This window comes from Lutra lutra, chromosome 4 (genome assembly GCF_902655055.1).
Source record: "Lutra lutra chromosome 4, mLutLut1.2, whole genome shotgun sequence".
Taxonomy (NCBI): Eukaryota; Metazoa; Chordata; class Mammalia; order Carnivora; family Mustelidae; genus Lutra; species Lutra lutra.
In genome coordinates this window covers 22607701-22751879 of record NC_062281.1, presented here as the reverse complement: position 1 = coordinate 22751879, position 144179 = coordinate 22607701, and the positions used below count along the sequence as shown (strand labels likewise).

The following is a 144179-nucleotide window of genomic DNA, read 5'->3' as shown; positions in this document are numbered from 1 at the left end:
ATGGCTATGGAAACAAGAGGAGAGATTATTTAACTTCCTTCACGTTGCAGCTAGCACGTTCTCTTGGCATTCAGACGCTGGACGACATCTAGGTTAGGTGATGATAATATCATCTGAATAAGCCCTGTAGTTGGGCCTTTAAAAGACTCATTTTTATATCCAAGAAGGTCCCAGCCTCGGTCCTGACAGTTTGGAGACCGCAAAGTTCCACTTAGCATTGGTAGAACCCTCAGGAATACATCGGTCATTTGGAAGCTTTGAAAATGTTTTTATAAACTGCCATCATCTTTACCTACGGCCTGATGTGTGTTCCCAAGGGAGCACTGTGCCCTTCTCCTTCTGAAAATACTGAATAAATCCTTGGAATCACTTCATGAACCAATAGGACTCTTTATCAGAATGAGCAAGAAACCACCTGCCCCATTAGAAAACGGCTTTCCAAGAGTGAAAGCTGATATATGGCTGCTCGGGAGAATGGCCCACAGTGATTAAGAAGAGCAGGTCCCTTGTCACTCACGGAGGTGGCACAGTGTGGCAGTTCCTACAAGCTGCCTCTCTCGCTCTGAAAAGCAATCTTCGTGATATATTGGGATGGTTCACATAGGATCTATTTTAAAGTGTTTCAAGGGACCCCAGTTTATTTGTGCCTTTCCTTCTTCTTCTTCTTCTTCTTCTCCTTCCCCCCCCCCTCCCTTGGACACTGTATTTTTTTTAGTCCAGGATTCCTGGACTAAAAAAGAGTGAAAATGTCAGGACCTTGCACAAACTGTACTGACTTGACCCCTGGAAGGCAACAGCATGCTCTCTTCCACATCATTACTTTTTTATTGCACTGCCTGCCACATCTCTGCAGAGGAGGGAGACAGGAAGCACGGTGCATGGCTCGTCCCCCGGCTGAATGAGTCTGTGGCCTGACCCTGCTCTGTCAAGTCCCAGCGTGTCCATCAGCTGCTGGAACACTCGAGCAGGTTCATGGACAGACTTGCTCTCAATGGGGCAGCAGCCCTGGCAGTGGCTTGGTGGTGGCTAGCAGTTCCCTGAGAGCTAGGTTGCAATGAATCATGCAAATGAGGGAGGAAGGGCTAGAGCTTGGATGAATGGGAACCCACTGGGGAGTCCCCTCCTCCACCGCTGATTTCTTCCTAGAGGAGTGAACATGGAGCATAACAGCCATTGAGGTTTTTTTTTTTTTTTTTTTTTTTTTTTTTTTTTTTTTTAGCATTATATACATGCATTTTAATGTAAAAATATGCCAAATATACCCCCACCCTCTGCCCATTGTCTACAGAGCACATCCTTGATGGGCAGCCAAGCAAGCGAACGATGCTTCCTTTGGGCTTGGAGTAGAAACACTTCCTCCAAGGAATGCGGCAGGTGGCAATTCTGTCCCTGAAGGTCCAGAAGTGACCTGGTCCCGTTAAGTGCTGCTGGCTTTGAAAAGGAGCAGAGGTGGGGGGAGGGAGGCTGATCCCATGGACCACTGCATATGACTGGACGGTGGTTTTGCAGTTGAGGAAACAAATAGGACAAAGTCAGAAGTGGAGAACTCTTGGGGTAAAGCGATAGACGAAGTTACAGATGAATCTGTCAATCGTCACATGCAGGAAATCACCTCAGGCCTTCCCTTCAGGTGTCTGGGCCCCAGGTTCCTTGGAATCTGGATTTTGGTGCTGTAGATGGAGGCTGTCTAGTTTCTGCAGATCTCCTCTAAGACCACTTCTAAGATCCTTATTGTTTCTCAGAAATTCTTTTACCACTTGCAATCGGTTTAAGATCTGTTCTATTCTGGTGTATGTTGCCACAATCTCTGGAATATTCTTGAATTCATTCAGGAAATTTTGGATCTTCATCTGAAAATCTCGAAGCCAAAGAGAAGACACTTTCATCTCTGAAGAATGCATGATTTCGTTACGACACTTAATCACCTCGGTGACTTTCTTTCGATCAACGGTGAAGTGATCGCAGGAGTTGATGAGACTTAAAAGAGCAACGGCATCACATTCCTCGGGGCCGGTTTTGTCTGCCAGTCCTCGGGGCATGAAAGCCTTGGCCACCTCCCAGGCGTCGACGGGCCAGCGGCCCGGCCGGCAGTTTCCCCAGTGGACGTCTCCATTCCTGTTGGTGTGGTGTTTCAAAATCTCCCGTTTCCACTCTGCGCAAACCTGACACTGAGGCTGAAACTGGCGGGCGCGCGGGCTACACCGAGAGCCGCTGCGGCAGGCGGCGCGAGGGCCCAGGCTGGGGGCTTCGGCGAGCAGGCCGCGGTGGAAGGCAAGCACCTCGCGGGCGACGAAGCCCTGTAGGCAGCCGCGCAGCAGCAGCAGGCAGTGGCCCGCCTTCACCCAGTTCTTGTACTCCGCGCAGTTAAGACGCGCGGCCAGTTCGGTCAGCACCATGTCCCGTCGGGGCCCGGGGGCCCAGCCATTGAGGTTTTACCTGCTCTCCCACGTACTCCTTCTCTAAAAGGGTAATGAAGTTACAGGTCTGTGAGGGAAGGGGGAGGAAGAGGGACTCAGTGGTCAGACCCAAAAGATAGATTCTAATCAGTCTCTGCAGACAGGCTGTGGCTTGACCTTGGCTGAATTACCTGCATTCATTTACTCGGTCTTCTCCCCTATGAAACAGGACTAAAATTACAGATGGATTGGGTATTAATGGATAATTGTGGGTAAAAGATGCAAAAAAAAGGTGTAGTATTCTTGGCAAATATGCATCTCAGTGTGGTCAGAGTATAATCCAAAAAGAGACTCTGATTTAAAACTAGAGACAGAAAGAGGAAAAGTGGTTTAGGATTTCTAGGACGAAACAGAGGAGCCAGAAGAAAGGGACAGATCGTGAAGTTATTTGATTACTATAATTTATGATTTTGTTAAGATTGTACTGACTGATTGGGTCAGTAGTTCTCAGTGGGGATGGTGCCCGCCCTCAGGGAGTGTTTTTGAAGTTCATGGGACTGGTGTGGTCATTACAATGATCAGGGAAGCTCCTTGTGGGCTGGGGCAAGGATACCAGAAATCCTGTGGTATGTGGGACAGTTCTGGACCCACCAACTTCTGTAAGTCCACCTAGACAATTATTTGATAAAAAAAGACTATCTAGGGACACCTGGGCGGCTCAGTCGGCTGGGCATCTGATTTTGATTTCAGCTCAGGTCATGATCTCAGGGTTGCACATTGGAGCCTTCCCCCACCCACATAGACCTCCAAGCTCAGTGGGGAGTCTGCTTCTCTCTCTCTCTCTTTTCTTCTGCTCCTCTCCCTGCTTGTGCGCTCTCTCTCTCTCTCTTCAAAATAAATAAATCACCTCATTTATTTATTTATTTATTTTTCAAAGATTATTTATTTGACAGATGGAGATCATAAGTAGGTAGAGAGGCAGGCAGAGATAGAGGCGGGGAGCAGGCTCCCTGCTGAGCAGAGACCCAATGCAGGGCTCGATCCCAGGACCCTGGGATCATGACCTGAGCTGAAGGCAGAGGCTTTAACCCACTGAGCCACCAAGGCACCCAAATAAAGCATTTTAAAAAGAGGTTTAAGAAAGACTATCATTTTCTAAGCCTAGGAACAAAATATGTTTTTTATCAGCATGATACTTTTTTGGGGGTACAGTTTTAATTTAAACTGAATTTTCTAAGAACACAACTACTGCATAAATTGAGAAAACATTAGATTTCATCTTGTTCAGAATATCATCAGGGTTTGTTATTTCAGAAAACCACACCACCAATGGCAACACCTCTCGTGCTGTGTGAGTTGCCGATATTACAGGCTTGCGAGTCAGCTGGGTTGCAGTGGTGGGCTTCCGCACAAAGACATAAACTTTTGCTTATTTCATTTAATCTCCCAGTATTATCACCTCCCTGCTTTTACATTCTGAAGTCCAGATGATTTTGTTATAAAATATTTTCCTTCTTCTTTCTCCATGTTATAGCTAAGCCATTTTATTGACATTTAAAAAACGTTATGTGTATAGGCTGGTTTATCATCTCTGAATTTCTTTTTTTTTTTTTAAAGATTTTTATTTATTTATTTGACAGTGAGAGAACACAAGTAGACAGAGAGCAGGCAGAGAGAGAGGAAGGGAAGCAGGCTCCCTGCTGAGCAGAGAGCCCGATGCGGGGCTCGATCCCAGGACCCCGGGATCATGACCTGAGCCAAAGGCAGAGGCTTAAACCACTGAGCCACCCAGGCGCCCCTATCATCTCTGAATTTCATTTCAGGATAATGAAGGGTGTGTTAAGTCTCCTTAACTCAGTGGTCCGTTGTGCTTAACAGTGGTTCTTCCTCCCTTCCTAAGATTCTTCTCTCTCTCTCTCTCTTTTTTTTTTTTTTAAAGATTTTATTTATTTATTTGACAGAGAGAGATCACAAGCAGACGGAGAGGCAGGCAGAGAGAGAGAGAGAGGGAAGCAGGCCTCCCGCTGAGCAGAGAGCCCGACGTGGGACTCAATCCCAGGACCCTGAGATCACGACCCGAGCCGAAGGCAGCGGCCTAACCCACCGAGCCACCCAGGCGCCCTCTCTCTCTCTTTTTTAAGATTTTATTTATTTATTTGACACAGAGAGAGAGAGATCACAAGTAGGCAGAGAGGCAGGCAGAGAGAGGGGGGAAGCAGGCTCTCTGCCGAGCAGAGAGCCCGATGTGGGGCTTGATCCCAGGACCCTGAGATCATGACCTGAGCCGAAGGCAGAGGCCCAGCCCACTGAGCCACCCAGATGCCTCTTCTCTCTTTCGATATTCATTTCCTAAAATCTGGCTTCCATCCATACTGATTGAAACACCAGTTATAGACTGGATTCTAGGTTTCTCTCTGTGTGATGCAAAGAGAGGACCCGGACAGAAGGCAGAGTATAAGTTGCGCTGCTGAGCTCCATATTCTGGGATGTCTGAGCCTTAGCCCCAACCCAGCTCTTACGGGAACCTCTATTACAAAAGGTTTTATTAGCCCCACTGAACAAATGTGGAAATTGAGGATCCAAGAGGTTAATGACTTTTCTAAGGCCTCAAAACAAAACCCACTGAGCCACTCAGGCACCCCTGGATTTTTTTTAACAAAAAATAAAGCTAATATTGAACAGATAGTGTATGCCGGATTTAACCCAGTGCTGCTAAAGCCCTTGCATATACCATCAAATTTATCTTTCAAACAACTCTATGTGGCCGGTAGCTTAATTTGGAGGTGTGGTAACTGATAAAAGCAAATGATGTGAAATTCTTAGTAGTACTCAGTTTGCCATCCTCATCGCGCAAGCAGACAAAAGGACACAGAAATCCCTGCCTTCCCGCACGGAACAGAACTCAAATTTCTAGTTATGACTGGTAGGGGCGCTTGGGTGGCTCAGTGGGTTAAAGCCTCTGCCTTCGGCTCAGGTCATGATCTCAGGGTCCTGGGATCGAGCCCCGCATCGGGCTCTCTGCTCAGCGGGGAGCCTGCTTCCTCCTCTCTCTCTGCCTGCCTCTCTGCCTGCTTGTGATCTCTGTCTGTCAAATAAACAAATAAAATCTTAAAAAAAAAATTTCTAGTTATGACTGGTAAGAGATGTTTTCTCCTTCAGCATTTGAGACTAGTATGATGGAGAGAAAGAGTTCATAGTGTCAGGGCTATATAAATTATTATTTAGATAGGAGGTATTCCACGGAAATGGTAAAAGATTGCAGAGAAGAGGGGAAATAGCGTTTTATCCCTGAACTAGCCAAAGTCAGTAGAGTCTATTTTCAACAGTTTGATAAAAAGCATTAGCTACCAAATCTCACGTGGATTCTGCTGAGCATTTTATTTAGAGCCGTAAGACTCACACCGTAGTTTTTACTTACCTCTGATTCTCTCAAAGTATTTTGATGGGAGAGAGAAAATATCTTCTGTTAAAAAACAAAACAAAACAAAAACAAACAAAAAAACCCCAACAACAACAACAATAAAACCCAACACAAACCAAACCAAACCAAACCAAACAAACAAAAACAAAAAACCAAGCACAGACCTTAATCTCCAGTTCAAGGACTTTGAAATTCAGTTGCTACGAGACTGTACCATCTCCTTAACCTCACTGGACCTTAATTTGGCCATCTGTGGAATGGGGTGGATAAAATTGAACTACAGAAGCATTTCGGCGATAATGAGCTTCAGTCGGTGTCTGGAAATGCCCGGTTACCAGTCCCTCTCCAGGGAGGAAAGCTCAGAGAGCTGACACAGAGGCTCAGAGCTGATAGTTTTCACATGGGCTGGTAGGTGATCATTTCCTTCTACTTGGTCTGTTCTCTAATTACAAAAAGATGACAGAGAATAGAAAAACTGTGACGGGAGCCCATGGGTTCTGCCGTGTGGATAGAAATCTCCTTGGTTTTATGCTTGCGGAGCGCTCAGCTTCAAATCCCAACACCCTTACTCTTAAATTACAGCAGCTGAAGCAAATCCTGAATTGGCTTCCCCAAAGACAGCAGCCGCTGCTGGGCCACATAGCATGACTTCCAGTACTAGCAACAGCAACCACGGGACCAGCAGGGGCCCCTCGCCATTATTCTGATTTCGATTCCAAATGTCACTTAAAATCTACATTCTTTGTTTGCTGTTTCTCCAATTAGCATTTCCTTCCTATATCCTATTTATTCTCACCTTAATGTGATTGTCATTTGAGTCCTGGTCCCAGAGAACTTGGTGGTAATTTGAGCCTTCCCACATGAAGTAATGGGAAAATGTGATGACCATCCCTATAAGGAACGTAGGCAGAGGGACCCTATGTAGAGATATCCTTTGTGAGGGCATAGAGTATGGAGTCCGAAGGTATCGGGAAGCAGATACATGTGTTATTTAAATGTAGGTCCAAGTTACCCTGCAATGGAATTGGCATATTTTCTAAAGCCCTAAAGTTGTTGACTTCCTAGCTGCTGTCTAAATTTTCCTTCAGACACCTAGAATGTCAGCATTTCCTTTTTCCTGTAAGTATCTGGCAACTTATCAGACTTGGGAATGTAAGCACAATGCAAATGCAAGCTTTTTAAAATTTCTATTTATTGGACATTTACAGTACTATCACCTGCCTGAAAAGACTGTTGCCTGCCTTTAGGACCTAGTGTAGTCTAAGTCGATGAGAAAGTTCAAATATCAGCTACTGAACAGGAGAGTGTTGGAAATTCTTAGATGAGGAGGGAGCCAGTGAGTGCAATGGAGGGAAGGAGTCTCACCAGACCCTTCTGCAACTGAGGGTGAGAGGTGTCTCTGGAGGAGAACAGGCTTTGGATCCAAGTCTGAGAAGGGGCAGATGAAGGTCAAGTACAAAACTGTGACCAAGAGAAAAGACTAAAGGTCAACATAGGGGAAAACTAATCTCTTGTCAGATCTAAGTCCAAAATAAAAGGCCGGGGAATTCTAACAACTGCCTCAGTTTTCCCAATGAGTTGAGAGCAGGCAGGTCCAGACAGACACAGATGAAAGCAAGCAAGGTTAATTGGAGGACCTTGTGGACATGACAGAAGGATTACACCATCCCCGATCCTCCATTCCCAGACTCATGTGTACAGACACATAATCCTGTCACCCAAATCTGCTTATTCTTTCTTAAAACATTCATGCATTTTTCTTTATTAGAATCATATTGCCAGTCTCTACGGACTAAAAGTGCATTGTCCGGACATAGGTCACTGAATGTCACTAGGACCTTTATTGTTTAAAACTCATTTCCTGACCCTTAAAAATTTATATCCATGCTACTTGGCACAAACTTGCCATTATTAGGTAGATAGAATCCTTAAAACAGAAAAAAGCTGAGGGCATCGTCTAGGGAAACCTGTTTTTGGAAAATTACCGCTCATATTTGAATAGTTTCTTGGAAGACAAGCTCTTCACCAAAAGCTCTGAAATGTGAAGTAGGAACAGCTAAATGCTAAGAAGAAGGAAAATACTACTTAGATATATGCGAGACAGGGATGGTTCTAGTGACACACTCTGTAAAGAGTGTCAGCCCAAAGTAGAAGGAGTGGATAATAAAATGAGTTTGTGGCAGTAGATTCACCATCTCAGATTGGGTCAAGAAAAAGACTAAATTTAAGACTGAAACAAAAGAAGAGAGATCTGGAGACTTGGATAATCTAGATGTTAATCCTCGTGGTCGGATTAGTTCTGACTTTTATAATAATTCCATGACCATAAATGGTAGTCATCTGGGGACCAAGCAGGACATGTATCAAGAAATTAATTCCTTGTATGTGAGAAATCCACAACCTGGGCAGTCTACTCATCCTTTAGAAAGCCCAAGTTCTGTTGACTTAAGCCCTCCAGTGAAGAACATCAGTGCCTTCCTCCTGTCCCAAAGCATCCTTTCACATTCTAGTGTAACATCTAAACAAGGGCAATAAAATCAATATTGTGTAGAAAAACCCTTCAGGTTCAGGGTGTTTCTGGAATCTTAGTTCTCCCGATCTCCTCTCCTGGTCACCATCACTGTCATCCAATATGATATTAACCAGTGAGCCTCTCCCAGCCACTCCTGTTGCTTTCCCCATCAGTGTCTACTTTCTACCAACACAGCAGTAATTTTGAGGGGACAGACTCTTGGCCAAAGTCAGGGTTCTGTGCTGTGGTGCCTTTATCACGTAATTCCTTTTGTAGGGCATGGATCTGTGTGTTCGCCTTTGTAGGGAGCACCATCCTCATCCCAAGAGGCTGTGTAAGTCCCACGAGCAGCCCAACAGGATCTTCCTCCCTGCCCCCCCCCAAAAAAAAAAACTTGGCATGGCAGGCGAGGACTAGAGAACAAGAAGGAGGCCTGGTCAGAAAGAGGGTTCAGAGGAACCAGACTAAAGCCTGGCCAAGAAGAGAGTCCTTGTCAATACAAACCTGCACAATTCTTTAGTTTGAGGGGAAGTGTCAGAGTTCACTCATGAACCCTTCAGGGAAGGTGAAATTTTGTGTTTTTTTGTCTTATTCTGGAGTATCTTCCCCGTGTGTTCATTGCTTGGAAGAATGGGTAGCCAGTCAGATGTTTCTAAATGCAGGGAACCATTGCCATAGTGTGAGGAAACTAGATTCTGGTCAGATGGCATGGCCTAAAGTTCCACTAATTATTCTGATACCATACTGAACGATTTCAGACACAAGATATTTCAACTTTGAGCTGCAGAATGTCACCTGTGGAATGTGGATAGCACCACACCACGAGTTCTGTGGCCCATGGACCAAATCAGCCCACCTCCGCATGTTGTAGGGCTCATAAGATAGGTATGTGTTTTTACGTTCTTAAATGGCTGGGGAAAAAGCCAGAAGAAGGATGATATTTTGCAACACACAGAAACTAGATGAAATTCAAGTTTCAGTGGCCATAACTAACATTTTATTGGAACACAGACACGCCATACTTGACAGACTCTCTGTGGCTGCTCTTCTGCTATAAAGGTAGAAGAATTAAGTGGTTGAGACAAAGTTTATAGGTCCCACAACCCTAAAATATTTACTAAATTATCCCTTTATAGAAAAAGTTTGCCAATCCCTCCACTATACCTTCTTTGCCTAATTAAAAAAAAAAAGTTGTGGGGAGAAAAGTCCATTAAAGTCTATAAATTTTTTTTTTCATGTTGCAGAACACTTACAACCCTGGGGAACTATTATTATTATTATCATTGTTATTTTTGTTTTTGTATTAAAATCACATTTATGGGAACCTAAATATCCAACAGCATTACTAACATAACATCTAACTCGGCAGACTTTTCATCGACTAGATGGGTACGTTGTTAGCTGAGAGAGGAAAGAGAAAAGGGCTGCTGCTATTCATCTGGCTGCAGTGAAAGTTGTTCCTTCCTCTGCATCGAAAAGATAGCTGAGTCCTAGCCTGGGGAATGCAATTGTAACAGAGTTTATATTAACAGAAAGTGGAGACTAATAAGCCACGCTGATTTAGAAACGCATAAGAAAACATCTGCTCCTTGGCTGAGATTTGTCCAAATGTAAAATCCTAGCTTAAAATGCAGTAAAAGCAAGTTGCTTAGCAAGAATTCATGGAGCATCTACTATTTACAGAGTAATGAGCTGTGGAAAGAACTACTACGGAATTGGCAGGTCTTGCTTTGGACAGTCCATTTTGCCTTTGGGCCCCTTCCTGACCTTCCCACACCCCTACCCATGAATAGCATGCACGCCTGAACTTAGAGGCAAAGGCTCAATTCTGGATCTTTCTTGATGTCTTCCCCATCACACTAGTTTCGTTGGATGACAGCAGTGACAGATAAGTCTCAATCGTTGGGTTGAGGTTCTGCTGTAAAGTTACTTGAGCGGCAGGATGAAGAGTTTGTGCTTAATTCCAAAGACAGTGAGGTGTTTTAAAGTTTTGTAACTGGGGGTGGACAAGGAGACTGGGGCTGTATTTCAGGATGATTAATCAGGTAGCTGTGTGTAGGATGGATCGGAGTGGGTGGAGGCAGAGCGATCAATGGAGTAGTTTCCCCAGTAGGCCAGGCAAAGAGTGATGAGTCTCTGAACTAATGTGGGGGCAGAAGGGATGAGAAGGGAGGAACAGGCATGAGAATCAGTGCAGAAGCCATTGATTGAATGTGGGAGTTGAAGAAATGCTTCGAGCTATAGATGACTGCTTAATGGAAGCAGGGAAAATGGGAAAAGGAGCTGGCTTGAGAGGGAGATAATGAGTTTGGTGTGGGACATGTTGAACTGAAAGTGTCAGCAGGACATGCAGACTGAAGTCAGAACAGTACAGAGAGATGCTGTTTCAGAGCCCCGAGCTCACTATCCCGCAGTAGTCGGTGGAAGGTCGGAAAGAAGAGGTAATTCTACTCTGATACGGAAAAGGGGTCTACACCAAGCTCAGACGCCAAGAGCAAGAAAGGAAGAAAGAGAGTGGGAACGACCCAGAAAGCCAGGGAAATATTTCAGAGTTTCAGCTTGAGAAATCTGATGAACAAAGGAAAGACAGGCGAGTGGTATCAGGGGTGGTTGGAAAGAGAAATAACGGAGAAGAGAATGGCATGGGAGAGGCCGTAGGGACCACAATGCTAAATAAGATAAGGCAGCAGAAGTACTCAACAAAGCTAAAATATAATGCAGGAAATAAAGCCAGTTTGTAGTAAATATTGCAATAAAAATTTCATTACCTGGGAGCTCATCAATGTTCCAGAGAAGAGTAAATAATGTTCTCCCATTGTGCTCTATAAAACTTCCTTCCCTGTCTCCACTCTGGAGACAATTTGGCTTTTCCTAAATCTGATTAGACTTAAATCCCCTGTTGGCTCACTGATGTCTTTGTTTTATCACGTATGTTTTCCAGCTGCCAAAAACTGTGGAAGGAAATTTTCTAAAGGAAAATATTCCTTTTCCTTTATCAAACCACTGGGTAGTTTCATTTTCCCCAGGTAGCTCAGCCTCTCGCCACTTTATTTTTGTTCTCTTAGTTCAAAATATATTTTGGAAACAAAAATACTTCAAATGAACTTCATGTTCATATGTCTTTCTCTACGCTTGCCTTCTATTTTTTTTTCCTTCGGTATTTTTGAGTGACAGTTGAGGTGTTTGGGGTCTGTACAGAACCGGAAGATTCCTTTGGTTCTGCTACTTACTGTGTTTTACTCGGCAAGTCTACTCCTTTGCTCACAGACAGCTAATATCATTTTGTTATTCATCAACAGATGGGACGGCAGAAATTGATGAGCTTTCTGGTCAATTAAATCAATCATGTTCTTCATGATTAAAGTCCTTTTTCAGAAGTTCTCACCTTAACTCCAGGATGGATTTTCAGGGGTAAAATTCCAAAAAGCAAAACCAGAAACCATCTAATGACCAGTCACCCAACAGCATGTATTCAATAGGGCAGCATGTGCACACATTCACTTACACACATGAGCATATATGCATGCATACACTGCTGGCAAGACGTATGCAGACCTAACCTGGATTTTTTATAACTGATCAGTGGCACATTATATAAAATTCAGAGATCAAGCTCTTGCATCTTTATCTTTACCCTCCAAAACAAGTCCTTTAAATAGAAACATGTTTAAATTAAAGATCATCTCAGAAGCCATTGAGTAGTTCATTAAATACATCCTAGGCATATTCTACTTTAAATATGGAAATAATATTATTTCCACCTTTGAATAATATCGAAATATTACAAAGACCCTTGGATAATGACCTTCTTCTAGGCTGTAATAACCAGCACAATTCTTTATAAGTCAGAAGCCAAGATTTGAGCCGCCCAAGCTGTGGGCTGCACTGAGGCATGAAGATGCTTGGCAGGACCTGGGTGTTGGTTCCACCACCAGCTTTGTCTGTGATCTGGAAGGCGGTATCAGCAAATGGCACTTCATTTGTGTAGTCCTTGAAAGTTGTGTCTCAGCAGGACGGAGCTTGGAATCATGAAAGATAGCCAAATTAAGGGAGGCAAGGGGAGGCCCAAATGAGGGACAAAGCCTGTGGGTGAACCAGAAAGAACAGGTATCATGGATAGAAAGAAAAAAGATCAGGCCCAGCACAATGCGGAGAAGTTTGAAGAATGGTCTGTTACTCTTGCAACCGGATTTACTGGCCCAGCCATGAGGGCAGGAGATCTTACCCACTGTGGAGCCCCTAAAGGCCCCATCTCATGTGCTGCAATAAAATGAAATAAGATACGTAATTCTTTTATATGGGAGTGACCTTTACAGGAGTTTGAATATCTCCAATAGCATGATTAACTTATGCATAAACACTGTGAATCTGCAGGTATTTCAGTGACTGAATGGATGCATTGTTAGTTGAAATTTATTCTTCTTATCTATACTGCCATGTCAAGACTGGAGTGCTTGGTACAGAACACTAGAATGGTACAGAAAACCAGAGCAACCATGAACATCATCACAAGGTGGTGTAAATATTGTGACAGTGCGTTAGTTTACTGAGAACAGAACCAGGCTCATTATTGGCCTTGGCCCCCACCTGCCTTCACACTTTTCCCTGTGTGTTGAAAGAAGTCAGATGTGCACCAGAAATAGGAGCTATTTAAGTGGAGGCTTAGCTTGGTGAAGAGTTGGGCCTTCCACAAAGTGACCCATACAAAATCAGGCAGGTAGATGTTGAGATTGAACGACTGGACTTAGACAACTAGGCTTAGGGACAGATGTGGTCTTGGTCTAATATAGGGCAGGGAGTTTGCAGAATGGTGTGGGAATGATGTGGGAGAGGAGAAGCCAGTGTACACAGTGGCACACAGGTGTGGCCCTGCGGCTGGGGTCAAGAATAGGAAACTGTGGCTAGAGGTGGGGCAGCACGCAGCCCCTCCATTTGCAAGGTGTGGGAACTTTTCTATGTAGCACCATTAGAGATCTTTAGGCACCAACTTCTCATGACATAAGACTTAACCATCTCAGGCCCAACAATGTGAATTCATGGGAAGTGTTTAGAAACCAACATAAACCAGATTATAATCAGGGGATAGAGCATCCCATCAATAGACAAATCTGTATTTTTTTTTTTTCTTGGCAGAAATGCTTTGGATGGCTGCTCATCTTCTTTCCAAAATGCTTCCCTTTCTCAGTTCATTTTACTCCGTAGGGAGAATGTCTCATTTTTTTCTTTAGCACTTGCTAAATCTCTTGTATTAGAGAAGTTATGAGCCAGGCAAAGCTGGAGCAAGGGAGGGTCAGCCAGAGGACTTTCCTTTGTTGTCCATTTATAAAGGGACATGAAAACACCATAGAAATCAGAAATGTGGCATAGCCTCTTTTTATCCAGGACTCCATATGTGACTCCTTACAGAATAGGCAAAATATAAATCAGGCCAATTCCTTCCAAAGTAGGCAAACTTCAAATGAAAAACAAAAAGGCATCTTTAAGAGCACTGACCTTCTCTGATGCAAACACACAAATGTATATGAAATAATATCATGAAAATATTAAATCATGTGTTTTTTATTCCTCATTCTCATATGTCTCATTGCCTGGCAGTGAGGAATAGTCTGGCTGATTGTCTCAGAGACAGTGGGACAGAAAACTCTACCTCAGGAACGAACAGAATATAATGTAGAGCAAGTTCTGATTTGAAAGGAAGAGGGTATAGAAATCCTAATTTGTTCAAGCTTCAGTTGATTGTCAACAGGAGAACAGAATTTCACAAAACCAAACTTATAAGAAATGTTAAAGATCCTTTTTAAGTGGAAAAGGAAAGGACATAATAGACTTAAGAAAATTATGAAAAAATATGTAAATTATGATAGCATTATTAAGATGTGGAGGAGGGAGTAAAAAAACAAAAGAGGTTTTGTTTTTTGTTTTGCCTTTTTTTTTTTTTTAGAATACATTTGAACTTAGATGGCCATCAACTTGAAATAGACTGCTATGTACTTAGGATTGTATGTATGAACTTCGTGGTATCAAACCCAAAACCTATATTAGATACACAAAAAATAAAGAGAAAGAGAGCCAAACATAACTCATTAATCACATTAAACTCATTAATCACAATGAAAGAGAGCAATAGAAGAAGAAAGGAACAGAGAACTACAAAAACAACCAGGAAACAAATAACAAAATAGCAGTAAATACATACCTACAAAAAATTACTTTAAATGTAAATGGCCTAAATGCTCTAATCAAAAGAAATAGAGTGGCAGAATGGATAAAAAAAAAAAACAAGACCCATCTATATGCTGCCTGCAAGAGACTCACCTCAGACTTACAGACACAAACAGACTAAAGTGAAGGGTTGGAAAAACATTTACCAAGCAAATGAAATTTAAAAAAAGAAAAAAAAAAAAAAAGGTCAGGGTAGCAATACTTAAATCAAACAAAATAAACTTTAAAACAATCTCTGTAACAAGTGCCAAAAGTGAGCATTATATAATGATAAGAGGATCAATCCTAAATTGTAAAAATCTTTGCACCCAATACTGGAGCACCTAAATACATAATGCAAATATTAACAAATAGAGAGAAAATGATGGTAATACAATCATAGTGGGGAACTTTAACAGCCTACTTTTATCAGTGGAAGATCATCTAGGCAGAAAATCAATAAGAAAACAGTGTTGGGATACCTGGATGGCTCAGTTGGTTAAGTGTCTGCCTTCAGTTCAGGTCATGATCCCACAGTCCTGGGATCAAGTCCCACATTGGGTTCCTTGCTCAGTGGGAGTCTGCTTCTCCCCCTGTCTGCTGCTCCCCCTGCTTGTACTCTCTCTCTCTCTCTCTCTCTGAAAAATAAATAAATAAACAAAATCTTTAAAAAAAGACAACAGTGTCTGAATGACATATTTGTTCAGATTGACATAAAATATATATAGAACATTTCATCCAGAAACAACAGAATCCACCTTCTTTTTGAGGGCATGTGAAACATTCTCCAAGACAGATCACCTGAACGGCCAAAAAACAAGCATCAATAAATTTAAGATTGAAATCATACCACTTATCTTCTTTACCACAACTTTATGAAGCTAGAAATCAATTACAAAAAAAAATCTAGAAAAAACACAAGCACATGGAATCTAAACAACATGATACTAAACACCAATGGGTCAATGAAATAATCAAAGAAAAATACATGGAGACTAATGAAAATGAAAACAGAGTGGTCTAAAAACTTTGGGATGCAGTGAAAGCAGTTCCAAGAGGGAAATATATAGTAATACAGGGCCTACCTCAAGAAACAAACAAAAAAAAAATGTTTAAATAAACAATCTAACCTTTTATTTAAAATAACTGGAAAAAGAACAACCAGAGTCCAAGGCAAGTAAGAGGAAGGAAATAATAAAGATCAGAGCAGAAATAAATGATATAAAGACTAAAAAGAGAAAAAAAAATCAATGAAACCAAGATCTGGTTCTTTGATAAGATAAACAAAATTGATAACCCTTAGACAGACTCATCAAGACAAAAGGAGAAAATACTCAAATAAATAAAATCAGAAACAAGAGAGGGGAAGTAACAACTTACACTTCAGAAATACAAAGGATTGAGGGAATCACTACAAAAAATTATATGTCAACAGATTGGACAATGTAGAAGAAACGGAAAACTCCTAGAAACATACTATCTTCCAAGACTGAATCAGGAAGAAATAGAAAATCTGAACAAACCAATTACCAGAAACAAAATTGAATCAGTAATCAAAAAATTACCCAAAAATTAAAGTCCAGAACCAGATGGATTCCCAGGTGAATTCTACCATTTATCTTCAAACTATTATAAAAAATAGAAAAGAAACCTTCTAAATACATTTTATGAAGTCAGCATTACTCTAATATCAAAAGCAGACAAAGATAATGCAAAAAACAAACAAACAAACACACAATGACAAAAAAAACAAAACAAAACTGTCAACCAGTATCCTTGATGCACATAGATGAAAAATTCTCAATAAAGTATTAGCAAACCATTCAACAATACATTGAAAGGACCATTCACCATGATCAAGTGGGTTTATTCTGAGTATATAAGGATGGTTCAATATTTTCAAATTAATCAACACAGTATAGCACATCAACAAAACAATGGATAAAAATCATATGATCACCTCAAATAGATGTAGAAAAAGCATTTGACAAAATGTAACATCATTCATGATAAAAACTCTCAACGAAGAGGGTTCAGAGGGAACGTATCTCAACATAATAAAGGCCATATATGAAAAATCCACAGCTAACAATCATACTGAATGGTGAAAACCCGAGAGATTTCCCTCTAAGAGCAGGAACAAGAGAAGGATGTCCACTCTCACCATTTTTATTCAACATAGTACTGGAAGACCTAGCCACATCAATCAGAAAAGAAGAAATAAGAGGCATCCATATTGGTAAAGAAGTTAAACTTCTTTGATGATGTAATACTATACATAGAAAACCCTACAGACTCCACTAAAAAACTACTAGAAGCAATATGTGAATTCAGTAAAGTTGCAGGATACAAAATTAATACCCAGAAATTGGTAGGATTTCTGTATACTAATAATAAAGTCGCAGAAAGAAAAATTAAGAAACAATTCCATTTACAATTGCACCAAAAAGAATAAAATACTTAGGAATAAACTTAAACAAGGAGGCAAAAGACCTGTACTCTGAAAACTGTACAACACTGATAAAAGAAATTGAAGATGACATAAACAAATGGAAAAATATTCCATGCTCATGGATTGGAAGAATTAATATTGTTAAAATGTCCATACTACTCAAAGCAGTCTACAGATTCGGTGAATCCCTATCAAAATGCCAACATCATTTTTCACAAAACTAGAATAAATAATCTCAAAATTTGTACAGAACCACAAAAAAACCCTGAATAGCTAAGGCAATTTTGAGAAATAAAAAGCTGGAGGTATCACAATTCCAGATTTCAAGATCTACAGCAAAGCTACAGTAATCAGAACACTATAGTATCGGCACAGAAATAAACATGTAGGTCAATGGAGCAGAATAAGAAAGCCCAAAAATAAACCTATGCTTAGTCAATTAATCTATGACAAAAGAGGCAAGAATATACAATAGGGAAAAGCCAGTCTCTTCTATAAGTGGTATTGGGAAAACTGGACAGCTACATGCAAAAGGATGAAATTGGACCACTTTCTAACACTATACACAAGAATAAGCTCAAAATGGGTTAAAGACCTAAACGCGAGACCTGAAACTACTAAAATCCTAGTAGAGCACACTGGCAGTGATTTCTCGGACATTGGCTATAACACTGTTTTTCTAGATATGCCTTCAAAGGCAAGGGAAACAAAAGCAAAAAATAAACTATTGGGACTATGTCAAAATAAAATCTGCACAGCAAAGAAAGCCATTAAGAATAAACTATTGGGACTATGTCAAAATAAAATCTGCACAGCAAAGAAAGCCATTAAGAAAACAAAAAGGCAACCTACTGAACAGGAAAAATACTTGTGAATGATGTATCTGATAAGGGGTTAATATTCAAGATCTATAAAGAACTTATGAAATTCAATACCCCAAAGCCCCTAACAATGCAATTTTAAAAAATGGGAAGGGGACCCCAGGAGACTTTTCCAAAGAAAACATACAGATGGCAATGGACACATGAAAACATCAAAAAGATACTCAACACCATTAATCATCAGGGAAATGCAAATCAAAACTACAATGAGATAACACATTATACATGTCAGAATGTCTAAAATAAAAAAGACAAGAAATAAGCATTGGTGAGGACGTAGAGAGAAAGGAACCCTTGTGCATTGGTGGGAACATGACTTGGTACGGCCATCACAGAAAACAGTATGGAGGTTCCCCCCCAAATATTAAAAATAGAAATACCATATGATTCAGTAATTCTATTACTGGGTATTTACCCAAAGAAAACAAAGCACTAATTCAAAAGGATATATGCACCCCTATGTTTATTGCCACATTATTTACAGTAGCCAAGATATGGAAGAAGTCTCTTTCTATATGTACCACATCTTCTTTATCCATTCATCCATCCATATATATATATATATGTATGTATATATACAATGTATATATTATGTATGAACACAATGTATACAATGGAATATTATGCTGCCATAAAAAGGAGATCATGCCATCTGCCGCAACATGGGCAGGCTAGAGGGCATTATGCTAAACAAAATAAGTCAGACTGAGAAAGACAAATACCATATGATTTCATTCATATGTGGAATGTAAAAAACCCAAATGAATAAACAAACAAAAAGCAAAATCAGACCTATAAATACAGAGAGCTAATTTTTGTTTGTTAGATGGGGGGCGCAGGCAAAATGAGAGCAGAGGAGTGGGAGATACAGGCTTCCAGTTATGGAATGAGTAAATGATGGGAATAAAAGCCACAGCATAAGGAACATAGTCAACAGTACTGTAATAGGGTTGTGTAATGACAGATGGTAGCTACAGTGGTGGTGAGCATTGCATAACATGTAAACTTGTCAAATCACCATGTTGTGCACCTGAAACTAATGTAACATTGTATGTCAACTATAATAAGTTTTTCTTTTCTTTCCTTTCTTATTTTCTTTCTTTCTTTTAAAGGAGAACAGAATGGAAGTAAATAAAAATAGGAGTTGCAACACATTTGTCCTGACTTTCCCCATCAGGATTGAAATTCTAATAGAGATGTATTGGGTAAGTTAAGAGATGATCCAAAAGTAGAGATGCTTTTGACTTCTCTGTTATCATGTTGAAAAGAAATCAACTTTCATGGTAGCTCCTTGTACACCAATCTGTGGTGGCCACCTCAGGACAAAATCCTTGATAAAGAGCATTTATGTAGAGAGATGACTCAATCTCTATAATGGAGAAGGTCAAGAAATTCTCACCTATTCTACAGAGAGTTGTGGGAAGTAGATGATGGTGCTTATTGGTGGGCTTGGCAGGAGGGATGTCATAGGGGTGTGACAGCCTTCAGCTTACTACTATAAAAAGACCATTCTGCCTGGGGATCAACTGGGAATTGCAGTGAGGTGTTAGGGATATACATAACATCGGTGATGACTAAGGAGGGGTCGGTTGGGCAGGGGCAATCATAGGACACTGATCAAAGTAAGAGAACCTGCCACACAGATGTTTTTATTTGATGCCAGCAGGCTGATTCATAACCAGGCAGCCATAGGACACTATTTCAGTGATCAAGTAGCCAGAGAAGAACACAAAAATTTATGTGTGAGAAAAAGATACCTTCTCTTTGCCACTGGGAGGCCATGTGGGCACTTCTTCCCCATCCCCCTTCAACCACCTGCCATTTGGAGAGTAGCAAGTGCAAGGGAAAGAAAAATACACAAGGGGAGGGAATTTTACCTGAACAAGATTGGATCATGTAAAGAGATTGTTTAGTTTATTGGGTTAGGCCAAATTTAATAGATAAAATTGATTTTAAGTTTTTATCTATTATCCAATAAGCTAAGGGCTTGTGAAGAAGATTAGATTAGCTCTGGGAAAGGAAGAAACTCAATGTCTTTACACATATGAATGTGTATTTAATTTTGACCTCATGATGTTAATTATGTTTCATGTTTATTTTCCTATGTTATTTTAAGAAACTGAACATGTCTCTTAAGAAGTTATCGGGGTCAGAAAAATTGTAAAAGTTAATTGTAAAAGTAAACCTGAGATCTCTACGAACTAGAGAAAAGTAGGAAAGATAGTTTCTGAAAGTGAGAGAGATGTTAAATCTGGAGACAAAGTTTAAAAATCTTGTGCTATGTGTATACATGTGTATACATATACACATCCATGTTGAACAAGAATGTTTCTAACATCTGTGATTTTTACTGATAGAAAAATTAGTGAAATGACTTTAAAAGTTATATAATAAATTGCTTATTTGGAGGCACCTGAGTGGATCAGTTGGTTAAACGTCTACCTTCAGCTCAGATTATGAACCCAGGATCCTGGGATCGAGCCCCACATTGGGCTCCCTACCAGTGGGGAGCCTGCTTCTCCCTCTCCCTCCACTGCTCCCCCTGCTGTGCTCTCTTACTCTCTGTATCAAATAAATAAATAAAATCTTTTTAAAAATTCCTTATTTGAACATAAAAAGAAAGAATATGATTTATATTGCTGTAAAATGTTTTTTCTTTTTATATTAAATAAATGAATGGGCACCAAATTATAAGCCTGCTCATGCCCCTGCAAACCTTGGTATAGCCCCGGCCTAAGACTGAAAGTTTTCCACAGGCAGCAGCAATAGAAGCACCCAGTCAGAGGCAGGGGAATTGTTCTGACCCGGACACTTGTTACACTGTCTGCTCTTCTCTCATCCCAATTGTTTTTAGACCCACTTCCCTTGATTTAGATTATCCCCATGGGAGAAGCCACTTTGTTTGCTACGTCCTCACTCTCTGGCTACAGTTGAACAAATGATGCAAGTTGGGGCAACCCATTCCTTTGGGGTTGTTGAAACCAAGAAGGAAGAAAGGGAGCTCATTTTTTTTCTGTATGGTTAATAGAAGTGCTAAGAAGCAAGTGAGAGATGATTCCATGTCTGCACGTGTGACCAGATGCAGAAGTTGGAGAAGACATAGTGGAACATAGTTTCCCCACGTATAAACATGAATATGACTGGCAGAATCTGATCTGGCTATCTGATCTTGCTATCTTCTCTTTCTCACAGATTGTTTGGAGACTTTTTTTTTTTTTTTTTTTCCTGAGAGAGAAGCCTAGAGAAAGCAGGAGTGGGGGAAGGACAGAGGGAGAAAGGGAGAGAGAATCTTAAGCAGACTCCACGCTCAGTGCAGAGCCCCATGTGGGGCTCGATTTCAGGACCCTGAGATCATGACCTGAGCTGAAATCAAGAGTCAGATGCTTAACTGACTGAGCCACCCAGGCGTCCCAGAGATTTTTCATTATAAGGCAAGGAGGAGTAGAGGAATTAATTTCTTTCTTGAAGTGATTGTTGGTGATCCACACATTCTTTTTTTTTTTAAAGATTTTATTTATTTATTTGACAGAAATCACAAGTAGGCAGAGAGGCAGGCAGAGAGAGAGAGGGGGGGAAGCAGGCTCCCCGCTGAGCAGAGAGCCCGATGCGGGGCTTGATCCCAGGACCCTGGGATTATGACCTGAGCTGAAGGCAGAGGCTTTAACCCACTGAGCCACCCAGGCGCCCCTGATCCACACATTCTTGACTGCTGTGGTGGGCATCTGTGTTTTTCACCATCCAGCATTTCCTGGTAACAGAATGACTCTCCCTCAGAAAACACTCTGACCCTACTCTCTTCTGTGTTTCAGATGGAGTGACTCCTACTGGCTTCAGGTGAGCATGCAACACAGATTAGACCAATCAGAATAGCATACCCTCCTGACCAGGGTCATTGACTGAAGACTGGTCATATGGCCCAGTCAGTGCTAGGTTTGGGCTAGGACCCCTGGGAAAGTTGCATACTTTTTTCTCCACTTCTGAGACTTTTTGGCAATAAGGAAGAGGTTGGCCTAGATATCTAGTAATCACCTTGTGGAGCCTGAAGATGAGGCCAGTGACCTGGAAAGGCATAGCTGAGAGATAAAAAAAAGCCTTGATGACATCTTTTGAGATCCTGCATCCAATTGTGTCTGAGAGCCTCCTCTACTAAATTTTAGTCATATAAATCAATAGGTGATTTTCATGCTTCAGCCACTTAAAAAAACAAACAAACAACTCTTTGATGGAGTCCTTACTATCATTTCACCATCTCTCTGTGACTTTGGAGAAACTATGCAATCTCTCCAGGCCTCATTTTTTTTTTAAATATTTTATTTATTTATTTGACAGAGAGAGATCACAAGTAGGCAGAGAGGCCGACAGAGAGAGAGAGAGGGGAAAGCAGGCTTCCCACCAAGCAGAGAGCCCGATGTGGGACTCGATCCCAGGACCCTGAGATCATGACCTGAACCGAAGGCAGAGGCTTATTAACCCACTGAGCCACCCAGGCACCCCCTCATTTTTTTTAAATCCATTCATTCAATATATAAAACTTTAGTACACCCCAACAAACATTACTCATTCACTATGCTCAGAACATTTACAAACAGAAGATGGCAGGATGTGTGATTCCCTCCCAGTTTCAGTCTCCCTGTGCCACACCGATTTGGGTCACGTGCCCATCCTTGGATCAATCACTATGGCCAGGAGAATGTGATACTCTAATTGGCCAAGTCAGACTGTGGGATTTCTTCGGGTCCTTTTTATACTATCTCTTTAAGTTTGTAAATAAACTGGCTTTCAAGTTTAACAAGAATCCATTTTAGCATCACAAGGAAAGTCTGTACAATCTAAAATGGCCATGAACTCTGGAGGACTCACATTTCTTTGACACCCTGAAAATATAGATGTCTATGGACAAGGTCTTATTCTAACAAAGTTAATCAGTCTTTTGTTGGCACTTAGAAGATGTTAAGTAGTCATTCTCTAACTTTTAGGGACTCTATTGTGGGTGGTATGGTAATTTTATTGACGACTATCTCCTGTTTCTCATTTCTCTCATAACTCGTTACTGGCAAAAGAGAAGGCATACAATGTCCTACTCATACTAAATGTCCTTTTGATAAATAATATTTTAGTGAGCGGAAGTGGAGTAGTGAGGGGCTAATTGAAAGCAATTTTAGGTTGCTAAATTTCACCAGATAATGGACTATTCTAAATTGGCTACAGTGATGAAGAGTAGAACAACTCTAAAAACTCACCTACTATTTCTAAGCAGATCAGAAATATCTTGAACCTCATAAGACTTGGAACAGATTTATTTTTTATATAAGAAGTAAAAAAATGTTGAAAGTCATTCCTAATGAAAATCAATCTTTGTTCTATTATGCATTGATGAAAGAAGTTCATGATTATTAGAATGATTGAAGTCTGAATTCTTTTTAATGAATATTACATTTCTACCCATTAACAAGAAGCACTGTGGCTAGCCAGACTTGAACCCAGTTTTCACTCCCCGTAGTGTTTCCATCAGGGGTTCTAGAAGTCAAGTCCTCTGAACCTGTCTGTAATATTGTAGGATGATTGCTTCACTAGTCAAATGGCAGGCAAAATAAAAGCAAGAAATGGGCTTTGGATCCAAATAGACACACTAAAAAGGAGCAAATAGAGTGATTATTCTAACATAAGGATGATCATGGGTTTTAATTCATTGGAAAGAAGAGTCATCCTGTGATGGCATTTACAGCCACCTTATGTGTTCTCCACATGCAGTCTCTGGGCATTCAATTATTGTCTTCATTTTCTCCATGGCTTCCTTACTCATGGTGTTTCCCACCTCAATGAGCAACACAACCTCCTTATTAACTCTTAAATCAGAAGCTGATCACCATTTTTGGTTCCTCTTCTCTCTTCTCTTCAACCCTCCCTTTCTACTCTATCTCTAAGACTTATCTAACTTTCTTCTCAAGTTGCTCTTGATTCCTCCCATTATGAATCCAACCATTTTGCTACTTCCTTGGCTCAAGGAATTAGCCATAGAATACTTTCTTAGTTTTGTATACTGTTTGAGGGCTTTTTTTTTTTTACTTTTTTATTTTATTTTTTAAGATTTTTATTTAATTATTTGACAGACAGAGATCACAAGCAGGCAGAGAGGCAGGCAGAGAGAGAAGGAGGGGAAGCAGGCTCTCTGCTGAGCAGAGAGCCTGATGCGGGGCTCGATCCCAGGACCCTGGGATCATGACCTGAGCTAAAGGCAGAGGCTTTAACCCACTGAGCCACCCAGGTGCCCCTTACTTTTTAATTTTATTACAGAGCAAAGAAAACAGACATTAAACGCACACACACACACACACACACACAGTAAAAGAAAACTATAATGAATAGCTAAAATCTCGACTACATTTCAGATTCTTACTAAAAAGGAATTAGAAATGAGACTATAAAGAGCAAACAAAATTGCTTAAAGTTACATCAACTTTTGGAATACCATCTCATAGTGTTTTAAAATTTGAAATATTGGTGATATAAATTTTTTTTAAAAGATTTTATTTATTTATTTGACAGAGAGAGATCACAAGTAGACGGAGAAGAAGGCAGAGAGAGAGAGAGGGAAGCAGGCTTCTTGCTGAGCAGAGAGCCCGATGTGGGACTTGATCCCAGGACCCTGAGATCATGACCCGAGCCGAGGGCAGTGGCTTAACCCACTGAGCCACCCAGGCGCCCCGGTGATATAAATTTTTAACTAAAGAGCTACTTCATTAATTTTCATGCACCACCTTTGAGAATGTTCAGTACACAGCAAGTGCTAAGTCAAAACTTGTTCAAATGAAACTCAAATGATGAAAATATTATCAACAGAAGTGAACATGTGATAGGAAAGAATATATTGATGGATCCTTAGGGGTCAATGCATTCTAATTTAGAGGGTTAGGAGCTACTTCTAACATTTGTGGAGCCCTGGAGAAGAGTACAGTGGGGGCCAGGATAATACAAGTCTAAATATTTTAGTTTTAAGTCAAGTTAGCAATCATAAAACTTTTTCTTCTTATCCGGTAAATATTCCTTCATTATAACTTGGAAGGCCAGATTTGAATTTAGAATTCTTGAATTCTTCAGACTTTTGCCAGCTCTGTCCCCCTACAGTGGCTGTGTCCTGTAACTGTCAGGCACCTCAGTTGTCTAGGGCTAGGCACCCTGGCACCCTGGCACCCTGGTCTGTCCGCGGGGGGTGGGGGAGAATGGGCCCAAAGGAGCTCACACATGACCTGGAAGTGGATTCTTTAGTTGTGGTGTCGTTTACACATATAATTTTATTAATCTTCTTTTCCTCTCAAAAACTAACACATCTTGATTTTATCAACTTGTATATGATTCTTTCACATTTTGTTTCTTCTTTACTTCTAGGAGAAAACTTTCATGTTCTATTGGAGGACAAAACTGAAATCAGGCGGTGGTTCAGAGCCATATCCTCTTATGAGATCTGCTTGCTTCTATTAACCATTGCTGAGAAACAACCTGCTACAAACAACAATGAATGATTTTTTCTCACAATTCTGTGTGTTGGCTGTGTGTTTCCATTGCTGGTTTTGCCCAAGTTTGTTCAAATGGCTGCATTCACCTGAAGGGCTGACTGAGCTGAATGGTCCAACATGGCATCACTCTCATGCCTGGCTATTGATACTGGCTGCAGACAAAGGCACCCAGTTCTCCTTCCACATGGACCCTTATCCTCTGCTAGGTTGGATGGGCTTCCTTCTGTGGCTAGGTCAGGGCAGTGGTCCAGAAGGCAAAAGCAGAAGATGCAAATTCTCCTAACCCCCAGGCTCTAGAATTTTCATAACATCACTTTTGATGCATTCAATGTATTGGTCAAAGAAAGACACAAGTCCAGTGCAGATTGAAGGAATGGGGAAATATGCTTCACCTTTACATGCGAATAGTTAGAAAATACTGTGGTCATGTTTCTCCAGTCTGCCATAGGATCTTAGTTTCCTTCTTTGGTTACCTGAAGAGTAGATTATTAAAAATTATCCTTTCGATGGTTTTAGCAAATCACCTTCCCATCTTCATTATATTCTGTCTTCTTAAATTTAAGATAATTCATTCCAGATGTCAATGGTGGATGATGCACCCAAATTATCATTTTATACTTATAAAACCATAAAGAATTCTAAGCTTCTTAGATTTTTTAAATTGAAATTTCACCTATAAATTTATGCCTTGAAAATTAAAAAAAGTAGAAAATAATTTGCAGCAATAAAACTAATATACCTAAAATAGAGATTAAGCTGACACTAAAACATCTTATTTCTAGTAATTTCTTGTAAATGATCCCTTGCAAAAGAGGAAACAGAAGAAGGCATGAACTTGGTTCTGTACAGAAGAAATAGTAAAATTGAAAACATATTTAAAATTACTACTAATAAAAGAAATGCAAATTAAAATAGGATAGATTTTTCTTTGCTGTTTGAAATGGGAAAATTAAAAATATAGAAGTGCTTAGTATTGGTGGAGTTTGTACTAAAACAGGCACTCTCATGTACTTGCTGGAGGAGAATCTGGCACACGTACCAAGAACTTTAGATTCTATAATCCATCATTTCCAGCTCTAGGAGTTTATAAGATCACTATGAGATAAATGCAAAAATACTGATATACGAGGATATTTGGAAGAGGAAAAAAGAAATAATTTACATGCCTCCAATAAATTGTAATATATCCTGTTGATAAAATGCTATGAGGTCATAAAAAATCATGCCACAGGAAAAACTTTAAGTAATATGGAAAAAATGGTCATTGATAAAATGCTAACTGTAAGTTTAATATAAAAAACTGACTATATATAACTATTTTCCATTTTAATATACATGCTAATTGTTCTCTGCTTGCCAGCCTCCCATTAAATTGATTTTCCATTCTTGACTGTGTGCCCTGAGAGGCTAACTCTTATAGATGGTATCTGGAGAGCTTCTTCGTGAGAGGGCCAGAATTAGTTTTGGCCAATGGAAGGCACTGGTATAATACTGGAGGGTTGGCAAAGAAAGTGATCTGGTAGTTGATTTCTTCCCGCTTTGGTACCAGATTTATGGCTCTGCATGACTATAGCTCCTATCAGGTAGCTGTACTTTTCTCCCTTGGCCTTTGGCTCAGGAGTGGTAATAGCTTCCCATTCTTGCTTTTCTCTGTGTGCCTCGTCAAGCCCTGTCTAATCCCTTACCTGCCCACACTTCTGAAAGCAGTCCCTTCCTAAGACTCTTTTTTCAATCCTTCTTAGAGCTCAGTTTTCTACCCAGTCTCTGCCTGACACAAAATTCATATATAGCCATAAAAAATACATAGGTCTTAAAAACATTAACAGGATTTTGTTTTTGTTTTCTTTCCTGGGTGGTAATACTTATGGTTGACTTTCATTTTCTTCTATATGATTTTTGTGTTTTTGCATTTTTAAAGATAAGAATACTTTATAGTACATTATTAAAAAAAACAAGGCAAAGGTTATTAAAAAGTTACTCTTTTAGGTGAAATTGGGGTCATGTACATTTTAGCATTATTTATATCGCACTAACACTTTGCAGATGTCACTGGAGTTGGTAATACATTGTATCATTTGTTCTTCCTACTCTGTGAGCTGAGTTGGGGAGCCATTACTGCCCTGATTTTATCTATTAGGAAGTGGAGGCTTAAAGAATGAAAGGGATTTGCCCAAGCTCCACAGCTAGGAACAGGAACTGGAAACTAGATCTAACTCATGTTCAGTTCTTTATGCAATGTGGATGTTGTGTAGGCCTAAGTTGTGGGGTGTACCATTATTACAGATGCTGGTGATGCTTGAACTGTAAGATTTCACTTAGAAGCTCATCATGGCTGTTTAAATTTTCCCATCATAAAAATAAACATACTTTTTTGGAAAATGCAGACCTAGTGAATTCATTAAAAGAAGTCTATCCCAAACAATGCTATTGGAATTTGCTTATTCTTATTTTTGTGTTTTGTAAGAGAGAGTATTTCTTCCTTAATACCTAACATATATCTAATAAGGATAGATTTACCAGTTCACCACAAAAAGACTGTCCAATTGTTTATGTTCTTTATTTGTTTCAAGTCCTTTTTCTGATTCTCTTTCACAATGCCCTACTCTTTCCTGCAGTTCTTTTTCATTTTCTGCTATCACCTACCTTTGATTTTATTTTCTTCATTCATTCCCAGATGTTTTATGGACCTATGTATATGGGTGCTTTGTCAGTCTCTACATTAAAGGGACATAAAGAGGGAAGTCCAACTGAGAACACCCTAATAAGCCAATAGCGATCTACCCCCACCAAAGAAAAATTACTCAAATCCCAAATCCTACTTTTTCAAGGCTTATAAGGGGTCCTTCTGATCCATTCTTTAAATTAGCAATTCAAATCTTCATTTCATGTATCCAAACTCCAGAGTCCTTGTGCATGTAAAATTCCCATTAAATTTAATGCTATCTTTGGGTATAAAATATATGGTGTCTGACATTTATGTGCGATTGAGAGTAGTGTCGTGTCTGGAGCTTTATTTCAGTTGCTGAGATAGCTTTATATCTTTTGATTTCTGGATCATTTTGCTGCATTTCAATAGCCACTATTGTGGCTCTACTTGAAAAATGTTCATTTTGTACTTTTTAAAGTAGATGCAATTCTGCATGGCTGAGTGCACACTACTTCCAAGACTAGTGCTTTTTGTTGGTAGCATTGCTTTTGTTTCCTTCTCAGAGTCCTTTGGCATTTCTCTTTACTCCAAAAATAGTCCTTGCTGTTTGCATTTAAGTAGGCTACATTCTTTAAAAAAAACTTCTTCTGAAATCCTATTCATCCCATTCAATATTTCACCTCAAATGTTCAAAACTCTTTCCCTCTGGAAAATAAATAACCTCTAACTTATGAGTTTTAACTAGTTTCTCCATAAGAGATACATATTAGGTTAGAGAACATTCTGGTCTGAGTAACTTGGATCATCAAATTCAATGACACAGTGGATGACATTGTTCTTCTGTGATTTTGTGCCCACTTAACTTCCCAATCAACCCTCTGTGAAAAGTCCATAAGAGCGTCATGCTGGATCCAACAGTTTGCTCATTCTGTACTATGTATTTATAAATTAAGGTAAATGGCATAGGACAACTGAATTCTTCTCACAGGAGAACAAGTAGAGGACAACATAACACATGATTAATTCAGAGTCTCTTTCCCCACCTCCCCCCATGACAGGAGGTGGGAAACTTCCAAAAGTACATGAAAGAGGCAGATCCTAACTGTGGGAAGGAGGTTATAACTAACGACCTACAGCACTTTCAGATTTAAGCGTGTTATTTGTGTGTGCTTAAGTGTTACAATTTTAGTGCAATGGAGAATTTGAAAATTGTTTCTGAATGATTAGGTTTACCCAAGTGGGAAAGCACAGTATTTAGCATTACATTCCTTCCCACAGATCTGCACACAGTGGTTTCATGGAGTCAACATGGAAAGATAGAAAGAACACTGATACTGGAGTGAGAGGATCTACACTCTAGAGTGGACTTGGGATTTTGGGCAAGTGTTAAACTGTCTGGTATTTAGTGTATTCACCTGTAAAATGGGAATAACTGCCTTTGAACTACCTACCTCATGTGAGATAGTCCATGGTAAGTGTGCTTAAGAAATTGCCACAGTACAAATGTAAAGGGTTATTAACTTCAGTGGGCATCAATGTCATTGCTATTGCTGTCACTAATACACTCTTTTTTTTTTTAAAGATTATTTATTTACTTGACAGAGAGAGAGAGAGAGATCGAGATCATAAGTAGGCAGAGAGGCAGGGGAAGCAGACTCCCTGCTGAGCAGAGAGTCCAATGCGGGGCTCTATCCCAGGACCCCGAGATCATGACCTGAGCTGAAGGCAGAGGCCTAACCCACTGAGCCACCCAGGCGCCCCACTAATACACTCTTAATCCTCAAATCTTTATTGCCAACCCCAGCGTTTCTCCTGAGCTCACATCTGTATTTTCAAGTATCTGCCAAATGTGATTTGGAATGTAACTAAATTTGATATATCTTAAAAGATACTTATCTTTTGAAGCTGCTCTTTCTCCTGCATTTTGGTTAATGACACTGCTACATCCCTCATCACATCTGCGAAGTATCCTCCATTCTTTCATCATTCATGATTTATAAGACTAGGACTTGTTTATCTGCCTCTACAACATTACTTAAACTCTACCTGAGCCTCTCCATGACCTTCTGAATTCTAGGTTTGCTTTTTTGTCATGTGGAAGAAACAGACTTTGCTTAGAACAAATCTTTTGGAATTATGCATTAAAGTTTTTTTCCCCTTCAAATATGTCTATAGGGAGAAGCCAACAACAAAGATCAACACTTTCAAATGCATGCCCCTTACATAGGAGAAGAGTTTCAGAAAGAAGTCAGTGTACAAAGTCAATTAAAGAATCTCAATTTCTGCATCATAATGCAGCAGGTTCAAATTCCTATGAACAAACATATAGTGAGTAAAATACATCCAATCACAAACGTGAAAAACCAACCTGTGGTAACTTAGAATTAAGGATTACATTAAGGAGAAAACCATGAATCTCAGTGATCAGAAAGCAAAATATTAAAGAGAATCCTTGTCCCTTTTAGCAAACTGGCCAGTATCTCAATTTTGTAACAATATATAGAGTACTATAGGTTTAACTTTGTTCACTGCAGCTAATTCTCTTTATTTATTGTACTTTTGTGGTAATGGATTTATAAATATTTTTCAACTTTCTTCTATATTTTTTATAACATATCATGACTAGCTCAGTGCTTTGCAGTCTCAAGGGCTTTTATGCCAAAAACCTTCCTTCCTGCTGAGATTTCTCATAAAATGCCACGGTGATATGTGCTCTGTGGTTTCACCTGCAATTTTAATCATGTTTGAATCAAAATTTGGGTTGTCTTATAATTTCTAATTCCTACGATCTTTCACTGGACTCTTTAAATAGCCTTCTTACTGGTTTCCTCATCCTTAACTTCATCTTCCTCCAATTAATTCTCTATATTGAAACCAACAATATTTTAAAAATGTAAATGTAGGGTACCTGGGTGGCTCCGTTGCTTAAGCATCTGACTCTTGATTTCAGCTCAGGTCATGATCTCAGGGCTGTGAGATGGAGCCCTGTGTTGGGCTCTGTAATCAGTGTGGAGTCTGCTTGGGATTCTCTCTCTCTCTCTCACTGCCCCTCCCTCTCCTAATGCATGCTCACACTCTCTCATAAACTAACAAATAAATAAATTAATAAAATCTTTAAAGATGCAAATGCAATCAAGTCCCTCTCCTGTTCCAAATACTTTATTGGGGTTTGGAATCCTACCAAATGCAAATAAAAAGCCTCAACACTGTATACAAGTTCCTGTCTGATCTTGCCTCTTGTGTCCTATTTGTTCATGTTCTTTCCTATCCCTTATGCTTTGGATATCTCATATTCCAGCCTTTTAAACTACATATCTGGATATACCATGTGGGTTCATGTCTCTGCACTCTTGCCTTGAATTCCCTCTCTCACTACCTTTTCTTCCCTTTCCCACCCTGGAGAAATCCTGCTGCATTCTTTTTTCTTTGTTTCCTTTTTTTTGGGTATTTTTTTAATTATTAAAATTAAAATTAATAAAATTTAATAATTAATAACATTCAATAATTTTAATCATTATATATTATATTAAATTATTAATTAATTTAATAATTAATATTAAAATTTAATAAAATTAAAATTATTGCAATTCGAAATAATTTAAGGTAAATGGCCTAGGCCATTTAAAATAAAAAGTTACAAAATAAAATGTAACCCAAAATATCTCTGTATCCTTTTCAGCCAGAGTGGCTTCTAAGTGCTATTCAATTATATCAGGATAGGCACGCTAAGTGCTATTCAATTATATCAGGATAGGCACGCTAATAAAGTTTATCCCAACTATTTCCTATCAAAGCTTCCAGGTGACACCAATTTCCAATCATTTCTGGTTAAATAAGAACCTCAAGAGGAGGAGTAAATCTGTTTTTCTGTATTTATTGAAATGGAAGAGCTCCTGCTTTGGTTTTTTTTTTTTCCCTTTGGGAAGGCAAAAAACCCACAAAGGTAATCAGATATGAAACTAGTTTCCTCTGCCTTCTCTTGGTACTTTAAAAAATTAAACTACAGTGAATTCTGAGAAATGCCATTACTCATCAAGAGGAGTGAAGAAAATTGCAAAACTGTCTGCCATATTTATTATACCACCTGTCTTTTATTCTGACTACCCAGGAAAAAGAGAAAAATAGACTGGACATTTCCAGGAAGAGCCAGGCTGTAATTAACCATAGTGAGTCTCCTTTCCTCCGAGACAGACCTATTCTAGTTTTTAAGTTTGGGTTCAGTTACATCTTTGCCTCTTCTGCTTCTTCCTATCAAACTACACATCATACTCTCTGTCATTATTTATCTGTCTCCACTAGACTGATCTCTTCGGAAAGGAGGGGCAAGTTTCGGTCGTTTTTCTTTTAGGCAGCATTTATTAGAGTGCCTGGCAAAGAATGGGAATGTGACAATGTTTGTTGACTGATTGACTGATTGATGAATCAAATTAATGAAGTGCAGCAGAAATGAATAAAGGTGACCTTGAGGTTTGTGAAGTGTTTTTAGAAGGGACATCTTGGCATTAAAAAAAAAGTACTATTCTTGTGACAACTCTTGATAGGATATGTTCTATTGTTCTAAATCATCTTAGCCGACATAGTTAATTGTAAGACTTTTTAAAAAGAACTACTGAAATTCTTTTGAACTCTGCAAAGTTATTAGAAGAGGCAGCATTGAAGAGACCACCTGCTATCCCTCATGCATCCTGAAATGTTGGTGGTCGTATGTCAAAGACACCTTATGAACTTTAAGACTTGACCTACAGGTATATATTTTTTATATTTCCTAAAGGAGTTTTTCTATTTAAGAGACTGTGTTCTTAACTAATCCCAATTTTTTGAGCACAGAAGCAGCCCTAAAACTTTTCATTAAAATAACATCAGTAAGTCAGAAGGGAGGTGATTTTTTTTTAACAGAGTAAATTTTCAAAGACAAATGTGGGAAGAAATGTCTTTCCTTCTCCATCAACTCTTTATGAATCTAAGCATTGAGGCAGATGCCCTTCTTACTAGGTTGTCCTTTTAAGTGGCTCTTGTCTGAGTCCTCTTAAGTTGGTCTATTCACTCTCCACAGGTTAAGCCTCACTATCTCCTGAGGAGCTTGTTAAAAATATAGATGTCAAAGCTCTTGCTTATGGAGACAAAGGGATGGACTTAGATGGACATTTCAATATTTCTGCACTTCAAGCAAAGTTTTTTATTATTTGCACTATTCTAAAAAGAAAAAGAAAAAGAAAGTATCTCAGGATGGCTTGCCAAACTAAATTTCTGTGCTTATTATTTCTAACCAATAAAATAATTTCTTCCTGATTCAGTTTTAGAAGTTTATAGGTTTCTAGGAATGCATCCATTTCATCTAGGTTGCTTGACTTATTGGCATATAACTGTTGATAATAATTTATGATGATTGTTTCTATTTCCTTGGTGTTAGTCGTGATCTCTCCCTTTTCATTCATAATTTTATTAATTTGGGTCCTCTCTCTTTTCTTTAGGATTAATTTGGCCAATGGTTTATTGATCTTATTGATTCTTTCAAAAAACCAGCTTCTAGTTTCGTTGATGTGTTCTACTGTATCTCTAGTTTCTAGCTCATTGATTTCTGCTCTAATCTTGATTATTTCCCTTCTTGTGTGTGGGGTTGGCTAAATTTGTTTTTGATTCTCCAGTTCTTTAAGGTGTAAAGAGAGCTGGTGTATTCTTGATTTTTCAGTTTTTTTGAGGGAGGCTTGAATGGCTATGTATTTCCCCCTTAGGACTGCCTTTGCTGTATCCCATAGATTTTGGACCAAAGTATCTTTATTCTCATTGGTTTCCATGAATTGTTTAACTTCTTTGATTTCCTGGTTGATCCAAACATTCTTTTTATTTTTTTAAGATTTTTAAAATTTTGTTTATTTGACAGATAGAGATTACAAATAGGCAGAGAGGCAGAGAAAGAGAGGGGGAGAAGAAGGCTCCCTGCTGAGCAGAGAGCCCAATGCAGGGTTTGATCCCAGGACCCTGAGATTATGACCTGAGCTGAAGGCAGAGGCTTAACCCACTGAGCCACCCAGGTGCCTCTGATCCAAACATTCTTAAGCAAGGTGATCTTTAGCTTCCAAGTGTTTGAATTCCTTCCAAACTTTTTCTTGTGGTTGAGTTCCAGTTTCATAAGCATGTGGTCTGAGAATATGCAGGGAATAATCTCAATCTTTTGGTATCCATTGAGCCCTGATTTGTGACCCAGTATGTGGTCTATTCTGGAGAAAGTTCCATGTGCACTCGAGAGGAATGAGTATTCTGTTGTTTTAGGGTGGAATGTTTTATATATATCTTTGAGGTCCATCTGATCCAATGTGTCACTCAATGCTCTTCTTTCTTTATTGATTTTCTGGTTGGATGATCTGTCTGTTACTGAGAGTGGTGTGTTAAGATCCCCTACTTCTAATGTATGCATATCAATATGACTGTTTACCTTGATTAACAATTGTCTTCTGTAGTTAGCTGCTCCCGTATTGGGGGTATAAATATTTACAATTGTTAGATCTTCTTGGTGGATAAACCCTTTAAGAATGATGTAGTGTCCTTCTTTATCTCTGACTATAGTCTTTAGTTTAAAATCTAATTTATCTGAAATGAGAATCACTACCCCAGCTTTCTTTTGAGGCCCATTGGCATGAAAGATGCTTCTCCATCCCTTTACTTTCAGTCTGGATGTATCCTTAGGTTCAAAATTGGTCTCTTGTAGACAACATATAGACAGGTCCTGTCATTTTATTCACTCTGCAACCCTGTGCTGTTTTATGGGAGCATTTAGGCCGTTCACGTTGAGAGTGGTTATTGAAAGATACGTTTTTATTTTATTTTATTTTATTTTTAATTTTCTTTTATTTTTTCAGTGTTTTTTTTTTAATCTTTTTTAAAAATTTATTTTCAGTATAACAGTATTCATTGTTTTTGTACCACACCCAGTGCTCCATGCAGTCCATGCCCTCTCTAATACCCACCACCTGGTTCCCCCAACCTCCCACCCCCCCACCTCTTCAAACCCTTCAGATTGTTTTTTGGAGTCCATAGTCTCTCATTGTTCACCTCCCCTTCCATTTTCCCCCAACTCCCTTCTCCTAACTCGCCATGTCCTCCATGCTATTTGTTATGCTCCACAAATAAGTGAAACCATTTGATAATTGACTCTCTGTGCTTGACTTATTTCACTCAGTATAATCTCTTCCAGTCCTGTCCATGTTGCTACAAAAGTTGGGTATTTATCCTTTCTGATGGAGGCATAATACTCCATAGTGTATATGGACCACATCTTCCGTATCCATTCGTACGTTGAAGGGCATCTTGGTTCCTTCCACAGTTTGGCGACCGTGGCCATTGCTGCTATAAACATTGGGGTACACATGGCCCTTCTTTTCACTACATCTGTATCTTTGGGGTAAATACCCAGTAGTACAATTGCAGGGTCATAGGGAAGTTCTATTTTTAATTTCTTGAGGAATCTCCACACTGTTCTCCAAAGAGGCTGCACCAACTTGCATTCCCACCAACAGTGTAAGAGGGTTCGCCTTTCTCCACATCCCCTCCAACACATGTTGTTTCCTGTCTTGCTAATTTTGGCTATTCTAACTGGTGTAAGGTGGTATCTCAATGTGGTTTTAATTTGAATCTCCCGGATGGCTAGTGATGAACATTTTTTCATGTGTCTGATAGCCATTTGTATGTCTTCATTGGAGAAGTGTCTACCAAAAAGGAGAATTTCAGACCAATATCACTGATGAATATGGATGCTAAGATTCTCAACAAGATCCTAGCAAACAGGATCCAACAGCACATTAAAAAGATTATCCACCATGACCAGGTGGGATTCATTCCTGGGCTACAAGGATGGTTCAACATTCGCAAATCAATCAATGTGATAGAACAAATTAATAAGAGAAGAGAGAAGAACCACATGGTCCTCTCAATTGATGCAGAAAAAGCATTTGACAAAATCCAGCATCTGTTCCTGATTAGAATGCTTCAAAGTATAGGGATAGAGGGAACATTCCTGAACTTCATCAAATCTATCTATGAAAAACCCACAGCAAATATCATCCTCAATGGGAAAAAGCTTGCAACCTTCCCGTTGAGATCAGGAACACGACAAGGATGCCCACTCTCACCATTCTTGTTCAACATAGTATTAGAAGTCCTAGCAACAGCAATCCGACAACAAAGAGAAATAAAAGGTATCCAAATTGGCAATGAAGAAGTCAAACTCTCTCTCTTCACAGATGACATGATTCTTTATATGGAAAACCCAAAAGACTCCAACCCCAAACTATTAGAACTCATACAGCAATTCAGTAACGTGGCAGGATACAAAGTCAATGTACAGAAATCAGTGGCTTTCTTATACACTAACAATGAAAATACAGAAAGGGAAATTAGAGAATCGATTCCATTTACTATAGCACCAAGAACCATAAGATACCTGGGAATAAACTTAACCAAAGAAGTAAAGGATCTGGACTCAAGGAACTACAGAACACTCAGGAAAGAAATTGAAGAAGACACAAAAAGATGGAAGACCATTCCATGCTCTTGGATCGGAAGAATAAACATTGTTAAAATGTCTATACTGCCTAGAGCAAACTATACTTTTAATACCATTCCAATCAAAATTCCACCAGTATTCTTCAAAGAGCTGGAGCAAATAATCCAAAAATTTGTATGGAACCAGAAGAGACCCCGAATCGCTAAGGAAATATTGAAAAACAAAAATAAAACTGGGGGCATCACGTTACCTGATTTCAAGCTTTACTACAAAGCTGTGATCACCAAGACAGCATGGTACTGGCATAAAAACAGACACATAGACCAGTGGAGCAGAGTAGAGAGCCCAGATAGGGACCCTCAACTCTATGGTCAGTTAATCTTCGACAAAACAGGAAAAAATATAGAGTAGAAAAAAGACAGTCTCTTCAATATATGGTGCTGGGAAAACTGGGTAGCTATATGTAGAAGAATGAAACTCGACCATTCTCTTACACCGTACACAAAGATAAACTCAAAATGGATAAAAGACCTCAATGTGAGACAGGAATCCATCAGAATCCTAGAGGAGAACATAGGCAGTAATCTCTTCGATATCAGCCACAGCAACTTCTTTCAAGATATGTCTCCAAAGGCAAAGGAAACAAAAGCCAAAATAAACTTTTGGGACTTCATCAAAATCAAAAGCTTCTGCACAGCAAAGGAAACAGTCAAGAAAACAAAGAGGCAACCCACGGAATGGGAGAAGATATTTGCAAATGACAGTACAGACAAAAGATTGATATCCAGGATCTAAAGAACTCCTCAAACTCAACACACACAAAACAGATAATCATATCAAAAAATGGGCAGAAGATACGTTTTTATTGACATCATGTTGCCTGTGAAGTCCTTGTTTCTATAGATTGTCTCTGTAATTTTTTGTTCTATGACACTCTTGGGTTCTTTCTTCATTTATAGAACCCCCCTTAGTATTTCTTGTAGTGCCAGTTTGGCAGTCACATACTCTTTTAAACCTTGCCGGTCTTGCAAGCTCTTTATCTCTCTATCCATTTTGAATGACAGCCTTGCTGTCCATCTTGCTGGATAAAGTATTCTTGGCTGCATGTTCTTCTCATTTAGTGCCTTAAATATGTATTGCCAGCCCTTTCTGGCTTGCCAGGTTTCTGTGGACAGATCTGATGTTATTCTGATGGACCTTCCTCTGTACGTAAGGAATCTCTTCCCCCTAGCTGTTCTCAACAGCTCCTGTCTGAAATTATGATTCATCAGTTTAACAGTCAGGTGTCTCGAGGTCTTTCTAGATTCTATGATCTTGGGGGGATGATCTTTCTGTATCTAGGACATGAATGCTGGTTCCATTCCCCAGATTGGGAAAATTTTCATGGGGAATTTGTTCAACTATATCTTCTAGTCTTCTCCTCCTCCTCAGGGATCCTATTCTGACATTGGGATGTTTCATGGCATCATTTATTTCCCTAATTCTGTTTTCTGGTTCTAAGCTATTTGTTCCAGGCTTCCTCCTGATCCTTTATCTCTATCACTTAGTCCTCTAGATCACTAATTCTATCTTCTGCCACGGTTACCCTAGCTGTTAGAGAATTTAGATTAGACTGGATATCATTGATAGCATTTTTAACTTCTTCCCAGGCAGCTTTCACTTCTGCCCTAATTGATTCCATGTTGTCATTAATGGTTTTCTCCAACCTAGCCATTGCCTGGGTAATTGTTACCCTGAATTCCCTTTCCGACATACTGTTTGTGTCCATATCCAGTAGCTCTGATGGAGAGTTCACAGTCTCTGAATTTTTCCTCTGAGGCATTCCTCCTCCTAGTCACTTTGGTGAGAGGTGGTTGAGGGGATGTGTAGCTGAATCTATCAACCGTGACCCAGGCAAGGTGCCCCCTGGAACACTTCTGAGCAATGGGAACAAGATACTTTTCCAATTGAACTTTCTTTTGGCCTCTTTTTCCTTTAACTTGACTTTCTCAGAGTGACTCAATTTGTGTTCAGTTTTTGTTTATTTGACTAACACTATGTTGCTACAGACATCTGATTTTGATTTTACTATAAGGCCTATGGTCTCTGGAGACAGATAAAACAAAAGCAAAAATAAACTATTGGGACTACACCAAACTAAAAAGTTTTTGCACAGCAAAGGAAACCATCAATAAAGTTAAAAGGCAATGCATTGAATGGAAGAAGATATTTGCAAATGATATATTCCATAAGGAGTTAATACCAAAATATACAAGGAACTCAGACAACTCAACACCAAAAACCAAATAATGCAATTAAAAAATGGGCAGGGGGCACTTGGGTGGCTCAGTCAGTTAAGTTTCTGCCTTCAGCTCAGGTCATGATCCTGGTGTCCTGGGCTTGAGCCCCACGTTGGGCTCTGCACTCAGCAAGGAGCCTGCTTCTCCCTCTCGCTCTGTCCCTCCTCACTCAGGCTTACTCTCCTTCTCTCTCTCTCTCTATCAAATAAACAAATAAAATCTTTAAAAAATAAAAAATTAAAAATAGGCAGAAAGCCTGAACAATTTTCTAAAGAAGAAATACAGATGGCCAACAGACACATGAAAAGATGCTCAACATAATTAATAATCAGGGAAATGCAAATCAAAACCACAATGAGCTATCACCTTACACATGTCAGAATGGCTAAAATCAAAAACACAGGAAACTAAAGTTTTGATGTGGACGAAGAGAAAAAGGAACCCTGGTGCACTGTTGGTAGGAATGTAAATTGGTACAGCCACTCTGGGAAACAGTATGGAAGTTCTTCAAAAAATAAAAAACAAAAATACCACACAATCGAGTAATTCTGCTTCTGGGTATTTATCTGAAGAATAAACACTAATTTAAAAAGATATATACATCCCTATGTTTATTGCAACAATATTTACAATAGCCATGATATAGAATCAACTAATAGATGAATGGATAAAGAAGATACGGTACACACACACACACACACACACACACACACACACACACACACACAGTCTCTCTTTCTCTCTCTCTCTCTCTGTCTCACAGGAATATTATTCAGCTTTGAAACAGAATGAAATCCTGCCATTCAGGACAGCATGGATGGAACTAGAGGGTATTATGCTAAATAAAATAAATCAGAGAAAGACAAATAACATATTATTTCACTTATAGGTGGAATCTCATAGCAAAACAAAAAGTAACAACAACAACAACCACAAAAACAGAAGACTCATAAATACAAAGAACTGGTTGTTGCTAGAGAGGAGGGGGTGGGGTGATGGGTGAAAGAAGAATTAAGATGTATAAACTTCCAGTTACAAAATAAATAAGTCATGGGAATGAAACGCACAGCATAGGAATATGGTCAGCAATATTGTAACAATTTATGGTGACAGATGGTGATTAGCACTGCATAGTATATGGAATTGTCAAATCACTAGGTTGTACACTTGAAACTAGTATAACATTGTATGCCAACCATACTTTCATAATAAAAAAGTAAGAATAAAATTAATAATGAGGATAAGAATATTTTATTTCACCAACTGCAAGAGTCACATCTCTCATATTTTAAGATGGCTGAAACTGAGCTGCATCTTTCAGTTGACAGCATTTTATAATCTCTCTTAGAGAGACAGCAGCTGTGACATGGTTAGAATTACCTGTACTTGCATTCATAGTGTCAGGATCAAAACTTGTCGAATGGGTGCCAACGGCGTGGAAGGAAATCCTGGACACAGAAGAAGATTGTTAACCACTAGAAGCCAATTGTTATTCTGAGTATTGGCAATATTCCTAGAGCCAGAGTTAAAGAAAGTTAACTACATAATTACAAAGTCATGTTAGTATGATGCTCAGTAAAGGCTTTTCATGATATTATGGATTATTTTAGGAAAGGCTTCACCACCAAGAGTCTTCCCAGCAGAAAGGTTTTTATGTGGAATAACTTGGGTATTGATTGATGACTCTGAGTTAAAAAGTGATAAAGAGTAGGACTCTGGGTTTTGAAGTAGTTGTAGGAATACCTTAATCAATTTATTTCACTGACATTTTCCTTTTTATGTATGCACAGAGTTGATTTATGATAAAAGAATCTATGTTTAATTAAGCCAAAGCATTCTTCCAATAAATATAATATAAAATTATAAGTGATAAGAATGCCTTAGGTTATGGCTTAATCAGAAGCATTTCTTTCTTTCTCTCTTAGTGGTAATAATGGAAAATAATGTAGTTTCTCACCACTGATGGATTCTTAGATTCTATGAAATGAATTTACAACAATGTGAGCACTTATTGCTTGCTTACTATGTGTCAGGCATGCTTCCAAGCATGTCACATATATTAACTCAAATTATTTCCCACAAAACCCTATGAGATAGATGCTATCACTATTCTTATTGTACAGAAAAGGAATGAGTCAGAGAGTTGTAACTCTGACGTTTAAGGAGTTTCTTAATTTGTGACTCAGGACACTTTTTTTCCTCTGACAATCATTTCCTCATGTGCAAAGTGGGCATCATAAAGGCCCACTTCATGGGACTGTTGTGAAGATTAAATTAGTTGATTATATTATTATATTATATTATATTATGCTATTTAGAGCCTAGAAAGGTCTAATAAGACCTCAATTCCATGAATTTTGAATTCTCTTTCTTGGTCATTGTTGGTTACCTACCCAACTTCTATTATCCACTTCCTTCATAACAGAACCCTGATTTTGTTCAGATTATCTACCATCTCCCCCAAGTAGCCCTTGTTCCTGAGTGGAACCCAATTTATGTGAACTGTAATAGTAACATATGGTTATTTTAAGCTACTCATGGTACCATTCTCCATGCTAATGACGGGTTTAGCTAGAACACAGGGCTAAGCCAATCAGATCAGGACATTACCCTAGCAGCAAGGAAATGGCATAGGCATTTGACCCAATGGGCATGAAGAAAAGTTCCTGAGTTCTGAAAAAGGTCTTAGAAAAATACATTGCTTTTCTTTTGAACAATGTGGGGCCCACAACTGGGCAGTCATTTAGCTACCAGCCATTTAGAGGATGAACTTGGCACGTGGCAAGGGGCAGAATTAAATAGACATCTGTAGACATCTATAGAGAAATAGCTGGAGAAGTCAACTCTGCAACCCAACTCAAATTTGGATTTCCAGTTATTCAGCCAATTCAATTCCTTATTACTTAGACTCCCTTGAATTGAAATTTCTGTTATTTATAGCCAAAAGCATCCTGACAGAATGAATAACTCCAATTACCTTGCTCTTATTTGATCCAGGTCCTGTGCTAGACACTTTGTATACATTATATGCAACCCTGCATCATTATCTTTATTTTTATGGACTCTGAAAAACAATCTGAGGGTTTGAAGGGGTGAGGAGTGGGAGGGTGGGGGAGCCTGGTGGTGGGTATTAAGGAGGGCACGTATTGCATGGAGCACTGGGTGTGGTGCATAAACAATGAATTCTGTTACACTGAAAAGAAATTAAATAAAAAAAAAAAACAAAACCAACTAAATGGAAGTCGAGGGAACATAAGCAGAAGGTGGCACAGACAAGATGCAAACTCAGCATTCCTTTCTCTTCTTGCTTCAAAATCGATGATCTTAACTGCCATATTCTCCTTAAACTTACATCTGATAGAATTTTACAAACTCTTGTTAAAATTTGGTTTTACTCTGTTTTGTGTGAGAGGTAATTGCCTTTGCAGAAACTGTTTTTAGTTAAATATTTAACCCAGCTTCATTATATCTACTTTAATATCTTTCCCCAAAGTTGTTGGTTTTGTTTTTTTTTTAACTGCAGAGCTATCTGCATTTTATTGTTGGCTTAAATGATTATATCATGGGTGACAGTCTCAAATTCCTCCTAGACCCAGAGAAGTAATGAATGAAATGATCAGGGATGGCTTGTTCCATTAGTGTTTCCTGCTTTTCACATGCTCTCTCTCCATCTCTAGGTACTATTCCAGTAGAAATACTCATGGAGTGTTTGAGCTGGACTCAAGTATTTGTCCACCCCCAGTCATCCCTGGGGTTATAGGTCATATAGTTGTCATTCATTATTTCTCAACTCCCTGAGATGCAGAGTGGAGTTTTCAGAAGTCAGCTGTTCTTCAACAGGCATATAAACTATAATTGGTTCCACTAAGATAGAAACATATAGCTATATTTAAAGAATCAATAGTCTCAGTCAATTATTAAAGTAGGTTAATAGCTACATAGTGGTCAAGGACTAACGCCATATACACAGTGATCCATACCCTGCTTTAATTATAATTGGTCTAGGTCCTTAAAGCACAGGACACTGTCTAGATGAAGCATGTAATAACTTCATGATGATGAAAAGTAATGTGTACATACAAGGATAGTGAGAAAAAAAATCAAGTGATTAAAAGAGAAAAAAATAGCTGATTACAGAAAATATACTTTCATAGAATTTTAAGGTTGAGAAGGTATCTGTTTCTTTTTGTCCCAGTTTAGTGGTTTTGCCTGAGTCTCAAGGTTTCCAGATTTCAGGTACCAGAAATTCAATGAGGTAAGTGGTTAAGGAGACAAGTCTGAAAGGCCCAAAGAGAGGCAATTGGTAGGTATACAGGCACAGATATTTATTATGATGATGTGAAGTGTTGAGAATATGCAATTTGAAGAGAACTGAATGCCACAGTATAGGACATACTAGAATAATGTAGAGTCTAGGAATCTGAATTAATGGAGAAGATTGGAGTGGTGTAATAAAGGCCTAGACCCCTTGCTGTAAGGTGAGACAACTCTAAACAATCATTTCAGCTCCAGAACGCCCATGGGGTTGGCCAACATCTCTGTTGTTACTCCATTACAGTTCAGCAGTTCTCTGCCCAACTTCTGTCCCTCTTGTAGATGTCATTTGCACGTTTACTCCCTGATTAGCTTTCTGCACCAAAATCCTCTTGATCTGTTTTCCAGGTAGCCGAACCCAAGACACCTGTCTTCTGCCATTGTGTAGCTAGAAAATGGCAAAGCCTGTAGCAGTATGCAGCATAACCTTCATTGTGTGAAGCCATTGATATTTGGGGTTAATCTACCATCACAGCCGATCTTTGCGTATCTTTGTTTTTTTTTTTTTTAAAGATTTTATTTATTTGACAGAGAGATCACAAGCAGGCAGAGAGGCAGGCAGAGAGAGAGGAGGAAGCAGGCTCCCCGCTGAGCAGAGAGCCCGATGCGGGGCTCGATCCCAGGACTCTGAGATCATGACCTGAGCCGAAGGCAGTGGCTTAACCCACTGAGCCACCCAGGCGCCCCTGATCTTTGCGTATCTTAACTAAATTAAATACACTCACAGTGTCATCCATGTCCTCGGTGTTCCTGATGGGCTCCTACTAGCTTCATCCAAGTCCCTATCTTCAGGACACTTTCAAGATAAGTCCACTGGGCTTCGCCAGTCCCAAAATAAGAACACAAAGGTTAAGTAATAAAGCCTTTATATATGTAACTCTACCCCAAGACTTAAATTACTTTTGGCTATAAATTTCTCTGAGAATAGTATAGTGAATATATTTAATAGATGATACCACTTCAGGTCAATGAAGTATGGATGGACTCTCTTTTCCTGTTCTCCACTCTTGGGTTCGCCCAAATCTATTGGGAATAGGGGGACAAGTGGAGAAGAGGGGAAGACTAAAGCAATCGGCTTCCTAATGTCTCATGCTTATGGAGTCTGGCAGTCAGAATTTCTTCCCAAGTCATCGACAGGGAGAAGTCTGGGGGCCCATTTGCCTGGATGTGGCAGCAGACCATGTAACTCTTCCTCAAGTTTTGTAGTAGGGATGAATTCCTGAATTTCTAAGCAGTACAGGTGGGACATTATGACTTTATATATCTAATTTGTTCCTTGTATCACATAAAAGAGAAATGGGAAAGCACTTATAGTTTCATTAGGGTAGTCCAAGGGGATGTACCCTCTCTCCTTTGCCCCAATAAGTACACCCTCTGCACACAGTTTCCCTTGTGTAGTTTTGGTCATGCCAAGATGCATTCTCTAGAATTTCCATTTTTCTCCACTCAAGAAGCACTACCTTTTCCAGTGGAAGTTTTGGCTCTTTAATCCTCCTTGTTTTGTAAATCCCTGCAATTTAGTTTTTTCCTAGGTGTGAATGATTGCTCCAAAGTGGGCATATTGGGAATTTCAAGCTCATGAGATTCTCTGATTCTCATACAGTCTCTCCACCAGATATATAACTGGCTTCTGTGGGAGTTATTTAAAATCAAGCACATCTTGCCACATGGAATCATGAAGAAGAGAGTCTTCATGTGAATCTGACTTTGATTCCTCTCCTTGTGAAATAATAACCAAGAAATTATTAGATTAAGGGTGTTTGACTCCTTCCTGATAACACTGTTAAGGCTCATATTAGGCAAAATGGTTCTGAGCTATGTGAAACAACTAATATAAACCCTAAAGAGATTTGCTATTATTTTTTAAAATGTTCAAATCTTCCTTTTGATGAGGTTTTGAGAACTCATGGCTGTTTCAGGAATAAATATGTACACGACTGAGAAGAAGAAAAGGCAACTGGGCTACAAAATTTTCATTTTCCTTTGGTTTTTTAGTAAGTTTAAAAAATAATTATAACTTCTATTTATTGAGCAGTTGCTATGTGCCAGGAAGTTTATACACACTCTACTATTAAGCATTCAGAACAATTCTGTTTTTACAGATGGGAAACACCAGAGGTTAGTTAAATTCCTTAAGATCACTCTGTTACTCATAGTACTCAGCAGAGAGAGGATTTAAAACCATGTCTTTCTGATCCGGTAGCCAATTCTTCTCACCATTACACCTACTCACTCTCTGTAATGAATAAAAATTCGTGGAAATCACTCATCCTCTAGAGATTTCGTTATTGGTGTCTACATTAAATGGAAATGCAAGTTGTTTCTGAATGTGAGAAGTGCACTTAGAGTTACTCAAACCTGGAGCAACTTATTTCAAAACTATCTTTGGAATGTCATGAGATAGAGGAATATGTACAAAAAGGGGTACAGACAAAAATCTGAGAGTCCTATCTGGACAAATACCATCAATACCATAATAACTTTCACTTATCGAGCCCTTCTTATGTGGCTGGCATTGTTCTAAAGGGTTCTTATGAACTGTTTAATTTAATTTTCAGGATAACCCTAGCAGACAAGAACTTATTATTATCCCCATTTTAAAGATGAGAGAACAGAGAGTCAGAGGTCGAATTAACTTGTCCCAAAGTCATCTAGTGACTAAGTGCTGGAACCAGGAATTGAACTTGAGTGGTATAACTCCAAGAGTGTGCCCTTAGTTAGAAGGAGCTTCTGTAGAATAATTGTACAAAGGCATCAAAGACAATTTAAAAGTTCTTGTGGATACATAAGAAAGAAGATTAAAGTATTTGTTGGGCAAGCAGAAAGAACAAGTAACAACAAGAGTCTGAGGATTCTGGATAAGGGTTGACCAGGGATAAATTCCCGACCAGCTTGGAACTGCTTTTTCTTCCTTGTATATGAACTGAATCAAATCATCGCTCTTTTGAGAATGTTCCTCATATTTGATGTAAAAAAAAAAAAATAGAGGATCAACTATAATCAGACACTCCATTTCCCAAACCAAGATTTTGTTGAAAGGATACATCTGTTCTACTTGGTTCCTGATGGTCTGGCGATCCCAGAGTCCCCAGGGTTACCCTTATAAAGCTCTTTTATATCTTCCTGGGAACTCTCAACTGTGAGTCAGGAGTCAAGAGGTTTAATCCTGTTGGGAAAAGAAGAAGTGCTCCTCCTAGGCTTCCCTCCAGAAAAGAGCACTCTAGGTATGTCTTAGGTAGAGGGTTAGGGGAAGGAAACTGGAGGGCTGTACCACTTTAACATTTTGGGTGATACACTCCAATGGTGGGCTCCTGTTTTAAAAGTCCATACGCAAAGCTGCAGCCAGAGTGTTTCCTAAAATACAAATCTGATCACATTCCTTTCCTGCTTCCAGCCTCACAGGGGCTCAGATTTCCCTTTGCAATAGAGTCCAATACCAGAGATGAAATCCAAAGCTCTGTTTTACCTGACTCCTGTTGACTTCTGCAAGCACATCTCTCACCTCTCCCTTTCTCACACTCCTCAGTCTGGCCACAGCTCTCTCTCTGGACTTTCCTGGACATGCCTTGCTGTCTTTTGCATCTGGGATTTTGCACTTGTACTTTCTGCATTGAACAATCTTGATAACTCCTAATGCATTTTTTAAAGACTAAACTTTACCTATGAACAGCTCAGAGAAGTTTGTTTTTTTGTCTTATTCACTCATGCACTCACCAAATATTTATTAATCACCCACTCTGTGCTAGGAGCTACTGAATGCTGAGGCATGTATTTTGTGCCAGCACCTAAGATGCCTCATAACACCCATACTTAGCCCTATATACTTGTCACATCATATTGTATTTGCTTTTTTATGTAAAATTTCTCCCACTAGGCTGAGAGTAGCACCTGGGAACAACCAATGTCTTATTTATAGTTTTGTTGCAACACCCAGCTCAATGCTTGACATATAGAGTAGCTATTCAGAAATATTTCTAGGATGAACAGATGAATGAAGTATTTCTTTTTGAATCCTTTCTTCACCCTTGGGACACAAAGCAGATTTTGTTCGCAATTAATCTGAAACTAACTTACTTTCTCTCCTTCTTTTTCCTTTCCTTTTCTTCCTTCCTTCCTTCCTTCCTTCCTGTTAGGTTGACAAGATCCCTTCACCTCAGCAGAAGCCTGAACACTTGCCCTCAAGGTATACCATGGCCATCTGTCCGGAATATGTAGCCAGTAATTCCTGAGGTAACTTTTCTAGCTTCAACTGGTCCAAGAGAGAGAAAGCCAAAGCTCTTTACTATGTCTCTAGTCCCTTTTCTTACTGTAATTTATCTTGAAATGGTACTGACAAAGCCAGTTTCAGGGTGAGGACGTATGCAATTATGCACACACTGAAAATAGGGGCATGGTTTTCTGTATAGAATCTCGCTTTTATGTTTCAGAAACCTTTTATTCCATTTTGCTAAATATCCATGAGGTTCCCAGGGAGAAAATCTTGATTTACAGCTGGCTTTCAGCTTCTGCTCTCTCCTTAGTTGGTCTTGGCATTGACACAGCAAGCATATGGTAAAATTCAATAAATATTTGTTGAATTGAATTATCTTAGTGGTAAGGGAAATGAACCCTGGAGAACCCTACAAAGCCACAGTGGTTAAGAGGTTTATTTGTGTTTAATCAGTTTAGAACCATTGGGACTAGGAACACGATGGATAAAAATTAGAAATATCTTGTTGTGTTCTTTCCCTTGTCTTTCTCCTCTTTACGTCTAGCCACAGACAAATCTTACAAGGTAATAAAATAAAGGTATTTCTATGGGCTTGTGAAAACAATTCAGTTGACCTAGATGTGGGTGGTAGTTTGGGGGCTGATCTGATCACTAATATACTGTGTACATTGTAGAACCTTAGAATGAGGTCTTGGGGCTCACTCTGATTAGAATGAGCTCATGGGGTCTTCACTCTGATTCTTAGGGACAGGCAATGGTGTTCAAAGAAGCATAAAGGACCAAGGAATCCTATTGTAGCTTTTCTTGCTTATTTATCTCCCTGCATTAGCCAATCACTTATGCTGAAAATGATAACCTAGAAGGAAAAGGAAAAATAAGACAACCAACTCTTCCTTTTCTTTTCAGTTTCCTTACTCATCTTTAATCACCTGTGAGCCTAAAGTATGCGTACCAGTAGAATTATAACAAGTACACGATGAAAACAGTTGAGTTAGTGCTGTGTGGCGTTTGCACTGTTCTGGTAAGAATAAAATACAAGGGCTTGTATGAGCTACGAAGTACTGATTGTGCAATTTCAGTGACTCCACATATGAACTAAATGCTCTTGTATTTGCATTTAAAACTCACTGCATGGTGCGCCTGGGTGGCTCAGTGGGTTAAAGCCTCTGCCTTCAGCTCAGGTCATGATCCCAGGGTCCTGGGATCGAGCCCCACATCGGGCTCTCTGCTCAGCAGGGAGCCTGCTTCCTCCTCTCTCTCTGCCTGCCTCTCTGCCTGCTTGAGATCTCTGTCTGTCAAATAAATAAATAAAATCTTAAAAAAAAAACCTCACTGCATGATACAGACAGACAAGTTCATGCTAATAATTTAAATTTTTAATTTTTCTTGCTGAGAGCAAATGAAGCACCAAGTAAGAGCACAACATGACAAGTTGAGAGAAAAGATACAGGAAAAAGGGAAAGCACTGTACTTGAGTACTTTTAACTACACTTTTTGGTATGATTAAAAAAAAAAGATTTATTTTGGGGCACCTGGATGGCTCAGTGGGTTAAAGACTCTGCCTTCAGCTCAGGTCATGATCCCAGGGTCCTGGGATTGAGCCCCGTGTTGGGCTCTCTGCTCAGCAGGAAGCCTGCTTCTACCTCTCTCTCTGCCTGCCTCTCTGCCTGTCAAATAAATGAATAAAATCTTTAAAAAAAAGTTTATTTTTATTTTTTATTTTTTTTTAAAGATTGTATTTATTTGTTTGACAGACAGAGATCACAAGTAGGCAGAGAGGCAGGCAGAGAGAGAGAGAGGGGGAAGCAGGCGCTCTGCTGAGGCTTGATCCCAGGACCCTGGGATCATGACCTGAGCCAAAGGCAAAGTCTTTAACCCACTGAGCCACCCAGGAGCCCCTATTTTTTAGTTTTTGAGATTGAGAGAGAGTGTGTGAACAAGAGGGGAGGGACAGAGGAAGAAGGAGAGGGTCTCAAGCAGACTCTGCACTGAGCGCAGTCCCAATGTGGGGCTTGATCCTACAACCCTGAGATCATGACCTGAGCTGAAATCAAGAGTTGGATGTTCAGTGGGCTGAGCCACTCAGGCGCCCTGCCTGATTTTTAAATGAGACCCCATATTTTCATTTTGCAAATATGTAGCTGGCCCAGATTAATAGAATGATGATGTGAATACTCACTCATTCAACAAATATTTCCAGAGTGCCCATTTGTGACTAAGACTTAAAGATATAGATTAGAAAGACAAGCACAGCTGAGCCTATGGAGAGAGGGTAAGAAGCTGAGCCTGGGAAGCACAGATGAGTGTGTGCTTCACGTGAGACTCTGGTACAAGTTAGGGAGGCTTCTCATGTTGCCCCTGGGGTACAGCGAGGTGAGCCTGCCATGGATACTGCATGAGCAAGGCTCCATTGTGTTGGTGGAATTGTGTTGTGTCTCCTCATCTGGGATTGGAGTGAGAAACAACTTAGTTGAATCACCAGGGCCTTTCACAGGTTGCCTGGGTTCTACTCTGCTCTTACCATTGTTGCATTCTGCTGGAGGATGTGTCAGATGTCCCCTATGTTAGCTAAAGGTATCAAGGACTGGGCTAGTAGCCTCATTCAGTCCTCCCTAACATATCCTTACAAGGAGCTGGTAGAATTAAGCTCTTAATACCAGGCTCTTAACAAAGGATGGAACCCTGCTTTCTTGAGTTCTTTCTCCTTTAATCTCCCATCCCTGGTCATGAGGTAAGACATGCCTAACTATCTTCCTTCTCTTGGAATGAAAGTAGCTGGTGATGACTATGAATAGGACTCCTCTTAGATCATGGCTTGACAACTTTGAGACCCTCAACTGCAGCAGCTTACTTTAAAACAAAATTAAAGGAGTTGAGATGGGGTTTGAATCTTCAACCAGATAAGATGAATGTGTCCCTTCTTATCAATCTGGTCCAAAGATAGCTTTATTCTAGGCTATTTCTTTCCCATTGCTCCTTGATGACCCATATTCCTCAAAGTTGTTGCATCAGATGTAGGAACTTATATCATTTTGGCTTATACACTTTTGAGGTTTGGTTATTGATAGTGGGAGGGACTACTTTTCATTTGCCCAACTGTTTTGTCCTATTGAAATACTTAAAGTAACATCAGAGAGTAAAACTCTCTTGACTGAAGGATTTATTGTTAGAAAAATGGACCTATGTGGCACGTAGGTGGCTCAGTTGAGCATCTGAGTCTTGATTTTGTTCAGGTCTTGACCTCAGGGCCATGAGTTCAAGCTCTATGATGGGCTCCATCCTGAGCACAGAGCCTACTTAAAAAAAAAAAAAAAAGAAAGAAAGAAAAGAAAGAAAGAAAAAAAGGAAAATGTGCTTATTTTTTCTTAGAATGGCAATTGCTTAATATAAATAAACTTGGCATTCGTTTTTGCTTTCCTCATCTCCCAAACTGAGTTAATTGCAAAATGCACTTAAAAACAACAACATTTTACAAATGATGTCCCAGGGGAGACTAAGAGAGTCAAAACCTGTCAATAAGCTTTTCCAAAATTCTATTGCTTCATTCATTCATTTAGTCACATATTCATTATTTATTGGGGGCTTGCTGCTTGCTGGGAAGTAGGGTGGATACTGGACTTGATGATGCAAAACAGAGTTTCAGTCTTCATAGAGCTCAACTCATTGTCCAGTGGGAGGCATGTGAGATTTTCTACTGATCATAAATTTAAGTAATTACAAGATGTGCCTAGTACTACAAAGTAAATGTATAAAAGCCTGCAGTGTCATAGAACAGGAGGTCAGGCCTAGTTGGGAGAAGATTGTTCAGGGAAATTTCTCCTAAGGGTGTGATGAGCTAAAATGCTGAGCTGTTCTAGAGATAGCAACAGCTCTCAACTCTTCCTTTGCATATTTTTGGATTCATTTTTTCATCATTTCATTTTCTTACACTGGTTCATTTCATTTTCTTACACCAGTTCGTATGGTTGGAGTTGTGGCCAAGGATTCTGGAAAGGAGAAAGTGCAGTGTTCATATTGTAGACTCTCTTCTGTACTGATGGGGTTTGAATTTTGCCTTTTGCGGAGGCATGGCTAGGAGGAACTTGCCTTCCCCTCAAAAGTGCTGGGGGTTTGGTGAATACATTAGGAGACCACTGCCTTCTCCCTGTCTGTGTCTAGTATTGCTACATCAATAGAGGCACTTCTTGCTGAGCGTAGATGAGTAATTCTTACAAAACATCCAGTTATTGCTTCCAAATGATTAGAGTTGCACTGAGGAATGTTGTCTACTTGCTATCCCACATCCTATACCTATACCTATCCTATGGTCTCATTTTTCCATGAATACATGCTTTGAGGGATGAAGTTTTCTCCATGTATTTCAATGGTTTTATCACACATAAAGTCATGAATATGCATCATGACCAACCAGGACAAGTCAGCAGACCCACCTCTTTTTGTCCTGGTCCTGGTGCAACGAGAGAAATGTTAAAAATGCTCAAAAGCTCCAATAAAGTATGAACATTTCTGTCCTACTTTAACCTTTGTCTTCATATGGAGTCCCGTTCTTGAGAAAGAACATGGCTTCTCCCTTGCCCCAAAGCTATGTCAGGTAAACTGCTACTGAATGTACGAGATGGACACCGAATGCTCAGCAATGCTCTTGTGGGGAAGGGTGGATGGAATATTGTAATCAAAGAAGGAAAGATGTGGATATTCAATTATATTTGAGATGTAATTTTGCTTTAATGTCAGAAATATATGGGTTATCTTTTGGCATAGATGTATGTTGCAGTATAAACTTCTGTTGGGAATCTACCCAAATCTCCTTCTCTTAATGAAGGTCTTGTGACCCCCTCTTGATCTTGTCAATGTCTGGACATAATAGATACTCAACTAACGCTAGTTTGCTTCTTCTATCCTCTATCTTTAATTTTTCCTTGTATTCTTCCTGCACATTCCTTTCCCCTGGGTACAACTTATTACTTATAGACCCAGAGAGTGGGAAGGCCCCTATAGAGTCATCTAGTCCAAGGGTCTGTAAATTGTATTCTGAGGGTTCCCAGGGTTCCATGGAGGACTGTCAAGGGTGTGAGCAGGTAGCTGGACTGAGAAGGCCCAACTCCAGATTCCAGCATTGCCATTTTTGTTCCTTGAGTGCAACCAGAATTACATATAAACGTGCTTTTACAAAAATTTCCAGTGCTAAAACAATGTTTAGATTCCACTAATAGTTCTAGTCTTTGTTTTATAAAAGACGAAACAGCCCCAGAGAGGGGAAATGGCTGGCTCAGGGCCGCAAAGAATGTAGAGTGAGAACCCGCTCAAACTTAGGCCTCCAGGCTCATGAGTCAAGGCATTTGGGGCTCTGTTCTCAAATGTTCTGCCTTACGCCTCCACCCCATCTCAGGTTTTCTAATGGAGTTTTGCTTTGGGAACATCACAGTTAAGAATTTCTGATTTTATTCACTTAGGATTAAGTGCTCACAGTTGGCTGGATTTCTCAAGATTCTGCTGAATACAGAAATAATTGAGAAATGCCTCCAGACATAAAATAGCAGAAAGTATGGGCAGAATTGAAGTTGAGATGCAATTCAAAAAAGGGCAACACCACCTGGGGAGACGATGTCTGAAACAGACAGTAAGTGAGCAAGAAAAATACTAGAAAGCTGGCTGCAAGTATGGCATGGCAATAATGGGTGGAAAAGTATATTTATGTTTGTAATGGGATTCAGTAACAGAAAATAAACAGACTGTTTGGGATGGGGCACACACACAAAACAACACCAAGTCACAGCATATTGGGGACATTGTCTCTATGGTCTTTGGTAACACTGTTCTTTTTTTTTTTTTTAAGATTTTATTTATTTACTTGACAGACAGAGATCACATGTAGGCAGATAGGCAGGCAGAGAGAGAGAGAGAGAGGAGGAAGCAGGCTCTCCACCGAGCAGAGAGCCCGATGCGGGGCTCGATCCCAGGACCCTGAGATCATGACCCGAGCCGAAGGCAGAGGCTTTAACCCACTGAACCACCCAGGTGCCCCTGGTAACACTGTTCTTAAAAAAAGGACTGTTCCATTTTGTTAGCGCCACAGCAAAGGAGAGAGATGCCTTGGAGGAAGTTCTGAGAAGAGCAAGGAATGGGAAGGGTAATTGGCTTTTGGGGTAAAAGGTAAAAATGTATAATGCTTCTGAGGGACTGTCATAATAGTCTTCCATTACACTGTTAGAAACCAGAGACACCACGTGGGGAATGAAATTACTTGAGTACACAGAGTTTTGGTGGAAAATGACTGTATACGGTCAGGAATATCAAAATAGGTTATACTTGGGGATAAAGTTCTAGTAGAGAGAATCAATTTATCAGCAAACTGAGTCACCATGCTAGAGGTAAGAACAGTTATACTTATAAAGTATAAGATATATACTTATAAAGTATAGGATATATATCTTTCCTCATAACTTTTAGGCATGGTATGCCTCCAGCCAAACCATTTTTATTTTCTTCTTGAACATCTTTGTACTCTCGGGAGGGTCTTTGCACCTGCTGATTCTTTTGTCTAGATCAGTAGTTGCCAACTCTTCTCTCACCCCACAGAGATCACTGAGTGACTGGTTCTTTCTTCCTGTTCAAGGCTCAGCTAAAATGTCATATTCTCTTCTTTGAAAATGAAGTGATGAGTGGTTAAGTAACATGACAAGTATCACAGTGTCCCATCCCAAACCCTACCTTCCATTTCAATACCATTTTATTCAAAAAGAAATATATATTTCAAAGCAAAATGAGTGTGTTGATATCACAGGAGACAGAAAAGTAAGAGCCTCCCATCTCAAGTCTAGGAAAGCTCAACCAAAAAGGAAGAGTACCTGGTGACCACAAGTCATCATTTGGGATATCTTGAAGAAGGCTTTATGGTAAAAAATGAATGGGACCTTGTGAGAGCCACCAGTTTATACAGAATGTCAAATGGATAGACTTTCTGTACATTTTACCAAAATAATTATAAACCAGATCCCCGAGGTCTAGTATCATTAGTCTCTGATACAGATTTTGGTACTAGGGAGTGGGTTAGATATTAATAATTATGTATATGAATATATATTTATGCATGTTTTATTTTAAGGAACAAGTTCATACAGTTGTGGCAGCTGGCAAATCTGAAATCTATAAGGCAGGAAACTGAAGAAAGATTTCTATGTCACAGTTTTTTTTTTAAGATTTTATTTATTTATTTGACAGAGAGAGACAGCGAGAGAGGGAACACAAGCAGGGGGAGTGGAAGAGGGAGAAGCGGCTTCCCGCAGAGCAGGGAGCCCGATGCGGGGCTTGATCCCAGGACCCTGGGATCATGACCTGAGCTAAAGGCAGACGCTTAATGTCTGAACCACCCAGGCACCCCAATTTTTTTTTAAGATTAATTTATTTTAGAGAGAGAGGGAGGGAGAGCAAGTGGGGGAGGAGCAGAGGGAGAGAATCTTTAAGCAGATTGCCCACTGAGTGTGGAGCCCAACTCAGGTCTCTATCCCACAACCCTGAGATCATGACCTGAGCTGAAATTGAGAGTTGATGCACAATGGACTGAACCACCCAGGCCCCCCCTATGTTGCAGTTTTATTATTTTTTTCCATTTTTTATTATGTTATGCTAGTCACCATACAGTACATCATTAGATTTTGATGTAGTGTTCCATGACTCATTGTTGCATCTAAGGCAAAACTTCTTCTCTGGAAGACCTCAGATTTAACTCTAAAGGCCTTTCAACTGATTGCATAAGGACCATCCATATTATTTACTGAGTGTAATCTCCTTTACTTAACAAGAGCCGATTGTAGATGCTAACGGCATTTACAAAATATCCTCACGGCAACTCCCAGATTAGTGTTTGATCGAATAACTGGATCCTACAGGCCAGCCGAACTGATGCAGGAAACCAACCATCACCGATGCCTGTCTTGTTTATTTTCCATTTCTGGCTTACATTTCAAATTACAAATGCATGGCAGTTCAGGTACGATGTCAAGAATGTGAGAACAGGAGTGGGGCTTCTTTTCATTTTCAGTGCACATCAACATTTTTGGATACTTTTTTAGTGATCACTCTTTGTTAGGTTGGTGCTGGATTTGGCTTTATTCAGCTCTCATTGTTTCAATTATTTATTCCACAAATATTTATAGAATATTTATAGAATACCACTGGGTTCTGGGCGATGGAAAACAGTCTTTATCAATCAGTGCTTTCTGCAGTGATGGAAATGCTTTATAACCTGTACTATTTAATACAGTAACCATTACCACATATGGCTCTTGAAGTGTAGCTAGTATGACTGAGGAACTGGATTTTTACTTTCGTCCAACTTAAGTTAATTTATATTTACATTTAAATATTCAAATGAAGCTACTATATTAGGCAATGTGGTTCTAATTTGCTGTTGCTTTAACTAAGATCTGGAGATCCATCAGATTATGATTATTGCTCCAGAAAATGTCAGAATTTAAAAGGACTTCAGAGGTCATTTGGCCAACCTTTTATGGATGAGGATACAGAGGTCAAACGAGTTGCTGAAGGTTAGAGCTTGTTAGCAACAGTGCAGGACCCAGAACTTGAATCAGCTCTCATTCCACTGTTCATTCTCTTAGTCTATACTACCTCTAATTAGACCATTTGATATCCCCTTGGAATCTCCAGCCCATTTAGACACCAAATAACAAATACCTATAAAAATGGAACTCAACCATGCATATGGTTTCAGAATGATTACATATTGCCTGCACCATGGCAGAATGATCTGGCATTTTCTTTTTTGGAAGCCAGTTGGATTGTGATACACCTATCACCTCTGCAGTGATGCCAATGGGATGTTCTCTCCAGTCATGCATGACCCCCGTATGCTGTACTGAAGAACACCATTTTATCTGTATTAACACTTAGTCATCAGCATTTTCTTCAGAGGAAAATGCAACTTGGCCCACATGATCCAACTTTCAATACCGTATCTTCTTTGATAAATCTCTAGGTGACAGAAATGGGGTGAGCAGAGTATCCCAAGACTTTCTCATATGGCCCTGATTGACTTTCTTGTACTATGAGTCTTTTGTTCATTTCCACTGTGTAAAATAAACAGATTTATAGACAGCATATCTTTGCCAGGACATCGTTCTTGTTAAAATGAGCTTGATAACATTTTGCAATATTACCAAAGCAGGATGCCATATTGACTCTGTATTTAATTTAATATCAAAATATAAAATATAGGCCATGAGGACTCAGAGGAAAGTTTGTCTTTGCTTTTTTAAAATAAAGTAAATTTTAAAAATAATGGCATGGGGTTAAGGGGGTAGGAGAAGAGTAAATGAAACAAGATGGAATTGGGAGGGAGACAAACCATAAGTGACTCTTAATCTCACAAAACAAACTGAGGGTTGATGGGGGGAGGGGGGTTGGGAGGGGGGTGGGATTATGGACACTGGGGAGGGTATGTGCTATGGTGAGTGCTGTGAAGTGTGTAAACCTGGTGATTCACAGACCTGTACCCCTGGGGATAAAAATATATTGTATGTTTATAAAAAATAAAATTAATAAAAAAAATAATGGCAATCAGTTATGGCATGAATGAACCTGTGTCTTGTTATGTGCATTGGATTTGAGGAGCAGATGGAAAGTGTCTCTGAGATGAGAACGATTGAATAATATAATTTTAAACATGGTTTGCCAACAACCAATTTTCTGTCACAGTGATCAATTATTGAAGATGAAATTCTTATCCCAGCTAGAAACGAGGATTGTTATTTAAGGGAAGGAGACGATATTATCTCTTAGTGCAGAGTTTTATTATTTGGGGCCAGATGTCCACTATCTGTGATTGACACAATGATCCAAGTTCCATCATTCCTATGAGAGGAGAGTCATCCATCCATTGCTATCAGAGAACCAAATTTAGATTAGATATTTGAGCCATAAATGCAACTTCTCCAAATCTGCTCAGCTAAAAAACAGAAGTAACTAACATTGAAAAATCTACAGGATAAATCATTACAAAATCAACTACAATTCAAAGACAGTGGATTGGGGTTGGGATTATAACTTTTATTTTGCTTTTTGAGAAAGTTTCAAAAGTTATAGTAAGTGCGGTAAAACCAAGTTCATTCCAATGATCTCTCTTTCACTCTCATCACCTTACCATTCTGGGATTAATTGGCTTGCTCTGAAATATATGATTAGGGATATAAATTTTTAGGGAAAGAAGATCTAGGGAAATTTGTTGTTTAATATTTATCAGCATCACTTTATATTGTATATATATATTTTTAAATTTTGATGAGTAAAACTGTGTTTCTTCCTTAATCAATCTTGGGGCACTAGTGGAACAATTAAAACATTCAAAACTATCAGCAGCAGTATGAATAAAACATCAGCCACCTCCTAGCAACATTTCATGTTTAAAACTTCCATTAAAGTTAACAGGAGTTTTGCCTGCACAAGGACTGCTGGATGGGAAATCCATGCAGGAAGCCAATTTTTAAATGGGTAAATTAAAATCACATGCTCCCAGATGACAAGAATAAGCAGAATGGTGTTTACAGTGATATGTAACAATGGCCACAGAAGGTCTGATATGCTATGTTCAGACTTTTCCATTTTTATCTGTACAAAAACTCTTTCCATAAATGGCTCCAAAGAGTGAATTGCCAGTGCTACTTTAGCCAGAGAGTGGACAGTGCTCAGAGGACACCCTGTCGGTGCCCAACCTGAACAGAAGAATGGAGCATGATCCCTCCCTCATAGTGCCATTAGATAATAACAACCATCCTACAAAAATGTTTAGAGAACCACCATTACCCAACTTTCACAGATGATGAAGCTAAGGTGAAGATCGAGTATGCGACCATGTCCACACACAGCTTCTTCATGACAGAAAGCAGATTCCAAAAGTTGCTGAGATTCCTTGAAGCTAAATGGATGGGTGTGGAGCTTTGGCCTTAGTCCTGTTGGCTCGCCTCTACAGGCTGAACAACACCATATCTAAAAGGTCCTTATCTACTCCTTTAACAAATTGTTACTGAGCATCTATTGTGATCCTGTCTTGGAGCTCTTGGCTATTTGAGGATTTAACAAACTTACATTCCTGGATTCAGTGTCACCATTTGTTTAATGATTTTCTTTCTTCTGTGTCAGTCTTGCTCTCTGGCAGGCCCTCTCCATGAGGTGGCATTCCATGGCTCTAGCTTTCCTTTTCCTAAACTGGGTATCCCATAGAATAAGGATGGTCTTGACTGATGGTTCCAGCAAAAGTCCTGAGGTTGAGTTTTACTGGATTGTTCTGCATCAGGTGCTTCTACCTGAACCAATGATAGTGGCCAGAGGGATTGAAAACTGATTGGCCAGGCCTTTGTCATACAACTGACCTTGGAAGAAGGGAGTGTGGGGACAGTCTCATGTAAATTTCATTAGTGTGGGGAACAGAAAATTCTCCAAAGAAAATTAAGGTAAGAGGTAAGTTAAAGTGCTGTTCATTCTCTAAATGGGAAAATTGAGTCTCAGAGAAATTAAGTAGCTTGACTAGGGAAAAGATGGTGATGAACTATAGGGACAAATTTCTTTACTTCTAGCTCCTGAGAAAATCCTCCCATGCATCCATCACATATCGTGATCACTCAGGTCAGGAAGAAGTGTTCATTCATCTTTTAAATCCATCCACTACAAATGGGAGAGAACAAGAGAAGCTACTAACCAGATTTTATAAACATCCAAGAGCCTTGAGTATATTTTGGCTGGGAAGTTGTTTGCTCACTTGTGTTTAATGAATGGCCCCTTATCTGACAATGCTGAAACACCCATTTAAACTACAACATCTGTATTTACGTTTGCTGAAGACACACTGTTATTAAGCTGAAAAATTGCTATCTCAACAGTCTCATGTGCTTTCAACTTTGTCGACCAAGGTAAAAAGTCTTTAACAAAAAGCCTTAGTGCTGTTAAGGACAAATACCGAGAATTCAAGGAAGACATTCTATCGAGGGGATGATGTAAGAGGAATTGTCACCCTGGGTACCAGTCAGGAAAATGCTTCACAGAAGAGACAGCTCAGCAATTATAGTGATTAAGATGTTCAGAATTACCCTTTCTTTGACTTTTCCAAGCCCTCTCTGTTTTGAAACACTAAACTCTAGTACCAAGCATTTCTGAATCTTAAAATCCCCATTATACCTTATAATATAGGTATATAGGGCAAGATTATTAGAATAAAAATATGTTGATTAAAAAAAAAAACCCTCTCTAAGAAGGAAGACAGAAGATGTGACTGCTCTGGATGTTTAGGGTGGCCCCAGAGTGAAATGCTGAGACTTGTCCAGATTTTTTCCACTTCCCTGAAATTTTATAGGAATTCAGCAACATTAGCTTAGTAAAAAAGCCATCAAATAGGTGGAAATTGAAGTCTGACACTGTGCATTCTATCGCTTCCTCATTCTGAATGACAGAGCTGAGGATATCTTTCCAGTCCTGTGGGTGTAAATGGCAAGAAAGATAAAATGAGCAGGAGCAATGACATAAGGTTGCCATATGTCATGGTGTATTGCATAGGGATGGTGACCCAGGGAAAAGCAAGAGGTCCTCCTGGGAGTGGCCGTCAGACTTGCAGAGCAGGGGTGTGAAAAGTTGAAAGTAAAGAACCTGCAGGAGGTGGCAGGACACCAGGTCAGACACTGAGCATACAATGAAGCTTCACCTCTTGGGGGTGATAAAATACATGGAGTTCCATAGGTCTGAGAGGATCAGGGAACTGGCTGAAAAGGCTGTGTGTTCTGGGGGGAGCCAGAAGGGAGTGACTATGGGAACTGGATGGTGTGTGTGTTTCTATATCCAAATCTATACCTGTATCTGCAATTTTGCTTAATTACATAAGAAATAATCATAATCATAATGCTACATGTACATCACCTCATCTAATCCTCACAACCGCCCGGAGAAATGACATAGGCAGATCAGGGCCAGTATCCTCTTTCTCATTTTACAGATGAGGATACTAAAGTCTGAAGATATCAAGTGATCTGCCATAAGACGGGCAAGCATTAATGGTAAACAAGTCCATGAAAATGTAGGGAGGACAGAGTACAGTGATTAATTGCTTAGACTCTGAAATCAAACAGAACTTTATATCCTGGTTCTCCCTTATTTGTCATGTTACCTTGGGAAAGCTCTTTAACTCTGAGCCCCAGCTGTCTCAAAACAAATCTTTATAGGTGTTTGGATGATAAAATTAGACACATAATGCATTTAGCACGAATTCTGGCCCAGAGTAAGTATTTGATAAATATTACTAGCTATTATTATTGTTATTTTCAGGCAGGTTACCAAGAAAAGATCCAGATATAAAGAAAGTTTGGGAGCCAGTTATCAGAAATGGTGTTCAAGCTAGGGACTGGGTTTTTGAACCAAGGAAAGACCTAATTATCAGAATTCAGACAGAATATAAGATCACACATAATAGCAGACCTCTCTTGCTGGCATACCCATCATCCCTTCCTTCTTTTTTTAAGTAATAGTTCCTCCAGTTTCCTTTGGGGAGCTACTTCTCCAAAACTCCAGCCCAAGAATACATCTCTGGCAATGGTGATTGGTTTATTTAGCCTTGGGCAAGCGGACTAAGCTCACTAAATTGAAGTGAATCCTGAGACTTTCCTGTGAACTGCTAGCCAAGGAGGCACTTTCTTTCCATTGGGGCTGCTGAGAAGTAGGCAGCCATCTTGCCACCCCAAGAGGACACCTTTCTGATAGTGAAGTCAACATGGAGGAACACAAAGCTGAGAGATGGAGGGGAACCTGAGTCCCAATTACATGATTTCAGGTAGCTGCACAGCAAACTATCTCTGCTTCTGGTGGAGGTTTTTTGTTTTGTTTTGTTTTGTTTTTGTTTTCTCTTTATAATTGAGGAGTTTGGGGTTCTCAAATCCAAAATGTCTTTCTTGCTCAACATCTGGAAATGTCTTAGATAATGGGGCTAATCTGTGCATTGGGAAGAGCCCAGTGGTCCCAGGTTGGTAAGGGGAAGGCTGCAGAGATTAGGATATAAGCTGTAGCATATGCCCTACATCCCTCTATGAAGAGCAGGCCATCCCACTCCTCTCTATTCTAATTATTGTCCCCACAAAACCCCACTTCCTGAAAAATGTCCTGTTCCTGGGAGTTTGTGGAGGTAACACCATTCATAGGCTGTTATACATGACAAGTGTTTTCATGCTTTCCTGAGATAGATTCAAAGTGTCAGAGTGTCTTGTGCCCCAGACTTCAGAATGGGATTCCTAGAAAATGGCTTAATGTATATATTGTTCTAGCTCACTAACTGTTCAGAGAATTCTAATTAAGTTCTGTTATATTCATCTCTTATTCATAATAGAACCCATTATTTCATAGCTCAGTTCAGAACAGTTAAATATTTCATTTGAAGTATAAAACCCTGTTTACCACACAGGAACTCTGTGTAGGTAAGGAAGTGGTATATATGAAAAACCCCTTCAGAATCAGCTGAGTGACAAGATCTGGGCTCTAATTTTAGCTCTGATGGAAAGACTGGGACAACTCAGACTTCTTTCCCCAGGGCAAAAATGAGAATGGGGAAATTGTTATACTTTGTTGAACCTTGGCCGAAGTATGAGGGAGACAATGCCTTCAAAGCACAAAAAGTACCTGGAAAAAGTCATCATATTATGTATAGGGTCAAGAACATATTCTGATGGATGAAAATACATAAGTAAACTGAGTTGTTATGGCCTCAAGCGTTAGCACAGGGCAAACACTGAGGTGTATTCCAAGGATGCTCCTTCTCTGAAAGTTTTTTGTTTTACCATCAAGTGATCACATGGAGTTCTTCACAGTCAACACTTTCTTTGTTTCATTGCATTGACTGCTCAATTAATTCTTTAATTCACTACTTATTTCCTGAGTATTTTACTATTTGCTCAACACTGGTGATACCAAAAGTGGGTCAAGCATGGTTGGTCATTCATTATTTTCCTGTCAATAAATACTTGTTGAGTACCTACTATGTGTCAAGCTGGAGATATAAGGACAGGATAGCATGGTCACTGCCTGCTAGAACCTCTCCACTCAAATTGTGGTCTGGAGACCAGCATCCTCAGCATCCCTTAGGAATTTATTAGAAATCCAAAATTTCAGGTATTGCTTCAGACATACTGAATCAGAATTTGTGTATTACCAAGATTCTCAGGCAATCTGTATGCACATGAAAGTATGAAAAGGACAGCATTAGGAAGCTATATGTCATAGTGCAGGTTAGTGGGAAAAGAATGAACCGGTAGTCTAGAAACTTAGGTGCTAAGGGTTGCCAACTTTCTGCTCTGATGCTTGTTATGCAATGAAAGCAGTCACTATCTAGGCTATGACTCAATGCATTACCTTCAAAATGAAGAGAATAACATCTGCCCTTCCTCTCTTGTGTGCCATTGGGAAAACAGTTACACAGTATTAGTGCCATCCCAAAGACGGCATTGCTATTAAAACATTTAAGGTTTAGAGAGGTCTCTGTAATATTGAGCCTAGCTGCCCAGGAACTGGGGTTTGATTCTGATTGAACAAGTTCCTGCATTATGATTCTATGTTAAAGCACTCTTATCTCTAGGACTCAGAGATGTGAATATCAGTTTTGTTAACATGCCAGCACGCAGAGAGGTTCTAGTGCTTTTTTAGCTATATACATACAGAAATGGTTATAGCAGACATTTTATCCATTCAATTCATTTCAATAAAACTTATTGAGGGCTTGACTCCTGGGAAAAACCATGAGATATGGCAGGTTTGGTTCCCGCCCTCACAGAGTATTTATTTTAGGATGATGATGTAATATGCAAAATAATTATAACATGATGCAATAGGTAGGTGCTCTGAAAGAGGTTCTGACAATAAGCAAAGACACGGGTAGATTTGGAAAACACAAGAGATTTGTAAAATGAGAACATGAAAGATTATTTAGAGATTGCATTTTTATCACCTGCTCCTTTAGCAAACTCTCAGGTCATTGGGTTATGAAATATCTACAAGTGTTGTAGAAAACTGTTAATAGATCACTAGAAAGTGATGACCTAGCTCCAGGTGGGAACAAACACCTTGTTTTATTTTCCATCAAAGTAGAGAATTCAGACACATACCACTTAGGAATCTGAGCTCTTTTTTTTTCTTTTCTCCTGTGTTTTGGAAAGTTTCTCCTGGAAAATGCCAACATACTGCTTATCTACAGTTTGAAATAATTATTAGAGGAAATCAGACAAGGATTTGGATGAAAGAAACAATGTATAAGAACCATCACTGAAGCCCTACATTACCATTTCATACCTCCTCCCATCTTGCTCTCTGAATTCCTTGCTTTTGAACAGCAAGGGAGTATACTCAGTGGAGTAGCAAGGATTTGATGATGATGGAAAGTGGAAAATCAATCTGAAGGAATTAAGTTTTATTACTGAACACTTAAGCGGTGGGGTAATTGCTTAGAGTGAATTCCCCCATCAAAGGCTAAGCTGACCCCTGCCATCTATAAATCCCTAGCCTTCCTATTATACAGCGCATCATTTTAAAAAAGTGAATTAACTGGCTGTTCAGTGAGCCAGAGGTTTGAGGTTCCCACTTCCCCTCATTCAGCAGATTCTCAGCCTTAAGAGACATGTAGACTGGAGATACATCCTGTATGAAAATGTATGTATGAAAACGACTAAGTCAGCCCTCCGGAATGACTGTCAGGGAGGCCTGGAGCAGTCTCAGGAATGAGAATAAGGAGGTCTGAAGTCTATTTTAATCACCTTCTTCATTTCTCTAAATGGAAAGCCAGCAAGAACTGCTACAGTTAGCATGTGATGGGGAAAACTCGTGAATCGTTCAAGGTTATCTTTGCCAAGTATCATCACTGTCTGCCATTCTGCCTGCCCTGTCTTCTCCCGTCAGTCTTCTGTGCCAATTCTCTTTGTCCCTTTTGGGTAATTACTTCTTGCCCGTGCACCTTCCCCCCGGATCCCTTGGGTTTGCACTGGTTTTTATTAGCAGTAAGTATTCATGTTAGATTATTCTTCCATAATCACAATTTTATTTCACCCCACAAATAGGCATCGAGCACCTACTGTGAGCCAGGCAAAAGACAAACAAAGTCCTTTCTTTCCCCGAGATTCCCTTTGGACAAGGGAGGCAGATGCCATCCAAACAAACAGGTGAAATAGGTTCACTTCAATTAGCAGTTAAGTGGAAGACAGTTCAAAATTTACATGATGGTGGGGATGGCACGAACGGGGAGCCACATTCTACAGAGTCATTCTACACATTGTACAGAGCATTGAGTAAATGCTCAGTGAGGCAGTGGGAGATAAGCCAAGACCTCAGTGATGAGAAAGGGCCAGATCTGAGAGGATCATTCTGGACAGAGTCATCACAGGTGCAAAATCATTGGTGGTGCCAGATTTTTAATCCAGGAGGTGCTTGGGTGTAAGCTGATAGGAAAGAAGGATTCAGGATTTATCTGGAAGTTGCATTTGCAGAGCAAGCACATTCTTCTTGCTTATATAGTTTGTTGAAAGTCTATACTTTCAGGGATCATTTCTATAGTTTGTTACTTATATAGTGTGTTGAATGTGTGCTTTTATCGTGAATGGCTTGGGGAAAGTTTGTAGAGATTTTACGGAGGGGAGAAGAGCTCCTTTGTCAATGGCATAAGGGACATCCTGCTCATGAAGGCTATGGCTTAGACATAATACAGGGTAACTACAGGAAATTCCCAGTGTCCTAGACACACATACACTCTTTTTAGTGCTCCAGAAACATATCAGAATGCAAGAGTGGAATAATTACAGGTATTACTTTCAAGTCTGTGCGATTTTCATACAAAAATTTAGAATTAGAATTATTAATTACACATTATTCCCAGCATACCTCACTCACTGTTGAGTAGCCTGTCATCCAGGTCACTCTTTTTCTTCTTGCCATCATCAAAGTTTCTCCTCATGTAGGTATTACAGTGAAATTGGAAAAGTCTGATGACTTAGTTTTTACCCAGTTGTCCTTAGGAAATAGTGACCTAATATGTCTATTCTCCAAGTATGTGCCTTAGAATAAGGGCAATGATTTCATCAGTAGAAAGTACTCGGATGTGGGTGAGTGAGTCAAGCCTAAGTCAGGGATATAGGAGACCAATATTCAGTCAGGAGCCCTTCAGAACTCTTGATACTACCATGTATCTCTTCTCCACGCATAAAGTGTTGCCTACGATCCTAATGTTTTAGAATACTGCTGTGGTTTTTAGGCTTTTGAAAATTAATGGGGTGGCACTCCAGAAATGCCTAAAACTCAGCAAATAATGAAAAGAATTTGTTGCTACCATTGTTTTTGTCCTCCTAGAAGGCCCTCTCTTGCAAAGAATTTCTTATTTCTGTGAAGTATAAGGCTTCTTCTGAATAACAACACAAAACCAATAATAATTATAATAGTAGCCAACATAGGTGGTGGTCTCTGTGTACCAAGGTTTGTGCTGACTCATGCTGACTCACTTAATCCTTGCAACAACGCTGTGTAGTGGGCACTATTGCCCATCTCAATTTTAAGAACAAGAAAATGGAGGCACTTATGCTAAATTCACACACTTGTAAATGGGTAGATAATTCAGAAACTGAATATGTAACACCTCAATAAGAGTTTCCACCATGGAGTCACATCCCAGAGGATAGAATTTATTAATCAATAAACTCATCTGTCAGAATATGCCAACGGCTTCCACTGTTTGGGATGAGGGTGCCTTATCAAGAAAATTTATTCTTGTTAGAGAGTGCTATAAAGCTACAGAGAGGTTTTCAACTTTTAATTATTAAACAGTGAAATAGAATTTCAGATGAATCCCTCAGATGTGATTTATATTCTAATGTTTTGTATTGCTTTATGTACAGATGTCAGGAAAGATGATTCTAAATGAATTTTATAGCATTAAGCGAGGGCTCATGGTCTCAGCTCCAGAGATGAAGGCCTGAAAGAAATCTTCACTGAAGCCTGAAAATGTCAGAGGTAAAAGGCCTTTCAGACTAAGTATTTGGCTTCTAAGGTAAAACTGGAAGTTAAGGCTAACAGCAGGGTCTGTCTCATCTTTTCTCTTTTTATTATATTTGCCTTTTTCTTATGAACATGACCAAGAATTCATTGCCTAGAGGTCATCAAAATTATGTAACTGCTCTTAACCTAATTTTTCAAAGACTTTCAGCCCTTGCAAATTTAACTCAGAAACAGTCTGGGTTATTTTTCTAGTTGATACTATACCATTTCTCTCTCTCTCTCTCTCAAAAAAAAAAAAAAAGCCTTTCAAAACAACAGTTGCTCACAAATAAAATAAAAGCAACTGCCCATCTGTCATTATTAGTCTTTTAAAACTAAGAGTTGTCTTTCTAATTTCTCTTCAACTTTTGACATACAACTCAAAACACCTTTTTACTGACAGGCTATGTGGTTATTTCAAATACTGTCTAAAAACTCTATAAAGAGATTTGATTAAAATGGAAGCACAGATGACTGATACTCTTAAAATAATTGCTGTCTTAGTGATTCAACATGAGCCCTGCCATTTATTACACTTTTAAGTGAAATAATCTAAATTAAAATCTTCTAAGATCAATAGCTCATTTTTTTTTTTTTTAAGCCACAGCACATCCTTAATGCATTACCAGACCGGATAAGTCATATTTTCAGAACTTGAAAGTCTATAGCAGCTCAAAACGAATGCAGATGTACAGAAATATTTTACAGTGGGCCCCTTTTATTTATTTATTTATTTGCACAAATATATTAAAAAAGATCAGCCATCCAAAGTGTAAAATTTCTCTAAACATATCTAGTTTCGTCTCTCCCTGTACCTCTTCATTTGAAAGATACAGTTTTGTTTTGTTTTTTTTTTAAATGTGTGAAACCACTCATAAGTCTGGTCTTTTATCACCTGAACAACAATTTGAGACATTCACCTTTGCATTACTGTCAGGTGATAGTAAAACTTTGGTGAACATACAGAAAGAAAATCATGCAAACAATTCACTGAAAGTTGACACTCAGTCAAAGATGTGGTATTGGGAAAATGCAAAGGGCTCTGAGCCTCTGAGAGAGGCCTAATGTCCTTGGGGAGTCGGAATTGATAAAATTCAAATATGGCGTCCCCTTCTGTGCAGCTTCCATGCCAAGGAACAAAGAAGCCCTGATTTGGAATGGACAGATCCAAGTTTTCATTACCTCTATCAGTAAGAGGGCTCTGGAATGGGTTTGAGGCAGGCTCTACTGACAGGCTAAGAGAAACCTGGACGTGGAGCTGGTAAACGGGGGGACCAGCACTGGCGGGTTGAGGTCTAATCAACCATCACAGAGTTGTGTTCTGCTCACGAAGCAATTCACAGCTTTTGCTGTTGTCTCTACCACCTGTAGTTCATCCGCTTAGTGTTTGGGAGACATCTGAGAGTGACGCTGGGCTAGAGTGCTTTGGAAGTATTGCCTCTTTCCTGTCTTTGTAGCTCAGACTGAGTTTGTAAAGGAGAAAGAAAAGGAGGTGCCTGGCCAATGCCAGGGTTCTGCTTGCTAAAGTCTCCCAATTCATTTGCCACGCCCACTTCAGTCAAAGAGGAAGCTAAGGGGAGTGTGAGAAGAACATATTCTCTTTAGAGGGATCCTACTCTCTGACCACGCATTCAGCCATCCTTTCTTCCTCTGTACTGCAACCCTCTTTGCTCCCCGTTTTTGCATCACCTCCTCGGGTCACAAATGTGCTCACTGAGCCCAAGTTCCATTCTGCATGGTTAATACCATGTACAGTTCCTCTCTAGCATATTCTCGGGGAGCCTAGCATCTTGAGAGGTGATGCTGGGCAGGTGGATATTGTATTAGTATCTAATATGAAGTGTTCCCACAGTGTTGTCTCCGGTATGTGGACTTCTACAGAAATAGAAACCAGGGTATTAGAGGGCTCAGTTACATCTAACACTGCTTTAGTGGGTGTTTATACTCCAGCTAATTACTTCTCAGTAACTGAGTTTTAGAAGCAGTAGTAAGGCTGGCTTTTGCATGGCCTGTAGACTCATTCTCCTTGGTTTACGGTTGGATCCTCCATGGGAAAATGAGATTAAAAGACACATTTACGGCTGCAGAGTTTAGGCCCTTGCATCCTTTAATAACAGGTAACATGTCTTGAGTTTGAGGAAAGGTAGGTGGTCTTCCAAGTGCTATTCATACTTCGTCTCTTTTAATCATCACAGTGATCCAGTAACTTAGATACCGTTCTGATCGTTGACCTTTTACAGATAAGAAGACTAATTAAACTACAGGCCCAGTTGCCTAGCTCCTAAGTGGCCGAACTGGGATTCAAACCCAGGTTTCTTGCTCCCGGGTCCCCTCAACCACTGCCCTACAGCTTCTTCTCAACGTACTCATTGTAGCTTCTAACAGCTGGGCTCACTATCTATAAGAACTCTTCATCTGAGGACAGATGTTTGTAGTTGGCCCCAGATGAACCCATAGTGGAGGCAGGCAATTTTAAATATTCTCACATTCTCATTTAATAAGACTCAGTATTAGCTTCCACACCATATTCTAGCTCTGGGTGTCCACTGAAGACTCCTGAGCTGCCTGACCCCTCACTGAAGTTCAAGTCACCTTTCCCACAAGTGGAGGACCACAGAGCCTTGCAGTGTCCTTGGCAACCCTGTTGATGACGATACTCTGCCTTTGTTCCACAGAGGACCCCAGTCCCCATTCACCTTCAAGGGCTCTGACATTGAATTGGTCATCCCTCTCGACCATTAGAATGTACACTCCTTTGGAGAGTGACCTGTTAGACTCAGCGACCATTGCACCATCAGTGCGGGGCACACTGCTTGGCATGGAGTAGGCATGCACCACACACTTATTTGCTGAATGAATTAATATGAAGTTTCCCCATCTTCTGTCTCACCTTAAAGTGTGTACCTCAGGCCAATCTCCATCTCCTCCACCTTCACTCTTTGTTCCTTAGCACTGGAAATGAAACTTCCTCTCTTGGACCTAAGTTTTAATACATGACAATTGATAGAATGTGCCAACATTTGAACCTTCCCATTTACTCAGATGACACAGACTAAAGGTCTACTCCCCTGACCAGATGCCTTCATGTTTTAAATATGTGATCTACCTGATTTTATGCAATGCATTAACAGACATCAGAATGACACTAACGATGGCATTTACATAAACAGGCTATCCATATTAAACTAACACGATGGAACCTTTAAATGTAACATTAATTGGAAACCTGAACTAATTCTGTTATTAGCCATTAATACCCTGAGGACATCAACATACTTCCTGAAATGCTGAAATGAAAGTTTGTGGTACTATTTTCATGTGCAGAGTAATATGAAAATCTAGCAACATAAGTCAATAGTTGACTTTTGAATTTATGCTTTATTTAAAGCAATCACCTATTTCACTGGATTCATTTTGAATGGCATTTTAAGGTATTATTTACCTAACATAAAATTCACTTGTTTTATGCGAGCACCTCAAGGAGTTTTAGTACATTTACAGTTGCGAAATTTCATCACATGCTAATTGCAGAACACATGTCATTCTTAGTGTACTTCACACACAATAGTTGCTTATTATGATTTCTCAATTCATTTTCAGATGTGGCGGTACGACCCACAAAAAGACACTGAAAATACTGTAAACCATTGATGAAGCTGAACAAAGAAACAGCACAGGGTATTAGCTAGTCCAACCAATATACTGACTTGCTGTAGGGAAACCTTCCTTCTGTCATCTTTTTGTTTGCAATTGGGAAGCAAGTGCCTGGTTAGTTTCATTTACTAGGACCTTGATTGACAATGTCCAAGCAGAGGCAAAGCTGGGGAGAGGAATGGGTGGGCAAATTCTTCAAAAATGGTCCATTTTCAGGCTTGGAGTCTTGTCCAAGGGTAGAACCAGTTTTATGTGGTCATTCCCTGACAGTAAAACCTATATAAGGGAATGCAATCTTTTGCCATAGGGAGCAAAGGGTTGTGCCAGACCTTTGTGATAAGATTACTGTGTTAGACTGAAGAAGTTAGATTATGCTACAGAAACAAACAAGCCATAGGTCTCCACTGTTTACAACAACAAAGCAGCACCTTTCTCCTCAGATTACAAATCTAATTACCAGAAAGTAATTTATGTGACTTTCCCCCTTAACCCACTGGTAATTAGCAATACGACCACATGCCTTTTCAAAAGGGCAGAGAAGTCTTCCTCCATGTCCAGAAACAGAGAACAATTGAAAATCAATGGATGGCAGGAAAGATTGTCACGTACATAGTACTATTTCATGAAATGAGGGAAGGAAGGTCAAAAGACCAAAACTGTAGCATCAGAATTCCTTTTAGTGAGAGAACGCTTCTCATTTGGGAAAATATCTTGATAAACGTTTTAATGTTAGGAGACAGAGCTACATAATGGCAACAGAAGATTATCCTCGGGTTACTGTGAAGGTCATAGGGTTTAAGTATCTGCTCTGATTCTAAGAGGAAGAAGAGAAAAGAACAGAAAAAGAATGAAGTACCAGAACTTAGCAAGATGGACAGACTGAGGCAAAGTGAGTGAAAGGTGAAAAATCTTTAAACCTATTAGTACAGGGACTGAAGTATCTTTTTGGAATACTGATGCTTACGGTCCCATTACATAATTTCACATGGCCGCAGTTTAACTTCCTCCTTCTCCTCTGTCCTCTATGTTCATTAGTGTGCTGGGTGCATAGATTCCTTTCTGTGAAAAAATGGAGGAGAGTCTTTTCGGTTTAGTATGTTGCTAAGAGAAGATAGTTTACATGGAAGGAGAACCTGGAATCAGACACCTCCCAACTCCTTCTGTTCCTTTCTATTCCTCAAGAAAACTGCCAAAATAAAGGGAAGTACTTGGATTTCCATAGGCCATGGACTGTAAGGTTCAAGGCAAATATCTCAGAGGCCAGAAGACCCCCCAGTTGGTTATATCAGCATATATCCAGGATTTTTAGCAGATAAGAAATCTGGGTGTTTAAAGAAAGTTCTTTGTTGCATTTACTGAGGTTATTTAAATCTAGTCCTCAAAATTGGAAATGTAACTTTGTCTTATGGGCTTTAGGTTTTTTTTTTTAAATTTCTTTATTTTTCCATTCTCTTATACTTTCTGCATTGTTCCTTCCTCATTGCACATGAAGGGACACCAGCTCAGATTTGCGTGTGTCCAATGTGGTTCGTGGAGGAAGCAGGAGTGTATGCCACAAATTTTCATTCCTCTTCCTGGAGCCTTAGGACTCTTTAGGAATTTCTTTTCGACTCAAGGAAAAAATCCACCAAATGTTGTTATGGATGGAGCTATACACGGGAAACTGGTCACATCACTGTGTGGCATTGTGGAGAGTGGGGGGGGGGACCTCTCTCAGCGTGGCTCTTGAGGCTTGGGAAACCAACATGGCTAGGACATGGCTAGGATGCTCGGAAATGCAAAAAACTTCCCAGGTGGCTGTGCCCTCTTCTCATCTCAGCTGCAATTATAAGGCTGATAAAATGGAAAAATAAATATTTGTGCAATGACTGGGAAAAGCTAATTAGTTCTGCACCAATGAGAAATAATGCAGAGCTCCTCATGTCCTATAATAAATTGGCTTTCTCCGCGTATATTTTTAAATGTATACTGTTCAAATGTACTTAGAAGCTTACATAGCACTAGAATAAAGTATATCCTGAAAGTTTAGTAAGAGAAATAAACAATAAAGTTTCTATATTTTAAGAAGGTAAAATAATTAAAATAGCATCTAGTTGTGTGGTATTTTAACTAGTCAACGTCAGGGTTGTCTCTTTTGCTTCCATGTGTCAGCTTGCATGATCTTCTCCTCTCTCTTGCTGTCTTTCTTTCCCCTTCAAGGAGGCGTAGATAAAGCTAGGACATGCCAGTTAGCAATGCAATTTCAAGCTTAATACCCCTGCCAACTCCAGATTTTTTTCAAGGACAAAAAGTCCTGTCTCTTATAGTTTTTCTTCTTATAAGTTGACTTGACAACTAGATCTAAAAGTACTTTCTGATTTTTGTGTTCATATTTGATCAGGCAGAATTGCCTATCTGATTACAGGCTGGCTTTATCTATGAAGTATTAACATGAAGATCTAATTATTCTTATTTTACAGGAAAGAAAGCAAAAGGTTCAGAAAGGTTCCCCACTGGCAAGTAAAGTGATACCCAATTCTCCATGACTTCAAATGGTTTACCCTGAATCACTATGTAGTATTTCTCACCAGTATTTTCCATCTGTCCATCCATCCATTCATTCCTTCATTCATTGATTTAAAAAATGTGTATTTTTTTAACCCATGACATACCACACACTCTCTGCCCAGAACTGAGGACAGAACAGTGTGAAACAGCAGAACTCATTCCCACCAAGAACTTACATCTCATAGGAGTGGATGAGACAGAAACAAAAACATAGAGAGGGTAACACAGATGGTGATAAGGTCTTCAAAGGAAAGGAAGAGCGCAACTTGGAGAGAAACTGGGTGTGGCTGAGGTCACACTGCTTTTCACAGGAAGGTCTGAGAAGGGCTCCCTGCACTGGTGATTATCTGAGCTGAGACCTTACAATGAGAAGGTTACACCGTTACACCTGTGTGCAGTTAGAGTGAGAGCGGGGAGTGTTCCAAGAAGAGGCAGTATCGGGGAGGTGTCTAAGGGAGCCATTTCCAGGTGGGGGAGCTGACTCTTTTGAGTGTCAATTTTAAAAACAAGATAACTGGTTCAGTGGAAACTGTCGACCATTGATTATACACATGCTGCTCTCTAGAAGAGAGGCCGCCAGACCTGCCCTCTGGATTTTTGTTGATTACATTAAGGCCACTATGACATCCTCAGGTGTACAGTTTAGATAAACAACTCTAAAGTCTGTTTATCATCTGTACCACATTTATTTTTGAAACCTAGAAGAAAGTCTCGTGTGGAGGTTCTTAGGGAAAATGATGGGCAAGTCACACTTCTAATTAGTCTTTTCACATTACTTAATGTCTTAGTTAAATCACTTTTTTTTGGTAGCCTTCCCATTTCCTCTCATCTACTGAATAATAAGTTGCTGAGTGTTTGTAAACATTATGCTGAAGACGAGGAACTGAAATTCTCTGTAAAAGAGATATGCAGTGTAGAGTGAGGAGGATAATTTTGCCCTTAGGGTGTTGGAAGAGATATTATTTCTCGGGCACTGTCATTACTTTCACAATTAGACGAAGCCAGAAAAGATTCACCTTCCTGTGACATTTCCCTGAAAAACGAGACAATATTTGGATTCATGTGACAAAGTAAATGTTTCATTTTAAGTTGTCTAACTGTTCAGAACAATGTTAAAAGCTTCAGTGTCTGTAATTTCAGGCCCTGGAGAGTGAGATTTTCTCTTTTAAGGCCATGAGAAACTGTAAGATAATATATGATGTGTAATGTTGTTTTTGATTGACGGAGCCAGATATAGTAACCCAAGGGTCTAAGATAGGAGTTTCTAATTTCTAGTGTTGGCATTTGAAGGTAACTGGGCTGGTGATAGTCACTTTTATCCTCACTCTTCGCTCAGGTTTTGTGAATGAATGTTATGTTCTTTAAGTATAAATATGTTGGCAGTACTGTGACATGTTTGCTAGCTTGTGATTACTATGATATGTCACCCAGTACCAAATGGATTGCTTTTTCAAGGGCAGTCCTCCTTTAGATTATAAATTTCAAGACAGCAGGAATTATGTCTGTTTAAATCACTGGAGCTTAGCATAAACTTATAGCTTAGCTATAAGAAGTGGGAATTTTATCAAGGCTTGGGAGGAAGAGGAGGATGGGTTGATGCGCCAATTGTTGGGTTGAGCAATGCAGCTGAGTTCTCTCTTATGGCTTCTTATTTCTTCTTCTCTTCTTTCCCAGTGAAAGCAACTTCTGTGAATTTTAGCCTATTCAATTTGCTAGTAAACAAGTCAGGAGGAGGGTGTGGAAGTGTAGTGCTGCAGAGTCATGGGGGAGTTATGGACCAGCCGCCACAACTATCAGATCTTCTTGCTCCAGTAGGCAGAGGACAGGCCTGGGAGTCTCCCAGCAAAGGCAAAAGGAAAAGAAATAGCTTCATTATTGATGCTTACTTTAACATTCACTCAACAGCAGCCTCATAAAAACTGGACAAACTTGGCTTAAGAAAGTGTGTGTGTATAAATTTTAGGGCAGGACGTTGTAATGGTAGATGCATATCGTTATACACTTATCCAAACCATGGACTGTACAGAGCCAAGAGGCAAGCCTAACGTAAACCATGCACTCTGCATGACGACGATGATGATGGGTCCATGTAGGTGGGCCAGTTGTAACATACACCATCTGGTGCAGGATGTTAGTAACTGAGGAGGTTCTGCATGGGAGGGGACATGGAGTACCTGAGAAATCTCTGTACCTTCCACTTAATTTTTCTGTAAACCTAAACTACTATAGAAAACACAGTCTATTAATAGTTAAAAATAACATGCAAGTAATTAACTGTTGACAGGCCCATAAGATATTCCTAAAATATGCATTGAATTGAACTGCAAAAGAAAAAAAAAGTGTGTGTGTGTGTGTGTGTGTGTGTGTGTGTGTGTGTATCCATGAACACACAAAGAAGTCCATGAAGATATTCAGGATATTCTTAAAACTGATTTATTTTCTGGATCTTAGCCTAGGATCTTCGGTGGAGAACATATCACCTATTGTCTATCTTTTTGAATTTTCAACATGTTTGACTGTGTATATATCTTACTTTTTAAACTAAAAATATGTTTACGATTTTATTTATGTGGTATTTATCTCATGCTACATTTCATCTCTTTTATCTACAAATGACTTCTCAAATTTTAATGTATTTAACAATATTAAATACTTGGAAATAGTTTTGTTACTTTTGAAGGATGACGGGGATTATTTTTACTCACAAGTCTTCTGAGGTGGCTCAGTACTGTCATTCAAAATTTTCTGGTTAGGAAATTGGGGCAGAAAGAAGCAAAATTACTACTGATTGACACACTGAAAATCAGCAAAAGGAACAGACTTAGATCTTATAGCCCCCAAATTTACTAACTGGGTGCTTTCAGCATGATAGCATAGTCAATTTGGCAGTCGTTTCAGTTAAAATGGGTGGTTGGGGGAGTGCCTGGGTAGCTCAGTGGGTTAAAGCCTCTGCCTTCGGCTCAGGTCATGATCCCAGGGTCCTGGGATTGAGCCCAGCATCAGGCTCTCTTCTCAGCAGGGAGCCTGCTTCCTCCTCTCTCTCTCTGTCTGCCTCTCTGCCTACTTGTGATCTTTGTCTGTCAAATAAATAAATAAAATCTTTTAAAAAAATGGGTGGTTGGGCTGGATTCAGGTGTCCAATATGATAGTTCTGAGGAGAAATATCCTCAGAAAAGAATTTAATATGTGGAAGTATACCATATTGTCTAATAAGCCATTGGGTAGAAATTAAATAATCACATCTACCCGACAAAGACTTCGAATTAGTAGCTAATGATCACAGAGGGTAGAGTGGAATGTTCAAAGGCCTATAATCTGGTCAGTCAACCAGTCATCCAATGGAAAGGATATATACAAACAGACAATGAATCCAATGTGTTCCTCTTAGGATTAATCAGCATACTTCTCTTCAGTTAGGGGGCTGGTCTTTATTAATAAGTTAAGGTAGAAATGGCTGTGTTGTATACAGCAGATTAAAAAGAACAATTCTTCATTTGCTGACAGCAACATCCATAATAATGATGATTCTAAGAAGTAATGAAGAATTAGTATTCATTGGGACATTACATTAATCATAGAATCGATTTCTCCTTCTGTTTCCTTCAGGAGAAAATGGCCAAGGGGCATCTGACATTACTTATTCACCAGCTTTCTTGGAAACTAACTTGTGACTAGGAAATGCAAGTTATGCCAAATCCCACTCTAACCAACTTCTATCAAACACTGTTCATACTGTTTTGTCATATTGATTTTTGTGGCATAAATAATATTTAAAATATGAGGACACTGTCACTGTGCCTTAGATATTTTTTGTGGCGGTTTAATCTGGGCATTTATAATGTTTAAAATGAAATTTTTATCTGTGAATGATGAATTATCACAATTCTGTGGAAGACTGAGAGAAAAATCTTAGTTTTAAATTCTGAAGGGTAAGGGGGAATGTTACCCTAGGTATTTAAAGCTTTAAGTAATCCCTTACAAAATGTAATACTCTCAATAATACATTACATATTTGTCCATGACAACTAAATACATATTTTTGCTCTCTTTTGGAGTTAACTGCCTCTGAAGGAAATGCAAGCTTCCATCCTCTCCCCCTGACCAATGCCTGAGTGACTGAATAGGGAATTTAGGATTGCAACATGTAATATGATACCTCACTCATGGGCGTTGGATGCAAATTCCAAGAACGCATCCACTGATGGTGGCGGAGAGACTCATATAATTGGATTGGCGACATTTTATTTTTATTTTTTTTTAAAGATTTTATTTATTTATTTGACAGAGACAGAGATCACAAGCAGACAGAGAGGCAGGCAAAGAGAGAGCGGGAAGCAGACTCCCCACTGAGCAGAGAGCCAGACGCGGGACTCGACTTGATCCTGGCACCCTGAGATCATGACCTGAGCCGAAGACAGCAGCTTAACCCACTGAGCCACCCAGGTGCCCGGATTGGCGACATTTTAAAATGTAGGCTCACCAGATGGAAATCTGTTAATAGCCAAAGAAGAGATGAATTAGCTAGCAGTGCCTTGTGGTTGTGCTTCCAAGCAGAAAACCCACCTGACGTTCCGTGATGCATTTTGGGTTTGATGTGAAAGCAACGGCTCCGTCTTTCAGGGGAAAGCTTCCAGGAGGCTTTTGTCTTCTCTTCTGGATGCTCTCCTGAGAGCCAGTCTTGTCAGCCTCTAGTCAAATAAATTGAGACTTGGAGATTCAGAGGAGAAGATGAGCTATGTCTTTGCTCTCTTGGCATTCATCTGGGGACTTGCTGTGAAAATCCTTCTCTGAAGACGAAAGGCCCCGCAAGGCCTCACTAAAGTAAACTGTACTCATAAAAATTAAATGGTAGCATTCCAGATAATGACAAGGGGCTCTCTCTAATTCAGGAATTCAGTGCTTTAGTTTTCAGTGATGCTTTTTGCATATTTAGATCAAGGAGCTGGAACACTAGAAAGTATGTTTTTGTCTACCTTTTTTTTTTCTTCAAAAGGCTCAAATAGGGAAGTAATTTTCCAGATAGACCAATACGAGTGTTTGTCAGCCACAATAAAAATGCTCAGATAATAATATCATGCATCCAACAAATGTCCAAAAGAGTAACAACAGAAATAAAATTCTGGTGATTCGACAAAGCAAACCAATGGGATTGTTGTCTTAAAGCCAAAACCAGAATAAAACCTAGTTCGATTGAAGTTTTCTGTGTGAACTGAGAGGCAGACTGACGTTCTAAAGTGGAGCGTCAGAGACAAATACTCATTAGCCACTCTGAGGGGCCGTTCTCCGTAGGCTCCTTCCTTGACAATTCGACACTATAGTTCCAAGCTCTGTGCCTTCCCTTCTAACAGAGTAGAGACAGGAGCAGGGAAAACAAAATGCAGATGGGTAAGAGGTAATCACGAAGTCTCCTAAAATCCTTTAGCCAAACTTAACCTCTTAGACATGAAAGCAGCAGGCTGGATGGGCAGACACACCCTATAGGGGACAGTTTGTGTCTCCACTAAGTGCCAGAAGCAATCAGCAAGGGAAAGAAAAACTAATTGGATGAAATGGACCAGCTGAAAAGACAGAGAAGTGACCCTTCTGGAAACGAAGGTAATGGCCAGCCATGCTCCAGGATCCTCCTCTCAACGCAGAGCTCTTAAGGACCAGCATCCTCAAGATCCTGCAAGCTCCCCACCTTGGGGCAGCCTCCCCTAGTAGCCTTGAGTATTGTCCTTCGTGTCCCTTCCACTGGGATTATAGCTGTTAGTCTTGGTCTCCCTACTGGCAGAACAGTTTGTTATAGTGAATTGTTGATCCGTAATCATTTAAGGGAAGAGACTGTTGGAGATCATTAATTCCATCAGGGGTTGGCACAGAGCCTATCTAAATGAATTCACACACACACACACACACACACACACACACACACACACACTTCCTGAGACTGTGCCTTTTATCTTCTGTTCCCTCGGGCTTAGTGAGATGCCTGGCACATAGTAGTCACTTGATACCTTCTAAATAAAATCAAACTATGAATCATGCTAAAGCTCTAATTTTATTTATTTGTTTATTGAAAACTTATTTTTATCTCCTGCAAAAGGCAAATGATGCATTTTTTCCTTCTGCTAGCCCCAAAAGAACATAATAATCTTCTGCCTCACAAAAGTTTGAAATTATAATGTTTTTGCTCAAGTATTTCAATTACATTTTTTTTTCTTTCTGGGTATTTTTTTTTTTTTTTCTGGTTAACTTTCTGTCATCCAATGATGGGACTGAATAAGGATATTTACCTTTTTTGCCATTAACATCCTAAATTATCTTTAATTCATCTGCAATCTAACTACACAGCTAATTCCTTGACCTTCTTAAATGGTATCTCTAGATGGTACATGTAGGCCAAAATGATTGCTAATGTCATTGTTTTTTCATTGCCATTTTTCAAAAGAAATTACATTTTTTTCATAGTTTCCAAGAAACCAGGTGATAACAATTTGAAGGAATATTTAAGGGTCCTTTTTTTAAAAAAAAGTTTAAAAATTCATTTAAACTAAAAAATAAACATAATTTATCCATTTTTCTCACCTCTGGCAACCACCTACTTGTCCTCTATCAACTTAGATTTTTGTATATTTATAAATTTATATATATACATATTTTATATTCCACATGAGAGAAACATATTGTATTTGTCTTTCTCTGTTTGACTTATTTTACTCAGCATAATGCCCTTTAGTACCATCCATGTTGTTACAAATGGCAAGATTTCCTTCTTTCTTATGGCTAAATAATATTTCATTGTCTACACATACCACAATTTCTTTATCCATTCACTCATTGATGGACACTTGTGCTGTTTTCATATCTTGGCTAGTGTAAGTAATGCTACAGGGAATATGGAGGCGCATATATCTTTTTGAATTCATATTCCTGTTTTCTTTGCATAAATATCCAAAAGCGGAATTGCTGGATCTTATCGTAGTTCTATTTTAAATTTCTTGAGGAACCTCCATACTTTTTTCCATGGTGGCTGCACCAGTTTGCACTCCCACCATAGTACACAAGAGTCCCCTTTACGTTCTTGCCAACACTTGATATTTTTTTAAAAAATTTTTAATGATTTTATTTATTTATTTGAGAGAGAGAGAGAGCATGAGAGGAGAGAGAGATCAGCGGGAGAAGCAGACTCCCCGCCGAGCAGGGAGTCCGATGTGGGACTCGATCCCAGGACTCCAGGATCATGACCTAAGCCGAAGGCAGTTGATTAACCAACTGAGCCACCCAGGCGCCCCTATATTTTTAATCTTTTTGATAATAACCATCTTAATAGGTGTGAGGTGATACTTCACTGTGCCTTTGATTTGCATTTTCCTGATGATTAATGATGTAGAACATCTTTTCATGTACCTGTTGGCCATCTCTATGTCTTCTATGGAAAAATGCCATTCAGATCTTCTGCCCATTTTTTAATGATTATTATGTATTTTTTTTTGCTATTGAGTTGCATGATTTCTTTATTCCCTAATCAGGCACATGATTTGCAAATATCTTCCTCCATTCAGTAGGTTGCTGTATCATTTTGTTGATGGTTTCCTTTGCTGTGCAGTAAGTTTTGAGTTTAATGTAGTCTCACTTGTTTATTTTTATTTTTGTTACTTCTGTTTTTTGGTGTCAGATTAAAAAAATTGTCACCAAGAACTATGTCAAGAAGCTTATTGGCTCTGTGTTCTTCTAGGAGTTCTTTTGTGCAAGTCTGTAATCTATTTTGAGTTAATTTTGTATATCGTGTCAGATAGTGGTCCAGTTTCATTCTTTTGCACGTGGCTGTCTGTTTTGCTCAGCACCATTTATTGAAGACACTATCTTTCTCCACTGTATATTCTTGGGTCCTTTGCTGTAAATTAATTGACCATGTATGTGTGGGTTTAATTCTGGACTCCCTATTCAGTTCTATTCATCTATGTGTCTGTTTTTACGCCAATACCAGTTTTAATTACTATAGATTTATAATGCAGTTTGAAATCTATATTAGATAGAATCTAATCTCTATTAGATAAATGTGATGCCTCCAGCTTGTTCTTCTTCTTCTTCTTCTTCTTTTTTTAAGATTTTATTTATTTATTTGACAGAGAGATCACAAGTAGGCAGAGCAGCAGGCAGAGAGAGAGGGGGAAGGAGGCTCCCCGCCAAGCAGAGAGTCCGATGTGGGGCTCCATCCCAGGACCCTGAGATCATGGCCTGAGCTGAAGGCAGAGGCTTAACCCCCTGAGCCACCCAGGTGTCCCTTTGTTCTTCTTTCTTAAGATCGCTTTGGCTACCTGGGCTCTTTTGTGGTTCCATACAAATTTTAGGATTTTTTTTTGTTCCATTTCTGTGAAAAATGCCATTGGAATTTTAATAGGGATTGTGTTGAATAAATCGTAGTGGGTAGTATGGACATTACAGCAATGTTCTTCCAATCCATGAGCAAGGAATATTTTTTCATTTGTTTCTTCTTCAATTTCTTTCATTAATGTTCTATAGTTTTCAATATACTGGTCTTCCACCTCCTTGGTTAAATTTACTCCTAGGTATTTTGTTCTTGTTGATGTGATTGTAAATGGGATATTAAAAAATTTATTTTTCTGATCGTTAATTTTTGATATATAGGAATATAGCAGGTTTTTGTGTAGTGATTCTGTATTCTACAACTTTACTGGATTTGTTTATTGGTTCCAACAGGATTTTTTTTTTAAGATTACTTATTTATTTGAGAGAGAGTGGACAGAAGGAGAGTGAGAGGGAGAAGCAGACTCCCCATTGATCCGGGAGCCCAAGGCAGGGCTTGATCTCAGGACTCTGAGATCATGACCTGAGCTGAAGGCAGATGCTTAACTGACTGAGCCATCCAGATGTCCCAGTTCTAACAGTTTTTTGATGGAGTCTTTAGGATTTTCTGTATATAATATCATATCCTCTGTAAATAGTGAAAGTTTTATTTCTTCTTCTACAATTTAAATGCCTTTTGTTTCTTTCCTTGCCTGAATGCTTTGGTGAGGACTTCCAATACTATGTTGAATTAAAGTGGCAATGTGAGCATTCTTGTCTTGCTAATCTTAGAGGAATTGCTTTCAGCTTTTCACCACTAATTGGGGTTAATATATATGGTCTTTATTATGTTGAGATACAGTCCCTCTATGTCCATGTGTTTGACAGGTTTTAATCATAAACAGATGTTGTATTCTGTCAAATGCTTTTTCTGAATCTGTTGAAATAATCATGATTTTTCTTTTCTTATTCTTTCTTATATCTTTCTTATTCTAATGCCATAAATCATGGCTTAGGTCCTTAGAATCCTCTCTTGCTTGTCAAAGTAAACAAAATAAAAAAGAGAAACACAGGGGCACTGGGTGGCTGAGTGGGTTAAGCCTCTGCCTTCGGCTCAGGTCCTGCGATCGAGCCCCACATCGGGCTCTCGCTCACCGGGGAGCCTGCTTCCCCCCTCTCTCTGCCTGCCTCTCTGCCTACTTGTGATCTCTCTCTCTCTCTCTTTGTGTCACATGAATAAATCAAATCTTAAAAAAAAAAAGAGAGAGAGAGAGAAACATAAATAGTTGTGAGAATGTGAAGCCAGCAGATAACTACTTCGGAATTTGCAAGATGAAGTCAACCAAATCTATCCTGGAGAGTGCATTTAGGGGTTAATTAAGTTTGCAGAGTGCTTGTAAAAGGAATTGTGGGACAAGGAGACTCATCAATAAGATATACACTTCATAAACATCTTAACCACCTAGTCCCAATATTTTCCCCTACCAAAAAACTGCTAGTTTATTTTTGTATTATTTATTTGTATCAATCAAGCTTGATAAAAATATTTCCTTTATTGTTTTAGCATCAATATTTTATCAAGTTTTTTCAACAAATACAAATTACATTTGCACTGAAACATTTCTATAGCTCAATCTTTTTAAAAATAAAAGTGGCAAAAGAAAGAGTTATATAGTCCAATTTATCAAGGAGAAAATAAAACTCAGATGGCTCAGTCCATTCTCGCATAAAGTATGAAATATCAGGAAATGGTTTGTGTTTTATACATGTTTACTTTAGATTAAAATGAAATTTCCACAACGTTCTTTAAAAGACAATCCAATTAAATTTTCAGTGTCTTTGTTTTCACATTCCTGGATGCAACTTGTGAAAAACTCACACTGTAGTAATAACCATAAAATCACCTTGCTAAGGAAACGCCACTGAGCTTAGAAATAATATCTTTATAGTCTGTGTGGGAATACAGAAGTCCAGAATCTTTAGCAGGTGATTACACTGATTGAGTTCTCATTTCCTTCCTGTTTTGTCCTCTTTATGTAGGACACATTCTGAATTGCACTTGACTGCTAAGCAGGTAGAATGAGGCAGGCACAAATTCATTTCAGAATTCACAAATCACACATTATTTGAGCGCATTGGGCCTAGAGAGCTTGAGGGATTGACCTGAAGTCATAGCGGATGGTTCAAGTCCCCCAGTCTTCTTTGTAATAACTTCTACTTCCTTGGTGGATTCTTCCACTCATGGGTAATTCTTAGCCTCATGCTAAGACTGGGGTCAATTTCTCTGAGAGAGTCAGGACGTTTTACTTAGACATGGCTGAATCCATAGCAACTCACTTCTATACAACACTGATTATATGCCAGATGCTAGGCTAAGAGCTTTTATACACATTATCTCTTTTACTCTTCACAAGCACTCTGTAGACAGGGACTCCATTAATGTAACATTTTACAGATGAGAAACTGAAAACCACAGAGGCCAGGTGACTTGTTCAAGGTCACACATGTAAGGAAATGGTCAAACTGGGAACTGATATTAAGTGTATCTAATTTGAAAGCCCATGCATTAAGTCACTTTACTATACTGCCTCTCCACACAAATAAGAAAAAGCGAAACAGAATGAAAACCAACATGATTATTTTAAAACAAGCTCACTTTCATGTCTCTTTTTAAAAGATAGCTACATGCAAACAACAGCAATATGAAGTGTTTCTGAAGTATGAGTTTAAATTTTGGGAATGCAAATCTTGAGAACTCAGTACTTGAGTGTCTAGGGAGGATCACGGTGGTTTTCCATAAACACACCCTTTCTGCGAGTGAAATATCAAAATGATGTGTGAGACACCTGTGTAAATTATTTTTGCACAAGTATTAGTTACCGCTTGTAAAATCCTATAAAGAAATTGTTGCCAACGACAGCTAGGGCTGGGGAGCTGAACCAGTTTTTCGGTCATGTCAGTGATGTTCTTGTGGCTGACGGGATATTTATTCCCAGAAGTAACTGTTATAAATTGCATTTTGCCCCTTCAGTTGCTACAAGATTGTGATGGTGAGTGGGCGGAGAGGACAACCTGTAATTCAGGATGGTTTAGAAGCTGGTTGCCTTGGAAACTGGGAAAAAAAAACCAAACAGCATGATGCCCACCAAAGCTGACTGTCAAAAAGAGAAAGGATTTTCTTTTTTTGATCCATGTTGCTTTCCAAGTACATATTTTGTGAATTTTGCTAGTCTGATTAGGGCCATTGGTCCTTAGTGGGTGGCACAAACCAGAGCAGGGCAAAGGTTAGTCAGAGAGGTTGGAAATTCTTCATAAACATTGTCCCCACAGAATACTGAGGGGAAGGGGGTGATGGTGTAGTTAGGATGACTACTACATCCTAGTATAAGGATGACAAAGTTATAAGATGACAAAGTTATCAACAGGTGAACGTTTCACACATTGTGACATGCAGGCAATTCTTAATCATAATTCATCTACATTTAAATTTGTAGCAGGAAAACTTATTTTTTTTAACACAAAAGTTTCACTTGCTATAATGTTTGCTACTCTGATGCCACTTACACCGGAAGTTTTGGTTTATACCAGAGCAGTTATTTTCAAGGGCAGCACTTGGAAATTCACGTAAATTTGATGAAAGTAATTTCTTAATACTTTTAAAATATGCATATTAATTTTTAAATTTTTAAATGGCTCACACATGCACACATCCACATTTTATAGGTTTGTGTATATGTGTGAACATATATTTAAGTAAATCATAGGAAATTGCTGATTTTAGACTGCATTAGGTCTACAAAATGGCAATTTTATATATTTCAATTTATAAATAAAGAGCAGAGATCACAGAACACATGTTTTTTTCCTCCTTTGTTGGGGACCCCATTCCCTCTTCTCTCATCTCCACCTTACCCTTTTCTGTGTCAGTCCTACCCTACACTTCTCGTATATCCTCACTCTCTTCTTGCCCTGTAGGAAATTCACATGAACAACCTAGTATGTATCTCTGTGCTCACAGAATCACAAACAGATCTAAATATGTCTGTGCATCTATATATGTGTTAGTGACAAAACTTATGGTGCAGAATCTCAAACTTACAGATTATTTCTTTTCCTGTTGATAGCTATGGCTATACATTCTCTTTCCTGCATTTGAATATCACTTATCTTCTTTCCTTTGCACTTACATCTAAAGGAGTTCAGGCTAATTCACTTTCTGACATTCATTCACTTGACTTCTATTTCTCTCCTATGTTCTAGAAACAACTCACAAATGATTCAAGCTGCAAAGCGTTGCAACATGTTGCACAGATGGGTTAGTAATTCTTTTCTGGTTTCCTACTTTGTATCCACAGAATAACCTATTATTTTGTAAAGTTAAGAGTAAGGATATATGAGAAGGAAATGCTTTGGATTATTCTAGTAACACCAGACCCAGAATTTCTCCTGCAAGAAAAAAATGGCCTCCCAGAGCCATTTCTCTGGTTTCCATCTGTCCCAACCAAGCTAATGATTGGTTAGGCAATGGGGTCATACAGAAAGACCTTAGAATTTATCTTATGGCTGAGACTATTCGAAATCTTAAACATGAGGTACAGCTTCACTGCAGATGTGATAGGACACCTGATGCTCTCACTGTTGGGCAAAGGTGACTTCTCTTACTGCTGTTGGAATTGCCATTGAATCCCATTTTCTTTTTCAGAGACAGTATTTATCCTATTAGGCCATCGTGGCAGACTTTTGCTCAGAACGATGGGCAGATTCCCAAGATGCTGGGCAACTGGGCTATTCCTGGACTCCACTAACTCTGTATGAGTTTCCCACTAGGAAGTGAGTGTTGACAGAGGGAGAAGGAAATGAGGACTCAGCGGTCGGAGATTTATGGCCTTTTCTCCAGTCTGCCTTGTGCATCTGTACAGATCTTGGATGCTCTTTGGCCTCCTCACAAATGCCTACCACAAAGGGCTGCTGCCCTCAGGTTATAGTCCCTTACCTTATTTGGAAAGGAAAATGCTTAATAATGAAATATAATGTGAATTCCTACAATTTTGGGGGTTGAAGGTCCTTTGGGATCAAATCAGAAGATGCTGTTTCTGAGTTGTGATTTGTTTGCCTGATAGGGTTTCCTTGGATGAGTCTTTTATCTTCAACAAAAGATACCCTAGCCAGGGAGAAGACAGATCATTCCAGTTCTTGTAGGTATGACTGAGGGCTGTAATTTATTTAGAAGCTGAGTCTGCCCTTTTTCTGCCTGTCAGAAGGGCTTCGAAGCTGCCACACCAGGAACTGTTTCAGATTACAGACCACAACAACTAATGACCCATGTCCTCCCTTCAGTAGTGAAAACCGAAAACGGTCCTAGGAGAGGAGAAGTAAATCCTGACAGCTACTTACAGGTCATCTTAGAACTAAATCTCAGGAGAAATGTTTTTAGGTTGAGAGAGAGGTTCCCCCAAAAAATGGCAAGGAAAAGAAAGGGAAAAACACGAGACTATTGCCCAGAAGGGTGTCTACAGCTCACCCAGGTGTGTTTTGAAGACCAAATCTCTACATCAGCAATTAGCAGGAAACCCTGGAGCTCCTCTACTCTCAGCAAACAGTGGAATCAAATAGCATCGGAAGCACACTTGCGCGCATATACACATAGACACACAGACACACAGACACACACACACACACACACACGCACGCACGCACGCACGGGCTTCACCTGATCCTTCCTGCAGGTCTCTGTAGGAAAGGAGTTTCTGTGGGTGAGAGAATGAGACCCGATGATGGTCCAAGAAGGCTGTAATTTTGGCACACCTGCCAAGAACATTGATGTAGGAAGCTCGTTACTCTAAAGCCCAGAAGCCTTTTTATTTTTTTCTTTAGAAAGTATGTGAATGATTGTAAGGCTGTTTGCTTCCCAAACTGGGAAGTGAGGTAAAAACAGCAGAAGCCACAACAACCACAAACAACAGCAGAAGTTCTCCTTCTGACCACCATGGAGTTTCTGGAAAGAACTTACCTTGTGAATGACAGAGCCACTAAGATGTATGCCTTCACCCTAGACAGGTAACCGATATCTGTTTCTGCTTCATGACTTTCTGTGTCTTGAGTATTCAATCAATCCTTAGATCCTACTGCTTCAAAATCAGAAACTTTTGCTATGCAACTCAGGGGCATTTTGCAAAATCTGATAAGCTATTGACTGACCTGTATGATCCATATCCTGAACAATGCAGGATTTGATTCCTTAAATATCGTTAAGTACACAAAGGATACTTAATTTTATTTATTTTATAATAATTTATTATTTAATAATAATTTATTATAAATAAATAATTTATTATTTACATGACTGATAAATATAATTAATAAATAATTAACAAATAACTAATGACCATATTATTTATTATTTATATAATAATTGATTAATAATTAATAAATATATTATTTATCTAATGAATATGAATAAATAATTTATTATTTAATTTTATTTATTTTATATGATTTTATTAATATATTTTTCATCTCTAATTTATCTTTCAGAAAACAGGCATACATGATCTAATCTGTTTGCCTTTTTTTCCTCAATTCTTCCCATTTTTAAAGTTCTAAGTAAATTTTACTAAATTATATTTAGAAAAAAATTAAGGCTTTTCAACTATGTGACAGAATTGGGGTTGCGTTGATTTTTAAACCAATTTTTCTTAATTTTAAACCAAGTTTTCTTAATCATGAAATGCCATAATCAGATGTACACAACCATAATGAATATAGCTGAATTTAATGTCCTGTGTAGTTCTAGTTCCATCTACTAGCTCCACAGTACCACGTGCACAGTACCACATTCATTCATCTTCCTCTTAATGAACTACTATTAATTAAACACACCCTATATGTAACAGGAGGAAAACATGTCTACTCTCAGATCTCTGTCCTCTTAAACTTGGAGCCTAACATGGAATGCACATAGAAAATAGGCAATTGCAAAATACCACAGAAGTGTCTTTCTGGAGGTGTTTAATGAGAAGATCTCAAAGGAACTTAGGCATTAGCTAGACTTTAGGGGTCAGAGAAAGCATTTCAGAAGTGATAGAGTAAGAACTGAAAAATGAAAGTGAGTTAGAGGAAGGTTAGGAAAACTCCACATAGAAAATACAGTTAGGGACATTTTCCAGTCTGAGATAATTTGCCTGGTAAAAAACCAGACACATGTAAGAGTAAGAGTTTTGTGTGTTTGGGGATTCAATCTGAATGAGGAGCAAAGAGAGACATGCTTAGGACAGATGAATGAATGGAAATCTAAAATGATTTCATGGTTAGGAGCAGGGCTTAGGAGAATACATACCCATTAGTAGTATGTGTAATGTTTGTGTTTGTTTCGTGGAACTAAATTCATATTCAGAAGAGGAGCAACATTCTGTTTGATAGCATCAAATGTTTGAACAACTGCAAAGGGACTTTTTTTTTATAGGATTTTTGTAATTTTGTTTTAAAAATATATGATACACAGACCTGTATCCCTGGGGCAAATAATACATTATATGTTAATAAAAATAATTAATAAAAAATACATGATAGAATCTAGCATATCTATTATCTCACATTATAAGAACTATTTTCTATTAGATGTGATTTATTAAGACCACAAATAACAAAACCTCATGTTAGGTCAGGCAGAAATTTTAGACAATGAATTGTTATTACTATAGGCACTGTTAATAGAGCATCTCTACGTTATCAAAATAACACTATTTCCCTTTTCATTAAAATAGACTGTTAATGCTCTGCTACACAAATAAAGCCAACCTTTTATAGTTACAGGGTCTCTTTCCCTTCCTAAATGGGTATGATTTTCAGGATATGTTGATGAGAGAAACTATCAAATGCATCTTTATTTTCTTTTCATATAGAAACAGTTATACCTGGGAGAGATGATTTATGCCGATCCCTCCCTTATTTTACCAGTTAGGAACCTGAATGCCAAAGAGAAGAAGTGTCTTTCTTAAGGTCAGATGTCTAATTATGACAGAGCTGGGATCTGAACCCATGCCTTTTGTTTGTGAATTTAGTGTCCGTTTCTTCCTCTTCCACCTCTCGTTCACACACATTTTCACCTTGTGGCCTTCTGAATCCCTAATCTATTTCTCTCTGAGGACACATGGACCTTGATTTCTTATTTGCTTCCTTTTATCATCTTCCCCAACCACCTTTCTCATATATTTTCTTCTGTCTCTATTTCCCAGACAACTTTGTCCTCTGATAATTCTTTCTCTTTTTTCCTTCCTTCTCTTTTCTACTTATAATCAGGTTTCAGTTTAAATTGTCAACAGCTATTGAGAAACTTAACCTGAAGGAATTTTTATTCTCTAATTCTACAAAAGGAGTGTTTCATTTATCTACTGCTGGGCTACCAACTAGCTTCAGAATGTAGTAGCTTCAACAGCAATCATTTTATTCTCTACAATTTTTGTGTCAGTGAGGTTTGTTCACGGGGCTGTATTCTGCTGGTGTCTGGGATGTGGAAAAAGTTCCAAGATGGCTTTACTCACATGTCTAGGAGCTTTGTAACAGCTTTTGGTGAGTCTTCACTCTCCTTCCCATGACCTCAAACTTTTCCTCCTTAAAGGAACCTGCTATGTCCCTCCCTCCCAAATTCATATTTTGAAGCCCGAACTCCATGTGACTATGCTAGAGACGGGACCTTTAAAAAGCTGTTTAAGGTTAAATGAAGTCATTTGGATGGAGCCCTGATATGGTAGAACTGGTGTCCTCATAAGAGGAACCAGCACCTTAATCATGGACTTTGAGTCTCCAGAACCATGAGAAAATAACTTTCTGTTGTTTAAGCTATCCAGTCTGTTATATTTTGTTATAGCAGCTTGAGAAGACTAACACAAGGTTCAGCTTTAACTGGATCAGACTGTGGAGCAATTTATGCCTTAGGGCATTTTTGAAGACAGTCATTAATAAGTGATTAAATAGGTCAACAGTCAGATGTGATACCCATTTAGGCAGAGCAGCCAGAAGCTTAACAGTGAGACCATGGAAAGAGATGGTCAAAGCAAACATGATTAAAATGATCAGCATCCTTGGGCTGGGTGGAGGAGATAAAGATGACTCTGTGTATGCCAAGGCTACACCCTCTTGGGAAGAATAACAGACATTGTTCATGTAGGGGACATCAGAGGAAAGAGAGTCCACTTAATTAGACAAGGCATTCCTAAGCAAATAATAGAGCAAACAAGTAAACATCAGCAGCAATGGGTCTTTGGGGATCAGAATCCAGAATTGCTACTGTGTATTATCTAAAACATCCAATTTCAGGCTAAATATTATAAGACCTGGAAAGAAACAGCAAAAAATAACCCACACACAGTAAAAAGAGCAGGTAATAGAAACTACCTTTAAAAGAGCCCAGATGTTGGACTTAGCATTCAGAGATTTCAGAGTACTCATTACAAATACGATTGAAGAATTAAATGAAATCATGTTTAAAAAATTAAAGAGAGGTATGATGGCAGTGTCTTATCAAACAATGTCAATAAAGAGATAGAAATTATATAAAAAAGAGCCAAATGGAAATTCTGAAGTTGAAAGTACATTAAGTAGAATAAAAAATTTGCTAAAGGGGCTCACCAGTAGATATGAACTGACAGAATAATCAGTGAACTTGAAGATAGATCAACAGATATGCAACATAAGAACACAGAGAAGAAAACAAGGAGGAAAAAGTTAACAGAACCTCAAGGAAATGTGGCACATCATCAAATCCCCTAACACACACATAACAGGAGGACCAGAAGGAGAGGAGAGAAAGGAGGAGAGAAATATTCAATATATTTTGAGAATATTCAAAATATTCAAAGAAATAATGGTTAGAATTTTCCTAAATTTGGTGACAGTATTAATTTACACATCCACAATGGTTAACAGACACTAAGAAGAATCAAAGAAAACAGATCTACACTCTGACATATTATAGTGAAAATACTGAAAGCAAAACACACAGAAAAAATCTTGAAAGCATCAAGAGAGAAAAAAAGATCCATCATATTCAAAAGCACCTCAGGAAGATCAACATCTGACTTCTAGCAGAAACAAAGTACCTGGAAGACAGGGGAATGACATATTCAAAGGGCTAAAAGAAAAAAAGAACTGTCAACCAATCAGTTTATATCCAGCAAATCTATCTTCTAAAATAAAGGTGAAATGAAGACATTTCCCAGATGAGCAAAAACTAAGAAATTATTTTGCTAGCAGACTCACTTATCAAGAAATAGTAAGGGGAAAATTTCAGACTGAAAATAAATGACAACAGGCATTAACTTGAATCAACACACAAAAGCCAAATAGCATCAGTAAAGATAATTACGAAAGACAGCATATTTACTCTCCTTTCTTCTCCTAACTGATTTAAAGGTAAGTTGCATACATAACATATATATAATATTAGATGAAATGTTGAAGACATAGAAAGATACAAACTATCAAACTAACTCAAGAGAAAACAGAAAATCCAAGTAGATCTATAATAAATAAAAAGATTGACTTAGTAATAAGAAAACTTCGTGCAAAGAAAATTCTAAACCCAGATGTCTTCACTGGTGGTCTTTACGAAATACATAAAGTAGAATTAATACCAATTCTTCACAAATTCTTCCAAAACATAAAAAGGATGAACATTCTCCAACTTATTCTATATTTCAATATTTCATTTATAGCAAAATAAAAAGATACCACAAGAAAATAAAACTATAGGTCAATACACCTTATAAATAAACATAGATTCAAAAATCCCTCTACCCAATACTAACAAACTGAACACAAGATATAAAAAAATTATGGACTATGGTGAAGTCAGATTTATCCCAGTAATGCATATTTGATTTAACATTTAAATACAATGAAAGTAATACACCACATTAATAGAATAAAGGACAAAACCCACCATATGATTATCTCACAGAAAAAGCATTCAATAAAACTCAACAGCTTTTCATTATGGTGATATTCACCAAACAAAGAATAGAAGGGAACTTCTTCAACCTGATAAAAAGCATCCATGAAGTTAACATTAAACTTAGTAGTAAAGATCTGAAAGCTTTCTCTTAACATCAGGAAGAAGATAAGGATGTCCATTTTACTGTGTGTTCTAGCCAGGGAAAACAGGTAAGATAAAAATAAAAATAAAAATAAAAAGCATCCAGATTAGAAAGGAAGAAATAAAATTTGATACTATTTGCGGATGACATCAACTGGTATAAAAAAATCCTACAGGATCCAATTTTTATGGAGCCTCTGAAGCCCACCTTTGGATCTTTTGCTTAGTATTTCAAGGAGCAATCTCAGCTCAAAGTAAGTTAATATTAGAGTCTAGGACAAGCAGTATTTAAAGGTAAAAAATTGGCCAAGTTTCGGAGAGTCAAGATGGCGGAGAAGTGGCAGCTGAGACTACTTCGGGTAGCAGGAAATCAGCTAAATAGCTTATCTAAAGATTGCAAACACCTACAAATCCAACGGGAGATTGAAGAGAAGAAGAACAGCAATTCTAGAAACAGAAAATCAACCACTATCTGAAAGGTAGGACTGGCAAAGGGGTGAATCCAAAGTGACTGGAAGATAGACTGCGGGGGGAGGGGCCGGCTCCCGGCGAGCAGCGGAGCAACGGAGCACAAAATCAGGACTTTTAAAAGTCTGTTCCGCTGAGGGACATCGCTCCAGAGGCTTAACTGGGGTGAAGCCCAGGCGGGGTCAGCGCGGCCTCAGGCCCCACAGGGTCACAGAGGGATTGGGGGTGTCTGGGTGTCGCAGAGCTTACCGGTAGTAGAACAGGGAAGCCGGCTACAGAGACAGAGCCGAGGAGTGAGCTCTAGGCTCGGGGTTGCCTTGAACCGGTCGCAGGCTCGGTCAGCTCGGAGCGTGGCCGGAGGCCAGGGTGACGGGAGTCATTGGGCGCTGTTCTCTGAGGGCGCACTGAGGAGTGGGGCCCCGGGCTCTCGGCTCCTCCGGGCCGGAGACCGGGAGGCCGCCATCTTCACTCCCGTCCTCCGGACTCTACGGAAAGCGCTCAGGGAACAAAAGCTCCCGAAAGCAAACCCAGCAAACCCGAGCGGATGACTCAGCCCGGCCCCGGGTAAGGGCGGTGCAACTCCGCCTGGGGCAAAGACGCTTGAGAATCAATACAATAGACCCCTCCCCCAGAAGAACAACGAGAAACCCAGTCAGGACCAAGTTCACCTACCAAGGAGTGCAGTTTCAATACCAAGGAGAGCGGCGGAATTCCAGAGGAGAAGAAAGCAAAGCATGGAACTCATGGCTTTCTCCCCATGATTCTTTAGCCTTGCAGTTAATTTAATTTTTTTTTCTTTTTCAATTTTTTTTCTCTTTTCTGCTGAATTTTTTTAACTTTTACCGTTTTCTTTCTTTTTTTTTTTTACCGTTTTCTTTAACGTTTTTTAAATAGTTTATCTAATATATATATAGATATATATATATATATTTTCCTTTTTATATTTTTTATCGGCTTTCTTTTTTTAATAGTTTATTTTTTTTTCTTTCTGAACCCCTTTTTATCCCCTTTCTCCCCCCTCACGATTTGGGATCTCTTCTGATTTGGCTAAAGCATATTTTCCTGGGGTTGTTGCCACCCTTTTAGTATTTTACTTGTGTCTTCATATATTCTTATCTGGACAAAATGACAAGGCGGAAAAATTCACAACAAAAAAAAGAACAAGAAGCAGTACCAAAGGCTAGGGACCTAATCAATACAGACATTGGTAATATGTCAGATATAGAGTTCAGAATGATGATTCTCAAGGTTCTAGCCGGGCTTGAATAGGCATGGAAGATATTAAAGCAACCCTCTCGGGAGATATAAAAGCCCTTTCTGGAGAAATAAAAGAAAAATATAAAATCTAACCAAGTTGAAATAAAAAAAGCTATTAATGAGGTGCAATCAAAAATGGAGGCTCTCACTGCTAGGATAAATGAGGCAGAAGAAAGAATTAACGATATAGAAGACCAAATGACAGAGAATAAAGAAGCTGAGCAAAAGAGGGACAAACAGCTAATGGACCACGAGGGGAGAATTCGAGAGATAAGTGACACCATAAGACGAAACAACATTAGAATAATTGGGATTCCAGAAGAAGAGGAAACAGAGAGGGGAGCAGAAGGTATGTTGGAGAGAATTATTGGAGAGAATTTCCCCAATATGGCAAAGGGAACAAGCATCAAAATCCAGGAGGTTCAGAGAACCCCCCTCAAATCAATAAGAATAGGTCCACACCCCGTCACCTAATAGTAAAATTTACAAGTCTTAGTGACAAAGAAAAGATCCTGAAAGCATCCCGGGAAAAGAAGTCTGTAATGTACAATGGTAAAATTATTAGATTGGCAGCAGACTTATCCACAGAGACCTGGCAGGCCAGAAAAAGCTGGCATGATATATTCAGAGTATTAAATGAGAAAATCATGCAGCCAAGAATACTATATCCAGCTAGGCTATCTTTGAAAATAGAAGGAGAGATTAAAAGCTTCCAGGACAAACAAAAACTGAAAGAATTTGCAAATACCAAACCAGCTCTACAGGAAATATTGAAAGGGGTCCTCTAAGCAAAGAGAGACCCTAAAAGTAGTAGATCAGAAAGAAACAGAGACAATATACAATAACAGTCACCTTACAGGCAATACAATGGCACTAAATTCATATCTCTCAATACTTACCCTGAATGTTAATGGGCTAAATGCCCCAATCAAAAGACACAGGGTATCAGAATGGATAAAAAAACAAAACCCATCTATATGTTGCCTACAAGAAACTCATCTTAAACCCGAAGACACCTCCAGGTTTAAAGTGAGGGGGTGGAAAAGAATTTACCATGCTAATGGACAACAGAAGAAAGCAGGAGTGGCAATCCTTATATCAGATCAATTAGATTTTAAGCCAAAGACTATAATAAGTGATGAGGAAGGACACTATATCATACTCAAAGGAACTGTCCAACAAGAAGATCTAACAATTTTAAATATCTATGCCCCTAACGTGGGAGCAGCCAATTATATAAACCAATTAATAACAAAATCAAAGAAACACATCGACAATAATACAATAATAGTAGGGGACTTTAACACTCCCCTCACTGAAATGGACAGATCATCCAAGCAAAAGATCAACAAGGAAATCAGGCCTTAAATGACACACTGGACCAGATGGACATCACAGATATATTCAGAACTTTTCATCCCAAAGCAACAGAATACACATTCTTCTCTAGTGTACATGGAACATTCTCCAGAATAGGTCACATTCTTGGTCCTAAATCAAGTCTTAACTGGTATCAAAAGATTGGGATCATTCCCTGCATATTTTCAGACCACAATGCTCTAAAGCTAGAACTCAATCACAAGAGGAAATTTGGAAAGAACCCAAATACATGGAGACTAAACAGCATCCTTCTGAAGAATGAATGGGTCAACCAGGAAATTAAAGAAGAATTGAAAAAATTTATGGAAACAAATGATAATGAAAACAAAACGGTTCAGAATCTGTGGGACACAACAAAGGCAGTCCTGAGAGGAAAATATATAGCGGTACAAGCCTTTCTCAAGAAACAAGAAAGGTCTCAGGTACACAACCTAACCCTACACCTAAAGGAGCTGGAGAAAGAACAAGAAAGAAACCCTAAACCCAGCAGGAGAAGAGAAATCATAAAGATCAGAGCAGAAATCAATGAAATAGAAACCAAAAAAACAATAGAACAAATCAACGAAACTAGGAGCTGGTTCTTTGAAAGAATTAATAAGATTGATAAACCCCTGGCCAGATTTATCAAAAAGAAAAGAGAAAGGACCCATATAAATAAAATCATGAATGAAAGAGGAGAGATCACAACGAACACCAAAGAAATACAGACAATTATAAGAACATACTATGAGCAACTCTATGCCAACAAATTTGACAATCTGGAAGAAATGGATGCATCCCTAGAGACATATAAACTACCGCAACTGAACCAGGAAGAAATGGAAAGCCTGAACAGACCCATAAGCAGTAAGGAGATTGAAACAGTCATCAAAAATCTCCAAACAAACAAAAGCCCAGGGCCAGATGGCTTCCCGGGGGAATTCTACCAAACATTTAAAGAATAACTAATTCCTATTCTCCTGAAACTGTTCCAAAAAATAGAAATAGAAGGAAAACTTCCAAACTCATTCTATGAGGCCAGCATCACCTTGATCCCAAAACCAGACAAGGATCCCATCAAAAAAGAGAACTACAGACCAATATCCTTGATGAACACAGATGCAAAAATTCTCGCCAAAATACTAGCCAATAGGATTCAACAGTACATTAAAAGGATTATTCACCACGACCAAGTGGGATTTATTCCAGGGCTGCAAGGCTGGTTCAACATCCACAAATCAATCAATGTGATACAACACATTAATAAAAGAAAGAACAAGAACCATATGATACTCTCCATAGATGCTGAAAAAGCATTTGACAAAGTACAGCATCCCTTCCTGATCAAAACTCTTCAAAGTGTAGGGATAGACGGCACATACCTCAATATTATCAAAGCCATCTATGAAAAACCCACCGCAAATATCATTCTCAATGGAGAAAAACTGAAAGCTTTTCCGCTAAGGTCAGGAACATGGCAGGGATGTCCGTTATCACCACTGCTATTCAACATAGTACTAGAAGTCCTAGCCTCAGCAATCAGACAACAAAAGGAAATTAAAGGTATCCAAATTGGCAAAGAAGAAGTCAAACTATCACTCTTTGCAGATGATATGATACTATATGTGGAAAACCCAAAAGACTCCACTCCAAAACTGCTAGAACTTGTACAGGAATTCAGTAAAGTGTCAGGATATAAAATCAATGCACAGAAATCAGTTGCATTTCTCTACACCAACAACAAGACAGAAGAAAGAGAAATTAAGGAGTCCATCCCATTTACAATTGCACCCAAAACTATAAGATACCTAGGAATCAACCTAACCAAGAGACTAAGAATCTATACACAGAAAACTATAAAGTACTCATGAAAGAATTTGAGGAAGACACAAAGAAATGAAAAAATGTTTCATGCTCCTGGATTGGAAGAATAAATATTGTGAAAATGTCTATGCTACCTAAAGCAATCTACACATTTAATGCAATTCCTATCAAAGTACCATCCATTTTTTTCAAAGAAATGGAACAAACAATCCTAAAATTTATATGGAACCAGAAAAGACCTCGAATAGCCAAAGGAATATTGAAAAAGAAAGCCAAAGTTGGTGGCATCACAATTCCGGACTTCAAGCTCTATTACAAAGCTGTCATCCTCAAGACAGCATGGTACTGGCACAAAAACAGACACATAGATCAATGGAACAGAATAGAGAGCCCAGAAATAGACCCTCAACTCTATGGTCAACTCATCTTCGACAAAGCAGGAAAGAATGTCCAATGGAAAAAAGACAGCCTCTTCAATAAATGGTGTTGGGAAAATTGGACAGCCACATGCAGAAAAATGAAATTGGATCATTTCCTTACAATACACCCGAAAATAGACTCAAAATGGATGAAGGATCTCAATGTGAGAAAGGAATCCATCAAAATCCTTGAGGAGAACACAGGCAGCAACCTCTTCGACCTCAGCCGCAGCAACATCTTCCTAGGAACATCGCCAAAGGCAAGGGAAGCAAGGGCAAAAATGAACTATTGGGATTTTATCAAGATCAAAAGCTTTTGCACAGCAAAGGAAACAGTGAACAAAACCAAAAGACAACTGACAGAATGGGAGAAGATATTTGCAAATGACATATCAGATAAAGGGCTAGTGTCCAAAATCTATAAAGAACTTAGCAAACTCAACACCCAAAGAACAAATAATCCAATCAAGAAATGGGCAGAGGACATGAACAGACATTTCTCCAAAGAAGACATCCAGATGGCCAACAGACACATGAAAAAGTGCTTCACATCACTTGGCATCAGGGAAATACAAATCAAAACCACAATGAGATATCACCTCACACCAGTCAGAATGGCTAAAATTAACAAGTCAGGAAATGACAGATGCTGGCGAGGATGCGGAGAAAGGGGAACCCTCCTACACTGTTGGTGGGAATGCAATCTCGTACAACCACTCTGGAAAACAGCATGGAGGTTCCTCAAAATGTTGAAAATAGAACTACCCTATCACCCAGCAATTGCACTACTGGGTATTTACCCTAAAGATACAAACGCAGTGATCCGAAGGGGCACATGCACCCGAATGTTTATAGCAGCAATGTCTACAATAGCCAAACTATGGAAAGAACCTAGATGTCCATCTACAGACGAATGGATAAAGAAGATGTGGTATATATACCCAATGGAATACTATGCAGCCATCAAAAGAAATGAAATCTTGCCATTTGCGACGACGTGGATGGAACTAGAGGGTATCATGCTTAGCAAAATAAGTCAATCAGAGAAAGACAACTATCATATGATCTCCCTGATATGAGGGAGAGGAGATGCAACATGGGGGGTTGAGGGGGTAGGAGAAGAGTAAATGAAACAAGATGGGATTGGGAGGGAGACAAACCATAAGTGACTCTTAATCTCACAAAACAAACTGAGGGTTGATGGGGGGAGGGGGGTTGGGAGAGGGGGGTGGGGTTATGGATATTGGGGAGGGTATGTGCTATGGTGAGTGCTGTGAAGTGTGTAAACCTGGCAATTCGCAGACCTGTACCCCTGGGGATAAAAATATATGTTTATAAAAAATTAAAAAAAAATTAAAAGTAAAAAAAAAAAATTGGCCAGGTTTCTTGCCTTTTCTTCCTGTGGCATTGCCCTGAGGCTGTACCCTTAGTAGGATTCCTGGTTGGTCTGACTTCTGCACTGCTCCAGAATAAGTTCTTTCTCCTCCTTACTTAAAACCTGTTTTTCTCTGGCCACAAGATTCATGAAAAATATAAATAAAGCAAAGCTTCATATGACATCAGCAAATCAGTGGTCATATGAATACTGTCAGAACGATCAGTGACCCTGTCTTGCTCATGTTGCCTTCTCAGCATGAAAGAAGAGGAAATCTCTATCATGCTTTCTTTTTGGTTCTCAGGCTCCTCTGAGTTGATGGTCATTCGTGACCCACACTGCTACATGATATATTTGTTATTATCAGGGCATGTATCACATTGCAAAGGCAAGAATGTGTGGATACAAATACTTTAGGTGCTTTTTGCCAAATGGTTCCTATTCCAGCAAAGGAGATTATTTGCAACTGTTAGAATGTTCAAAATCCTTAGTGCTATTAACATCATCAGTACAAATGTTCCAAAGTCAATTTGGTGATATATTCCAAAATCCTTAAAAATATAGATACCTGTTGACCAAATAATTCCCATTTTACGGTTACATTTTGAGAAGATAATAATATACTGAGTAAAGATTAACCATAAAGATCAACAGCCCCACCTATATGAGCAAACAATTGGGAAAGAATGAAGTGTTTAATAAGAGGAAATCAGTTCATTATGTATGACATACTCTATTAGATACAGTGCTCTCTATATGTTAGAAATAATAGTGTAGAGTATTTAATAAATAGAGAAAATGGCAACAAGACATTTAGCTAAGAATCATGTTCCAAAGCTGTATCTTCAGTAGGATCCTAGGGTGACACTGTCATTTCATCCATAACCCATTTTAGCCTGTCCCCACTGAGTTGCAGTCGCATGATCTGGGTAGCATCTACCCCAATCTCAGCTCCAGGAGTCAGCATGGTAGGGTTTAGCCAATCTGATTATAACAAAGTCTAAGCCAATGAGCCCATCCACATTCCTCTGGCTATAAAGGCTGGTTCTCATTTGGCCAAATCAGCATGCAACTCAGGACTCTTGCTTAGGCATTGGGAATGGACACTCTCTCTGCTTGTATAAGAAAAGACAGGTGCACAATTCTGATTACCCTGGGCAGCCATTCCACTACCATGGGGAAAACCAGCCTGTGGTTAAAGTGTACTTGAGAATGCAGAACGATGTATGTGGAGTCTTCCTAAATCAGGCTAAAGACCAATACATCTCGATGTTTTCAGTTGCAGAACCAATAATTCCCATTTAATAGCATGAGCTTTTTTCAGTACTTGTAACCAAAAACATGCTAATTACACATTCTGATTATGTTTTTAAAAAGTGTGTTTATATATTACAAAGCTAAGCAAAAAAATATCAGTAATAATTGTCTTTTGGAGGTAAGGTTACCAGTGATTTTTCCCTTGCTTTGTTGCTTTTCTGTAATTCTAGATTTTCTGTAATGAATGTATATGTTAGTTTATTCAGGAAAAACCCAAATAGAATGATAATTAAAGTCATAATAATTATCATCATCTAAGCCAAAACCTTCAGAGCTTTAATTCCATATGGTGATAAGACAAATGAGCTCTCCAAGTGGAGGTGAATTTATTTTTCTTTTTATACCTTTCAAAGTCATGAATGCTAATTTCTTAATTCTAAGAATCTTATTAATGTCTTCTAATAAGTTTATTAAGTAAATGAAAGTCTGATCAGCTCAAGATCCATGGACATTGATATTGGTATCAGTAGAGGTTGGTTTCAGGTGTCCTAAAGTTCAGGTAGGGAGGCAGGGTGGAACCCAGTGGAAAAAACACTAGACTTAGAATCCCAGTTCTGCTGTTTCTTGATTATATGGCCTCAGGCAATTACTTAACCTCTCTGAACCTTGATTAGTAAGAAACTATGGGATTGGACTTAATGTTATCTATAATCTTTCCATCTACAAAATTCTAGAGTTCTATACATGGTTCTAAATAATGCTTTACATTTGAGAAGAACTTATAGGTGCTGCCTGCTTTAGGAAGTATAAGTAAGTTCAACTCCCAATACAGATTTGATAGATTGAGAGATATTGTCTGCAAAGCTGTGTTAAGAGGGGTTCTGAGAGTCCACATGGATTCAGCAGGAGAAGGAGAAAATGATCTATTAACAGTGTTGCTGTGGAGAAGAATGGAAGAGTTTTGGCATTTAATAGTGAGTATTTGAATCATCAACTTGGCTCCCATGCACATAGCCAATATTGCCCTGCCCACTCCCCCATTTTTAATTTTGTAACACAGGATCCAAAATCTTTTCAAAGCCCAGTAATTTGGAAGGAAATGCATCAAAGTGTATCTGCTTCCCTTCACCTGTTCCTTTGACATTTCTTAGTCACTGCTGGTATAGACTGAATAAGACCTTGGCTGAATAAAAGCAAAACGTTTAGTAGTTGAGAATTCAAAGGAAATTTCTTGCTTGTTCCTTACATTGGATATTTCTTGTGGAAGGAGCTGTGAACAGCAACTTCCCAGCTAGTTAGCCGATGTCCCAATATCAGTTCTGAGAATGGGCAGGGCTGACAGTGACGTATTTGTTTGCAACCATGCTCACTTCTTGCTTCTGTCAAACTCATCCACAGTGTGGAACTCCAGCAGAAAGCCTTGAATAAAGATCAATGTCCTGGAGAGAAGCCAGAGGAGCTGGAGTCAGGAACCATCTATCACTGCCACAGCCACTCCAAGGCCACAGAGAACAGAGCAAACAAGCAAGTTTACGCCAAGTGGAAACTCTGTGCTGCTTCAGGAATATGCTTTGTTTTCATGATTGCAGAGGTCGTGGGTGAGTATTACTTAAAAGGACTTTTATGATTAAACAAGCAAACAAGCAAAAACCTCATATCACTGCAGGAGGGTTATACAAGTTCCCCTTTTAAAGGAAGATTTCCTATTTTTGTAAGTGCAGACTAAGCTCATTGTAGATACGGTGGAAAATATTAGGAAACAAAATAAAATTTATCACCATCCCACATTTGAGTAATAACCTCTAATAACATCGTGCAATATTTTTGTACAATATATTTTTCTATTCATAACTCTGTTTTCTTAACATAACTGAGAGCATGCTGAATGCTTTTGACCATGCCATCAAATACTCTTCAAAAACATTTTTATGCCTGAATAATATTCTATAATATGCTCCACTGTGATTTATATAACCATCTCTCTATTAGAAATTCAGGGAGTTCTTTTTATTCCTGCTATGGACAATGCTGCAGTGAAAACTCATGAATAAAAGTCTGCCTGCTTCTCTGGTTAATCCCTTGAAAGAGATTCCCAACAGTGGAAAATTGATAGAAGGATAAAAATATTTTTATTACTTCTTGATGCATATTGCCAAACTGCTATCCGGAAAGCTGGATAGCAATTCATATGTCTGCCTGCTGTATGTAAGAATGATTCTCCAAATCTTTACCAGAACTTATTTTTAATCTTTTAAAAATCTTTGTTAATGTATAGGTGAATATGCTTTATTTTATTATTCATTTTTTTGGTTACCGTTAAAATATTTTTTGCATGCTTATTAGTAATCTAGATTTCCCTCTGTTGATGCATTTCCTGCTTGCCTGTTAATGTCTCCCATTCATTTGCTTTTAGGTAAGTTTATAATGCTATATATTGATTTCTGGGAGCTCTTTATATAGTTAGGATATTGCAATTTTTATATTTGGTTTAAGTACTTTTTCAGTTTATGGTTTACTTTTTAATTTTTGGTTTGATGTAGATAAGTTTTAAATTTTATGTATGTAATTGTACCAAACATTCCATTTTGAGCTAACTTCTTTTATTGCTCTTTCATTATGTTAGTGCTTTGGTCCCCATCTACTGAGAAGATAAATACCATTTTGTTGTTGAATATTTTTCCTTTAATTTTAAATTTGCTCTAAGGACTAAAAATTCTTTTTCTAAATGACTAACAAAGTTTTCAGCATTATTCGTGGAATAATTAATTACTCCTTCCATTGATTTTTGATGTTTCTTTAATCAATTATCAATATTTCTTAAAGAATAAGGGTTTGGTTCTAAGGTATTTCATTGATCTGCATTGTTCTTCTTTGTTATTAGTAACACATTTAATTAATGTAGATCTACGTGTTATAATATCTGTTGTTCTTTCTTCATTATTCCTTGTTTAACAGAAAAAAGGAAAAGCCCATTTATTTCTGTTTATTATTCTAATTAAACATGAAAATCATTGTGTTCAGTTCTCTCCAAAATTGGATTATGATTTTACTGGAATGTAAGTTAATTTGGAAACACAAATCTTTTTAAAATACTCAGTTTTCTCCTCTAGGAATATGGTATGTTTCTCCATTTATCCCAATTTATCCATTTATCTCTAATTTGTTTTGTGATTTTAATTAGTTGGCATATTTGTATGTTTTAATAAAGGGGCAGCCTATTTCTTGCCAGGGTTATTAGGATGTGTTTGATTTACTCTTTCCAGAGGTGAGCGGTGTCTTCCTTTTTTGCATGTCCTCTTTTCTAGGTGGTTACTTTGCACATTCTGGAAAGTTTTCCATTTTGCATGTTCATTTTATACTCATCAGTGTATTTGCATTATTTTCCTTCTAAATGTATCTCAACCCACTTTCTTTGTTCCTCTCTCATTCATCCTCCCACCTCCTAGGAGATAATACTCATTTGTGCAAAAAAACATATTTCTCTTCTTTTTTCAATAATTATATCTCTTCTTCTGTATGTTTCATATTTTATCATGTTACATAATATCTTATGCTAAATCAAATCTGTGCAACTACCTAGCTGTTAAATGAAATGTTTCCTGAGAGGGTAAGTATTTTCATTATGTGAATGAGGTTTTTAAATGATTAACAAATAACCAAGGATACTTATTGATTTTTATCAAGTATCTTTTCTTTTAAACATACTCTTAAAATTTTTTGACTCATTGTTGATGTGTTTCATATTCAGAGATTTCCTAATATGATATGGTCTTTGCATTTCTGGCATCATAATGATGGCATTATGATGCCAGAAATCACCTAGCATCATCTATTAATGCTTATAATGCGCCAGAAACTGTGATGAGTGGTTGTCATTGTGTTACCTTCCTTAATCCTGTCAAAATCCCTGAGACATAGGTCTTCCTGTTATTAATTGCACTATAGAGATGAGGAATCTGAAATGCAGAGTTAAGTACTCTACTTCAGTAACACACCTTCTAAGTTCGCAGGCATTCTAATTCAGGGGCTCAAATTCCTGGACTGTCATTCTCGTGCCTCTCAAATAGCCCGTGATGGACCATTCTTTCAATGCCTTGCTCAATCTGGGTCACTCGTATATCCATTGGGATTTTTTATCTTTATTGATGATTGAAATTGATAGTTTTGTTTGGAGCTACTTTTCTAAGTTTTTGAATTAGAGTTATGCATATTAAAATGAAAAGTTTAGTTTTAATGGTACCTTATTTTAATAAAAAAATGGAAATGATTTATATAACACTGTAATTATCTCTTCCTTTTTTTAAAAAGAAGTCCCTGGCAAACTATCTAGCTTTGGAGACATTCTTGGAAATAATTTTTAAAATATATTTATTAGCTTCCTCTTCATTTTTTGATGTACTCAAAATTTCTACTGCTCCAGTAAATTATGGTCATTTATGTTTTTCCGAAGTCAGCCATCTCATAGAAATTTTCCAATTTATTACCATACATTGGAACATGACAGTTTCACATTAACATTCTCTTGTTTATTCTAGCTACTTTCTCATTTTAATACTGTTTATATATTTTCTTTTCCTTGATTTAACTTGATAGATGTCTAGTTTCTTTACGTTATTTATGTGTGTGTGTGTGTGTGTGTGTGTGTGTCTGTGTATGTGTATATAGAATATATTATTATCTAAATTTTTCTTCTATTTTTAATTCACAATTTTGGCTTTAAAAATATCTGTTGGTTCCTCTTTCTTCAAGGTCGTAGTCTTATTGTGTTTTAGTATCTTGAGTTATATATTTCTTTGATTCTTTTTATCCTTTCTTTTTATTAATAATAAAATTATGTTTAGTTATGAACTTAGTCTGAAAGTTTTTATATGCAATGTAGCTTATCTATTATTCCCCCCCCCAAATAAAATAAAGAACACTAGGAACAACCTGGCATGTAGTATCATAAGATACTCTTACTCCATTACCAGAATTACCTGTTACACTCTTACCAATATTTTGGATTAATTTTCCTTTACCCAAAAGGTGGGCTAAATTAATAATAATCTAAGATTGGAAGAAAACAGAACCTGCTATAGTTTTGGTTTTTGTTTTGTTTTGTTTTTGGGTTCTGTTTTGTTTTGGTTTTGTTTGGTTTGGTTTTGTACTATCACAGCTAACAATCAGAATTTATTGGTTTCTTAAACCTCTTGAGTCTTATGACCTATATATTCATACTCAGACTTTTATACTTTCTGAAAACTGGAAAAGAACTTAGATTCATGCAGTCCAAGAAAAACCCAGGGTTGACACATAATTTTCCAGTCAAAGATTATAAAAGTAATTGATACCACATACTTTCTAGAGCCAGGCTAAGTCTTTTGAAGGGACCAACTTAATAGCTTGATGAAGTTGCTAAGAATTTACTTCGAGTAGTTCCAATCTAAAAATTCTCTTGGAAAATCCACTGACATTTATGCCAGAGGTATATATATTTTTATTAGTTAAATTCGTAAGATCATAGACAGTATTCATGTAGTTCATGTAGGAGATGGATAAAATGGAAAATTTAAAAAACAGAACCTATTCAGAATGTGGCTTTAAAAAGGTGGTATTCTGGAAATTCATAGCTTTCCAGATAAAATACTGGCATCACTGCATGCAAACACAGGTCAGCAAGATGTATACACTGGCTTTTTCTCTCCAGTACTTTCCCTCTCTGCTGTCCCCAGAATCCATGTAGATGCTGAGAACAGATGGCATCTTCTCCCCAGGTGATGTCTATTCAACAGTCTGAAGTGGGATGGTCTCCCATTCAAAAAACTCACTTTTCTCCTTGTGCTTTTCCTATGCCCTGTCATGTTGCTTTAAAATGACTTATATTTTTAGGGGAGAGGGGATGAAAAACTATTCACTTGGAGTGAACAAATCAATCTTCCTCTTCTCTCTCATTCTTAATCATTAATTAGTCCATAAGTTCTATTCTGGCTTCAGTTTGGAGCCAGAAGAAAGTGATGTTGTCAGTAAAGGAATGAAGTGGAAACTGACAGACTCATTTAGAATTTGAGCTGCACTCATTTTGAACTGATCTCCCTAAAACATTGCTCTCGTCATGTTAAATCTGTCTTCAGAATTTCGACGGTTCCACTTTGCCTAGTTCAGTGTTGCACCATGTTTCCCCCAACACAGCAAGCACAGGAAACATTACTGTACTGGGGTAGACCCATAGGTGTGTTGTAGCAGGGAGAGGCTGGTTCAGGGGCTCTCTCTGTGCTAGGGTCCCTCGGTTACCCCAAGTGAAAAGGGAGCAACATATTCAAATGCTCTGGGATTCTGGAAAAAAAATGAAAAATTCTTACTTTGACTTTCAAGTCATTCCACCATCTGGCTGCCAAAGTGACCATTAATCTCTTTCTTTTATGACGTCACTAATGACTTCTGTTTCACCTATTTACCCATCCTGTGCAAAATAACCGTTATATCTTAAAGTCTCTGTAGCTTTTGCTTATGTCTTTTTATTTGGATGGAAAAGGACTCTCCTCATTGCCCACACTCATCAAAACCCTCATCCTCATTCAAGACCCCAACCAGACCTCACCTGAAGCCATTCTTGACCAGGGCAGAGAAAGCAACTGTTATTCCCTGGTCACTTTTGGGAATCTGGGAGGGTCCTTATACAGGGTGTGAGATTTGAGACAGGCCTCAAAGTTTGAGGAGGAATTGAAAAGTGGGCTAAGAGGGAGATGAAAAGTCCTTGCAGAAGGAGGGGCCTCATGAGCAGTACCTGATCACTGCCGTGGTCCAGGAGGTAGTAGATATCAGCCTTGCCTGGACAGATTTTAAGTGGGTAGGTCAGCAATAGGACATGAAATCTGTATCGTTGGAAAGAAATTCAAGTGATTCTTGATGTGTAGCTTCATCTGGGGGCCACTGTTTGCAGTGGTCAAGGATTGCCTGTTGCAGAAGCTTCCTCATACTCTCTGTGCTGACTGCAGTTCTGGTCCTCTTAGACCAAGAAACTCATGCTCAGAGACAAGGCTGGGTATGACATGCCAAGTGAGACTACTCAGAGTCTCTGGGTCTTTCTTATAGGGAGACTAGAGGTGGGGAAAGCTCTCTATCCTCTACAAATATTCTGCTGCGTATACACTCTACAGTGCTGTTCGACCTTTTGACTGGTTTCATGTTAGGGTCTTACAGTGTGAATGATGGTGCACAGCTCTACATGATTCACCCATCAGGAGTTTTATATGGTTATTGGGGTTGTGCCATTGGCAAAGCCAGGCAAGCTGCAAAGACAGAAATAGAAAAACTTCAGATGAAAGAAATGAACGGCCGTGATGTTGTTAAAGAAGTTGCAAAAATAATTTACATAGTACATGATGAAGTTAAGGATAAAGCTTTTGAGCTAGAGCTCAGCTGGGTTGGTGAAATAACTAAAGGAAGACATGAAATTGTTCCAAAAGATATAAAGGAAGAGGCAGAGAAATATGCTAAGGAATCATTGAAGGGAAGAAGATGAATCATCTTCTTCATATCATCATGATGATAGTATGTAACATTTCAGCACCTATTTTAAATTTCTAATACAGTCCCATGTAATAACTCTTTAGCCCTGTGGATTATCTACCAATTTTCATTAAATTTTTGTCTTGTAGCAAAAAAAACCTGGAGCTTTTTTTTGTTATATATAAACTTGGAGCTTCCCAAGTCCAACCTTCCTTGCTAAGGGCAAAGTAGTCTGTCTCCAGTAAGACCATAAATATCATAGAGACAGAGCAGAGCCCCAAATGTATTTTGAACTTTAGGATTAGGCTGCACTTGATCCAATCCTGCCCAGATTTGTTCTCAGTTTTTTTTGTGCCAATAAATCATTATTTTGTTGTTCTTGCTGAAGGTGGTTTGAGTCGGGCATTTATGACTTACAACTGGACCTCTCTAAGGTCTATCTAAGTCAGTGATGTAAGATAAAAGATGGCGAGTAAAGAGCAGAACTAGAATGGTAGTTGAGTCCAAGAAAGACCATGAAGTCTGGCTGGAGAACCTGATTAATTCTGCAGGCCTTGCAGAATAACTGACATTTAGAACAGGGGAGAACCAGGTCATGGGGCTGTGTTTCGAGAGAGAATTGGCCGCAGAGCAGATTGGTGGAAGCAATTAAAGAAGGCAATGAGCGTTAGTGTGTCTGCTGTCAAGGGAGCTGTTGAACTGGGAATCTTTCCGATGACTTGTGAAAATTCCTAATTATGGAAAGGCCTTAACATGCATATATAAATGTGTATCCCTATTTAAAAAGACAGAAATATGGACACTGAGAATTCACAAGAATCAGCTCAAGGATGGCCAGCACTGGAAGCAACTGAGAATGGCCGGAGAGAGATGTGCTGAAGGAGGATTGTTTAGGGTGTGAAGCAGAGTTGGGGGACTCAGGGGATTGCTAGACAGGAAAGCAGAGCAGGGACTGGCCTGGGAAAGATAGTTAAGTATCTCAGAGTATAAAACTTCTCCTAGAGAGAGTTATGGCTGGGTGGTTTGATAACCACAAGCTTTACTGATAAGGAGGCTTACTTTGTACTACCATCAGAGTATCTCAGAGGCTTAGGCCCATTATATTTTTTGAGGTTCCTGGTTATTAAAAATTTTAAAAAAGTGTCCAAACACATCTGTGCGAACTCTGGTGTGTTTTAAATACTTGTTAAGTAATAACTCTACGCATTGAGGTTTTGATAGTATAATTTTGTTCTTATAGTATTATGCTATTGTCATATATATTATTAAAATACTATTATATAGTATAATAATGCTATTCATAAGACAGTTAAAGGATTTTAAAAATATGAATTTATAGCAGACAGCCGCGTCATCTAGTAATGGGACACAGGCTAATGTTGTCAGTTTTGCTTCTTTCATTCTGGTCAGAATGTCTCTGTTCTCCACAGAGCTTGTCTTGTGTACTTAACACCCACTCTCTGAGCCTGAGGTGAGTATGAGATGCAGGCCCAATGGCTCCCCCAATGTTCTCTCACCCCTCAAGCCCTAAGAAGAGTGCATTTCCAGAACTTAGTCCTTAGTGCCTCTCCTGTCTTATTATCAGTACACTGTTTTCTCCATCTTGTCAATAATCCATACATGAGTGCTCCTGCCTTCCTCATGGCCTCCTTGTATTTCCTTGGCTCTTGCTGTTGTGCCTTAACCTCCAGCTTCTCCTCCCTCCAGGTCAGCCTCCACATTGTCGGCAAAGATCTCTCTCTCCAACACAGATCTGAGTATGTCACAACCTCACCTCAAAATCATAGTAGATACTCCATCCCATAGGATAACATTCAAATTTTTTTTTTAACATTCAAATTCTTTAGCCTGATATAGTTTCCCATAAGTGGGTCCCCAACCCACATTTCCACTCCTATTTCTGGTTATTCCTCCGATAGGCCACACCTCTAGCTTTTCCACAATGGCACCATCTTCTTTCATTTCTGTTCATTGTTTCTGCTCTTACCCCTTCCTGAAAAACTCTTCCCTTCTAGCTCAGTCTTACCCCTCCTTCTTGTGAAAAGTTCCTCAGTGCTCCTGAGGAGAGCAGTTGTCTGACCCTCTAGCCCATCACACATGTCTTCAGCACAGCGAATATTGGACGATGAGGGCACTGAAGACGGGGACTGCAATGTGTTTAACTTTATCTTTCTATACCCCATCCCTGTACCGCACACAGCAAGGGCTCAATAAATACCAGCTGGGTGGCTGCGTTCATTGTCAATAATACCCCATGCTTTCAGAAGCAAATGCGAGTTCAGTCAGAAACTATCTCTTGGACACAGTTTTCTCCATAGGACTCAGCATGATTGCTCATGGTTTTCTGGACTGTTCTTATAAGTAGCAATGATGGTTGCAAAATGATTCTCACTTCCCGGGCCTCCATATAAATATGCTTCTTCCAAAGCAAGTTCTTTTTCTCACTCAGTTGCCTCATGATTCAGCGAGCCTATTGAAGAGCCCTTATAGGACTCCATTTCCTTGCCTTAAGCTACAACTGGAGCCCAGCACATGGAGTTGTCACCATCGTTCTTTGCTGAGATGGTGGACGGCTGCTAATCTGCATGTAGCCATTCTTCATGGAAGAAATAATGCATTATTAACACAGCTTTATTATCAGACCTGAGTTTGGCAGATAGAACGACGTTAGAGGATAATTGGAAGAAAAGCTGATTTGTTAGCAAAATGTTGCTTTTTTGGCTAATGAATCATGCTGATTTTTTGCACTGACAGCTCAGTAACAAGCTTGAACACTACTTTGCTTCAGACCATTAAACTTTGACAAACCAGTTATTAACTACAGCTAGAGCCAGTGGTCTGTGGGGATTATTGCAATTATGAACCATACATGTAATTTTTAAAAATCATTAGTTGAGACAAGGTGAGTCTGATGATAGAGGGTCTGGTGACTGATAGTCCCTGTTGCCTCGTCATACACAGGCAATAAACAGCTGCTGGGAGGACAATGGGTCAGCAATAGCTCTTTTTGGGGGAGAAGTAGTAAGAGCAACAAAGATTGATCTCTGACAACGAGCCCTGTTTGGGAAGGAAGAGACAAAAATTTCTTCTGACTTCTATTTGGGAGGCTGGAGGTCTTTTCCCGAAGGAGAACTAGGAGGAGGTAGAGAAGGCAAACCAAACAGAAAGAAAGACAAGGCAGAATTGCCACTGCTTGGGTTCTCTTCATACACTTTAATGGGTTGTCATTACACTCAAGGACCCCCGCAGAAGGTGCCTGCCCTTTCCTTTACTGCTCCCCACTATTCACAATAGGGATCATGAACTCAGACAGATATACACATTAGGGAGCAGAAGGAAGTGGTAAAAACAATGCTAAAATCACAAGTCAAATACAAACACAGCTGTGTGCCAGACCACAGCCCCTGGGTTATAGACAGAAGTCGAGGTCCTCAGTGCAAGACTCTTCAAATCCAGCCCACACCTCTCCAGCCTCATCTTTTCGTATTCTTTTTGAAGTCTTATGTCCCCATCTTACTATGATGTTCTCTAAATGTGCCCCACACTTTCCAATCTCTGTACCTTTGCTCTTCCAGGAATGGCCACTCCCTTGAAATCCATTTGTATGTGTTCGCATCCTATGCACTCTCTGGGTGTCAGTTTCTTGTCAAATGGGAAGAAGAGGTAGATGGAATCCATGTTAAGACTTTTTCTCATAAAGTTTTGTGATCTGTGGCATCATTCACCAGCTATGGTTAGTATGCGTGTGACGCTAGAAGCATTCTGGGGCCCTAATCCCATGGAATGTTCTGCATCCCCTAGGTGGGCACATTGCCGGGAGTCTTGCTGTCATCACAGACGCTGCCCATCTCTTAATTGACCTGACCAGTTTCCTGCTCAGTCTCTTCTCCTTGTGGTTGTCATCAAAGCCCCCTTCGAAGCAGCTGACATTTGGATGGCACCGGGCAGGTACAGTTCACCCACTGAACATTCACGGCCAAGGAGCTGGGCAGTCAGACCAAGGATAAAAACAGAAGAGGCAAAGGAAAGCCTCGTTCAAAAATCCCTTAGAGGCATGTTGGTGCACAGAATGTAAAGGATGTGAGTGTGGGAACATGTGTTCTCGATGTTGATTTGGCAAAAAGATAAATTGTGCTCCCCCTACTCCAATGGGACAATAAGAACATCTGTATGGCTTTAACAACCACCCCAGCCCAAGGTCTCAGTGTATGGTAACAGCCACCATACCATTCATTAGGCTACTCTGCATCTGGGAGGGAGGATGACATAAAGCTTCTACCATTTTGCCAACTAAGGGACAGAGAGCCCAGGACAGCTGGAGAAATTAAAGAAGTTCCCACAGGTAAGTTGAGAATAGAATGTGAAGGGGAATTTAGGGCAGAGCAAGGCTGACAGAGCCTGCCTTCCTTGAAAGCTACCATTAGATACAGGCCACAACATATATACTGACAGTGTGGGCTGTGGTTTTTCAAGCTTAGGCTGGTAGGAAGTTCTAATTTCACACCAAATAATTTATCATCACAAGTGTTTTGAATTGCCTTTCTTTTAACATTCAGAGAGTAGGAGAAGGAGAGCGAGAGAGGAGGCAATAAACATCAATAAAAAGAATTTGTGACAATGTGATCTGAAGATGCTTTTCAGTCCCTGACAGTACTACATTTGGAAAACGTGTATCTTTGGCTGAGCACCTGCCATTTTTCTGTATACATTTTCACATGTACTTCCCCCTTTCTGATACTATTGGTCAAAGCTGTTTTGCAAACATACGATGTTTTGTAAACATGGACAGAACTTAGAATTTAGAATCCTGCTTGTATTTTCTCATCCTGGGAATGGAAGCCCATGAACCTGGAAGACAAACGCTGTTCACTAGAACTCTCTGCTTCAGGAGAAATGTTCTATCATTTAGAGTATAATGTGGCCATAGAGCACTTTATTTTCTTTTTAATTTTTTTTTTAAGTAGGCTCCACACCCAGCATGGAGCCCAGCATGGGGTTTGAACTCATGACCCTGAGATCAGGACCTGAGCTGGGATCAAGAGGCAGATGCTCAACCGACTGAATGACCCGGGTGCCCTAATAGAGCACTTTCAACGTGGCTACTGCTATTGAAGAACCAGATTTTTAATTTTACTTAATTTAAGTGGAAACAGCCACATGGGATGATGGTTCCCACACGAGGCAGCACTGCTTTAGACATAAAGGTGAAAATGAACTAGCTTGTCTACATGTAATTTCATGGATGGCTTCGTTTAGGAAGAAGCTAAGTACAAAAAGCAAATTTATTAAAAAAATTAAGTGGCTATTAAGACAGGCATCATGCGGACGTGGTAACAATCATGAAGGTTGTGTTTTGTAAATGACTCAAGTCTGGGAAACAATAGCCCCACACTAGGAAGCGATATGTTACACTGTTCTGCTTTAGAAGAGGGAAGGCTTACTTGTGATTTCTCTGTCAAATAAATAAATAAAATCTTTAAAAAAAAAAAAAAAAGAAGAGGGAAGGCTGAAAGTCCGGAATGTGCCTGGCCACTGACTGCCAGAGGATTTCTAGACCCTCCTTGGCTTTTAGTACCTATTTATAAGGTTAAGTTAAAGATCAGGGTGAGGTGTTAAGAACTCTTAAGTGAGCAAAGGTGCTTTATTCAGCCTGCAGACTAAACACTATCTTATCTTTAAATATTCATGTATATGTTTCCACTCATACTTCTTTTCCATATGTTGTTCTTAAAATGCAGTCAGAATGTTGATACCTCTGAGCTTGCCTCTGTGTTTATAATACATTGGGTTGGCAAATGAAACTCATTTTCATCAAGTGCCCTCTGAAGCCTTCCCTTGTTACTATTTTATTCCACACAAGGTACCAGTACTGGCAAATTGTAAATGTTTTATGGCGTAATTAAGAATTTCTAAACACATTTTACTCTTTGTGTCTCATTATTTCATCCCCTAATAAGTTTCAATCATTTTAGCACCTGTTTAAATTAAAATCCCCAAGGAAAAGAGCGATGGCAGATAGCAATTAAATGCTCTAAAAATTTGCTAGAAATTACTTAGTAATACGGAGCATAATGAACTCAGACACTGGTGTTTTATGAATGCAACATTCAAGTGCCTCATCTTAGTGCTAAAACCCATCCATACTTTTGCTTTGTGAATCACTGAGTGAACTAGTTTAAAGCCTCTTTGGGGTGGGGGGCAGGGTGTGTCAAGGAACTTTAATGTCTTCGGACTCTTGGGAGGTTAAGGTGATTCACAAATTCTTTGTGTTTGGGTGTCTGTGTGCTTGAATCCCTAGAGATCCTTGGCGCCCTGCTGTCTATCCTGTGCATCTGGGTAGTGACTGGGGTCTTGGTGTACCTGGCATTTGAACGGCTGCTCCACCCTGATTACCAGATCCAGGCGACTGTGATGATCCTAGTTTCAGGCTGTGCTGTGGCAGCCAACATTATGTAAGTCTTCCCACCCACTGTCCATCGACATTGTCTTCAACCCTGTGTGGACGCAGATTGTGCGGTTTAGGTTGGTGTTGTTTGTTTTTGTTTAATTCCTCCACTTGTGAAAATGATAAATTGAATAAATTGCCAATGGGGTAGGGCAGAGGCAGGATCTGAGTCTAGATCCACCAGGTCCGGAATCGAGCTCCCAGCCAGTCGGCTCTCTCCTGCTGCTGATGGTCCCATGCGGGATAGGACTTATTCCTGTCTAGCTTTTTGTTACACAAATACATTATGGGTTCCCAGAGGGCTGGGTTGGAAGGCCTCTTAAATTTTTATTTACTTCAGTTCCTTTTCTACTTTTGAATTCTCTTTTGCAGCATCCCTATAAAACAGTCATCAGTGTCATATATTTTAAAGGAACTAATAATAGGGAGTTCATTTTTCTCCAAAGCAATTTATTTTATCTTTATATCATTGTGACTGCATGAAAATTCCTTCTTAAGCTGCATTAGCTAAACTATCTCTTTAGTTTCTACCTGTTGGTCCGTTCCCTTATCCAAGTAGTCTTAATTCATTCTCATGAGACATGCGATGTCTTACTGGACTTGTGATCATTGCCATATTGCTGTTCTCTTACCCAGATGAACTATCTGATTGTTCATGACAAGGGGGTTTTGAGGCCAGGCCTTTGATCTTTTTTGGTTGATTTGCTCCTTCCCATTTGATAGCTTGATTCTGGGCAATGCTACTTAAAACTGTATTATCTATCTACCTATCTATCCATCTACCTATCAATCATCTGTGGTAGACAGAATAATGCCCCCTCAAAGATTTCCACATTCTAATCCTTGGAACTTCTGAGTATGTTAACTTACATGGCAAAAAGAATTTTGCAAATGTAATTAAGTTAAGGATGGACTTTGAGATGGGGAGATTATACTGGGTTATCCAGACAGGCCCAGTGTAACCAGAAAGATCCTTGTTAAGAGGGACAGTTGAGGTCAGAGTGAATGGAAGATGCTGCATTGCTGGCTTTGAAGATAGAGAAAGGATCCTGGAGCCAAGGAATATAAGTGAACTCCTGAAGCTGGAAAAGGTAACACAGCAAATTCTCTCCTAGAGTCTCTATAAGGAATGCAGTCCTGCACACCACTGACCTCCAGAACTATAACATAATACATGTACATTGTTCTAAGCCCCAAAGCCTTGTGGTAACTTGTTACAGCAGCAAAAAAGAGACTCATACACTATATATCATCTGTCTTTCAATGTAACATGATACATGCAATGAGGTAGGCTCCTACATGAAAGTGAAGACAGTGACAGAAGAAGAATTGCATTTTAAAGAGTGTCTTTTAAGGGAGGGCACAGTGGAATCCCTGGTATTAGGGGAAAATCTAAACGTGTACATTTTGGAAAAGCTCCTCAGTTCACTCTAATCCCTTACCTTGTGCCTGCCTCAGTTCCTTTCTTCTTGGTGTGCAAATCATTGCTCAAAATCTCTGAGATTTGCTCAACCACTCTGAGAGGGGTATTGACTGCTATTACTGAGTAGATCCCTATTTCCATCCTGCTAACTTGAAAATGTGTTTCATATTGGCACCAGGAGAAAAAGTGTGTGGAGACTAATGCAAATCTATCTCCACAAGGAGAGAGATAAGGCAGAGCACATGTGCTGCTGATTGGAGGTCAATAAGATTGTCTTTGCATAAGGAGAACAGTATGTCCACAAGACAGCAGGGAAAACAAAAATATTAATAATTTCATGAGTCCTATGTCATACAGGTTGTGTTGATGCTATGAAGGGCACACCTAGCTAACTACCCCATAAATTGAGAACCCTGATGATCAAGTTTGAGTTTCTAAATAGATACCATCCAAATTTTCTTTTTACTGCAATTGCTTTTGAACTTTGACCTTAATGCTGCAGGTGCTTCTCATACTTGGGAAGACAAGGGAATGGAAAGTGGTAACTTCCCTGTGCAAGTAGGTAGTTATTTATGGATAAAGATACTGAGTGACTATAATGTTTTCTCCCAGAGCTGGGATTACAGGTTTCAAGTGATGCTAGATGCTGCGTTGTCTGAATACAGAAATATCAGAACCAGAATTTCAATCTAACTTGAGTGCTTTGTCTGACTGTTTGTTAGCCATAGTACCACTTCTTAGTAGACTTGCTAAAATTACAATTTTCAAAAATTTATTTGGGTCTTTTTAAAATCTCTGCCATCTCCCTCATACTTAAAGCTACTTGGGGGAGGGACCATGTCTATTTTACTCACCTTTATACCCCAAGCATTTAACAGTGCCTGCACACAAGAGCCCCAAAGGAAGTTGGTTTTTTTTTTAAATAAAATTAGTAAAAGAATGAATGACAATATGATAAGCACACATGAATATACTTAGAAAAAGGGTATGTTTAACTGTCAGCCAAATCAGGCTGTCTGAAGATCCTTAAGTGGAAACTATTAATTAAGGGTGAATTTCTGCCTTAGCAGCAACTATCTAAAAACCGTGCATTATGTAATGATCAAATAGCAGTCATTCTACCTTATGGTGATGACCTTACATTTTACAAGACACTTTACCGGTGAATAGACTAGGATACCTGGTACTAAACAATAATTTTTTAAAACTTTGTTCCAAAAAAAAATCAGGTACATAATTTATAGTGCCTAATACTTATCTCCTTGACTTGGATAGGAGATGTTAAATTTTACAATATGTTCTATATAGGAAGAGAACGAGTCTGCAGCTCATACTCTTAGGACCATATAAAATATACATATGTTTATATGTATATATTTCTCTCTATATATTTCTATATGCATTTGCATGTTAAATTACATACATATTTACATATATATTTAAAATACATTACTATATTTTAGTTTCTTGTTAATAGCTATATATATATAAACACATGACTATCATCACTGGCCATTAAAAAATTATTCAGATTTTAAGTTCTCATAGGAATGCACAAAATTGGGTGGCTGGGTTATGGACATTGGGAGGGTATGTGATATGGTGAGTGCTGTGAAGTGGGTAAGCCTGATGATTCACAGACGTGTACCCCTGGGGCAAATAATACATTATATGTTACTACAAATAATTATAAACACTTTTTAAATTAAGTTTTAAATGCACAAATTAAGTAAAATATTTTTTAAAATCTGACCTGAGATTTTATTTTTTTCCTACCCCTTTCTGAAGCTTTTTGCATTTGAAACCAGTACATTTATTTAGCTCCCACCAAAGCTCAGCTTTAAGCCTAGCTTAGTGCCTGACACTCAGTAGACCCTCGATAAATACTTCCTCTCCTCATTGCCAAATACTTTCATCTAGGAAGTGATGCTTTCCAGTTTTCATGTGAATCAGAGTAGCACAGGGTAGATGGAAGAGAAAGCCGAGGTGAATTTTGTTGTCTGTCCTCGTATAAAAATTTAAAATTCTATGATGCGTGTATTTTCCAAATTAGTCCAAAATAGTACATTTTATAGCATTAATATTTCAAGTCTCTGAGACCCAGCATAATACATGCCATTGCCAACTCTCCATTATGCTGCATAGGTTTTCAAGGGCTAACCTCATGTGTGCCAAGAACACCCTTCTCTCTTTCAGGCTAAGCGTGATTCTGCACCAAAGACATCCCAGTGACAATCACAAGGACGTGCAACCTAATGCCAGTGTCAGGGCAGCTTTTGTGCATGCCCTTGGAGATCTCTTCCAGAGCATCAGTGTGTTAATCAGTGCACTTATTATCTACTTTAAGGTGAGAATGTTTGCATTTACTCAGTCATCCTAAGTTTATGGATTAGGTAGTAGAGAAGCCGACCTGTCAAAATTAACTTAAATGAGGGTGGACAACCTATGTTTGCCTATACCAACTGCTCTGCAGGGTTTACACAAGTGAACAAATATTCAAAGCCTGAAAACTTAGCCTTTCCAAATTCCTAAGTGCTGTGCCTTCAACTGTAGGGCTACAGTATTTCCAGAAAGTAGTTCCTTTTGTCATGGAGTTAAGGTGAACAGCAATGGGACCATGGATACCTTAGGATTCTTGGGTTGTATGCAACAGAAAAGATGTCTGGCTTACTTAAGCAAAGATATATTTATTGGATGAAATTTACTAGATGTACTCTTGGACAGAAATCAAGGTAGAAATAAGGGCAACTTTGGGTATCTTAGATTTTAGAAACTTATCCACGTTCTGTCCCAGGCACCAATGCAGACATGAATGTGACTCAACCAAACTTTTTCCTCTATTTCTTGTCATTCTGCTGGAGATTCACATTTCTGGGGAAAAGAGTCCAACAGACTAAGGTTGGGTCTTCTACCTGCTGCTTGCCTGGGGAGGGAGAGCACCCGACCGAGCGACTGCCCCACCAACATCACCCACAATGGGGAAAGATAATTCTCCTCCCCAAAGGAGGAATTAATAAGAATTATTAATTAATAAGAAGTTGGATGGATCCTGCATGCCTTTGACCCTAAACAAACATTTGCTACAGGTCTGTTATATCAAGAACTAACAGAAGTGGGTTGGGGTGTAGGTAGGGGGTAATGAAGAAGAAGGGCATTTAGCTCTGTCATCTGTAACTTGATCATCCAGTTAGCAAGGACCAATCATTTTTACTAAAAAATGGAAAGACATAAATAAAAATTACAAAGACATTATCATTGAAAGCTTTACATTTAAGGCGAAAGTGATCAAACCTGTACTGGTTAGTGGAGTTGAGAGTTTCTCAGAGGTACTGAGGCATGGACTTTTCTATGGAAAGAACTTCATCAAGGGCAGAAGAGCAAGTCAGTGAGCCTGAGGCTAAGGGTGCCAGTGGTGAGACAGGGCAAGAATGAGGCCTCAGCTCATACTCTTAGGACTTAATCAAAGATGCCTGCTGCAAATATATGTCATCCTGAATAGGGAAAGAAAGGAACAAATCCCAGTCTGCCAAGACCAAGCTCCAGCTGAACCTCGGTCCTATGCAACCTCTGGGCAGGACATACTCTTTCTTCCCAACATGAGGAAGGCTGGAAAACCATTGAATATTGTATAAACTTGTGCGTATTGGGGCACCTGGGTGGCTCAGTGGGTTAAAACCTCTGCCTTCAGCTCAGGTCATGATCTCAGGGTCCTGGGATCGAGCCCCGCATCAGGCTCTCTGCTCAGCAGGGAGTCTGCTTCCCCCTCTCTCTCTGCCTGTCTTTCTGCCTACTTGTGATCTTTCTCTCTGTCAAATAAATAAATAAAATCTTTTAAAAAAGTGCATATTTTCATCACATACTCTGGGCTTCTATTAATTTGAGAAAAGTCAAATCAGGCCTTTGGAGAGAACACTCAAGGATACTTTCCCTGTACATCTTAAATTTACTTTTGACATTTCTTCAGTCATGGATAGTTTGAAGCTTAAAGAAAGATTGAGTCTCCAGGAAGTCTTGGCTCTGAGTTGAAGGTCAAGTGTCAGGGAGGTGAAAAGATGCTAGTGTGAAAAAGAAGCAGGGACGTTTACTTATTCTATTAATCAGACTTTTTGCATGGAAGGCCCAAATTCAGTTAACTGAAGTCCCTTTATTTTCTAGCCAGACTATAAAGTGGCTGACCCAATCTGCACATTTGTCTTTTCCATCCTGGTTCTGGCCAGCACCGTCACTGTGCTAAAGGACTTTTCCATCCTACTCATGGAAGGTAGGAGTGATTTTATTATTATTTCCAGAGTCAATGTTTTCTCTTCCTTATAATCACAGAAGGGAATGGCATCAAGACATGTTCACCATTAATTCACATTCTAAGGAAAAATAAAAATTTATAAGGAGTTTTGTGAAAACAAATATTATGATTTTTATTCATATGGGAACAAGTAAAAAGAACTGGCTTCTCTTTCCTCCAGCAACTATTAAATGATATGGCACAGTATAAAAACAATTTGTACAAATGCTAAGGACAGATATTGAGGGAGATATTGCAAAAATATAAGGTCCTCACTAAATATATGGAAAATACCTAAGAAAAGTGGAATGATTTCTCTTGCATGCAGCATTATAACTACTATAAAGGGCTTGCCTCAAACCCTGGTTAGACCAGGTCAGCAATGTTCCCATTTCAGTGCATCAGAATCACTTGGGGTCTGCTGGGTCCACCTCCATATTCCTAACCAGTAGGTCTGGAGAAGGGCCCAAGAATCTGAATTTCTAACAAGGTGCTGATGCTGCTGGTCCAGGGAGCACACCTTGAGAACCACTGGAATAATCTTTTCATGGCACTTAAAGGGTTACTACGTGAGGGCACTAGAAAATTTAATCAGAATTAGACGTTTGCATCACATCAAGCATTTAGATGATATAACAGATATAACAGATCTGTTATATCAAGACCTTGGCTTGAACTTTTCTTTTTTGTCCAGCACATTTTGACATAAGGCCAACACAGCCTCAGAGCACAGGTGCCTTGACCAAAGCCCACACTTCCTTAGCATTCACCACCAAGTACACATCTAAGGGTTTTGTCCTGTTGGCCCCTATAACTGTTAGAGTACTTGTACTTAGTGAAGTTTTCTAAAAATATAGAAAGGTACAAAATTAAGGAAGTTTCCCCACTTCTCCACCTTTGAAATCTCAATCCCATTCTTCAAGGGTAACACCTACTAGTAAGTTGGCATGAACCTGTCCAAAAATATTTTGCATTTACATATATATGTACCTGAAATATATATGTACTTATATACTGTGCATCTTTTTTTATACAAACAGAATTATGCATTGATACAATATTTTGTTCTGCACCTTGCTTTCTTCGATTGGAGGTCTTTCCACATGAGCACATACAGAAATATACCCTATTCCTTTCCATGGTACAAATATTCCACTGTCTGCGTGTACCTGCGTATTGCTGGATATTAGAAATATCAGTGTAATCATAATTCTATACATATATATTTTTTAGTGCTTGTATATCTGTAGCATAACTCCTAGAAGTGGTATTGCTATTTCAAAAGTTATGTGCATTTTACAATTTGATAGATACTGCCATTTCTGCCAAAGATACCATATCAATTTCTCTCCCACCAACAGCATTTGAGAATACCCATTTCCTCACATCCTCACCACCGAGTATTACCAAAATGTTGATTCTTGTCTAATCTGATAGGTGAAATATTATAGGTTATTGATTCCATAAGCATTTCCTTCATTACAAGAGATATTGAGTGATTTTTTCATATATTTATTAGTCTGGGTAATTATTTCTTAAACACTGACTTGGGTATTTTCCTGGGTGCATTGATATGTCTGCAGGTTCCCCCTCAGGGAAAAAAAAAAAATTCTAGTATATGATGGAGCACTGAAGCCAGTGGGAACATACCCTCTTGCTTGTCAACATTATTTTATAGAGTAAAATAATTAACAGTAGATTTGTTTTCTCCACAAAAGTAAAGAGATAATCAAGGCAAGAGGGAAGGGGATAGTGGGATTGTGATTCCATCTCAAGGGTCCAAGACAATGACAACAGGTCTTCAGAGGGTCACATGACACTCCTCAGAGATGACACATTAGGCTTAATAGTCAACTCTGGGTTGTAAGACTTAGTCTCTAACATTCGTGTAACATTTCATACTCAGAGCATGAACATGAGAATCTGATGTCCCCCTTCTCTATCTGGCCTTAGCAATGGTTCTTAACCTCTCTGACTCCCAATTCCCTCTCTTCCAATTAAATAGGAATTGTGACACTGATAATTAAGCTATTAAAGTCCTTATAACTATTAAGTAAGCTAATCATTATGAATACAGTACTTAGCCTAAACCTTGACATATGGTAGTTTCTCAATAAAGGTGCGTTATTATCATTACACTACAACAATGTCAACCATGACTCCATACACATTCTATGGCTAATCTAAGAAATCTTTTAATTTGTTTCTAGTGCCCTGAGCTTTGTGCAGCTCACAGAGTAAAAGAAAATGCTCTTTGCTACCTCCATTAAATAATATGAAGTGGGATTAAACTAAACTCAAACTGTATTAGCCCCAAGAACGAAATCCCCATGAGCAAGGTTTTTAAATACTGGAAAAGGAGAGTTAAGGATTCCTTATTCCTTTAAGTAAGCTGTTCTTGAGTATCTGTTTATTTCAATCCTTTGGGAAGCTTTTTAAAATACTTATGCCCAGGCCCCATATGCAGAGATTCTGATTTAACTGACTCAGGTCGGGGCTGGCTTTGATGTTTTTTTAACACGCAGCCAAGCTTGAGAACTCCTGCAAGGTAGAGCTGCGCAGTGGTTTGTAAATGTTAATGCAATGGTTCTCAGATTTGGCTGTGTGTTAGGTACCAGATGGGCTGTAACAACAGTGATGCTTCATCTTATCCCCAGAGGATCTGACTTAATCGGTCTTGGGTGTACCCTGGTAATCAGGATTCCTAAAATCTCCTCTGATGATACTAATGTGCCTTCAAGGTTGAGAGCCACTTTGAAAGCGTGTTGATTTCAGACCCTCATCCATAGATATTTTCTTCGGGACGACTGGAATGGAGCTAAGGCATATTTATTTTTAAGAAACACAGCAGGTGTTTGTGTTGTGTATATATGATTGAAGTAGAAGCTAAAAGGTGGTCCTCCTTAGAAATCTCTTCTACAGCATCCTCTTTGGGTCATCGTTAGGTGGCAGGGATTTCATTATTGCATCAACTGGCTTTATCAGTATTATGCTGGTTGAGCTGATCCCCCCCCCAAAAAAAACTTACATTAAACTGATGTGTTTTATAATTCTAACTCACCATTGGCCTGGCTTCTCTCTAGCCAAAGCAAGGACACTTACACTTTCATATCCTCTCATCTTCCAAATGACAATCCTTGCAATATCGGAAAAAAGTGATCCTTCTGCCCTGAGATTTCACTAAGGCCGGAGGAACCCCAGTTCCTGCGGCCTGAAACAATAGCTGATTGGCTGACAGGGTCCCTACCTTCCTCTCTGCCTCCACCCCATTCCTTTCGAAGCAAGGATAATGTCAAATTCTTCTATTATAAGATCCGGACATTAAACCCTGACTAATGCACCTAAATCAATAACAATTCTATAATCTGAATAATAAGATGGCATTCCAATGTTAGTATCAACTATCAACACAATTCAGTAAGTGACCCATTGGATAACCACTATTTACACAGCATTGCAAGTGTACAAAGAACAGACATTTTCCCATTTGCTCCTCAAAGAACTCAAGTGTACCTACTGCTCATACCAGCCCTATTTTAATCACAGATGTGCTGAGGATCCAAGAAGTTCCAAGATTTCAGTAAATTCATGGTAGTTGTGGTCAGAATGCTAACCTGAAATTCTTTGATACCAAGTCCCATGTTTCTTCATTTTGCCTTCCAGAGTGTATGCAAAGATCATTATTAGAAAAAGCTCAGCTGGTTTAATAACACACCCTGAAAACAGAGAATGATTACTATGGTTGGGTATTGCATAGTAAAGTCTGCAAACGTTCTTTGATGTCAAACTCTTTGAGTCACATGAATCCGAATTGTAAGCGTCTGAAGTCAGAAACCAGAGAAAGGGGAGCACGTTGACATTCTGGAGCAGATTTTGCAGCCCTATCTAGCCATGTGGATGAGCTGTACTTCATTAAATAACGAGCAGCCCCCCTCCCTTTCCTCCTGTCAGGGGTGCCCAAGAACCTGACTTACGATGGGGTGAAGGAGCTCATCTGGGCGGTGGACGGAGTGGAGTCGGTGCACGGCTTGCACATCTGGTCTCTAGCCATGAACCAAGTGATCCTCTCAGCTCATGTTGTTGCAGGTCAGTGCATTCTGTAAATACCCCACAAAGTTCAGTCCTCGACCTGTAAGCTCAATAGTTCCCCTCCTTTTTGAAGAGCTGCCCTCAGTGTCCTTTGCCTACCAGAACAACAGTAGTGTTTCCTTTTACCAAAGGCCTTTGAAAACACCCCTTGTCAATGTTACCGTAGCAACAATACCGAAGGCACCCCCTGAGGGTAGCCGGTAGAATAAATGGTTTAAATGCCTCCCAGACTTCAAGGTCATAGACTCTGAAAACTAGACCTCGCCTGTTTGACTTGGTGTCCAATCAGTTAAATAAAGGGCTGAATTCAACAATAAATCTTCATTGAATATCTCCTGTTCTAAGATGCTCTGCCTATCACTGAAGATGAAAAGGGGACGGAGCCTAGGTCCCCTCCTTAAGGTTCTAACAAGCTAAGAGACGTGCTAGCAGGGTTTAATGGCGGTTCCCCTCACTGGATGGTTAGAAATTCTGTGATCATGAGAGATAATTCTTAGGACGTTGGGTTTATTTTAAAAACTATTTTCTCAGGTAGAAGGTGATTTGTTTGTTCTTGTCCTTGGGCTGGGGACATAGGCAGTGGGGGAGGGGTGGTGAGGGCCTCCCTCACTGCCTCAGGAGACAGCTTAGGCGAAATGGTATGTCAGGCAGCTAACACATAACTCAAGAAGTCAGAGGAAGGCCCCGGCAATGACAGCAACAGGCATTTGAGGACTCTGCTTTCTTAGACAACCTCATCTCTGCTGAGAGGCTCAGATCTGGCTACCAGTAATTTATAGCATCCACGACACCAATATTTCACTGCAGATGGAAGAGTCTAGTAAACAATCAGGTTACTACGGAGGGAACCTGACAGCCTCTTGATACATTTTGGGACAAGAGGAAAGATGAGGTTGCTGCTCTAAGAAGAATCTGGGGGAGCTCTAAATGCTCCCATAATATAATGTTGATGAGATACAAGGGCTACAACCCCAGAGATCTCTGGGGGCTGGTGGAAAGGGCTATATGAGAAATAAACAGGTTTGTGTTACCTTTCTTCAAGCCTTATCTTCCCTTCTACGCTCAGCTGCTAAAGGTGCCAGACCCCAGAGAGAACTGTGGGAGAGTTCCCACAGTGATGGGTACTTTGCTGCACTTGAACTTCCCTGTCTTATCTGTGCAAATGGAGCTGATTGTCAGAGCCAATAAGGCTTCTTCTGAGTGCTCTGCTTATGTCCCTCCCCATCGGGTCCAAGACAAAGTACTTGAAGGGGGGAAATGGAGCAGTCACCCAGGTGTGTGCAATCAGTGCCCGTCTCCCCGTGGTTCTTTCTCAACAGCAGCCAGCCGTGACAGCCAGGCCGTTCGGAGAGAGATTGTTCAAGTCCTCAGCAACAGCTTTACGGTGCACTCACTCACCATTCAGATGGAATCTCCAGCCGACCAGGACCCCAGCTGCTTTTTCTGTGAAGACCCCCGGGACTAGCTCAGTCACAACGTCAACTGTTCGGGTTCGACGGGCCACTATATGCTGCTCTGCAGTTTCCAACACAGAAGAAAGAAAGAACCAAAGGAAGAGGTTTGAGAAATTCATGATACAGTCCAGTGCACATTTTATCCTTCTTCATTGAGCTCCGCCCACTGTAAATGAAACTCTAGTGAGATTCATCAGCCAATTGGATGATCAACTCATCGGTCGTTGTGTTCAGTTACAGCAATGTGTGTATAGCCTGTCCCTGCCTGGGGCTGAAATAACGGCTGTTTGTAACCGGAGGCGATAAAAAGTTCGCCTCCCTTCAATAACGCATCCTGAGGATGGGTGGGTAAAACTGAAGTTGGGAAAGTCTTACTGGGAGTTGGCCCCTAGGAATTCTCCCGAAACGTGCGAAGCAAAAGAAGAAGAGCCAAGTTCAGGGGGACTCTGGAGGTCTCAGACCGCACTATAAATTGACTCTCTCACGCGGTATAATATGATTGGGAGCAGTACCTTTTTGCTTCCTACTCACATCACTATTCCCTAAATGGGGGTAGAAAGGTCCTCTTTCCCTTTTGCTTACAAATTATGTTTTAATATGTCTGAAACTAGGGGCACCTGGGTGGCTCAGTGGGTTAAAGCCTCTGCCTTCGGCTCAGGTCATGATCTCAGGGTCCCGGGATCGAGCCCCGCGTCAGGCTGTCTGCTCCGCAGGGAGCCTGCTTTCTCCTCTCTCTCTGCCTGCCTCTCTGCCTACTTGTGATCTCTGTCAAATAAATAAATAAAATATTTAAAAAAATATGTCTGAAACTATTGAATGACATTTTACTTGTCTGTATAAAAGCTCCGGACAGATGAAAAATTATGAAATTGTTGCTTTTTGAGTGTCTTCCTGTAGTGTGACCTATTAAGAAAACAAGGAGGCACAGAATATCAGAGTTCTTATCCCAGGTCACCTGGAAAATAATTTAGTCAAAGAATTAAGAACTCCCAGGTCTTCAGTAATATTGTTGGGGTCCCAACTACTGTCCAGATATTATACTAGGCTATTTAGATGTGTCACCTCATTTTATTTGAATGCCAACATTGGAAAGTTAGAATTAATACCATCACTGTATAGCTAAGGACATAGGCTCACAGAGGTTAAGTACCTCAACCAATGTCATTTATTTGCTCATTCATTCAAAAATAATTTGTCAATGTGGGCTATGGACTGAGCATTGGTGAATTATGTCAATATGGCCTTTGTGTTCGTGGAGCTCCCTCCCTTTTGTTGGGGAGACAGGCATTCCACCAGTAACCACCAGGAATGTCCTACGAATAGTGGCAAGTGATGAGAGAAGAGAGCCTGATTTAGAGTGGGGCAAGTCAGTGGAGAGCCTCTGTGAAGAAACAGCATCCAAGCTGAGACTTGAATAGGTAAGTAGGTGATAGCCAAGTGAATTATAGGAGGAAGTACATTCTGGAAGAAGCAGGAGCATGAGAGGGCAGCAAGGAGAAAGAACTTGGTGCACGGGAGGAAATGAGAAGGCCCTTGTGGCTAGAGGGTGCGTAAGGGTAAGGGGTGCGTTAAAAAACATGGAGGACACGGGGGAGGAGAGAGGAACAAGTGCAGTTGGCGAGGCAAGATCCTCTCATTCAGAGTCATTGATTGTATCATTCCATGCTTCCAGCACTGACTGTAACTCACCACCTGGACACACTAAGGTAAAATAAAAGATGTGCAGGCCTATGTCCTAGAAATCCTGAGTCAGTGGGTCTGCTTTGGAACCTAAACTTTTGTATTTTTTTTTTTAACAAACCCAGAGACAGTCTAAAGATTAGTTGGAGTCTAAAAGAACTTCAACAGTGGTGCCTGGGTGGCTCAGTTGTTAAGCATCTGCCTTTGGCTTGGGTCATGATCCCAGGGTCCTGGGATCGAGCCCCGCCATCAGGCTCCCTGCTCTGAGGGAAGCCTGCTTCTCCCTCTGCCACTCCCCTTGATTGTGTTCCCTCTCTCACTGTTTCTCTCTGTCAAATAAATAAATAAAATCTTAAAAACAAATAAAAGAGCTTCAACCAAAGGAGGTCACTGAGTGGGGGATTTAGACACATACCCAGATACCTACAGGAGTATCTTGAATTGCAAACATGACATTGGGGTATAAAGGGGCATTGTGTGGGCATGGCCACTGAGGCTTCATGTCACTCAAGTGACAGTCACTTTGGACTCTGCCTTATCTCTGGAATTTCCCTAGACAGATAAAGAAAAGGGCATTCTAGACAAAGAATGGTCTAAATGTTAGCAGGAGTCTAAAAGAACTTTAACAGGGCCGCCTGGGTGGCTCAGTTGTTAAGCATCTGCCTTCAGCTTGGGTCATGATCCTAGCGTCTTGGTATATGGAAGCTATACTCATGTTACCTGTTAATTTCTTTACATTTTATTTATTTAATTGACAGAGAGAGAGATAGCGAGAGAGGGAACACAAGCAGGGGGAGGGGGAGAGGGAGAAGCAGGCTTCCCATTGAGCAGGGAGCCCAATGCGGGGCTCAATCCCAGGACCCTGGGATCATGACCTGAGCCAAAGGCAGACACTTAATGACTGAGCCACCCAGGCACGCTTACTTGTTAATTTTTTTTTTTAAGATTTATTTATTTATTAGAGAGAGAGAGAGTGCACACAAGTGGGAGGGGAAGAGGGAGAGGGAGAGAGAAACTCAAGCACTCTACATTGAGCATGGAGCCTGACACAGGGCTTGATCTCAGAGCCCTGAGATCATGACCTGAAGAGAAACCAAGAGTTGGACGCTTAACCAACTGCACCATGCAGGTGCCTCTGCCTGTTTATTTTTATTTCTATGTGGCAAAGGAAACTTTCAACTCTGATTTTTAAACCTATATAATTTTTACATTACCATTATTAATATTGTAGAGAACAAAAGTTATGCCTTTGATGATTTTTATGTCATCGTCAGCATCTAGCAGGGCTCTAAAGACCTAGCAGGCATTAAATAATTATCGAGGCAATGACTGTGGGGCTTCATGTGAGCCTTGTCGTTATTTTTCATTTACATCTGTATTTTTCTGAAATTTTGAGGGCCAAAAAAAACGTTGACTTTGACGGAGCAGGTCACATCTGTGCCATCTCTGCAAATCAATCAGCTCTGCTGAAGTAGCTACTTAGCATTCTGCTGACAATCCACCCTGCTCACCGGAGACAAATAGACTTGTCCCCCACCTCAGTAAGCACGTTTAGGCAACCAGAATTAGAGGCACTCAGGTTTCTAATGGGTCCTGCCTCATCTGGCTCTCAAAATGGAAGGGATAGTTCATGCCAAATCATCTCTCCTGTCTCAAAGGCCATTGAATGGTTTTGCTTTTCCATATTCTGCGTAGGCCAGAGCCCTTAAGACCTGGCAAACACACAAGTTCTCGTGTAATTGTTTGCTCTTCTTTCTTTTTGAGATCACATTTATCTTTTATGTCAGGAACACACCAAATACACCGAATGCCAGGGAATCATAAAGTAGGGGGATTGCCCCAAAGGAATTGCCCCATGGCCCCTAACAACTCCTGCTATTTCCCTGAAATTCAGCCTCTTTCGTCAGCTAGATTGAAAACTCTAGATGGTAGATGTTTGGGGGGTAAAGTGTAAGGCAATCTGCAATGGGAATTTTAAGGATTTGAAGATGAAAGAGCAGATGATACCAAGAGACTTTAGGCATCATGCATCAAGTTTGAAAGTCAGCTTCTCCCTTTGCCTCTTCCCTGGAGTCCAGGATTGTGAACGCCAGGCCATTGACATTCCTGGAGTAGTGTAGTAGAGTTCTTTACTTTATGGCTTTGCATTCTCTCTGGCTATCAAAACAACTTTCACATCATTCAAAGAAATACACTTTATTCTTCAGAGTATGGAAATCAGGCCAACTTCATTGCCACCCTCCATCCTTAATATGCTTCTCTGTCATCCAGCACTCAGTCAAGATTTATCTAGGACTCTATGGTGATGTTAGGGCCCATAAAAGAAATTGATGCGTTCCATATGTTTGGTTACAGATGGGAAATGGGAATGTTGAAGGACATGAAGGAGAGAATGTTTGCACTTTGAACATCACGTTTGTAGTTAGATTGCCTGAGTTTGAATCTTAGCTCTTGCCTTTATTAGCTCTGTGACCTCGAGCGAGTTACTTTAATGCCCTGTCCCTCTGTTTCCTGATCAGTAAAAGCTCCCTATTCAGATGTGTGAGAATTCAATACATTAGGACATTTAAAGATGTCATGCTTGTGCATAGCATGTGGTTGGCACTCAGTAAATCTTCACTTTTATTGATTATTATATACGAAGTGAGTGCGTATTTATGTGTGCACCAACACAGACATTTATTTCATCCCCACTTTTAAAAGGTTTTGAGTCTTCAGCACAACTCCCACAGGAGAGTGGCAGAATTACTGGTGAGAAGTGAACAGCTCTTTTTCTCATGGAGCAATTGAGGCTTGCTGAGATAAAGACGTCTACTGAGGTCATCGCCTAGTGGGCGAGGCATGGATTCATTAAAACAGTGAAGTCCCATTCTGATGCACTCTGAACACTTCTGCTTTTTAAAGCAAATGCTGAGTTAGTCACTTCAAGTACATTTATTAACAAAGTACAGCTGTCCAGTTCAAGAAGACAGAGTCACAGATCTCCCAGACCCTTTTCCCTGCTCCTGCGAGGTTCCCTTCCTTGGTTTCTTTCTCCTAGCCACAGTTTGTCCTGACCAGACGTGGTTCCTTCTTCTGGCTTCTAGATTGTCATTGGCATGGAGGCACCATTTTCTTATCTGTTAAATTTTGCAGGGCCAACAAAGACCTTCAGCACTCAGATGTCCATAAAAAAACAAAAAACAAACAAACAAAAAACAAACAAACAAACAAACAAAAAACCACCTGGCATATACATCTGATAGATTCTTGGAGAAGGTGGCTCTCCAGCTCCAGCCCCACCCACTGAACTACGGGCCAGAGAAGCCTGCACAAAGACTCATTTTCTGCATTTGCTTTGAAGTACCTTCAGGAAATGATTTTCTGAGCTCATCTCCCTGCATTCCCTGTTTTGGATCACAGGGCAATCTGTTTAAATGACTAATTACAGAAATCATTAAAGGCACTAAGCAAATGTCTTTGAATACCCACCTTCCAAGTTTTACAAGTCCTGCTTGATGTGACAGTGATGAAACCATTTAATAGTCCAGTACAGGCGGATATTTAAGAAAAAAAAAAAAAGGTGACCATATGTGGCTCAGTTTCCTAACTTTCAGATTTCACACTTAACGTTTGTCATTCTGTTACTGGACACCTGTTTAAATTCTATTTTAAAATGTTAATGTATTTTGTTTAGAATGAAACCAGGAAAAAGAGAGAGTTTGGGTTAAGTCATCATCTTTTATCACTAAAATCATGCCAGAAAATATTTCTCATAACACCAATCAGGACTCTAATGAGAATATCCTCCTCCATTCTCAATCTTTTATTGAAAAAAAGAACCCGAGGGAGCAGATTGGGCTAAAGGAGATGGAAGATAATCTAAGAATCAGGGGCACTTCTGAAATCATCTTGATCATTGCTTTGAAACCCCAGTGAGGAAAGGATGGGGGTCAGAGGAAGTTGTAACCCTTGACAGTCATAAAAAACAAACACATTTGTGCTTCGTCACCCATAAAGGTCAGGAAGTGAAGAGAGATGTCACGCTGAATTGCACCCTTTTCAGGTGTGTCAATCAAGCCCTAGGAGACAACGTTTCAGCATAATTGCCCTATATTTCCTTCCTTCAAAGGGATACCCATTTGCTAAAAACATAATTATCCTATTGAAGTCATTGAAGCCATGTGGTTTTTGTACACAGTCCAATGGGCCCTTCAAGTGTTATTTCCCTAGATTGTAGAATTTAGGAGGTTTTGGGGTATTACGGAAGAAGAAAGGGCAGCAGTTGCACTGAAGATATTATAAACCACGGTGAGTTAACCTGTACAAAAGAATCAGGATCAGATGTGACTCTGGGGTCTTGTTTGAAGTTGAACTGCATTCTTCACATGGCGATCTGTAGGCACTTACTAAGCTAATACCCTGTTTCTTTTCCATTCTGTCTCTTATTTTTTCAGAGATGAAGAATGGGTTTTTTTTTTTAATTTTATTTTTTATAAACATATAATATATTTTTATCCCCAGGGGTACAGGTCTGTGAATCGCCAGGTTTACACACTTCACAGCACTCACCATAGCACATACCCTCCCCAATGTCCATAACCCCACCCCCCCTTTTCCAACCCCCTCCCCCCATCAACCCTCAGTTTGTTTTGTGAGATTAAGAGTCACTTATGGTTTGTCTCCCTCCCAATCCCATCTTGTTTCAGATAAAAGAATGGGTTTTATCTAGCATATACATGCAAATGATGAACAAGAATTTCTGTTGCTGCCCCATTCTCCACTCCACATTTGTCTTTGACGTGGCAGAAGCCTACAGTCAAAAAAATATGAGTACCCTGTGTTGACATTTCTTTAGAGCAATATTTTCTATGAATAATTAATGGCCTAGAAAGATGAAGTGTCCATTTCTAGTTTCCACTTTCTTACAGAGTTCAGCACCTTATATGAATTTGGAATGGGAAAGGACACTTCAGATTTCCTTGGCTCAGTAAGCTCTGAATTCATAAACAGAAGCAGATTCTCTTTCCATTCAATCTCCTACAAACACAAAGCCATAAAGAAGATTCTTCAGGGTCTTAAATTAGATCACCTTTAATGTTGACTAAAGAGAAAATTCTGAGGGAGGCACTATGATCAAATACAGTTGATGAGGATACATAATTGTTTTCCTCCTTCTCCTCTACCCTTCTCCCTCTTTTCTCTCCCTTACCCTCTCCTCTCTTCTTCCTTTCCTCCTCCTTCCTCTTATCATAATTATAATTTTGATAGCTTTTAAATACTCTGGAATTTCCCCCTTATACTACAGTGATGGAGAATGTTTTACCTGGGTATAAACATTTGCACAATAGCAGAGACATTTCCACATATAGATTTTGAAGAATACTACTAATCCCCTACCCTGAGACTTCTCATTAATTTGTTAACTCACATAATTCATTTTTCAACTCATTTTACTAATAGTTATTGATCAACTACATTTCAGACACAAGGTCAGGAAGTAAAATATTGCTTTTGTATGTTTATATTAGTCTACAAGACTTCCACTTCTATCATGGATTAAGAAATGGCTGCATAACTAAACCCTGGAGGTCCTGAGAAAAAAGTAATACTCAAATGCTAGGCACCAACTCTGAGGAGTATAAACACACCTGCATTGCTTCTCCCTTGAAAAATACATTCCATAAAGCTATTGCTCAGGTGCAGTCCAATCATGAAATTAGTCACATTTCCTGATGCAATCTTACTGATTGTTCCAGAACTTGAAGTATTTCACTTCCCTTCTTTCTCCAGTTACTGAGCTATCAGTGTCTCTAATACAATAGCAAATATTGGGCAGTGACTTGAGGATTAGATGAGCTTGGAATGTTAGTGCTGGAACAGGTAAGATTAAATACTTAGGAAAAAGAATTAACCAAGAAGGGAGAAACATTTGCACACTGAAAGTGATATGACACTGATGAAAGAATCTGAAGTAGACATACATAAATAGAAAGACACCATCTGTTCAGAGATTGTAAACATTAATATTGTTAAAATGGTTATACTACCTAATGTTATCTACAGATTCAATGAAATACCTACCAGATTTCCAATGGCATTTTTCACAGAAATAGAAAAAACGATCCTCAAAGATCTGAACCACAAAAGAACCAAAAAGCCAAAGCAATCTTGAGCAAGAACAGAGCTGTACAAGAACAGCAAGAACACAGGCATCACACTCCCTGACTTCAAATACATATCACAAAGCTACAGTAATTGAAACAGTATGGTACTGGCATAAGATCGGTTGTGCAGATCAATGGAGATCTCAAAAATAAATCCATGCGTTTATAAGGAACTGATCTTTGACAAGGGTGCCAAGAACACACAATTGGAAAAGAACAGTCTCTTCAGTGAGTAGTGTTGGGAAAACTGGAGATCTACACGCAGAAGAATGAAACTGGACCCCTATCTCACACTATGTACAAAAATCAACTCAGTATGGATTAAAGACATAAAGGTAAGACCTGAAACACCAAAACTACTCAATGAAAGGATAGGGAAAGAGCTTCTTGACATTGGCCTGGGCGATATGTTTTTAGATATTACCTCCAAAGCATATGCAGTAATAGCAAAATAGACAAGTGGGATTACATCAAATTAAAAACTCCTGCGCAGCAAAGGAAACAATCAGTAGAATGAAGAGACAACCTGTGGAATAAAAGAAAACATATGCGAATCATACATCTGATAAAGGGTTAATATCTAAAATATATAAGGTACTAAAATAGCTCAGTAGCAAAAATCAAATAACATGATTTAAAAATGACAAAGGGCCTGAATAGGCATTCCTTAAAAGAAGACACGTAACTATAGGAAAAAAAAACAAAACAAAGCTGAGGGTTGCTGGAGGGGAGGTGGGGAGATGGGGGAACTAGGTGATGGGGATTAAGGAGGGTCCATGATGTAATGATGTAACATACACTATATGTTAATTAACTGAGTTTAAATAAAATTTTTTTAAAAAAAGAAAACACACAAATAGCCAACAGGTATTCAAGAAGGGGTTCAGCTCCACTAATCATCAGGGAAATGAAATCAAAACCACAATGAGGTATCACCTCACACCTGTTTGATGACTATTATCAAAAAGACAAGAGATAACAAGTGTTGGTGAGGATGTGGGGGAAAGGCAGCCCTTGCATACTGTTGGTAGGAATGCAAACTGCTGTGGCCATTGTGGAAAGCAGTATGGAAGAGCCTCAGAAAGTTAAAAATAGAATAAGTATATATGATCCAGGAACCCCAATCCCACTTCTGGATATATAACCAAAGGAAATGAAATCCATATCTTGAAGGGACATCTGCACTCCTGTGTTTACTACAACATGATCAAGAGCTAAGATATGGAAACAACCTGAGTTGCCTGTTCATAGATAAATGGATAAAGAAAATACGCTGCATGCACACATACAAACAAACCCAGGAATATTATTCAACCTTAACAAAAGGAAATCTTGCCCTTTGCAACAACAGGGATGAACCTTGAGCATTATGCTGAATGAAATACGCCGGACACAGAAGGACAACTACCGCAGGATGCCACTTATATGTGGGATCTAAAAAAGATGAACTCATAAAAGCAGAGAGTGGAATGATGGTTGCCAGGGGCTGAGGAGTGGCTCAATGGGGAGATGTTAGAGGGTACAAAGTCCCTGTTTCTGCAGGATAAATAAGTTCTGGAGATCTATCTTACAACGTAGTAACTATGGTTAAAAATACTGTATTATATGGGGTCCCTGGGTAGCTTAGGCATTAAGCATTTGCCTTCTGCTCAGGTCATGATCCCGGGGTCCTAGGATTGAGCCCCGCAATGAGCCCCGGGCTCCCTGCTCAGCAGGGAGCCTGCTTGGGTTCCCTCTCTTGCTGTTTCTCTCTCTGTGTGTCAATAAATAAGTAAATAAGTCTTAAAAAGAATACTGTCTTATATACTTTAAATTTGCTAAGAGAGCAGGCCTGAAGTGTTCTCATCACACATACACACACACATAAACACATGGTAACTACTGAAGCGATCGAGACGTTAATTAGCTTGATCGTCATAATCATTTCACATAGTCAAAAAGTCAAGTTGTACATCTTATAGACAATTATTATTTGTCAATTATCCCTCAATAAAGCTGGGAAAAAAGAAAAAGAGAGTGGAGAAAGGTGAGAGGAAGGGATGGGGCAGGATTGGGAATCTGGAATTAGACAAGTTATTAAACAACAACAAAAAAAAGTGAAGATGTCAAACAGGCAGTGTTTATGAGTCTACAGTTCAGGAGAGAAATCTGGGCTGCAGTTACAAAAGTAGTGGTTTGGTAGGCTCCTCACAGTTATACAGGTGTCCATGGTAATGAGGGCCGTATTATGGCACTTGGAACATTTAGCCTCTGCTGTAAAGGAGGAGAGAGAGGGGAGAGACATGCTGGCTTTTAACCACTTCTTAAACTTGTCACTTGCAACACCTTTAAACGGACACATCTCATTTCTTCTTAGAGTTCACTGGCCAGAATTAACCCCAGCCTAACTGAACGGAATCTGGGAAATATAGGTAAGCGCATGGATTATTGGTACTAAGAGTCACTAAATCAGAGAGAGGAGAGGATTGCTAGAATGGTATGCATGAATAAGCAGGAGGGGAAGGATTCTATTGTGCAAGTGTTGGGACTGGGTAATTTATCTACAAACCTGAGATTCTACAAGAACAGAACCCTGTGGGTTTGTGGGCAGGTTCAGTGGAAGCAGCCTGACATGCTCTTCTGCTTGCTTCATTTTTCTAAGTGAAGGAGGAAGCAAGGTTATCAGCAGAGTGTGACAATTGAGGAAGAGGTATTGGGGATTTAAAGCAAGAGGAAAAAGAGTGAAAGAGTCACCCAGTAGAGAGGACAGTGGAAGGGCAATGATGAGAGCATGACCAGGTAGTTGTGCTAAGCGCTTGCCTCTCAGCTCCCAGCTCTCTGCACTTGGCTTCATGATGCTGGGGTAGGGATGGTGTTCACTGCAATTCTCCTTTGCTGGCTGCTCCCTGGTCAGAGGCCCTGGAGGGAAACCAGAAGTCCACAGGGAGGAAAAGAAGACTTTCTTCTTGTCAGTGTCCTGCTTGATTTTCTCCTGATCTGTGTCAACCAGCAATGCTTCTTCAGCCTGCCATTGGGAGCTTTTTCCAGTTTCAGCAGTATTTCAATTTGCTGTTTATCTAGTACTCATAGAACCAGTGTCATCACAAAACTCAGAGCACAGCATCAGCTATATTCCCTCCTCAGAGGTCTAGATCCCAGCTCCACGGTGGCCACCCCAGGCTAAGAAGCCAACATCAACTGGTCAGTGCCTCATCCTCATGGTACAGAGTTTTAGTTCCAAGGAGGTTTACTGCTCCAAGCTTCTGATTTGTATTACTTTCCCAAGTCCTAAGAGTGTCAGCTGCTTTCTTCAGTTCTGTATTTTATATTTTAGTGTTCTCTTTCTGCCCTCCAGTTCCTCAATACCTAGTTGAAATATTTATGTGAAATATAAAATAATAGAGAATAACGAACATGGTCTCATTGGACTCTGACTGACGCAGTGGCTGTCTGACCTCGGGAAGGCTATTCAACCTACCTAAGCCTTTGTTCCATCACTGATAAATGGATTAAGAACACCCACCATATTTTGGTAGTCCTAAGGATTAAATGACTCGTGAGGATTAAAGCACTTAGCAAAATGTGCTACTCAAAGTGAGTTCTCAGTAAATTTTAGTTGTTATTTTTCTCTGGGGGGAACCCGCTTAGGTGGTCCCTCATCTGGAAAGCTTTCCCTGACATTCCGCCCAATGCCAATTATTCCATCTTCAGTGCTACCCTTACAACTAGATATCTGCTTGTGCTTGTGCTTTTGTCTCTTTGTATCATGTCTATTGTGTTTATATGCAACCCTCCCTATTTATCATATTCATGATGAATAATAACACCTAGCACATGGCCTAGCACATAGCAGTATTCAGTGAATTACCTTATCCAGCGTAACATATTCTTGTCCAGCAGACATGAGTCATCATTATAGATGATGAAGCATTTAATTCTTTCATATGTTTTGTTGTAAACATTAGATATGCATGTATATTTATATTCTAGCCTTGGATTCATTCACCCCTGGTTCTAGTCCAGTACATTTTTTCTAGCTACATGGTTTTGGCTACATCATGAAATAGAGCTAAGTCTCTCATAATACTGAATACGGCCACTTAGATCACAAGGTTGTTGTGATTGTTAGGTAACTAATGTGACATCCTCACTGTGGCCTGCACATAGCATGGACTGAGAACATAAAAAGTTTCCTCTTTCTGGGAACTAGATCTCTGCTTTTAAAACAATGAACTTGTTAGTAACCACACTGATGCAGTATCATAGAAGGTGCGGGTTCTTTATTTTAAATGAAAGATTAATGGACTCACTTGAAGTATTCAATGATCAAAATATGCCAAGAAAAGACCTCTGGCCTGTATCAGGGGACCTTTAAAAACTAGATTCATTCTGTTGAGTATACAAGTATTTTAAGGAGTTGGTGGAAATAAATAGGAAATGGAAAAAGTAGAAGGGAAAGGGGAGTTTCCAAAAAAAGAGGAGGTTATAATGCAAATTTGTAGGACCTGACAATATTTGGAAGGTATTTATAGCAATTTGGATTGAGATAATGCAAATAAAATGCCCAACATAAATAAGTGTAAAAAGATAAGTATAAATTCTCTCTTTTCATGTACCAAAACAGACTAGACTCAGAGACTGAAGAGATAATGGGGTGGAGGATGGAGTATGGGGTAAGAAAGAAGAGTAAGAAGAATGAACCCAAGAGTGTCATAGAACAGAAATTTACAGAGATAATCTATAGAAACAAGAACTTCACAGGCAACATGATGTCAATAAAAATGTATCTTTCAATAATCACTCTCAACATGAATGGCCTAAACTCTCCCATAAAATGGCACAGGGTTACAGACTGGATAAAATGACAGGACCTGTCCATTTGTTGTCTACAAGAGACGTATTTGGAACCTAGGGATACATCCAGACTGAAAGTGAAGGGATGGAGAATCGTCTTTCATGCCAATGGGCCTCAAAAGAAAGCTGGGGTAGTGATTCTCATATCAGATGAATTAGATTTTAAACTAAAGACTGTAGTCAGAGATAAAGGAGGACACTACATCATTCTTAAAGGGTCTATCCAGCAAGAAGATCTAACAATTGTAAATATTTATGCCCCTAATACAGGAGCAGCTAGCTATATAAGACAACTGTTAATCAAGATAAAGAGTCAAGTTGATATGAATACATTAATAATAGGGGATCTTAACATGCCACTCTCAGTAATAGACAGATCATCCAAGTAGAAAATCAATAAAGAAACAAGAGCATTGAATGACACATTGGACCCAATGGACTTCATAGATAATTACAGAACATTCCACCCTAAAACAACAGAATACTCATTCTTCTTGAATGCACATGGAACTTTCTCCAGAATAGACCACATACTGGATCACAAATCAGGGCTCAACTGATACCAAAAGAATTGAGATTATTCCCTGCTTATTCTCAGACCATAATGCTTTGAAATTGGAACTCAACCACATGAAAAAGTTTGGAAGGAATTCAAACACTTGGATGCTAAAGAGGTTGGAGATAATAAAGAAAAACTGATTCACAAGTTACACACACCCTGGGTGGTGGACATTGAAATAACATGATGCAAGCATAAGAAGAGATGGCGTTTCCTTCCATGTTTCATGATATCAAATAGAAATGGGCAGAAATACTAATGATAATGTAGGGCAGAATTTAAGTCACCCTAAAACTGTCTTGGCTTTTTCATCCACTTGTTTATTTAATGAGTTTATTTAATGAGCGTTTAGTGGCTGCCTGGTATGTGCTAGGCTCTGTGGTAGGCACAGACATCCAAGACTGATGATGACACTCACTCTTTAATGGGGAATATAGGCAACAGACCAATAAATAAAGACTTAAATGAGAAATTCTCAGATATTGATAAATGGTATGAAAATAAATTAAGAAAACTTAATTTAAAATATGGGAACCAGGTGGTGGGTATTAGAGAGGGCACAGATTGCATGGAGCACTGGGTGTGGTGCAAAAACAATGAATACTGTTATGCTGAAAAAAAAAAAAAAAGAGAGAGTCAGAAAGCCCTGAGTGGGAGACCTCACCTTCCTCAAAGCCAACAGGCAGGAGGAAAATAAATATTCCAAGGGAGGGCTCTTTTCACATAGGAGTTCCTCTACTGCCATCCCTCCCTGCGCCAGCAACAACACAGGACCTGCCACCACAGCCAACCAGAAGTCACACAACCTCAAACTCCTGTTCTCCAGTAAATTTTTGTTCAGAATAATCCTCTCCAATTTTCCACTAAAACCTAGTAAAAGCTGATCTTCCCATTGTCTCTTTGGACTTTTTTATGATTCTCCATAGATTACATTTCCTGAATTATAATTCCTCTGTTATGCCCTCCAAAAAACTCATTTTTTGACTAAAATAAGATTACTCTTCATTTTGTTTAAAGTTAGCAGTAGTAAGAAGAAAATCAAACCAGAGGATTTGGTAATGAGTGGGGATGCATTAGAAGGAGGTCACAGCATGGCATACAGCGTGGTCCCCCAGATCCTTTAGGTGTAGATGACTTACGGGCTGAGCCTGAACGTCATGAAGGAACCAGCATGAAGGGGCAGAGGTAAAGGGAGGCTGGCATGAGCAAAGTCCTGATATGAAGAATCTGACATGCCTGAGGAAGAGAAAGGAAGTTGCTGTGCCTGAGCATTGTGAGCAAGCCTGGGGGAAGAGGGATGAGCTGGGCTGGAATGGGTGAAAGCCTTGTAGGCTGTGGTAAGGAGCTAGAATGTTAATAAATGCAAAGCTCTCATTGGGGTAGAAGGGGAAACTGCAGCAGAAGTTTGGCATGCTGTTCTTCAGCAGGTTTGTATGCTTTGGCAAAACACATTTTCAAACAAATTGATCAAAGAGCACCCAAGCACCAAGCACCCCCAAACCCCTTGTAAAAAAATTCTTTGGTTTTAACACACACACAGGGAACTCTCAGAGAAATACAGCCCATGTTCAGGGTCAGGAGAATCACTAGGTGGACATGGGAGAGGAGATAACTAGTTAGTCTCATCTTCATGCTCCTGGGATGCATCTCTTCTTTGGAGCCCTTCTCCTATCTGCTACCATCACCATTTAAACAAGATAATAATAAATAGAGCCACACTCAGCTATCTTTCCTTTTTGGCTATGATGGTATGGTTTCCTCCAATGGGTCTGCAGAAGCGGCCCCTTTCCTTCATGCAGCCAAATGGAAAAGCCATGGTACGCAGACTATCCCCACCATGAACTTCAAGGCCCATTTCCTATCCAGACCTGATCTGGGACAATCTTAGCCTCCATCCAGAAGAGGAATTTTAAAGTTTATTAAGCAAGTACACAGGCACAATGCTTCTCCATAAACCTTGTGCCTTTTCAAAAATTAAGTTCTGAGAACATACAGTAGATGCAGGATTAAAAAAAACAGACTTCTCAGTATGGGTTGGGTCATCTGGCTTGATTTTATTTTCCAGTTTCATCCACTATCACTCTTCCCAAGCATCTTATACTCACAGCACACTGAGTTCCTCATCACGAGTGGCCGTCCTGATTCACGGCTCTGTACTCCGGCTCACTTCCCCTATCTGAAATACCATCCTTCTCTTCTCCTCCTTAAAAACTCATATTCTATAAACTTCAAGTTATAAGAAAAATACATTCCAGTGATATAATGTACAGCGTGGCAACAACAGTTAACAATACTGTATCAGGGGCGCCTGGGTGGCTCAGTGGGTTAAGCCGCTGCCTTTGGCTCAGGTCATGATCTCAGGGTCCTGGGATTGAGTCCCACATCGGGCTCTCTGCTCAGCAAGAAGCCTGCTTCCTCCTCTCTCTCTCTCTCTGCCTGCCTCTCTGTCTACTTGTGATCTCTCTCTGTCAAATAAAAAAAAAAAAACAAAAAAAAAATACTGTATCATATATTTGAAAGCTGCTAAGACAGTAGATCTTAAAAGTTCTCAACAAAAGAAAACAAATTTGTGTCTATTTCAGGTAATGGATGTTAACTTATTGTGATGATCCTTTCATTATACACAAACACACACACACACACACACACACACACACACACCAACCATTATGTTCTACACCTTAAATTTATACAATATTATATGTCAATTGTATCTCAACGAAACTAGAAGAAAATACAAACTCCTATTCATCCTCTAAGGCCTTGCCAAAGATCACCTCTCTCTGAAGCTTCTCTTATTTCCACCCTCCGAAGAGTTAGTTCCTCCACCTTGCTTTGGTTACTCAGCATTTTGTGGGCATTTATCATATTCCACAAAAAAAACCTTATTTACAAATTTGACTTTCCCCATTAGGTTTTGAGTATCTCAAAAGCAGTGATCTTTATCTCATTTAGCTTTTTATCCTCCCCTAGAACCCACCCTTATGCCTAGCATCTAAGTAATCACAGGATTGTTTACTGAATAAATAGTTATGGAATATATTAATTTTTTAAAATATTTATTTATTCAGGAGCACCTGGGTGCCTCAGTTGTTAAGCATCTGCCTTCAGCTCAGGTCATGATCCCAGAGTCCTGGGATGGAGCACTGCATTGGGCTCCCTGCTCAGCAGGAAGCCTGCTTCTCCCTCTCCCACTCTCCCTGCTTGTGTTCCTCTCTCACTGTGTCTGTCAAATAAATAAACAAAATTAAAAAAAAAAAAAAGAGGTGGAGGGTGGAACAAGCAGAAGGAGAAATTCCTCAAGCAGACTCCCCACTGAGCTCAGAGACCAACTCAGGGCTTGACTACATTCCCTGACCCATGAGATCACAATCTAGGCCAAAACCAAGAACTCAAACTCAACACACACAAAACAGATAATCATGTCAAAAAATGGGCAGAAGACATGAACAGACACTTCTCCAAAGAAGACATACAAATGGCTGACAGACATATGAAAAAATGTTCATTGTCACTAGCCATTAGGAAGAGTCAAATCAAAACCACATTGATATACCACTTTATACCAGTTAGAATGGCCAAAATCAACAGGACATTTTAAACAATGTATGTTGGAGAGGATGTGGAGAAAGGGGAACCCTCTTACACTGTTGGTGGGAATGCAAGTTGGTGTAGCCACTTTGTAAAACAGTGTGGAGATTCCTTAAGAAATTAAAAATAGAGCTACCCTATGACCCTGCAAATGCACTACTGGGTATTTACCCCAAAGATACAGATGTCGTGAAAAGAAAGGCCATCTGTACCCCAATGTTCATAGCAGCAATGGCCATGGTTGCCAAACTGTGGAAAGAACCAAGATGCCCTTCAATGGACGAATGGATGTGGTCCATATATACAATGGAGTATTATGCCTCCATCAGAAAAGATGAATACCCAACTTTTGTATCAACATGGATGGGACTGGAGGAGATTGTGCTGAGTGAAGATTATGCTAAGTGAAATAAGTTAAGCAGAGAGAGTCAATTATCATATTAGAAGAGTCAATATTCATATGGTTTCACTTACTTGTAGAGCATAAGGAATAACACGGACATTAGGAGTTGGAGAGGAGAAGTGAGTTGGGGGAAATCAGAGGAGAGACAAACCATGAGAGACTGTGGACTCTGAAACAAACAGAGGGTTTTGGAGGGGAGGGGGGTGGGGGGTGGGGTGTTGGGTGTGCCTGGTGATGGGTATCATGGAGGGCACGTATTGCATGGAGCACTGGGTGTGGTGCATAAATAATGAATTTTGGAACACTGAAAAAAATTAAATTACACACACACACACACCACACATACACACACACACACACACACACACACACACACACACACACACAAAACCAAGAGCCAGATGCTCAAACATTGAGCCACCCAGACACTCTGCAGTATATTAACTTTTACAATATAGGAGTGGCTCATGGACCCCTGCCTGAGCCTTTAAGGAAGTGGAACGCAGGGAGCAGATGGGAGTAGAGAGTAGGAAGTGTAACAAGACAGGTGTCAACAAAGCCAATTCGGTCATTGTTAATCATTCACAGCCAACTGTGGAGCTGTCTCACTACAAGTAAAATGGGGATAAGAGTCTTCTTGACCTTTTTTTACCCCCTGCACTTGTTATGGAGATCAAATGGGAAATCACAGGCAAAAGCACTTCATAGACTATAAACTAGACTATAATCGGGGGCTATTATTATTAGTCATTATTATTACTGCTACTCCTAACTGCAGTGATTACTACATGGCACCCTCTTGTAGAAATTGTATTATATAGATTTGCCTCTTTTCATAGGCGTATAGCTTCCCCTTCTCTGCTCCCCAACCTTCAGCATATCTAAAATACATGCAGTCGTGTACACAATGACTATTTGCTTCTCTGAATTGTGGAGAATTGCTTATTGAGATCTTCCTGTATGACCACTGACTGTGAGGTTGCAAATTCAAATCCATTTAAGCCAAGAAATAATTTTTCAGGTGGTAACTACCACACTCTGTTCAGCAAACACTGACTGAGCAACTTTTGTACACCTGACACTCTATTTGAGGAACCCAAAGTAATTCAATGGGACGTGAGACGGGGGTCTGATCAGAAGTTTTCTCTGGCACTGTAAGTCAAATTTATAACACAGGATTTTAATAGGAGGTCTTGCTTAACTTGTTGTGGGAATGTGGACACAGACTTCTTGGAAGCCATTTACCTGACTGAAGCAGGTAATAAGGAAAGCAATTACAGGATACATTTTGTGACTTAGAATAGAATCCTGTTACTAATTAACATGTTGGAGGAGACCTGTTCTGACGTTGTGCTGGAATTTAGGACACCCTTGGCCTTCAAACAATTTTTGGAAGGGTGGGAGGTCAAGGACTGGGTGGTTCTAGAAGGCACGCTTGGCCTGAGAAAGCCAGCCCCTCTTTCCTGACAAGTAAGAGAATGTGGCATCTCTTCCAGGGGAAGTATTACTGGAGTGGCAAAGCCATACACTCCCAAATGTGTTCAGACCTCTTCAAGTGAGGGTTTGGCAGTGCTCTTTATTCAAATTAAGGTTTTGATTTATTGTAAGGGAAAAGTCTCTGTTTTCCAGTGGATCAATCCAGCTGACAGGAGTGAGACGGGGCAGAAGAAAAAGCAGCGTCCTGATTGATGTGGGCTCCTGTACATCACAGGCCTTTTTATAAGAAATTAGCATCTTAGGCAGGAGGGCTTGGAGAATTTTAATGCTAAATTGATTAGGAGCCAAATAATTTGGTTTAGTCAGAGGCCCCACAGGTTTCCTGGGAGCCCTGACCGCACTGGGCCAGATGGTCTTTTTTGGCCACGCTG

At 39.4% G+C, this 144179-nt stretch overlaps 2 protein-coding genes and 1 pseudogene across 2 annotated transcripts; 2 read left to right on the top strand and 1 right to left on the bottom strand.

Annotated features, from left to right (window-relative positions):
• Positions 1-1223: 1223 nt before the first annotated feature.
• Positions 1224-2411, bottom strand: LOC125097980 (uncharacterized protein CXorf38-like). Its single transcript, XM_047726275.1, has one exon. The coding sequence runs from the start codon at positions 2394-2396 to the stop codon at positions 1614-1616; it is 783 nt and encodes a 260-aa protein (XP_047582231.1). The 5' UTR covers positions 2397-2411; the 3' UTR covers positions 1224-1613.
• Positions 2412-64876: 62465 nt separating this feature from the next.
• Positions 64877-64950, top strand: LOC125099386 (uncharacterized; annotated as a pseudogene).
• A 21903-nt stretch (positions 64951-86853) lies between these two features.
• On the top strand, positions 86854-125110 carry SLC30A8 (solute carrier family 30 member 8). Its single transcript, XM_047726571.1, has 8 exons — positions 86854-86924; positions 101317-101516; positions 111208-111354; positions 113705-113858; positions 117471-117621; positions 119430-119535; positions 123508-123642; positions 124965-125110. The coding sequence occupies exons 1-8, from the start codon at positions 86854-86856 to the stop codon at positions 125108-125110; spliced, it is 1110 nt and encodes a 369-aa protein (XP_047582527.1).
• Positions 125111-144179: the final 19069 nt, after the last annotated feature.

What these genes read in the sequence shown, in the direction of transcription:
- LOC125097980 (XM_047726275.1), bottom strand. Translation starts at nt 2,396, where the DNA reads ATGGTGCTGACCGAACTGGCCGCGCGTCTTAACTGCGCGGAGTACAAG.
- SLC30A8 (XM_047726571.1), top strand. Translation starts at nt 86,854, where the DNA reads ATGGAGTTTCTGGAAAGAACTTACCTTGTGAATGACAGAGCCACTAAG. An exon ending in ATTTGGATGGCACCGGGCAG is followed by an intron (nt 111,355 to 113,704) that starts GTACAGTTCACC and finishes TTGAATCCCTAG; the next exon opens with AGATCCTTGGCGCCCTGCTG. An exon ending in GCTGTGGCAGCCAACATTAT is followed by an intron (nt 113,859 to 117,470) that starts GTAAGTCTTCCC and finishes TCTCTCTTTCAG; the next exon opens with GCTAAGCGTGATTCTGCACC.